Consider the following 144,179-nt stretch of genomic DNA (forward strand, 5'->3'; position numbering starts at 1 on the left):
TTTATCTACCCTTCCTTTCTACAACTGTCTACCCCTCCACCCCCATAGTGTATTCTCCTTATTCCTGACAATATGTTAATTGTGTTCAAAGGAATTAGAAAACATAATGTGATTAGTTTCATTAGGGATGAAGACAATGCAAGAGAAGTACTTTCCATCTGCAGTGGTGTTTGAACACATTTTAAGTAAAGAATGTTGGCTGACAGAAGTAAATAAGACAAAGGTTCAACATGAGAAGGCCCAGAAGTCAGAAGGTAATCATTTGGTGACATTTATGAAGACACAGAGCTGAGGAGATGCAAGGAACAGATTCATTTGTAAAATATCTACTGTGTGCAAAGAACTTTGCTCTCCAAACTGAATATTTTACAAGTAAAACAGTTTTTAAAGGGGTCTTCACTCTGAATACCAAGTTCAAGAGCTTCAGCTAATTCTATATGTAAGGTGAAGCCATTATATGCTTCTGGAAGCCTGAATAATATAATAAATCATACAATTATACTTAGATAAGTCTGGTGACAGAGAGTGAAATGGATTGAAGGGAAAATAAATTGGAACAAAATTATTGTGACGTTTCCAAATGAAGTGCCATTGGATAAATTCTCTTGTGGACAAATAAGTTTGGGAAAATGCTTGGTTAAATTAAATTAGACGTTTTTCTACTATAACACACTCAAAAATCTTTTTGTTGATAAATGATTTTTCAAAAGGGGCTGCAATGTATAATATTTTCCAACTGTATTTGCCTAAGGAAAATTTCCATAGTTTATAGAATAGGGATCATGTTCCAGAAAATACTTCATGTGGAATGTAGGGTGACAAGAAAAAAAAAAAAAGTTGATGATAAGTGATTAATCTAAGACCTGTTAACAGAATTATCATTTAGACTTTCCAACTAAAACATGGTGCAGAGAATCATATTCTAGAGAATACCATTAGGGATCAAAATATTTATGGGAATATCAAATGATGTGCATATCCTTCCTGGAACTAGGGAGTAAGTTCCTATGAAGTATAAAGTATGAAGTAAGGTGCCATTCTTGTAATCCTAGCAACTCAGGATGCTGAGATCTCATTGTCATGACTCAAAGCCAGCCAGAGCAGGAAAATCCATGAGACTCTTGTCTGCAATTAACAACAAAAAGCCAGACGTGGTATTGTGGCTCAAGTATTAGAGTGCTAACCTGGAGCAAAAAAAGTTCAGGAACAATACCAAGGCCTTGATACAGGTAGACCACACACACACACACACACACACACACACACACACACACACGGGGGAGGGAGGTGGATGGAAGTTCCAGGAGAATTCTTGTGCATTTATTAAAATTTATTTCTGAATACTGCCTAGTAATCGATTGTCTGAAATTGTATCACAGATCACTGGGGGATTACTTGAGTGTGTATGTCATATAGTTTTCCAGTAAGGTCTAAAAGTGGCTAGATCAAGCCTGCTTGTCTACTAGCTTTAAAACTTGTTTGTCCATTAAACTTATCTTCAAAAGGAACCTCACCTAGAAATGTAAACAGATACAACCCACTGTCAAAGTGATTTCTACTCTAGAAGCCCCACCCATCCTATTCTTCCTCCCTATCTTCTTTCCTACTGACATCACTACTACCCTGACAGAGGCTGGGTAATTAAATAGTTGTTAATAATTTTTTTGAAACAAAGGAAAAAACCAAAATGAAAACAATGAGGATCCTAATCCAAGCTCCAGGTAGGAGGACTAGAACTCCAGGAAATGACACCAGACTCTACAAAAATAGTTAAACAATAAAAGGACTAAGGATGTGACATAAGTGGTGGAATACAAGCTGCCTACCAAGCTGGAGACCCTGAGTTCAAAGACCTCAGTAGTACCTAAGGTGGGGTATTAGAGATCAAATATACTACATATAATGAAAACAAAGATATCTCCTTTAACTGGGAAAGTACTTTTCTACATTTATTTCTAATTGTTTTTTAAAACACAATATTAAGAAAGTAATAGGGAGAATTATCCAGAGTGAGTTTTACCAATGGACAATCAAAGTGGTGGGGATGGATTTTGGTCCACATGACATTAACATTAAAGATTGGAGTTCATAGTAGAGGAACTTAATGGATAGCCAGAAGTAGACTGACAGAAGAGACTGAACATTGGAAAAGTCCATGAGAGAATCCTTAAAATATATGAGAAAACAATTTTTAAAAATTATGTCTGTATCAAATAGACACAAATCTTGGTAATAATTTTTATTCAATCTTTGAAGTTTTGAAATTTCTTTAATTATTTGGGAATTATTTCTTTGTTTTTTCAGTTGTTAACTTAAAATTGGTCCTGTAAACTCACAGTCAAGTGCCAAATACAGGAACAATATACCTTAAAATCATATTTTGTGTTTGAATCAATGGAGAAATATTACAAGAACAACTTGTCACTTTGACAAGCTTCAGAGTACTAAGGAAACTGGCAGGTACTTGTTTGATTTTTTTCAAAAAAGATTGAACGTGGAACAAATTTGCACTTGGACAATAATTGATGTTTTTATCTGATGCATACTTGTCATTATTTTTAATCACAACAACTTCATGTTTTTTCCTCACTTCAATCCAACTATTCAGCTTTCTATTCAGCTTTATGTCCTCAATACCTGGCATAGATATTCAGGTTCCAAGTTAATATTTGATGAAATTATTATTTTCTGGCCTCTAGATCATGTGATAAATGAGGTGGCTGAAAAACTCTACTTTTCTTTTAGATACATACCTCTGAGGGAAGGAAATTTGAAACTCACTAAGATATAAAAACTAGGACACAGATAGGATATACTCTTCCTTAGTTTTTAAGCCCCAGGGTTTGGAGATTACTGCAAATACATTTCTGTGAATGGTATAATTAACATATTTACATTCGTTAGGTCACTTTTGTTATTGATGACAAATCTCAGTCTTTAAGTATTCATAAAATGAGGTTTAATTCAACATATCAGTTTATACGTTGAACAAAAAATACAAATTATTAAGCATAACCTACCCCATCAGTCTCCAGATATTTGTCAAATCAAGTAGATCTTGTGGAGATCCAAATTTTTATAATGGATATTTATTGTGCTGACTTTTGTTCTTTGAGTTAGCTAAAATATCCTCTTTGCACTGTAGCTGTGATATTTTGAAGTGATCATCTTAATCACCATCTCCGGAGTTGTTTCAGCCAAAGTACTAAGTTTTTAAAACTAATTGTGTATATGATCTTTCATTGGTATTAATAAACCAATAAAACAGTGATACAGACATGTATCTGCAGACACATAACTAGAGGAAGTAATAAATTAGCAATGAAATATATTAATCCTCATTGCTTATTCAGAATATGAATATATGTGTATAACTTAAGATGATCAAACAATCTTAGATGTGAATGTCTGTACCTTTTTAAATGAATATGTGATCATCTTTGTGGCAACAGTTGAAATACAATGGAATTATCCCTTAGATTCTGAATAGAAGAATATGCTTGATAAAAGGTAGCACCTTTTCTTTCCTTTTTTTTTTTTAAATCCTATGCTCTATGCTTTTTTTTTAATGGTCATGTCATTAAAGCATGCCCTAAAGCAAAGGTTTTTAGACCTGTGTAGTTGTTTCCAAATGATAGACTAGAAAGAGGTTTAGAAAATCAGGAAAATTCAACCAGCAAGAGTAATGATAATGAGATATAAGATCCACTTTGGAACATAGAAAATACTGGGCTTTTTACTGTCTGGACATATATTTTTCCCCTCTGAAACTTTAAACCACCATATATGTATAACCATGCCACATACATACATGGACTATTGATAAACAGCCTTCGAGTGTATATCTGCGTGTTCCTTTCATGTCAGGCTAAATAAAACCTTACCACTGAACATCTGGACCCACTCGAGGCTCCTCATGTGGGAGTTAAGAAATGGCAATGGCTCTCCTCTGCTGTCATTTTTTTTTCACATTTATGTCATTGTCTTCCCTTTAAAACTGGGCATTTGGACAGCTGGTAGAGTGCAAGGGCTCAAAGCTAAAGCACGATGAGTCGACAGAAAAGGAAATGTTTCATGGTTTGGCAATGGTTTCCACGCCAAAAGTTTCCACACATAAAAGATATTGACACCAAGTTTTCAGAGAAAAGAGATTGCCTGGGTGGCAGGAAGTGGTGAGTGGGGAAAGAATAGAAGGGATCTTTGGATGCTGAATGCTACAAGCAGTGAAAGCTTGAAGCTCCCAGTCACAGTTGCCCTGAATGCAAGAGTTCCATCTTTTCCCATTGATGGTCTGCAATAGAGAATGAAGCCAACCAGGAGGGTTTAAGACTTTCCTGTACTCCCAGGTTATAAAATCTCCCAAATGTCTTGCTGAGCCTTGCAATTAGGAGTTGCCAAACATTTTAACATTACATATGGTGCAATGGTCCTGACTCTGCTCATCTGTATCACTTGAAGGATGAAAGGAAGAATGAAGATGGAGGGGAAGGGAAAATTGCCTGAGGAAAAAATAAAAGCTACATCTTTAAGGTGATAGCAGTGATTTTTATCATAGAAATTGGTAAAATTCCAAACTTGAATAAAGATAAATTATAGATGAAGCCACTCCTAACCTAAAAGGAAAGAAATGGACTAAGAAATATGTAACTTTTTAAGGAGAAAAGACAGACTCTGCTCTCTTATCTCCTTAGAATGAGATATTGCACCATCTGTTCCCCAAACCGTTAAGTTCCATCACTCTGGATTTCTCCTTGGTCTCCTCCCTAGATTTCTGAGTTTTCAGATGGGCTCTCTTCCTGTGAGTCACATACTTTCTCTAAATGTTTCCATATTTCTCCCCTTGCTTTGCAGCTTATGTGTGACTCTTTGTTAAGCATTTCAAAATATTACATGGTACTGCGTTGTAACATTTCTCCTGTGTCTCACATCTCCTTTTTTCAGAAACCAGGGGTGTTCAAAGAAGTGCTGTCTTCCTAAATTCAATGATTAGAAAAATGATTTTTACTGGAGTAATGTTAGATCATGGTTTTTGCACTGGCAAAATGGATACTTCATATTTTGATTCAACCATGCTTACTCTATGTCCTTGTCTTTTGTAGGGTCATTTCAAGATCTCCTCAGGATTAAAATCACTCTTATTGTGATGCTATTGTCCTACATGGTATATTAAGTCACATGCTATAGAGTTACTCATGGACAATTATCTCCACAGCTCGAGTAACCCAGACACTCACTCACCATTTCCTTTCTTATTGCTGGTTTGTGAGATTAACCAAATCCTTGGAATTTTATCTCACTAGCAGCTCTCTCAGTCTTGGCAAACTACAACCTGTAGTTCAATTCAAGTCAGCTGATGTATTATGTAAACAAAGATTCATTGGAACACTGTACTAATCATTTGTTTTCACATTCTCCATGGCAGCATTGGGTAGCACAAGCAAAAGTTGGGTGTTATGACTATCTCATTTTAAAACTTTCAAGGGCTCCTATTTCTGTCAACACAATATTCACTTTTCTAAACTAAACCTGTAGGTTCTACTTATAACTCTTTTTCTTCTCTTTTTTCCTTTCCCTACACTATTGATATTCCAGCCCTTAAAAAAAAACAAAAAAATTTACTTAAATTTATGCAACAGTCCATGCAATTCCAGCTATAATAAATGACTGTTTTTCTTATGTTCTTCAGAGATGATCCTTACGTTTACTCTAACTTACAACCTTCTAGAATTTTCCTGTACTTTTTCTTACTTGTTGGAATCTTTTGCAATATAGTCTATTAGGCCTACAGTTTAGTTGGCACATTTATGAGCAATAAGCACAACTCCTGGCATGTACTAAAGCTTCAGATATATTTACTGACACAAGAAAATCTAGATCTTGCTTACATATGGGAAAAAGGATTCTGTCATAGCAGGATGAATAACCTGGAAAAGTAAAAAGAGCATAATCAAACAAAGAGAAGTTGACAAGGTGGCAGAAGTAATATAACTTTATACTGGGAGGATATTTGCTAAATTTTAGTAGTTCATATGATAAAGTTATGAGATTATGATATAATACCTACACATATTTACTCTATTGATATGTGAAGATCAGGAAGCAATTCCATAGTTATATTTCACAATGCTTGGTCCATTTTTATAAGCATGTCAATGTGCTCATTGATCTTACTAATGATTCTGATTTACCTAGCACAATTATATGAATATTCATTTTATTATTGCTATTCCTGATAATTGCTCAAATTGACTCTATTTTTGAAAAGTACTAATTACTATAAAAGAAGTTAAAATTAAATTAGTTCCAACATTTGCCTTATTAGATAAAGTGTCTGCCTATCATAGCCATGGGTTTACCTGAAGTGCAAATGAATGGAATGAGGTAAAAGATAAGAAAAGAAGCCAAAAATTCTAATAATTTTATTGAATATTTTCTGATATCTGAACCTGCCAACAAAACTTAGAAATTGGGAGTTAATATAGTCTTCAAACAAGCCATGATGTTACTAATGTTGAAATATGTATTTTAAATGCTCCATATAGATTACATTCACACAATTATTCAACTGGTCTTGTGCCACTTTTATAATCTGGATGTTTGCTCTTACAGCTTGAAAAGATAGTTGCAATTGATGTGTTTTTCAACATTTTCAGGAGGGAAAGCATAAATAAATATTAGTAGATCCATAACAATAAAATTTGACAAGTAAGAGAATTTTAGAATCCTTGGAAGCTGAGTGTATGGATAATGGAAGGAACCAGCTTGATCAGAGGAACTCTAAATTTGAAATTTCCTCTAAAATCTATAATGGCAAAGACAGTCTAGTATCTCAGTTGTATCAAGGTAGTGCATTCTATGATTTATCCAAGGAACTTATACACCATTTACGAATAATGCTTTTTATATTTTTTTATCCAATATACCCAGTGTTCTTTCCCTGGCTATAACTTCATAGTATCAGTTTTCAAAGACAAATCAATGCAGAATATTATGTGATTCACAGAAACAATATGAATTATCCTGAGAAAGGAAAGCCCAGCACCCTACTGTTCTAATGGCTATGGAATGGGAGGAAACTAAGTTTGAACTGTTTGAATACATATCCCCTTACTTCTGCCTGGTGGGATTCATAGTCACCCAAGAGGCAAGGTTAACTAATGACTGAAATGAAATCCAGTCATTTAAGGAAATCTCAAAGGCTTCCTGGGGTTAGGTTGGAAAGATGTCACTGAGAGAAGGGCCTTATTTGATGCCTTTGCAATGTTTACAGAACCTACAACACAACTGAGCTTGATTAATGAGGCTCTTAAAGCTCTAACTCACCAGTATGACTTTGTAGTTGCCATATCTACACATTAGCTTTTCTCACCCTCATAACACGAGAAATGTAAACCACAACTAGTCATTTCCTTCAGGATTTGCCCTGGTATCCTCAAATAAACTCAGCAGTTAAAGAGTAAAGATTCTCCTTTTCTTAATGAAAACAACATTTCTTCTTCTTTTTTTATTTTTTTTGAGTGACGTACCTTTCTCTTCAGTATGGTTACATTTATTATTTTATTCTACATTTAGGAAATGTTAGAAAACAAGTTTGTCAGAAATAAGGGTCATCTTGTGACAAATGAGGCATCTGGGGTAGAAAGCTCACTTTAAGGAACTTTTCTATATATTCAGTTGGTTGGGACATATCTGAGACCCAAACTTGGTCTGATTCTTTTTCAAATAGACTGTGACATGCTTTTACATTTAAACACAACCTATAAGATATTAACCAATTAGGCTATATTGTTAGCATGCTCAAATCTAGTTTTTATTTTCTTTTTACCTAAAGTCTAAGAGTAATGTGAAAAATGAAAACAAAATGTGACTTGCATATATAAGAAATTGCTTTTCATTGCTTCAATTTAAGAGGTGTATCTCATAATCTTCAGAATTGTGGGCTGCTTTTTTTGTTCTTTTTCCTGTCCACTTCAAGCTCACACCTTATTAAATGTGCTCACCCCCATCTCTCTTCTTTTGGGATGTTGTGAATAGATGATAGATGGTTTCGAAATCTGGCAGTTGCAGAGTTTTAACCTCCTTCACGCTATCAACAGTTTCCTGAGGCCGAAAAAACAAGGAGTTGGCTGTTCAAAGGTCAGTAAAGACCGCATGAACTGGATTTTACAGAATCTAGTGGACAACTGCTGTTTAAGAAAATAAACACAGAATAAAAGCCAGGGTTTGTGTTCAACTGAGATCAAGCATCTTCGTTGTCCTGAAGCTCCTCCTATCCATACGTTGCAAGTTCTATCGCATAGAAGGTTGTGGTGGATTTCTCTTCCTATGCATTTTCATCAGCAGCAAGGAGTAAAGCATGATGACAGTTATCCAAATATAGGAGACACAGGACATGCTCCTTGATTTTCTGTTTTTCTTTTTGTGTAGTAATTTTTTTCAAGCCATCCTCCTGGTAAGATTTCAAGTTTGTTTATGATTTCCAGGCATTCCTGTGGAAACTACAGAGAACACCTTTGGTGGTTTTGCTTATTTATTTTCTGGCTGCTCCTAGTCCTGGAGCTGTCATCGTTTGAGCAAAGAAACACCTTTGATCTGAACTCCTTGATGGACAAGATGTTGTCTTTATTTTTTTTCTTCCTTTGGCAACTGATACTATGTCTGATTTTCTTCGTAACTCATCTGTCTTCTGTTTTGTATGTTTTTTTGTCTTGCCAGAAAAGAAAAGATGAACTTAACATCCTCACAGATTGATATTTGTATTGTTATAACTGGATAAAATCAATGGAATATGTCTAATTGTTGAGTATCTCGTGGAGTTGTTAATACATTACACATATTCTGAAGATACACGCAGACAATTCAAATTCTGTGATCAAAGTACAAACCCCCATCTTACCTTGAGCCACAGTAAAGAAAGGCTTCAGGGTTGTAAAAACAGAAGTTGTTGGGTTTTTTTTGCAAAAGAATCTGGTGGACAGAAAACTTAATATAAACCAGTCCAATTTCTTTTGTCTTCTGTGCTCCCACACATTTTTTAAATGTTGTAATTTTTCAGAGAGTAAAGTGAAAAATACACGTTCCTCTGCATTTTACTTATTTTAACTCTGAATTTTACAAATTACATAGGTGAATTTAATTACTTTCCCTGTTGAAGAATTAGGGTACCATGGAGGAATTGATTAAATCTGTGTGCTAGTTTACAATTTGTATTCTATTCCATATCCCTAATAAAGTATTCTTAAGATAAAAAGTCCTATTTATTGGTGATATAAGGAAATCTAAGAAGGATTTCACCAAAATTAAATATCCATAGATATTGATGTCTTCCTTCTTAGCTATGAAAAATAATTCTGTGTAATTATATTGCATATTATTCACTCTTTTAAAGTGTAAAGCTCAACAATTTTTAGGAAGTTTCTCAAGTGGTATACAATTCTAGGACAATTCTAGGACATAATTTTCTTCATGACATTGTCATCGCTCTTAATTTCCTCTTTTTTCCCCCGACCTAGTTTTTCCAGAAACCGGTTATATGCTTTGGGCCTTCGTAAATTTATTTTGTCTGTTTATACCCCTACATTAAATATAGTTTAGCCAGGCACACTTTTGTGATCCCAGTACTCTGGAGATGGAAGCAAGTGGATCACACATTTGAGGCCACCCTGGGATAGCTTTATAGAAAGACATAGTCTCAAACATCAAAACAAACTTTAGTTTCCATTGCATAGTTTCTTTCACTGGACATAAATTTTTCAAGATTCATGAAGCTTCTGGCAAAAATCAATAATTTGTTGCCTATTTTGCCAATTTTTTTTTCAAAATTTGGCTATGCTACATGTGTTTATCCATTCACCACATGATAGATAACTAGGTTGTGGCTAAGTTTCACATAGTGTGAACAATGCTTAGAATATTTGTGTGGAAGTGTTCTTGTGCATAGGTTTTCATTTATTTTGAATGGATCCCTAGGGGTAAGAAATCATATAGCAAATTTCTGTTCAACCCTTAAAGTAACCATGTTGACAAAATTGTTCATATTTTACATCCCTACCAGTCCAATTTTTATACTGTTTGTCAATAATTGTTACTGGCTGCCTTTTTTATTACAACCATCTTTAATCATTATTATGCAGTATTTCATGATTTGTGATCACATTTCCTCAATTTGGTTCGGGTCTTTTTAGCTTCTATAGGCTCATTCTATCATTTTAAGATCCATTTGTTGAAGACTAACATTTGAGGAAGACACTGTATCTTCAGGGTCCTGTGGATTTTACTTCAAAGATAATTGGGAAACATTTTAGACTCCTTTTGGATTTATCTACCAGGGTGAGAACAAATATTCTTTCTTTACAAAAAGAAAATGTAAGTCAGGTGCTGTTGGCTCACAGCTGTAATCCTAGTTACTCAGGAGGCTGACATCTGAGGCTGGATGTGACGTGGCGTGACGCCAGCCTTGGTAGAGAAGTCCCTGTGAGACTTGAATCACCAATTAATCACTCAAAATCAAGAAGTGGCCCTGTGGCTCAAGTGGTAGAGTGCTAGCCTTGAGCAAAAAGAGCTCAGTGACAGTGCCCTGGCCCTGAGTTCAAGACTTACAAAAACAAAAAGAAAGAAAGGAAGGAAGGAAGGAAGGAAGGAAGGAAGGAAGGAAGGAAGGAGGGAGGGAGGGAGGGAGGGAGGGAGGGAGGGAGGGAGGGAAGGAAGGAAGGAAGGAAGGAAGGAAGGAAGGAAGGAAGGAAGGAAGGAAGGAAGGAGGAAGAAAAACAAATGAAAAAAATGTTTAGTGGGCAATGGGCTAGACTCTAGATATTTATAACACCATTAAGTGATACACAAAATTAACTGTTTAAGTGGAGAGAGCTGGGACCACCACCAAGAAATCTTATCTGTAACTCTTGACCATACAGTACCAAATGGTTTCCTGGGTCTTACATGGCCATCAGATGTCCCCACCCTTGCTGCCTTCTGGTTGCGTAACACATTCTAGTTGCTGCTTTGTTGGTCTTATGAACTTGAATATGTAAATTGTCCTGAGCTCTCTATTTCTTCATCAAGATGGATATTCAGTGGGAGCTCTCACACATAACATCTCAGGAATGTTTTAAGGGACAAAGGCTCAGCAAATGGAAGCTTAAATTTCTAACAACTTTATTCTATAATCCATATCAGTGTATGTGCTATACATAACACTGTATCATTCATGAAGCATTACATTCAAAGGAAGAGGGAAAGTCTGTAATACATATATATGTGAAAGTACAGAAATAAACACTCAACAAAGAGAATGATGCCAACCTTTCTGTAGCTTGACATTATGTGTAATATCAACTAGAAATCTCCTCAGAACACACAGAAAGGGGGTGGGAATATGGCCTAGTGGCAAGAATGGTTGCCTTATATACATGAAGCCCTGGGTTCAATTCTCCAGCACCACATATACAGTCAGAAGTGGCGCTGTGGCTCAAGTGGTAGAGTGCTAGCCTTGAGCAAAAAGAAGCCAGGGACAGTGCTCAGGCTTTCAGTCCAAGCCCCAGGACTGGCAAAAACAAACCAAAGCAAGAACACCAAGAAAACAGGAAGGATTTCCAAAATTATGTTTGAAATATCTTCTTTAGAAAAAAAAAATATCTAGGCTTTGTCAATCCACAAAACCAAATAAATAAATACAAACACACACATATGCATATATATATATATACATACATACATAAAATAAGCTAGCACCCATAATCTTACTTTAGTGCTATACATATATATATATACATATATGTATATTATCTTTAAGTAATTGTAAGAGGCTACATCTCAATGAAGGAGTTTATAAATACAGTGATCTTTTGTGCCTGAAATAAAATTTTTCTCCAGTAAAGATCAAACATCAAAAGCTACTAAATTACTTACATTCACAGTATAAAATTTAGGATTATTTACGAAACACTGACCTACTTGGAATTTTTAAAGTTAAAACAGAGAGACAGGGAAAAAGATACTGTCTGTGAGAAATTCTTTTTCTGATTTATTATCAAACTTTAGTTTGATTTTACTTTTCAAAAGCAGTTTCAGTGGAAAAGAGAAAACATGAAAACCAAATTGTTCCAACTGAATAAGTAAATGAGATAACTAAAGCTGGAAACTCAAAACACTAAAATAAATTTAAGAATCCAATTGAAAAACAAAACAACCATTCATACAACTTTACACTTCTGTTAGTTAAGAAGGAGTGTGAAAAAAAATCAGCCAAGCAATTTACTTAAATTTTGAATGATATACTAAAATATAAGCTCAGAATTCCTTGAGTTGAGGAAGTTCATTTCTTGGATAGGTTAAAACTTGGCAGTAAAAGATGGTATCTGATGGTATTACATGAAGGAACTGTGCAGACATTCAGTACTTCTATCCTATAGAGCATGAAGAAGGGCTTATGGGAGAAGGTCACCAGTGAAATAAAAAAGTAATGGCTCAGGAGGCTGAGATCTGAGGAGTAAGATTCAAAGCCAGACAGGACAGCAAAGTCTATACAATTGTTATCTCCAAATTAACTGCCCCAAAAGCCAAATGTAGAGCTATGGCTCAAGTAGTAGAGTAGCAGCCTTCAATGAAAAAGTTAAGGGACAGAACCTTCTGAGTTCAAGGTTTAGTATCAGCAAACCACACACACACACACACACACACACACACAGAATGAATGACCTACATAATGTTTTGTGGAACAACACATACTAGGTATTATTATACAGAGTAAAATATGGATTTTGTCAAATGATGTCCCGCAAAATACAATCATATAAAATAATGACAGTTCATTCTTATTTGGAACTTCAAAATCACCTTAGGAGATCCTTATGTATGTACCATAAACAATAGATTTGCTTAATTTTTCTTATTGGATAGGAGGAATTCTGAGGCTCTGAGCCACAGAAACTGGTTTCCTGATAAGATGATGGAGACTTGAAGGGAGAAATTTCAAGTACAATTTTAAAGTTCTTTTTAATTGTCCCAGCTCAAGTGAGATTGTTCAGATATTGTCCAGAGAAAAGTCATTTGTGAAAATGGTCTCTGCCTTTCTAAGGGATACAAATGAACATTTTAGTATGTCAGAATATAAGGAGACAAAATAAACGTAAATTTTAACTCAAAATCTTATACATACACCCATTTCCATGTCTTCTCAGGATAAAATCTCACCTCCCTTTATCACAATTATAGTTCAATACAAAAACCTCAGGAAGATTTCCCACAGTGGCAACATCTAGAATCAAATAAGTCCCTGGGTAGTTCTTTCATCTCTTTTTATATGTCCTTGTAAGAGGCATTTTTTTTTCTCAGTTATTCCTTGCTGCAGTTAGAGAATGTTTGTATCAAGTTTTTGCCAGCTTTCCTTTGGAACTGAGAGAAACTACTTAACAAATGGCAGGTTTATGTAAGAGGAAATCTCCATGGTTTACCGTGCTTTGTTTCCTGTCATTGTGTACCTTCTGTTTTTGTTCATTCATAATCATTTTGTAACCTGCACAGAAAAGTAAAGGACCCAAAGCTTGCGAAAATGAATATTCAAGCATTTGCGGATGCATGGTTTTCTAATTCCTGGACTAAAAGGCTTTCCCTGAGACAGGAAACTTTAGTAGCTTAGGCTGCTGTATGCAAAAGACTGGATATAAAATAGTGCTATAAAGTCCCCTGTAAAATCAGTACATTGTCAACAGATCCTCAGCATCATTGGAGTGGAGCTTTATCCTTTAGCAAGAACCTATTTCAGGGTACTAAAGGACTTTGCACATAGACAAATTGCTATATTGTTGTACGGAACATTCAATTACTTGTCTATGTATCTCCATTAAACTGAGAGTTTGACCATATAGGGAGAGACACTATGCCAAATGCCTGATACAAGGGTTGCTTTTTGGTTTGGTTTGGTTTTACAGATATTTGTTGAGGAAATACATTAGCTATACACTAGAGTGTGGTGTTTCAAAATCTGAAGTCACAGGACTGCCCCAATCATGCCACGTTCACATAAAAGGGGTATCATAGGTCAAGCATATTTCTACTCGTGAGAGAAGGAAAGCTCTCTTTCTTCTGCACACAAGACTTGGGTTTCCTGTCACTGGTCCTCACAACAGAAGAAGAGATCTATTTCTGTCTACCTATTAGAAATTTTATTTATGAAATTCCCAGTAGGTTTTGAGTATCTACCACTTAAAAAGTTATGTATCAGACACTAGGAGGGAAACCTCAGAAACGCATAGCCCATGTAAAGTGATCATCTATTATATATAGTGACTAAGACTTAATGTAGGTCTACAATTGATTATCGTCAAGTGTAGATGGTTAAAATCACTTTACAGAGGAACAAAATGGATAAGAGTTAGGCTGGTGGATGTCACCTTTCCATCAGAGAGTCTAAATGTTCAACCAACAAGAGATATATTGCAATGGAATTGGAAAATACAAAAAGTAAACATTTCCTCTAAAAGCATAAATAGGGCTTGCATAGTAAACTAGCTTTAGGAACTATAAAACATTGTTTAGCTGATAATGACTTCAACATAAGCAGGTAGAGATGATTGAGTACTTTCCTTGAGAAAAAAACATGGGGTGTCTTTCCTAACTTGTACATGGGAAGACTGTCCTAAGTGACAGTTCCTGAGAAAATTTCATTTATTAGAATATTTTTAAGTTGCCCCTAATTGCTTATTTTGCTCCTTTGAGGACTCTGTAGTCATGCTTGAGGGCTAGGCTTGGTGCTTCCCTTTCCAAAGGGGAGGGGGGAAAAACAGTATGGAAAAGGCAATCAGGTAGCGTTATATCAGAGAAAACTGAACAGTGTCTTAAAGCATTAACACTATAAGTGATCCCTGACTTCATGTAATTATTATTTTTTTTAATTTTTTTCAAATTTTTATTATCAAACTGATGTACAGAGAGGTTACAGTTTCATACGTTAGGCATTGGATACATTACTCGTACTGTTTGTTACCTTGTCCCTCCTCATATGACTTCATGTAATCATTAAGGCACTCCACCAATGATATTTTGTCATGAAATCCATAACTAGTGATCAAGAGAAAATATCAGACAGTCACAGAAAGAGTATCATTCAACAAACTCTCTGATCACTGCTTTACAAAACTCAGGATCAAAAGCACTAGGAAAAATAAGGGACTGTCAAAGAGAACAGAAAGATTTGATACTTCAAGGCCATACAGTATCCACTGTGGGAAATGATTATCAGTGAGAAAATGATGAAATGAAACTACAGTCTTAGTGGTTCAGGCTTGTAATCCTAGCTACTAAGGAGACTGAGATCTGAGAATCATGATTTGAAGCCAGCCACCGAAGGAGAGTCTGTGAGAATCTCTTATCTCCAAGTAATCACAGAAAGAGCTGGAAGTGGCACTGCGGCTCAAGTGGTAGAGTGCTAGCCTTCAGCAAAAGGAGCTCAGGGACTGTGCCCAGGCTCAAAGTTCAAGCCCCAAGACCAGCACAAAAATGCAGTCTGGAGCTCAATTAATAGCACACAGTAATGCTGTTTTCTCAGTTTTGATATTTAAAGATAATGTAGGATGATAATATCTGCCAAAGCTGACAATGTTTAGATAGGTAGGTAAGTTGGTTTGCACTGAAGGCTCAGATTATGTGATATAATGATAATACTGCCAATAATAACTTTTAAAGGCATGTTTACCCATGCCAATTTGTGATGGGACAATTTTAGAATGATGGTATAAGAATATTTGATATCCACTTTCCAAATTAAAAAAAGGAACTGTAGCACAAAGAACTAAGCTTACTGAAGATCAAAGCTGTTAAATCTTTGATTTTGTAATCAGAGTTTAGAAACACAGGCCAAATATATGTGTGTGTGTGTGTGTGTGTGTGTGTGTGTGTGTGTGTGTGTAGATTAGAAATGATTTAAGAAATTCTAGGTTAAATGTAAAGATTTTGAGAAGACAATCACATTTCATTTGCATTGAAAATTCCATTAAGGTCTAAAGTCTCAGGAATAACTAATGGGCAAAACTTCTGGTTTTAGAATCTCCCAGATTTACTATTGGATTTCTTTTATGCCTTCCTTTCTGCTCATGTGTATTAGTGACAGTTTCTCACTAGAAATAAAGTAATGTAATGGTCACAATAGGTTTTGTGAGTCTGCAAAATCATTGCTATTTGGGGCCGGTTTACCACATCCGCTTCCATTAGCACCAACCTCACACACTACAAGTGCTCACATACAGGGAGTCCATGTTGACAAGACAAATTATCACAATGATTCTCTTTACATATTAATATTTCCCTCTTCTTACTCTTCTTTGACTTGGTTACTTCTAAGTTAAGGAAAGGAAGTATGAAAGAAACCAATAGTCAGGAGAACACACACCTTGTCTTTTCATCATTAACAAACTGAAATCATTGAAAAAATAGACACTCTGTATATCTACAGCCATCCTCTCTGTTGTATTTATTCCTGCACTTCTCAGAAGCATGGATCAGAAAGGAAAGCCTGTGTAAAGTTCCATTTTGTCATTAAAAACAATTGTGCTCCTACAGATAAACTCTTTATAGTGCCCTTTCAGATCAGAGCATGAAAAGAAAAACCTCACACCAACACTTAGGTATGTGTACCGAGGGAAACGCATGTTTAAAGGCAACTATTTAAAAGTAGCTACTCTAAAATGTGGGTTTCCCTGGCCTTCAGGAAGCCCGAGAGCTATTCCTGTGTTTTGCTGCCACCTTGGTTAACTACAAGGATTTGCACCGGAATTCTTCCCTGGGACGGCTGCACGCAGCTCTCCCTGCCTCTCTGGGCTCGCTGGGCATTCGAAGTGTTTATTATGATCTCAATTGGCTTCGATATGTTGCAGAGAGCAATTAGAGTATCTATCCCATGGGTGGAAAAAGCATGTTTTCCTCTTCTTAAAATAACTCACGTCCAGAACCAATCCACGTGGTACCCTCTGAATACTTTTTAAAGATTTCCTCTTTCTTTAGCCCAGACAGAGACAGGAAAGAAGGCGAGGATGACTCTGTACTATCTAAGTTTGTGCTCTGAGGGAAGTCCTGGCTCATTTGGGTGTGACGGTGACAGCAGGGGCGCTGGGCGGACATTTTTCTCCAAATTTCCATTGCGTGTTTGCAAAGATGACTCGCACCCCACTGCAGTTAACTTCTTGGGAGAACAGGGTAGCTAGTGAAAGCGACTTATTCATTGTGAAGAAGTAAAATCGCTGTGCAAGGACAAGAATATCCGTTTTCCAAAAGAGCTGAACAAACACTGCTGATCAGAATCTAGACCTTTAAAGCTGAGTTACTTTTTTGATGTTGGGATTAATGGTTATGATTTTGATTATGAGTGTGATTTTAGTTTGCTAGTGTGGCTTGTGTTTCCTCTATGTCTAGTCTTTCTGTTTGTCTTTATGTCTGTCTGTCTGATTCTCCTCTCATCTCCCTCCTTCCTCTTCATTTCTTCTTTCCCCTTCTTCCTCATCTTCAGGTTTCTTCTTTCTGTGCATATGAAGATGTCTTCACAATTTGGAGACCCGCCACTTGGCTAACCTGTGCTTCCTAGATAGACAGGTGGGAAGCCCCCTTCCTGATGGTTTCATTTAAATTGGCATGAGTAGGTAGGTGCTGCCTTCCTGTCTAATACAGTTTGGGGGTGGGGGGAAACAACACCAAAAACCTGGTCAGAGACATAGATTTGCAAGTCTTCAAAGTAGCAGCTAGGACAAGAAGTAATACAGAGGACAGGGAGATAAAGAAGCCCAATAATAATAATAATAATAATAATAATAATAATAATAATACTATTATTTGCTGGCAACTTCAGTAAATCCTGTAACTAGAGGCAAGGGAAAAAAAATAGACTGTATGGCTGAGTCTGATCCAGATGGAACGCTCAGGCTCTTTCTCCCATCCCACCACTGGCATTGGGCCATACCAGTGCCTCTAGACAGCAACACACCCACTGGAAATGCACGTGAACAAAGCTCTGGCCCCGGGAACGGCTGCCTGCGGTTTCCTGGTGAATTCCAGCTTCTCTAGGGAGCTCAAGGTGCACACAGGGTTAAGTTAGTTCCCTCCCTGGTAGGAGGGAGAGGCTAGGGGGAGGGGAAAAAGATCATACTGTCTACTTGTCTCTCTAGTTGTCTGTTCGAAACCTGTCGCCGTCAATTCAGGAGTTGGACATCATTCTTTGTCACCGCGGAAGAGCTAGGGCTCAGAGATAACATCCCGTGGCCGCAATCGCTGCACCGACCTGCTGGGCTTCCACGCACCCCAGGTGCCTCTCTGATCGTCCATCCCGGAAGTCCAGCAGCGGCTAGACAACGCAACTCCTGGCCAGCCTTCGCGTCCACCACCGAGCCCCAGGACCCGGGCGGCAGTTCTCAACGATGGGCAAGAGGGACCTTGGCGGAGACCCCTAAAACAATACCATGCCCCGGGAGCCCCGCTTGTACCGCGTCAGCTTCTTCCCTCTCCACCTCCCAGACCCAGTCGGATTCGGATGAGCGCGTGTGGAGGAGACTCGCCTGCCAGGTAAAAGGGACAGTGGTGCCGGGTGAAGTTTCTTGTCATCGTCCTAAGCTGTTGCTCAGTGGACACCATGATATGTGGGGATGTCTATTCTAGTCATGTAGGGGTGGCCACGCCGGTGCGTGTTCTTTTTACTCAGAAAGAATATTAGCTGCCTAGGTGCACCCAGACTTTCTAGGGACATTACCCTGAAGGTCCCATTCACCTCCTCTAAGGAGTTTTGAAACTGAGCTCTGGGCTTGAAAAAAAAAAAAAAAACACGCCGATTTTCTTGCCTGTTAGAAACTGGTTTTAAATGGAGACTTTCTTAGCCTCTAAGCTTTCCGGGAGTCCATAATGAATCCTAACTTCCTCAAGTAACAACCGCCCGTCCCCAGCAGCTTTGAATACCACCAGTGTTATTATCTAGCGGTAATATGTCAAACTGGACCCCCCCTCCCCGCAAAAAATCCAGGCTCTATATTAGAGACTAGATTTGGACACCAGTTCATTTCTCTTGGAGTTGAGCGTGTGTGCGTGCGTGCGCGCGCGCGTGTTTTCCAAAACCAAGTCCTTCTCCAGCTCTGCCAGTCCTTCCTAGGTCCAGCAGTCACTGAGCTGGGGCCATTGCGCTTTGCTAGTGAGCTAGAGGGGGGTGGCCAAGAGGCTTAGAACCCAGGCTGAATCGCGATCTTGTCCGGGGCGCCTCGCACTTGGGGCGCAGGGACACCAGGAGTCATCCACTAACGCCCCCCGAAGCTGAATACAGAGATTGGGACAGAGGCAGAGTAACGAGAGAAGGACCTAGTTAGCTGCCGCAAGTCCCACCGGGTGGGGGGGGGGGATGATGGGAGCGGGGTTCCCGGAAAAAGATCCCTCTGCCAGGCTGACCAGTCCAGGACTGCCCCTGGTATTTTAAGGGCTGGTGTGGTCATCTCTCTTTCACCATCCGGGTGATGATCAAGATAGGGGAACTAAGCAGGGAAGAGAGCCGGCACCATCTAGGCTGGCAGGCAGGCAGGACACACCCACAGTTGGTGTCTGGAAAACCCTGCGAACAGGCAAGAGGCTCGGGCCAAGGCAATTTGCTGGTGTAGGCTGAAGCCACCCCTGCTGTCATCACTAGCGTGTTTTGTTCCTGGAACCTCCCAGCAAGATGGCACTCAGAGTCTATTGGTCTGTGATTAGCGCCCCCATCAGCGCTCTGCTCGCTCCATCTTTCTCTGGATCTTTGTCAGATGCCCTGTCCTTTGATATCGGAGACAAACACGTATCTATCTACATGGAGATAGGCCTGCCCTGAGCGCATGTGTACACTCACACGCGCACACGGACATACACATACAAACGCATAACATACACACACGCACGCGCGCGTTTTCCTCCTAGTCAGGTTTGCATAATGTAATAGGAACAGAGGCAAGCCCTGGTGAACTCCAGTGAGCATGTGCGCACGTGTGAGCGTCTGTAAACTCGCGTGTCTGGGTGGATTCATGCTTTGCTTGGGAGACGGATCCGTCGCTTTTCTGAATCTTAACATGACTTAGGCTAGGCGTTCAGAAGGAGGTAGACACAACAGGGATGCGAAGGAAATAAAAATACGAAAGTGGTGCCAAATGACTCAGGCTTTGAACTCAGGACCCCGGGGTGTGTCAGGAAATCGTCTCCAGCCAGGCGCAGACTTTGCCCCTGGTCTCTCTCTCTCTCTCTCTCTCTCTCTCTCTCTCTCTCTCTCTCTCTCTCTCTCTCTCTCTCTCTCTCTCTCTCTCTCTCTCTCTCCCTCTCCCTCTCCCTCTCCCTCTCCCTCTCCTCTCCTCTCTCTCTCTCCCTCTCCTCTCCTCTCTCTCTCTCTCTCTCTCTCTCTCTCTCTCTCTCTCTCTCTCTCTCTCTCTCTCTCTCTCTCTCTCTAACTCCAAGACTTGAGTGAATCCCAAGAGTGTTGGGCCAAGGGGCTGATTTTAAACTTGCTGGCCCCTTGCTGGTATATCTTCTGGCCCCACCAGCAGTGAATTTCCGCTCACCACAACGCTTGCCTTGGGCTCTTTCTCCCTCTTCTGTTCAGATGCAGCCTCTCTTTGGAGGGATTCAAACAGGATAGCAACTTACTGGAAGCAGGAGGAACAAACCATAACCCCACGCCAAGAAACAGACCCGTGCCTGCGCTTTTATTTTATTCCTTAATCTTTGCAGAGATTTTAGAGTAGAAACGTTCCCTCTATACCGATTGGCCTTCTTTACCTGTCCATTCTGTTTCCCAAATGTTTGGATCTCAAATTGTTGGCTGTCAATTGCAATCCCTGAGGACAAGTGATCTATTGAACAAATGTTCTTACCATAGCATCCCAGGATAGGAAAAATGAAGGTGTTTAAAATGATCACATGCAAATTTGGGTTCTTTCCTCAATTAAACTTTATTTCAGAAGGTCTGGGAGGAGGGAATTTGGATGGGTAAGGAGGTGAGCACATCATCAAGAATGCCTGCCTTTGAAATAACGCCATTTTGGTTGAGAGACTTCCTATATTTTTACCCTCTAATCTCACACATTTCCATCATTTCTCCGAGTCTTGGAGTTTAAGGAATAGATCCTCCTTTCCTGCAAGTATTTCAGACAGACAAGGAGGGAAATCTATTTCAGGATTCTGGGGGGAGCCTTATTTCTTAGCGGTCGGGGGCGGGCAGCCCTGAGAGGACTGAGTGGTCTTGTTCAGGTGGCATCCACAGGGCTAGGACCCTGTAACTCTCTCCAGTGAGGACAGGGTTAAAAAATCTGTCTGACTTTGCCTCTTGGAAAGCCTCGGGTCTTAGCCGCTCCTCCCCAGCATTCTTGAAACCAGAAAAAAGTGGGCGGGACTCCACGAGGGAGGGAGGGAGGGAGCAATGGGAGGGGGGGGGAAGAAAGAGGGCTTCCAGGAGCAGAGCGCGCCAGAGTGCGAGGGACGGAGGGAGGGCGCGGAGGAGCGCGGGAGCGGCGGAGGCGATCCTGCGAATTCATTACTGTAAACATCTCCCGGGGGTGTCAGGGGGGGTGGGGGTGGGGACCTCGGCGCCTACATTAGCCCGGTCGCCTTGGATTGGGGCAGCAGTTTGGGCTGAGCCGCCTTCAAAGCCGGTCGGGGTGGGCGCACTTGGAGCGAGCCCCGCGCCCGCCAGCCCGCCCCCAGCGCAGCCCGCACAGCTCTGCCCGCCGCGCTCAGCCCGCTCCACACTCCGGGGGTCTCCCGGGAGCGCCCCACCTCGCACTCCCGCCGATCCCCGGTCTCCTCAGTCCTCACCACGAGGCGTCCCAGCTGGGCTTTGCACCGCCTTCCCTTACTCGCCCTACTTCTTTCGGGGTTCGTTGTTGGCTGGACTGAGACGGAGAAGAGGAGACCCAGGCGGAGAGAGAGGAGGCGGGAGCTGCGGCCGCCGGAGCGAGCCAGCGAGCGAGAGAGCGAGCGGAGAGAAAGTGGCATGCCCCAGCCCTGCAGTCGGAGGTGGCGGAGGACGGGGGGAGACGATGCCGCGGCTCCGTAGGGGACTTCGGCGAGAGCGAGCGAGGCGAGCGGGGCGCCCGGGCGCCGGCTGGCTGCGGGGAGACGCGCACCGCTCCGAGGCTCCGGCTTCCGCTCCCCTGCGCCCCAACGTTGCTGCTGCTGCAAGCGACCGGGCTTGGCTCCAGCAGCCACCACCATCGCCGCCGCCGCCGCCACCCCGAGGACCTAACAAAAGTTTGTATCTCGGGGAAGGCACTACGCTGAGCGGAATTACCACCGGGGCTGGAAGGAGACCTCCAGAACCTTCTCAGGTAACGCGCGCCCCTAACTTTTCCTCCCCGCACGCAGCCTCTCGCTGCCTCTTAAAAAGCCTTTGGTGGGGAGCTGCGGAAAGGGGAAGGCGAAGTTCAAGATCGTAGGGATGAGGGCAAAGCTTAGAAAGGCCCGGGGAGCTTCTCGGGGCTCGGTCGGCAGCTGCGGGGGCAGGCGAGCCCCCCCCCCCACCCCACGAGTGGATGAGGACCCCGGGCCCCAGCTGGTGCCTTCTCCTTGATGGCTCCTAGCAAATTCGGAAGAGGAATTCAAAGACTTTTTAGTAAGCTTAGATCCAGGGGGAAAATGATTGATGGATTACACTCATCTGCCCTCCCTCGGTCTCTCACCCCCATTGAATAGAAATGGGTAGATTTATTGAATGATTTGAACCTCTTCTCACTTGGCTGTTTCATTGTAGCTGGCTCGGGACTTGGGACCCCACAAAGGTGTGGAGGGGTATGAATACTGCAAGCCTAGGGGAAAATGGCTTTCTCCCTTCTGACATCCCTGAACTCCCCCCACCCCCCACCCCCACCCTCTTTCTCTGGTCCTCCTAGCTCTCCTCCTTTCACCCTCTGGCTTCATAAAATGGGAACTTTAGAAGTCAGGTTTATTTTAAGGGGTTGGGATGAAATGGTGAGGTGATTTTGAAATCCTCTCTCTTTCCCTCCCCCCCCGTGTGTGTGTGTGTGTGTGTGTGTGTGTGTGTGTGTGTGTGTGTGATGGGGCCGAGGGTTAGGGGTGTTACAGGAAGGCAGATTATTTATTTATTTATTTTTCCTTAGCCTGGTAGCTTGGTAGTGCCCGGGAAGTGAGAGCGGTTGCGCTGGGTGTGAGCGCACGCGAGGGCTGAGGCTGGGGGAGAGATATATTTCCTCAACAGCAGATTTAGTTAGACTAAGAAAATAGCAGCCGTTCACTCTTAGATTAAAAGGCCCCTGCCACCCCCTCCCAAGGTGTCCCCTTCACACACCTCCCCACAGAGTTTTGAGTTTTGAAGCAGCTCAACATTTTAGGGCTGCCATTGTCTCTCACCTGATAAGGATGATTAATTTTACCCGGAAAGTCCTCTTGCACACACCCCCCCCCCCCCCAAGAATGGCAAACAGTCTCCAAGAGCTTTTGATTAATTTTGATGGAAGGGATCTCCTGTACAGCTTACAGCAAGCTAATCATGTGAGTGCGAGGCACCGATCCCCTTAAATGCTGTAAGCCGGGGTGCAAGGTGCTGATTAGATTTCTTTACAGGCTGCATTTGCTATGCAAAGCCTCTTTTAAAAGGGAGCCACCGCTCTCCCCATTCAGCTAGAGGCTCTTCAATCATACAGGGGCTCAGGGAGCTCTGGAGCATGTCCACTCGGGAACAGGCTTACGGGGAAATTTATTATGTCTAACTTTCTCCAGCCTAAAGCTCATAGAAAGGCTATTTTCCATATGTGGATGGAGATCCTCTTTAAGCTAAACTGGTATGACCTTACTAAATCTCCAGAGAAAGCATTCCTCAAACCTTTTTGAGGTAAATGGAATGCTGGATTGGCATTTGTTGCAATGTGATTGTAACGTTTTAGGTCAGTATCTAGAATGTGAGAACTGGATCACTATTATTTATTAATCGAATCTCTAAGCATTCGTACCAGCTTCATATATATATATATATATATATATATATATATATACATATTATATATATGATCACCCTGCCACCATGTTAGAAAAGGATCAATCTTTGGATAATACGCATATCAAGGCAAGTTGCTCCTTTGGCCCAGCATTATTCATTCTGAAAATGCAACTTTTCTTGTTTCTCTCCTCAGAAAGCCTGAAACAGGAGAGGGTTAAACCTTTTTAAGGGTTTTTTTTTTTTTAACAATCACAGATGACAGTGCAACACCACACTGTCATGTTGAGTTGCAAATATCTGGGACTGGAGGAGGTTGGAAGATGTGATTTCAAACATTATTCCATGTCTCTGCCAGGAGGTACACGAAATTGTAAAAGGAATTGGACGTGCTGTACTGTAGCAGAACCTATTACAGACTTAGTATGGAGCAATGTTAGGCTTTTTTTCCCCCTGAAAGTGTTCATGTTTTAACACTTCCGTAGTTTCACTACTCTTTCAGAAATTCCAGGGGATGCTTTTAACCAAAGAAAGTAGATTCCCAAATGACTCCATGCTGAGCTACCCTGGGCTTCCCAAGGCACTCATGAATTTTCCTGTATGCTAACTTTCAGATGATGTGATCTTATCCCAGTTTGACTTTGACCGGCTGGATCTAATTTGAACCTTCTCTGAGGCCTGTTACATTTATATTCTGGCCTGCTGGAGAATTTTATTTAGAATTTAGACACATCTTCCTAAAGCAACCATACATTTTCCCAGTTTTGAAACTGTGGTTTCAAGGAAGGCTCTTGTGTCCAAATCCAGGAGCCTTCTTCTATAGAGTCTCTGAGCATCTAATTGAGTTTGACTCTGGCTCTGGACTTTACAAGAAAAGAAAGAATTGCTTGCCTCTAAGACCAGAAGCATCTGAAGTTAAAAAGAAAAGAAATGACCAAGGGTTCCCAAATGCTTTTGGGTTTCATCTTCCTTTAGAATATTCAAGAAAGGTCAAGGTGATGGAGCATTCTTTCTATTCAGGTCATGTTATTTCTATTCTGGTCACACCTTTTGGATCATCATCCTCATTGTGAATCTTTTTAGTTTTAATTCAAGTTCATTTTTCACTAGATTGCTTTAATAACTTTGTGGTTTTCTACCACAGTGATTTAAATTCAGTCCATTAGTGACCTCTATCTGTGAGAAGTGAATTATCATTGTTTCTCTTCCCTCTCATCAGAGCCTATAATGATGTATGTGCCTATGTGTGGAGGGGGCGGGACCACCGCAAGACAGATCTTTCTGACTGCTTCAGATTTTGTCATTTTCTTTTATTTTATTCTTAGAGCTCCATGTGGATAGTGATATTTCCTAACAGTAATAAAGATGTAAAGGGCTAATAGAAAGTCCCTCAAATGATTATTCCATATAGCGTTGATAATGTGATCAACATAAATAGAATGCCAGTGCTCTCTACTGCCTGAAATGACTGTTGTTGGGGTCTCACTCTGCTGCTGCATGTAAGTGAAATTTTATTGCCCCTAAGTGCTTGCATAACAAGAGAAACTTGAGACTAGCCCAGAAACATATATGTAGTAACTAGATTCATACTAGCTCTGTGTATGTCTTTAAATTCAGCATGGGGCTCCTGTGAACTGAGGATGATGTGGAATGTCAGAAGTCTATTTGTAAACACACGGTCCTTCTAAAGAGACTTTAAAAATCCAGTTCCTAATCTACTTTTGTCCTTGAAAAGTATTTTTAAATTGAAATATCAGTTTCAGTTGATTATTGTAAATGATAATGGAGAACCAAGTTTGCTGAATTTCTTGTGTGGGTGGATACCATTATGTGACATGTTCCAGATGCTTTTTGATGTATGGTATTTTGGGAGATGCAATTTTCTGGGAGTTTTTTTTTCTTTTCACTTGGGTAGGTTTTATTAAAAAAGCATTTTAAAGACCAATTATTGTTATTATTAAAATGAAACAACTATTAGAGTACCTCAGCCAACCTTTTTTTTTTTTACCTTTCCTGCCCTCCATATTTCTTTGGGTTTATGAAATTACATTTTTCTTCTAAAACTACATGTTTGGTATAGGAGTAGAAGTATCAACGTGTTGTTAAGCAATTTCTAATTAAGTATCCATTTATATTGAAGCATACACATTACATACTCTCCTAGCCATTTCAGACAGAGATTCTTTTCAAGGTTTTAAGTATGTTCCTTTTTTAAGGGCTATGACACAAATATTGTAATAATAATATCCTGTGTTCTGATGAATACAGAGACTTACTTCAGTTTCATGAAACAGTAAAACACTGTATTAGAAAAATAATCAGTGGTATTTTGAGTACATAGCCAAAATCTGTTAGAACCTTCATGTAGCTTTTTTTTTTTAATCCCTTGGCGAATTTTGCATGGACTGCTCTTTTTGGGTTTTCTTTGATTCTTTCTGCTGCGGTTCTTTGAAGTGATTTAAAATTAAACAGTAGCTACTTTTTAGGGAAATTCATCATGCTAGGTGCAGGATGCCAGAAGAGTTAATGATGCAGAAAAAGTCCTGTAAAACATCTTTCTAAAAGAAGTCCTTCTCTCCCTGGCTCTCGCACTTACTAGCCTCCTGTACTCTTTGCAGTGAATTGGAACTCCGTTATTTATTTATTTTTCAAATACCACCTCTAACTTAATTTATTGTGGGATGTGTGCCTGCAAAAGCGTGGAGTGCCATGTGTCCCCAGTCGCCTGAACAAAGCAGTGTGGCTGTTACCAATCTGCAAGAAAGAAAGGTATATATGTATATATGTGAAAAGTTAGAAGGCCACATTCATGATTCTCAAATACTGGTCAGTTACTCTGCTAATCCTTCCTAAGGACATTTTCTACCGTCTGGCAGCCTAGTGGTTAAAGATTTCTGCCACTTTTGCAAGCATTCATGGAATAAAATTCTAGCACTGCTTAACCATTAGGTGTTATTTAAAACTGAGTTCTCCCCACTCCTCCGCCCCCACACCCCTCATCACTTTTCTTTCCAGGTTTCTTGTAGGAGAATGTGGCAGAGTCATAGAAAAAGATAATCTGTTTTCCTCAGTTCACAGGTCGGATTGTTATATGTCTGTTGTGTCTATTACAGCTTCCAAGGTATAGATAAAATATTCTCTCCGGTGAACTTTTAAAGAACCCAATGGCCTTTGAATCAAAACCTCTTGGAAAATACCAAGTCCCAAAGTTCAGAGATGCTATTAAGGCCTCAGAACCCATGAAACCACCTTTCCCAGGGAGAAAAGAAAAGAGGTTGGTAAAATGAGTTCAGGAATAGACTGTCCATCAAAGTCCACCGAAGTCCTGTGGCTGAATGGAAAACATCAGATGCTAATGAGTCCTGAAATAGCCTCACATGCTGGTGTCACTCTTAGCCCCAGCTGGCTCTGAGTATCACTTTCATGAGAATCCAGTGTCAAAACAGCTTTTGTGATAGTTACCTCTCCCATTTTACGGGTAAACTCCAATGCCTAGAAGAAATAAGTAATCAAAAGAATTGTATTATGCATCATACGTGAGGGTAGGCCAGATATTGAGGAACGAATTTGGAAAAATTACTTCTCATAGATGATTCCAGGGAGCTCTTTTAAAGTTTGATTTCAAAATATGTTCCTAGCTCCCTGGCCCTTACATTTTTTGCTTCTCACATAAATAATTTCATTGATTGCTCCCAACTTCCTGTGTGAATTGGTATAAGAAAGCCTTAGAAGCTAAGGCTTTCTAGATCCACAAAATAGCAAAGGCTACTGAGAACTGATGTATTACATACATATGGAATTCTTCAGCAGTAGTTTAGAATTGTCATTCTTTCTGAACTTACTTCAAATGATTGGAATAAGTACTACTACCAGTTGTAAGAAAACCAAGCCAACCAAACAAGCAAACAATAGCAGTCATGGATACTTTCGGATAAAAAAAATAGCATTTCACTACCTCTCCAACATTATATATGATAACAAGGGTTCATGTTGTGAGTAATTTTATAATGTGGGCATTTAGTTCTTTCACCAAGGTAGAGAGTGAGAAATAGAGGAAACTGTTTTCGAGGAAAGAAAAGAAATTCTGCATTTTTATATTGGAACACATCTTCTATATTTGACCTTGTAAAAATTGCTTAATTTCCTATACTCCTAAAGCTCTAATTTCTTCTTTTTGGTGTTCAACAGACTTTATGAAGAGTCAAACAAGATTAATGTATGTGGAAATACCTTGATATCAATATGGTGATTTTCTCCTCAAGGGCACTATTCAGCTCAATACTGTGGAGCACTGTGTCCCAGTCTTGTGGAAAGAGATGCTAGGTTTGATTTTACTAAGAACAACTAAGAAGAGTACCCTGTGGTAACAGAGGATAGGTTTTATTTTACTAAGAATAACCAAGAACAGCACCATATAATAAGAGAGGCTAGGTTTTATTTTGCTAAGTAGAACCAAAAAAAGTACCCTGTCCTTCAGAAACCTTTGTTCTTATGAGTGTGATGTCACTAAAGTTGTGAAGTGTCTTTTGCTCTGTGCACTATTGTTTTCCTCTATACATTGAGGGATAGGTTGTCTTTTGTTGGAGCTTGTTTTATTCTGTTGTAAGTATCCATTTCAAAGGTCTGAAATAATTAGGGTGAGTAGAGTTTACTTTTCCTTGAAGCTTTGGCTTGCTGATCTGATGAATCATGAATGGATTCCATTGAAGATCTTTCCTGGAAGAACCCATCGACATTTCTTGAAATAAGATGGCTTCAGACTCTCACTGGGTTAAAACTTGAGCTGTGAGCATTACCTTTACAAAAGGTACTGTGACTAATAGAAAAGATCATGGTTTTCAAAATTTTATTTTACAAAATTAGCCAGGTTGGTACAAAAAACTTTTTTGCATGACTTGGACAAATCTTCTTAGCTTGTTAACACTGAATGAATACTAACATAATTCTGAAGCTGTGGTTGTCCATGGGGAAGTTTCTTTGCCATTACATATTTTTTTCAATTATATTTGGACAATTAGATCAAATCTTAAAATATTTATGTGTTCCAAAACTGGGCTGGGGGTATGGCCTAGTGGCAAAGAGTGCTTGCCTCTTATACACGAAGCCCTGGGTTCAATTCATTCCCCAGCACCACATATACAGAAAACGGCCAGAAGTGGTGCTGTGGCTCAAGTGGCAGAGTGCTAGTCTTGAGCAAAAAGAAACCCGGGACAGTGCTCACTCTGAAGCCCTGAGTCCAAGCCCCAGGACTGGCAAAAAAAAAAAAAAAAAAGTGATTATGTTTATTTCACTTTGCTAATTCGTTTACCTGTTTGCTCTTGCAAAGGTTAACGCTTGTTTCAGTGGTGCTTCACTGAAGACTTCAACAATGTATGTACTGGTGAACTATTTTATAGATTGATGTTGTTAGTGATATTTGGTCAGAATGAATATTTCATTCCCGAGTTTTAGTATTGACTTTGTACTTAATGTTGTTTCCATTATGGTTTTCTATTTTCTAAAGTTCTGAAACTTATACTTTTCAAATTGATTACTACTTTTGTAGTGTATTGAAAGAGTGCTTGTCCAAAGATAAATGCTTTAGTTGACAAAGTGAACTTAAGCATCATTTTGTTTTGGCAATGTGAAATGAAATAATGGTAGTATTTTAAGATGAATTGTTCTTTTTTGATGACCTGAAGAGTTGAAAAATCGAATAAGAAGTTCTGTACATTTTTGTCATTTAGCATATGTTTTTGTGAAGCTTGGAAATATTGCAACAAATTTGTCTTAGATATCAATAGAGAAGAAGAGAAAGTTCTATAGGCACCAAAACTAGATGTTCTCAACTTAGCTCTCATCTTCATGGCATAATAAAATAACTGTCTCATATATATATATATAAACTTTATTATTTATATATCTATATAATCTATCTCTAGAGGTACATATAGATATGTATCTATCTATCTATATCTGCCTATCAAATAGATAAATAGATGCTGTGTGTGTGTGCATGCACACACATGCATGTGCGTGTGTGCAAGGACTGAAGCATGAACTCAGGGCATGAGCACTGTCCCTTAAATTTTTCTGTGCAAGACTCATTCTCCACCACTTGAGGCGCACCTCTACTTCTGACTTACTTTAGATAAGAGTATTAAAAAAAACTTTCCTGTGCTTGCTGGCTTCAAACTGAGATCTGAGGATCTCAGCTTATAGAGTAGCTGTGGCCACTGGTACTTGGCCACAGTTGTTTTTTGTTTGTTTGTTTGTTTGTTTTGTGTGTGTGTGTGTATTTTGTCTTTTCTTCTTCAAACCCAGGTGTTGCACTTGCTAGGCAAGCGTTTTGCCACCAAGCTGCATCCCAGCCCTTCTCTGGCTTAACTTTTAATTAAGATTTTCCTCTTAACAAAAGTATACACAATAAAGCAAAATGCCAACAGAAATAGTGTTGTTGTTGTTTTTGTGTGTGTGTGTGAGAGAGAGAGTGGCCTGTTCCTCATGAAAGAAATATTTTCCTTTGGAAGAAGAAGGTCACGGTGTATGATGAAAAATGTTCACCTAGCACTTCTAAATGGTAACTTACAGACATCAACTGCCAGGATGACTCAAGTATCCAAACACAGGTGGCTCAAGTGTCCTGCACTAAGGATTCCAAGACTTGTGAGGGGAGATGGTGACACAGAACCTCACTGCATTGCAGTCTTATATATGACAAGTGACAGTACATGTAACAATGAGAAGTGTACTAAGTATTATGTAGTTTTAGAAAAAAAAGAGAAAGAAACAAAGCAAGGAAGGAAAGAAGGAAGGAAGGAAGAGAGGGAGGAAGGGAGGGAGGGAGGGAAGAAGGAAACAAGGAAGGAAGGAGGGAGGGAGGGAAGGACTCTGATAGGGATCCTCTCAGATTCTAATGCTAGCTTTGTTACATGCGAATTTAATAAACAGGGCCAATTTTAACTTTCAATGTTTGTCACCTTAAGTAGAAAATGGGAAAGTTTGTGAATGTAGCTCCGTAGTAGAGTTCCATTTATGCTTTTTAGCATGTGCAAAGCTTTGGAGTTTCATTCTCAGAGTGTAGGGCTTGGGTAGAGGGTGGGAGGAGGAAAAAATGTAAAAGAAAATATGGAAAAACATGTTTTACTTGAAAAGCTATTCTTCAGAGGATGGCTACAACTTGGTAAAATGCTCACCTGCTCTGGCACCAAGTTGAGCTTAATAAATGATAACTTCAGATCCTTCCTTCTGCCTTCAGAATTATATCTATTACATTATGCTACATTTTACCTTCTAAAAGTATTTTTCCCTTTCTCCAGAATCCAAATAAGTCTTTTCACCCCTTGATCATGATTTAGCCTCTTTCACAAGGTTTTGTTATTTACTCATATAATAGAACAGTCAAAAGACAGCAAGGGAAATAAATATTTTAAGCACGGACAAAGGGAGTCCATAGCTAGTGATATGCAGTGTAGGATAATGGTGTAAGAGTTGGAGGTCAATGAACAAAGAAGACACAAACAAGACTTGTCTCAGTTTAGCAAAAGCAGAAAGTGTGTTGAGCTGGATCTTGTCTATCTTGGACGCTTTTACATCACTGCAAGCCAATACCTTTGGCAAGAGAGAGTTTTTCTGATCCATAAGAATGTGCCCAACTACTCACATAAGAAGTCAAGATTGGGACAGAGTAGTGGGTGTCATGGTGATGCCAAGGGGTAGAGCTTATTTTTATTTAAATTATTAAATTTATTTTAAACACTTGCTTCACACAATTCACTTCATGCACGATGCTTGGCAGTCATGAAAATATGTTACTGTAGAAGAGTCACATGGAAATCATTACTGTGCTTCTTGCTTATCTTGTTGGTAGTAGAGATGTTTCTCCCTTGCTTGTATCATGATAGGTGTTGGAATCTCATAGGTGCTATTCTAGTTACATGCATAGCATACAATTTCTGCATTCTAGTCTGCAGTTGAAATTTTCTGTTTCTTAACATTGTGAATAGTGAACTGATTGCTTTCCCCCTCACTTTAAAAAAATATCATAAGTTAGTTGTACTAGAGAATGGTTCTTCTTGGCATCTCTCTGTTTGTACACAAAGTTTCTTGTTCAGTCACATCCACATTCATTACTCCCCCACACCATTATTCTCCACTTCTCAAACATATTTTGACCATATTCTTTCTCTTTCATCCTTCCATTTTCCCTTCCCACTAGTACCTCCAATCGTGCATAGCATTCTCTATTTAGCATCTCTCTCTCTCTCAGCGTGCCTCTTTTTTTTCTTCAGTGTATGCTAGTAGTTTAAAAGTCTTTCACCATAGTTTTTCTTACATGCATATACAATACTTTACACAGATTCACTTACTGGATGAATCTGTAGATTTATTGACTCAGGAAAGTAAAGTTGTATTTAACAGGATGTTAGACATGCCCCACAACCCAAAGTTGGGAAGCACAGTAGCTTTTCCTTTGAAGACCACATAATATATAATGTAATATAAATACATGTAATTAATCAAATTGGAACATTTTGAAGCAGGCACCAGAGAACACTTTATAAGCTGTTAACATATTAATAAGTAGCTTCAGAACCAACATTCAGCCCAACATAAAACAGTAAGTCCTTGTTTTGCTACTTCAGCAAATGTAAGATCAAAATTCTTTGGGAAATGGTTTTGAAAAAATATCTGTTTTTTTTTTTTTTTACCCAAATAGAGAAAGAACAACTCCAGGAGTGCTGACAGCAAGGGAATTTAAAACTCCAGACTAATAATCTCCATCTCCAAGGAATGATAAGCAGAATCCATTGGATTCAGGAGGCTGTAACTGAGGATTGGACGGAAGTTAAAACCTTATCCTGTTGCCAGCACCATACTATTTTGTGCTAGTCACTCAGGATACACTTTCAAACCAGACCTTTCCCCTGTTCATGAAGAAGTCTGATGGGTGGCCTATAGTCACTCTTTTCCAAACTGGACTCAGTTATTTAAATCTAATGAAGGGACTGACTAAAAATTCACATATCTGGGACTAGAGTCCTGGAGATTTAGATGCAGTAAAAGTTAGCTAGAGCCTGGGTATGTGGCTTCTCAAAAGTTCTGTGATTGGAAATGACTGGAGTGGAATATTTTTGGATTTTTTTGGACACAAATTCAGTAGTCTTATAATCCACCAAATTGTGAATCAGTTGGGAATATCTAAGGGTATGTGTGTACATATTTTTCCCATTTATGAAATATTGTCCCATTTAAGTTTACTCTTCTAGGAAAGAACATGGAAAGGACCAGGGAGCAGGGTTCAGCCTTGGGTGTCATGATCTATGTGGCCTCCTTACCATTGTCATCTCCTAACCATCATTAATCCTGTTCTTGGTGTTCCCAGTTAATTAATTCCCCCCCTCTCTCTTACACACACACACACACACACACACACACACACACACACACACACACACCATATAACCCATTGAATTGTTGTCATCTACCTCTTGGATACTCTGTTCCTCTAGATAATGTCTGCGGCAAATACTCTGCTGTCATGGCGTCAAGACTCATTTGGATCTCCAACCAGCAGGGAAGACAATGATCTCAAGCATCTATTCTTTGCAGTGAAGTTGTAAATATATCAAGGTACAGCTTTCTCAAAATCCGAGCCACTTTACATGAAGTAAGCCAGACCCAAAAAAGCATAGGTACCATGGTTTCCCTCATTTATAATAATTAGTGTATACCTAGGATAGTCCTAAGAGAAGATCACAGTAGCCCAGTAGCTATGGACATATGACCATACAAAATGATGCTAATGAAAATGAACTCCATGATATGGAAACAAGAGTTTTTCTTTTGCTTCCTTTTAGCACAATGTTTACAGTTATTTCTTTTTTCTTTTGTTTTTCTTTCCCCCCCACCCCCACCCCCCTCTGGTTTATTCCCTGCAGTCACTTTTTCTGATTCCAGTACTCTTTGTTCATGTGTATAAATTTATCTGATTTGGGGAAGGGAAGGGGAATTACAGAAACAGTGGGACAAAGGATGAACCAATGCAACAGTGATACTCACTAGACACTGTGTTGGAAATGAACTTTACAACTTGGTGTGAGGGAAAAGGGAGTGGGGGTTGGGGGAATGAGGACTTGAAAAGGAGGGAGAGGATAACACTGTTTGAAAAGTAATGTGCTCATTGCCTTACTTATGTAACTATAACCCCTCTGTTCATCAATTTTACAATAAAATAAAATTAGAAAACCCCCAAAACTGAGCCCTGTTCAAGCTATTTATCCATTACCTGAATAATTAAGTGCTCATTCTCCATGTAGCAAAGTCTTTTCTTTTAATTCCTACATTGATCTCACTTTCCATCCTGGTTAGAATTAATCACTTTTCCCCTCTGGGCATTTGTAGCATTTTGTTTAAACTTTTGTTGCTTCCTGGTCCCAGTTGTATTATAATGTGTCTGCTTCTACCTTTGTCTCTCTCTCAGTGGACTCTAGGGACTGTGGCTCATTCATTCTGTCTCCCTGATGCTAGCAAAAGTGCCCAGTACAGGTTCTACATACAGTTAATTGAATGGATGTGTGTGAGATTGCCCCAGCTGATTTTCAGAGACAAGATTATCTTCAAAGTGTAGTGAAGGACTCTTTCCACAGTGGTACTCCCCCCCGCCCCCACCGCCATAGATTTGTTGCCCAATAAAAAGAAACACAAGCACATTCCTGCCTTTTCCTAAGCAGGTTTGTCAGGAAAACGCCTCCAATTTAACCCAACTTTGAACAGCATCTAAGTTGCTCAATTATGTATAAGGTAATTCAGATGCTATACTGCATAGATCTGCTTAAAGAAGACATAAATTTCCTAGACACTTAGTAAGACTGTCAGTAAAGTTGATGTACACCAGATGTGGATTTTATTTTTCCATAGACAGAAAAATTGGTTTATTCTTATTTTGGTGCCATTACTGGGTAAGACCTGTGAGCTGTTTCTAGCTTTTTCACTTAAGGCTGGCATTCTACCACGTGAGTCACAACTCCACTTCTGGCTTTTTGATAATTAATTGGAGGCAAGAGTCTCATGGATATTCTGCCTGTGCCAACTTCGAATTTCAGTCATCAAATCTCAGCCTCCTGAATAGCTAGGAATACAGATGTGAGCCATTGGGCTTCCAGCCAGCATTAATGTTGCATGTTTGCCCTGGAAAATTTAAAGAGGATCAGGAAAAGAACTTGCAAAAATTTGTGTATTTCTTCTTTTTTGAAAATTATTTTGTCTTTATATTATATATTTTATCTTAGGTATATTCTTTCCTGATGGTCTTTTGTGAGGAGCCATGCTTGGTCCATTAAAGGGGAGAAAAGAAGATTAGACATTTCAAATCACAATTTCATAATCACTTTGTCTTCACAAGACAGGATCTACTTATTCTTCATTAGTTGTGCATTAAATACAGCAAAAGGCCATGCAACGGTTAAGAGAAATTCTAGACTTATATAGTATAATATGATTTAATTTTTAATCATGATGTTTTCAGAAGGTGGGCTTTAGGTCTTTCTTATGGGCTGAAAGACAATTCGTATATTGCTTTGCTACTTTCGTGGTGGATTAGAAATTGATAGGCAGAGATGTGTACAGATAGTGTATCTTTTTGTATACTTTAAACATTTCATAGTTTCCTCTCTTACTTTCCAGCAAAATTTTCAGTGGTTGAATGAGTGGAAGTGGATGAAATTCATTTTTGATATGTTCATTCCTTGGCCTTTGATTTCTCCTAGGCTTTCTATGTGTTATGAATACTTTGTCATTTAGTGGAAAATAAGGGCTTTTAGGTTGACAGTTTTTTACCACTGTGGCTTATACCACTCCAGATATTGTAATGCTAATACAGGAGATTGTTTAGAAGCAATGGACTCTTCTGATTCTAGAGTTACACTGAATGTTAGCAAGGCCACATTCTTATCCAGAGGATCAATAATAATATCAACAGTGATAATAGTTAACAATAATGGTATCGATTGTAGGTAGTTTTTTTTTTCTTCAGAGTGCTGCTTATGTATTTTGTGTACGCTATCACATTTAAATCATCACAGAACTATTGTAAAGCAGGTTGTGATGATTAACATTTCTAATTAGCTCTATTTTGCACACAGGAAAACTAAAGTAGAGTTGTCCTGGGTGGCCGAATTTATTTTACAGTTGCTGGTATCTTTATAGGAGAAGCAAGAACTGTGTAATTTCCAAAATTAACTTGAAATTTATTTGTCCTTGGCTTAAAAATCAAGAACTCAGTTCAGTGAGCACAAAGGAGCTACTAACCAATGGCTCAGCTTATTTATGTGATTTTTAAAAATAAGACATTATCTAAGAAATCATACTGTGGTCTTTGGCATTTTTGGGGGTGAGGAAGGGTGATCACTGTGATTGAATTCTGAGCCTGTCCCTGAGTTTTTGAGCTCAAAAGTTAGCACTCTCCTTACTACTTGAGCCACATCTCTACTTCACAGACATTTCTGCCCAGGCTAGCTTTGAACCACCATCCTCAGATCTCAGCCTCCTAAGTAGCTGGGATTATAGGTGTGCGCCACTGATGCCCTAGCTGTCTTTGACATTTAGGAGTGGATAAAGATTCTCAAGTCTCACATTTATGGAAAATGGGAATAGTGGTGATAAAATATGATAACTTTTAGTATACCTTATACAATAATACAGTTCGATGGATAAAACTCGGTGATTAAGGATATTGTTAATTGTAGAGAAAACTTTCCATTCTTTCCCTTGGCCTTTTATTCACACTGCTAATAAATACTTAAATGGATTGATTTGAAATTCACCTCTTTTCCCCCTGGAGGTGATAATGGACAATGAAGTGTCCAGAGGACAGCTAATAGCATAAAGTTAAGAGCCTGAGAGCCTTGGAATAAAGGGGAATTGACTGTGTTATAAATAGGCGAGATTCTCGATACTTTTCTAAATCTATGTAATTGCTCAGGCAGTAGACTTTTATTGGATGAAAAAATCACCAGAGTTTGGCTGGGAAAGGCTTGTTCCATGTTGATTTGAAAATAAGTATAGCACAAGCTTTCAAGTCTTTACCCTGTTGAACTGAATTTTTAACCTCTCCATTTGATTTTCTGCTGATACATTCATCTTTAAGATCCATCAGGTATTTGCTTGTGCTATTTGCATATGTATATTAATACTGCTGAAATTATGTGATACAATATTTAATACTTTCATTTCTTGGGGCAGGAAATTTTGTGTGTGTGTGTGTGTGTGTGTGTGTGTGTGTGTGTGTGTGTGTGTTCCTATCTCTGTTGTCATGAGGATACTGTGGGTTATTTTGGACCTGGGTCAATCTAGAAGGTCTCATTAATGGTGTTTCTTAGACACTAGGAGCCATGTGGGAAGTGGCTGTGCAATCAACCCAGCTGTCAGACCCTCTGGAGGCACCATGTGTATTTGTCCCTTTGGTAAATTATGTGGATGTGGTGCTGCAATATTGAATGAAAACTTCTACTTATAGCTTACAGTGAGAAATAATCAGGCCATGTAAATGAAGCTTGAACACACCTGGGATGGCGGCCTGGTGTGACTGAACCGTGTGCACCTGTCCAAGATCAATCTAGGGCATGGTGTTTTCTCGTTGCTCCCCTCTGTGTGCTGCACTCACTTGTATTTTTAGGAGCTCAATATTAGTATGTTTTAGGCAGAGCTATCCCTTCTGAATAGAGTTACTCAAATCCTCAGTTCACATTTCTGTTACTCAGTAACATATACTACCAAAGACCACTACTTTGAATTATCTTCACCCCTCCTCTTTATCCCTTCCATCATGCCATTTGGTATGAAACAAACAAACAAAAAAAACACAGAGAAACAAATAAAAAATAGAACAAAAAATCCAATGCAGTCCTTTTTTGGGACCATACTGGTTCCATGTGGTTAGTGAAGTGCAGCCCACATGCACATCCCCTTCCTTTTCTCTTCCCCTTTCCTCCATGCTCATCACATAACTCTTTTCCTATTCCCTGTCACTAACATCGCTCTCTGTTACTTGTGAGGTCCAATCAATACTCCTGATTTAGACACTCAAGTTCTTCTTTCTGACACTCTGGCTAATTTATCCGAATCAAGTTACTCTTCCTCTCTTCTGAAATAAATGGAAAGAATGCTCTTACTTTTATCTTTGTCATAGTCTTGTCTCCACTTGTGCATACAATCTCACAAAATGCTCTTCCTCTTGCTGTCTGACTGTGAGCTTATTCATGACAAGAAGCTATGTGCTACTGTCTGAGGATCAGAATTGAACTCAGGTGTCTGACTTAAACCTACCTCTGTGAAACTTGCAATAGAAAGCTATGTTCTTCCTTAGGTCTGCTTGTTTTCATCAAGATTTCACTAGTGAGCAAATTAGTATTTACAGAATCTGCACAAATAACTCTGATGTATGTGATTTATAAAATGATCTAACAAGAGGCTTCATTTGTAGCCTCATTGGAGTGCCCTTTCAAAGCAATGTGGTCTTTTGCTTTGGAAACAGGAAGGTAGGACATTCCAAATGCATCATGAGCCCTCTGTTTACACTTGTAAAACCTGTACTCTTTCCAGGCCTCTAGGCAAAAGCAAATAAAAATAATCAGAGGCATTAGAACTTGATTGTACTGAACTGGATTCTTATAACCATGGCTTGATAGGTAAAATTAGTGGTGAGGCCATTTGTTCTGAAAGAGATCATGCTGTGATTTTGGGGAGCCATAGATTCCAGCCTTCTGGGGCCTAAGAAGAAAACATATAGATGTTGTGGAAAATATAATATTGCATACTTTTGTAGAGAAAACACAATGTTCATGTTGTAACTAAGAGTGTTAAATACAATGAACAGCTTCTGTGATACTTGTCACAAATCAAATAAAAGGATACATTAGCATATTTCCCTTTTGCCCTTACACTTGAAGTAATATGAATACTGCCGTTCAAAGAGCTATATTGTTTTTTATACTTTTGCTTGCATAGACAAGGTAGTTTTGTAAGAATTTCTCTGTCAGGGCCATAGTATGCCTGCCTAATTTCTTCCTACCTGTATTTAGTTTTGACTGCAGAATAACATACTATATCCTGAAAACAGTCATTGTCGTGGTCATTTCTGGTCCTCCCCCCCTTTTTTTTGCCAGTCCTGGGGCTTGAACCCAGGGCCTGAACACTGCCCCTGACTTCTTTTTGCTCAAGGCTAGTACTCTACCTCTTGACCCATAGCACCATTCCTGGCTTTTTCCATATATGTGGTGCTGAGGAATCAAACCCAGGACTTCATGTATAGGAGGAAAGCACTTTATCAGTAGGCCATAGTCCCAGCCCTACGACACACTCTTAATAAACAAACAAAAAGAACCCCCCCACAAAATCACACAAAAAATTCTCTTTCTGGAAAAAATGGTTTAACAGTCTCATTACCCCAAAATAGTGGATATCAAAGACGTGAGAAAGAAATTAAAAATAACCTAAAATAACTGGCTGTAAAGGAATCTGACTTATCAAAAGTAGAAAAGAAAAATTTTTCTACTAAATTTCGGCTTGTCAGTATAAGTGAGAAAATAGCAACATTCATATATTCTGTGGAGATAAGATGGCGAATGTTTTGACAAAGAAATATTTACAGAGTAAGAGCTTCTAAGAATGAATCTGTCCTTTGAGGCAACCCAAGAGGATGATTATTAGAGAACAGGTAGACTAGCAATGTGAGAAAAGTCAAAAAAGCAAATCAAGTGAATAAATTCCTTCCAGATCTCTCTCTGGAAAATACAATGTGATCTGGGACACATTTTATTTCATTTTATATGCAGAATCAATGTAATTATAATTGGGTAACTAATGTTATTTCTTTATTTCTTTTTCTACATGATGTTAACAACATCTAAAGATATAAAGTGGTTTACACATCCAAACTCCACTAACATGAAACAATTTTACTCTAGTGACTTCCTTAATTTGTGCTTGAATAGCATGTCTATGTTCTGTTAGCCTTTATTTCAACTTGAGTTTAGATGTTCATCCCCAAACTCAAAGCTCCATGTCAGAAGGTAAAGGAACATCTATGAAATACAATTAACATACACACACAACACAATAACAACAACAAATGGTCATTAGAGCTTATACTTGATAATATTCTGTATGTGAAAGATTGGATCTCCTAATAAAATATACTTTGCAAATCTGAAAGACTTCTAGGAAAATCTCAACAACATTGGTCTTCAATAGTGAGAATCATTATGTGGGTGGTTGAGTTTAAATTTAGTCTCCTAATGACAAGTACATAAACAAGTGGGCTTTCTTTTCCCCCTCCTGTTCCGCAATTACATATGGAGAAATCATCATTAATGCAATTTCTTTGAATACATACACTTGTTATTGTTTTTAATTCAAAACTATTGTCATGAAGATGAAGGATGTCATCTTCAAATCCCATGTCCTTTTTTTTCTTGGAAATGAACAGTACCTTGCTAATGGTAGAGTGACAGGTGATATATGTGAAACTTTGTAATTTGCTTCACTTCATTATCATCGAAGTAAGAGAAAAAGATGAGAGCATCCGAAAAGATTAGGAAATAAGAAAGGTAGTGGAGAAACTTGATTAATTCCCAGGCATGTTCCATGGTAGAACAACCATTCAGCATTTCCTTTTTAGTGTTTAGCAATTCTTAGCCTTCTCCAAGTAGTATTTATTGTGATTTCCTTTAAAAACAACAATAAAAATCCCAAACATTTCATTCTTCATACCATTCTTGGACTTAACTCATTAAAACTTAAATGATAGTAGTAGTGTCCTTATTTTTTCCTATTTAATGAGAGGAAGTTAATTGTAATGTGTGTCTCCTAACAAATCCAAACGTGACTTTAGAAGATGGTATGTTGGGCATGCCATCTTCTCCAGCATCAGTACTGGAACTCTGTGGAATAGATTTGAAACTCACCTCTCTTGCTTGACTGTGAATTCTTGAGGAAATTATAAATTTTACCTAAGCCTCTCTTGTAAAATGAAGATATTGAAACTTTATAAAGTTCTTATAAAGAATAATAAATAATAGAAGCTATGACCTAGAGTATTCTGCATAGTAGGATTAACAACCACCTTGGTGCTGTATGAATTTCATTGATTACCACTAGATACTCAGTTTTTTAATAAATGAATGGAAGAAGTTATCCACGCTTGGAAAAGGTGAATCTGTAAAAATGTTCTGCTCTCGAAGGGTGCAAAGATTTATTAAAGAGTTCAATGGGGTCTAATGAGATAATTGAGACTTAATTCAATTATTGCTAAAGAGAAGGTTAAAGAATTGAATGTGCATTATTTTCCTCATAATCCTTATTGGTTTTGGAAATTGTATTTATTTTATGCCTTAACATTTTCACTTTTATATGTCATTTTATTTTCTTAGCTCTTATAGAGTTAAGACATTATAAAAGTGGAAGTTAAAACGTAGACGGCAGAATGCTGAAGATGTCTCTGTTTTGTGTAGCTTTGTGCCAATAATCCATGATATAAATTGAATTGTATAAGCACTATGGAATGTACAGTAGGACTAGTAATAGGGTACCAGTGGCTCACTCCTATAATCCTAAATCTCAGGAGGCTGACATCTAAGAATCAGAGTTCTAAGCCAGCTTGGTCAGGAGACTCTTTATCTCCACTTAACCAGCAAAGAGCTGGAAGTGGAGATGTGGCTTTGTGTTTGAGCACTAGCCTTGACCAAAAAAGTAAGCACACTGTTCCAAGACCCTGAGTTTAAGCCCTAATACCAGCACACCCATTAGAACCAACCAACCAACCAAAAACCAAAACAAACAAACAAACAAAAAAACCCCAATAGGATTGTGCACACACTAAATTCTGTGGGTTTTTTTTTTTGATGCCACTTAAAAATACTTGATTTCTGTGAAACCACTTAACCTTAAAGCATTCATTTTTTTAAAAAAATCTGTACAAGGTCAGACAGTTTGAGCAATTCTCTGAATCTCAGGACTTAGGAAGCCAGTGTTATTGACAGGAGTTTGGCTCTGGCTTTAGTCACCTTGGGATATGTGATTGCCTACAGTGCCACATTGCAAAGATACATGACCTTGTACAATAAAGATAGTCATGACAAAATGACCTTCATGGGTTGCCATGGGGATTAGATGAGGTGACTCACAAGCAGGGTTTAGAAGCGTACATGGTACAGCTAAATCCTTAGTAAGGATTAGTAGACATTCCAGCCTGGCTTATTAAAAAAAATTTTGAAGTATCCCTGGTGTTTTTTTTGCGAGCTGTTGATATTAGCATGTTCATATAATGTTTATGCAGCAGACATAATCATGGTCATCAAAGCTTCCCAAAAGATGGAGCCATCACAGCTAATCCTGGAATGTCCCACAGGTCTCCTCAAAGAGAAATATAGTCTCTCAGCAATCGTTTGTAGGTGATACTCTTGAGTATTCTGTACAGCATGATGTTTCTGGGCATAGAGAGGTAAAACACAGTCATTTGGGTTGATGGCAGGATCTGGAAGGCTGCTAATAGCACCATTGATGTGAGAGAGCTATTCATCAAATCCTCTTGAGATACCTGAGCCGCGGATCCTAATGGGTCTTTCTGCTCACCCATCTGATGCTTCTGCCACTATGGTAAATCTCTGAAATATTCAGCAGCCTGATATCCAGGATCTAGCTCCAGAAGGCTGTAGAAATAATAATCTTCCATTACACAGTTCTCCAAGTATGAGTCCTAACATTGATTTATAGTGATGGGAAGTTTGGTAATCAAAGATGTTCAGGCAAAACAGATATAGAACAGTGAACACTGCAGGGTACAGAGTAGCCATCTTTCACCTTTTGACTCTTTCAAACTTTATACAGATAAATGCATCAGTCTTGGTTTTGCAACTGTGCACTCAGCTCTCTTGAAAGTTTCAGACAGGCTAAAATGATCCAGTGATACTTTTGGGGCAATAAACATAAATACAGAAAATATTGTGATGATAAAAATCTTAGAATCCAAAAGGGATGCTCAGGAATAGAGAATTTTGGAATGTGTATTCCCAGTGATCCAAGAAAGTGAGCTATACTTCTCTGTTTCTCTGTGTCTCCTCTCCTCCTCCTCCTCCTCCTCCTCCTCCTCCTCCTCCTCCTCCTCCTCCTCCTCCTCCTCCTCCTCCTCCTCCTCCTCCTCCTCCTCCCTCCTCCTCCTCCTCCTCCTCCTCCTCTTTCTTCTTTATTGGTATAATTTAAGATCATTTCTGTTCATTGAAACACTTGAAGACTACAGATATTAAAATCAAATTAATTCCCCTGATCCTAGGTCTTCCTGGGTCTATAGTAGGAATTCAAGCAATATTTATAAAATGAATGTGGGGGAAAATATGAGTGAGGAAATATTGAAAGGGATAAGAAAAATAACAAGATTTCAACTTACTTTTGTCAGGTGATTTTAGAGAGATAAATACATGTAGTTGCAGACATATATTAGAGGAGTGTGTGTGTGTGTGTGTGTGTGTGTGTGTGTGTGTGTGTGTGTGTAAGTTTTGGAGGTACATTCGAATTCAGTCTGCCAAACTATTACAGCAGTGGAATATGTTCTATGTTTATTAGCTTACAGGGTAGGGTACAATTTGTCAAATGTGATTTTGAGGGTTTAAATTGCAAAGCAAATCCCATCAGAAATCTAAAGCAAAGCCTCCTTTTCATACTCCAGGAGAAAAAAAGAAGAAAACATCTTATTTTTTTCTCTTTTTAAGAGCTTAACTTCGTAGGCACCTTGATGTCACTCTGCAGGACAGCATATATATTTAAGTAAAAAGAAAAAAAAAAGGAAAGATTCCTGTGTGAGCTGGCAATCATCAAGCATTTATTGATGTTCCAAATGCCAGAACTTTCTAAGTGCTGCTTTCATCCTGACATATTTACCAGACAGTCATCTAGGAAAAAAAATAAGTACAGAAAGCAAACATTTATTAATGAGTTGTTGTAGACTGAAAATGTCCTTACTAGTGATTGGATATATGTGCTTCATTACCAAGGTAATGTGGTTCCGACTATGCAATTTTTTAAGAGCATAGATGGCTTTTATTATTTTTATTTTATGAATTAAATTTTGTTGACAAGGTGTTGTGCAAAAGGGGTACAGTTACATAATAAGGCAGTGAGTATATTTCTTGTGATAGCTTATACCTTCGTTTTTCTTTCCCTTCTGTAGATCAGGTAGGCATATATACAATATCCACTGTACCAAAATCATATACAGTAAGCACGGAGAGTACGCCAAAGGAAATTCACCTAGAACTTTAAATGTAATGTCAACAGTAGAATCCTCCTGTGTTCCCTTGGAGTTGTTTTTGCTGATCTTCCTCTTATATGAACATGTGTACATAGCTGTTGAGCTATTGTGATCCACTGAGATGCCTATTCTAGACCTTTTTATGTTTAGTAGTTGTTTGGTTTTAGATACATAATGTAAGGTCACTGACCCAAACCTGTGGAAATAACATTTGAAAAGAAGTTTGTTGTTTTGCAGATCTGGTCTCTACTGTCCCCCCACCCCCCACCCTAACAGTCATATATCAAGGAGGCCATGCCCCTTTGTTCTCTGTGTTCTAGGCTTCCTACTATGCAAAATTTTATTTTATTTTTGTTTAGAAGAGTGTCAGTGGGCAAGAGCTGCCCCTAGGTCCTCCAGATGATGTCTAGGTAGTTGTAATGTTTATACCTGTTTTGAATTGTTTGCTCCTTTCCTATGCTGCAACTCGATATTCTATTTACTGCTGAATATAAATTCAACCTATTAGACACAGTTGAAGCTGCCTCTTCCATGGATTGCACCATTTCTACTTGATCCAGTGTTTGTAGAATTTAATTCAGTGACCATAACAATTAATGCTCTGAATATTAGTACAGCTTTTAGCTTAATCTGATCTTTAGTTGCTCCTTTCTGAATTTCAAAATAGAGTTCTGTTTTGAATGTCAATGACACTGGCTAAATGAAGAGCAAGTTTATGTCAGCCTGACTCTATGGTTCCTTTTCTATATTGGCTGAATCTGGTTGGCTATCTTGCAGGGCTAATGTGGCACACATCAGCTTCACACACATTCAGTTGCTGAGTATACCTGACACTGAATTAAAACACATGGATCTGAATTAAAGATGGGGAACACCATACAGCAATGCCTGCCTAATCGTCATATACTTTAGCATAATTGTAGTCCTTGGAGAGTTGCTATGCCAGTTAGAAATTTCTTTACCTGCTTATGTAAAAGCTTTCTTTATTGCTGAGGGCAAGGAAATACTCACATGTGGCAACATACCGAAGGTTTTTATTTATTAATTTATTTTTCACTTAAACTTTCTCAGGTGATTCAGGGCCCGACCAAAAGTCCCTAAGAGGTTTTCAGTTCTAATACTCTTGCTATGCATTCAGAAAGAAGATTGTGGGTATGTCTGCATATTGCTAGATTCCTATAAAGATACTGCATACCAAGCAGTAAAACTACATCTCCCTTATCAGAAATTCCAAAATGTATCTGGTCAGGAGAAAATAAATCTGAAAGAAAGACAACTAGATAATGGTTTGAGGATAGAAGAAAAGATAACCATTAAGAGGTAGACATGGTTCAATTTCCTATATGACATTAGGATACTATGAGTCCAATTAAGATATTTGCTACTAAATTTGTAAACCCTATCTTGTGAATACAAATTTTTGTACTTACATAAAACAGCAGGGAATATACATTTGATTCTCTTAAAATCAAAGCAGTGCTATCTGGATGTTTAAAAACTCATGTTTTAGAGACAGTTATGTAGATTTTGTCTGCAATATTAAGCATGCTGAGAGAATGCCCAGTGGGTACCTGGAAATCAGTTTAGAACGGAGTGTTTGTGACACATCAATTCCAGGGTTGGAGCGTTCCTTCAAGTTTTAAACTTGTCTTTGGTTGGACTCTAGATAAAAAATACCTTCTTTTCTTTCCATGAGCTTCATATACAATTGGTGTCCTACTAATTTAAAAAAATGAGCATAAAATTATTTTACTAAGTTGGCCTCTCCTTAAGAAATAGAAGCCATAGCCCAAGTATAGTGGGGTATACCATGAGTTGCTAGGGGAAAACCTTTTTTTCTTTGTCAACCTGTAATATCGTACACACTCTTCTCTATAAAGGTACAGCCAAACATTGGCAATTTCAGGAAATGTCTAAGTTGGCCAAGGAAACAGATTCCTTCTCTGACAACCCCATTCCAACTATTCCATTACTTTCACAAGATTCCTATTTCTCTATAGCTTGGTTTTCTCATCTAGAGAATGGAAGTAATAGCAATGCCTTAAAAAGTTGTGCTGAGGACTAAAATGAGGTAAATGTAGAAATATCCAGAACTCTCCCTGGCACATGGTAAATGCATACTACTGCTACTTATACATCATCAACACAATGTGTATAACAGTTTTGTTTGATTGATAAGTGACAGTCCCTGTTATTGAAGCTGAAACTGAAAACTATGACTAGTTTTCCTAAAGCCTTTTTAAAAATAAATGATTTAGCTGTATAACTAGTTTGCAAGGGTCTGGAGAGCAAGTTTGATCACACAGTTCATCTTGTAATACATCTGCAGCACCTATCTGAGTATTGAAATGATGGACAAATATCCTTGAATTACTTCTTCCTGAAGTTATACAGGTTTGTCAAAAGAAGACAGATTGTGTGATATCCAGACTTGGATTCAGATAGATTGTACAAACAAAAGAAAATAAAAATACTTCCCAGAATGACTTTGCATCATAGCCCTTTTTTCTTACTAGAAAGAAAACAGTGATTCTTCCCAGTCTGAGAACCTTTTTGGCAAATGAATTTCAAAGTGGACTTTTCTAGAAAATCTTTCTAAGAACAGACCATATAGATAACAGAGCCTCTATACATTTTTTTCACACTTGTGTTATGTGTGTCTTTGTGTGTGTAAGCATATGAGTGTGTGTGTGTTTACATTGATATTTCTGTAATGTACACAGAATGAGGGGAAATATTCTCATTTAGCCCTGAAATTTTATTCAAGTTTCTCTGGGAATTTATGTTTTGTTTTTTTTTACTCTGGGAGACTTACCTTATTTCAAAAATAAATTTTCAACCATCAGCAAACAAGAATAAACAGGGGAAACGAATTGGGAAGGCAGGGTAAGGGAAGAGAGTCCCAGGAACGGGCTGGGAGCTTAGCTGATTTAAAATGAGAAGTAAAACAAGGGCCAGTGTTCCTGGATAAATGTCTATATGCATTATTAAATGAAACAGAGGTAAAATATAGACTGTCAGAAGTATTTTTCTTCTAGAGACATGAGGAGAATTGAAATGGGGTTTCAAAGGAGACGTCTCTTTCAGTTTTTTTTTTTTACCCCCCAGTCATTTTCTGTTTGAAGCATTAATTACAGTACTCCTTGGGAATTTATGCTTTCAGTGTAAAATCATACCACAAAAGAGAAGGGAAGATGGGAGTGCTCCACATGAATGCAGACACCCCATCGCACTGAGGTGTTTATTCACAGGGGAGTTGCTGCTACATGATTCTTTTCTAGATCAACATTTTGTTTTTGTTTTGGATTGTTTTTTGTATCATGCATATCTGACAGTGTTACTTTGGAGGGATTGCTGTGATACTGCTGTTGCCAGAACAGCTAAATAACCTTTGGGAAATAATAGATTCTGAAATAAAGGAACTTCTTATTTGAGTAGGAGTGTCTAGATGGGATAGTGTGTACAGTGTGGCTGGTGGGCTTGCTAGGAACTCGGGATCCTAATTGTCCTAATCGTACACTGTGCTTTCTGAATGTATTTATGAGGAGAGAAGCACAGGTGTGGATATGCACAGATGTATAGAGAATCATTTGTCCATACACAGTGCTGCTGTGGTTACTGATGGAGGGTAATGTTTTATTGAGCCTGGTTAGTACAAACATATTCTCTCTCTCTCTGTCTCTCTCTCTCTGTCTGTCTGTATATGTATGTATGTACATATATATGTGGTATGTGTGTGTGTTTGTGTGTGTATGTGTGTTTAGGGTGTGATGGATCAGAGTGACTCAGCCACTGTTTTTAAGTAGCTCAGTGGCTTTTGTGGTAGATAGAGATGGGAACACAGACCCTAAGTCTGGTTAGTGGCAGAGTGCCCACAGTAGCCTAGTAACAGAGCCACGTTTGGGCTCTTCTCCACGAGGGACCTTGGACAGATTCCAGATAGTGATGAACTTTCAGCTACTCCTTGATGAAGGGAAAGGGTTCAATAACTAAGCAATAAAGAGGTCAATTGGGTGCAGTGATGAATCATTCCAGGTTTAAATTTATATTAAAAAGAATATTTGTTTTTTTTCTTTTGGTTTATAAACAGTTCAGACATTCTTTGAATAGATAGCTCATTTATCCAGAGGAAAGGAAGTTAGGGAGTGAAGGAGTGAAACCATGGCACTTTGCAGTAAAGATCATATTTAATCAGTTATGTGCGATATGTATGCATGTGTGAATGTGATATATATATATATATATATATATATATAGCTATTTAATGAACCTATACTTTTTTCTTCTTTCACCTCATAGCAATTCAGCTAGTGAGATTAATAGGACTGGTAGTTTTCAGAAAAGGACAGAGGTAGTCCTAATTTCACAAGGTTACAAGACTTAGCTTTTTTTCAATGATGTCCTTTAACTTTCAAAATTACAAGAAATTGCATATCAGAGCTGACTCACACTTATTATCCCAGCTATTCTGGTGGTTGAGATCTGATGATCAAGGTTCCAAGCCATCTAGGCAGGAAATTCTGCGAGATTCCAATTCATTAACAAAAAGCTGAAAGTGGAGCTGTAGCTCAAGTGGTAGAGTGCTAGCCTGGAGCCCAAAAGCTCAGGGACAGAGCCCCAGACTATAGGGTAAAACAAGCAAATTATAAAAATAAACCCTAGAAATTAAAAATAGGGCTGGGGATATAGCCTAGTGGCAAGAGTGCCTGCCTCGGATACACAAGGCCCTAGGTTCGATTCCCCAGCACCACATATACAGAAAACGGCCAGAAGCGGCGCTGTGGCTCAAGTGGCAGAGTGCTAGCCTTGAGTGGGAAGAAGCCAGGGACAGTGCTCAGGCCCTGAGTCCAAGCCCCAGGACTGGCAAAAAATAAATAAAGGAACAAAGAAAGAAAGAAAGAAAGAAAGAAAGAAAGAAAGAAAGAAAGAAAGAAAGAAAGAAAGAAAGAAAGAAAGAAAGAAAGAAAGAAAGAAAGAAAGAAAGAAAGAAAGAAAGAAAGAAAGAAAGAAAGTGTGTAGGAATTCTTCTCTCTCTTTTCCCTATGACTACCTCATGTTCTTAAGTCTGCATTGTCTTTTGTCACCGGGAGGTTAGATGGCAGATGCAGGTGCCATCTCTGACTTAACTTGGCGGCATGAGCAGCAGCGTCCAGGCCGTAGCGTTCCTGGATGTGCCTGGATCTCTCTTTGTCCTGATGATCTGTCACAGGAAGTGCAACGAACTTAAGCAAAATGTTGACTTCTTGACAGCTGTGCCAGATTCTTCCAGGAATGTTGGCAGATCTCTTAAAGCAACTCCCTCATCTCTGTGTGTTTCTTTCAGAAGTACCTTCACTGACCCACACCTGAATCTTGAAGGATAATGAGTAGGTTTATTCATTTAATTTTAAATCCTGTTTCTCTGTTCCTATTCATGGACTTCCACTTGACTAGGAGAAAGCATTTTGCTGTCCCTCATTTCTACAAGCAGGAAGAGTTGAATGTGCACATAAATGTAACTAAATCCAGAAGCAGGAATTACCTATCAGAGTTAGAGATGAAAGACTAATTTTTTCATATACCCATCATGTAAAATCCATGAAAGGTGACCAGGAATTTGTAGCTACTAAAAGAAAAAATATATGAAGGAAATATTTGTTCATGATAAAATATACCGATGTGGCTTGTTTTTCTGCTTTGCGGTTCTGTGATGTTTGTCTGAAATCTCAAAATTCTATATGCCAGTTATTCCTTGCCTTTACCTTCCCTTACAATTATAGCTTCTTGGCTAAGAAAAAAATGTAGCAGAGGAATTACTATTACATTTATTACTCCTCTAGTTATAAGGATGATATTGTCACATTATGATAGTTCCCCCAAAAGCATGCAACCTCTCAAATCTTGCACCAAAATTTGTTAATTTTACCTTGTTGATGGCCTACTGCCTGGCATTTTCCCTGTTTCTTTTTTTGTACACAGCATGTATGTATTTGCAGCAGAAAATAGTAATATCTTTTGTGCAATGTGTTTGTGTTTTACCACATCACCACGATTTGAATCCAGCTTGTGTACATCCGTCTCTCCAGTTCCAGAAGCCATCTTGTAAGCAGTATGCCAGTCTCTCCAGCTGTTAGATGGTAATAAGAGCAGGACTGAGGGAGTAAAACACAGCCTCTGGTGAGAAAGGAGCTATTTATCAAGGTATCTCACAATCTCAGTTTATATTGTTTTAAAATGGTATTGTGCATGTTCTGTGAGATTAGAGCAGCTAGAAATTTGTCAGCCAGTATCAATATACAGTAAGGGGGTAAGGATGTGTATTAGTCGAGTCAACGTAATTTTATTCCTGAATTTCTTTGCCCTCATTTTCAAGGAGACTATCAGGGGCACGCGTTTAATGGTGTCATCTGTTAGACTATGAATTGTACAGAACAACTACAGGAAAAATACTAGAATGCTCCCAGAACCTAGGCAGGAGGATGACAAGGTGGACTAATATATGGCTTCTACCAATCTGGAAATTCTCATTCCATAATTACCGTGGATGATCTCGTTGACAACCAATACAATTACAGAATTGTATTGTACTGTCTGCCTATAATTCATTGATAAAGCAGAAATGAGATAAAATAGAATCAAACCCCAAACCTTTCCAAATACAATGGCAAATTTCCCTTAGTTTAAGTGCATAACAATGCAGTCTTAAAAATCATTAGTTGTGGGCTGGGAACATGGCTTAGTGGTAGAGTGTTTGCCAGGCACGCACAAAGCCCTGGGTTTGATTCCTCAATACCACATACCCAGAAAAAGCCAGAAGTGGAGCTGTGGCTCAAGTAATAGAGTGCTAGCCTTGAGCAAAAGAAGCTCAGGGACAGTGGCCAGGACCTGAGTTCAAGCCCCAGCACTGACAAAAAAGAAAATCATCATTAGTTGTTCTCCTTCCTTCCTTCCTTCCTTCCTTCCTTCCTTCCTTCCTTCCTTCCTTCCTTCCTTCCTCCCTTCCTTCCTTCTTCCTCTTCCTCCTCTTCTTCTTCTTCCTTTTATTTGTGTGTGGGGGAGTTAGGTAGTCCCAACCTTTGTTGGAATTATCTTTATTTATTTTGTCTTGCTATTTTCGTGTTTGAATTTTTCTTTTATTGTTCTTTGGTGTCATTACTAAAATTCCAGAAGACCCCATTCTCCTATCTGCCAGGCACTTTGGCCATAGAGTGCTTTTGTGCCCTTATGCGTTCTTACCAGTGGGTTGGTTTCCTTGTAAGTTGAAGACTCATTACCTGGCCAGTGAATGACTGACAACAACCCTAACTGCTAGGGTTCTGAAAACACTGACACTTTAAGACTATGAGTATGGCCCACATGAAATGAAGGAATTGGCTGAGACAGAATGCTGGACAGCTGCTAAACAACTGAGAGTCCCCATGGGATGAAAGGAAATCTCTTGACCTCCAGGTTGTGCCACACACACCTGGTCAGCTTCTGCAGTCCAAGTGGTTTTCAAAGGTATGTTTCATTTTCACATAGACAGAGACTTTTTTGTCATTTAAATGAAAAGTAACTGAAACTTATTTCTTTGATTATTGGATGTGGACATTTAGCATCAAGAAGAATGAAATTAGAAAACAATCTTAACTGCGGGCTGGTATTAAGAACATAAAGAACTTGTTGGACTTAGTAAAAAATTTAGTTTCTACTGTTCACTGGGGTTAGTGATCACCATTGTCTAGGCTCATTCCAAGGATTCTGAGAATAGATGTTATTGTCAGCTTCTTTGTACTAGCTCTCAAGTCTTTCCTTATGCCACCTTCTGTTCTCTGAATCCTCACTTCAGGTCTCTCATGTGTTTCCTAATTACCTTAAGGACCTATATGGCTTGTAGGCATCAATTATTTTCCTGTTCTCTAAGACATTCATCAGGCCGCAACAGCTCAATAACAGGAAACAATACCATCACATGATTGCATCATGTTCTTCAAAATGAAATCTATTGATGGCCCAAACAGCATAAACAACAAAGAACATAATTGGTCACAATGACCCAAGGGAAATAGCCCAATGAAATTAAGCAAAGGAAATGTTATACTGTGAGTTAAAAAAAAAATCAATGGATTGTAACAGAATCCCACAAGAAGAGACAAAGCTCTCGAGTCCTAGAGAAGCAGAGGTGATTGTGAAGCACTGATTGTGGCTCAGATACTCAGTATTTGGTTTGTTTTTTTGTTTGTTTTGCCAGTCCTGGGACTTGAACTCTTGGCCTGTGCACTGCCCCTGGGCTTCTTTTGCTCAAGGCTAATGCAATACCACTTGAGCCACAGCTCTACTTCAGCTTTTTCTGTGACTAATGGGAGATAATAGTCTCACAGACTTCCCTGCTCAGGATGGCTTCGAACCACAGTCTTCTTGAGTAGCTAGGATTGCAGGCACAAGCTAGCTACCAGTGCCCCACTTGGGTCCTTAGCTTTACATTCCACGTAGTCTACTTTTTCAAGACTGTTCCTACAGCGTTAAAAACAAATACTAAGAAACAAGTAAGTATATATTTTTTCTTCCTCCGTGTGTGTGTGTGTTTGTGTGTGTGCTCGTGCATGTGCATGCATGCGTGTGCACATGTTTTAATTCTTACATGAAGTTAGGCATCAGAAGTACATCTGCTATTTAAAAGCAACACATTACCTTTGAGAATTAGGGTCTTAGGAGTAGTGTTCCAATGTTCGATTTAGTCATTACTGAAGCCTCACCAGAACTGGGAATAGTGGAACAGGAGTACCTGTACCCAAATAGTCCATGGTCTGTATTATGTAACAAATACAAAATACATGAAGTCCTTGCTCTCCTTTTTGGTGACTGACATGTTTCCAATCTATTATTTTCAAACCTGGGTATACTTTGCATGATCTTGAAAAACAAAAAGCAAAAAGAATATGGAAACTTCTCTTTAAAAAGTGACAGGTTGTGTCCCTTCCCTTCTAGGCAGATGCCAGGAAAATGTGCTTATTTGTCCAACTCAGGATGACTGTTGCCTCTCAATGCCAATGAAGATATGAGGGCCACAAGGAGGAAGATACTGAACACATATCAAAGCTCAATCATGAAAAGTCCCTCTAAGAAAAATTAGTCTTGTATTTGACACTTGAATGGACAATCTAATAGCTCTTCTTTCTACATAAGGCGATCATAAAGCTGGAAAGATAGGGCAGGCGGGAAGTTTCATATACATATATATAATTTTTTTTTTAGTTTATTTTTTGTTGTGGTCATGGGGCTTGAACTCAGGTCCTAGGGCACTGTTCCTGACCTCAAGGCTAGAGCTCTACCACTCTGAGCCATGGAGCCACTTCTGGTTTCCTTATCACCTTAGCTTACTGGTTTTGTATGGCAAAAGCCATGCGGGGCTACTTGTGCTTAGCTTGGCTTAGAGTGTGTTAAGGCTAAATCACATTTTGTTGTCAGAGCTCATGATTTACTTTGCCCAGTGACTTTGTATAACTTTGATATGCATTGCTTAGATTGTCTTGAATCACTTATCAATTTAGAAGCTTTAGCAATCATTAACCTATATCTCAAGTACTGACTTGGATGTGGTTTTAAGAAACAATGGTTTCCCTAATTTTGATTTTAATCACTTGTCCTAGAAGTGTTAGAATAAAATAAATTGTAGCACCATTAGCAATTTGAGTTGAAAATATATGTAGGTAATTATAAACTTGAGGCAGTATATCTACGTTGGAGAAACCAACAGCATTCTAAATATATAGTGTGGAGGATCTATTTGAAGACATTTTGAAAAGATGGAAAAAAAGGAATAGTTTTCTGATGTGGGTCAAACTCTGAAATGACATCCAAAGAAATCATTTGAAAGGAATATTCTGTTATGCATTCAATTTTTTATGCTTTTTCTACATTGGTAACATCATTACTGAAAAATACCACTGTACATGATTAAAACAAATTATATGTAAGTTTATGCCATACTTCTTCAATGGTACAACATTGCCAAACACTGAAAATCAGCTGTTTTATCTGTGTAAGTGGGAATTATAATAGTGCCTGTCTCAGAGGCTTTTTCTATTGGTATGAGACTATACCTAAAAGTGATTTGAAGATTGAAGGGTCCTATTCACATCAGAGTCTTACTAGTGAGAATCAAAATATTCAATAGGGTAGCTCATAAATTAAAATTTTACTTCCTTTTAACGAGGTGCCAGTGCCTCATACGTGTAATCCTAATGAATTAGGAGGCTGAGATAGAGGATCATAGTTAGAAGCCATCCTAAGTAAAAACGTATAAGACTTTTATTTCCAATTAACCAGTAAAAATCCAGAAATAAAGCTAGGAGAAAGTGCCTAACCTTTTGAGTCCAAGCCCCAGTACCAGCGCATAAACACACACACACACACACACACACACACACACACACACACACACACACACTTCCTTTTATTTCACCAAATTATTCTCTACATATTTCCTGTATAGTCGTGAATGAGTGCCCATCTAAAAACCCATCTAAAAAGCAAATAATATTATGATTCAGTTGGGCCTTTGAGATTTTCAAATTTTGCTCCCGCAATATCAAAGATAATTTCCACTTGAGAACTGATGGTTTCCACCTACTTTCTAGGCAAGCTGATGAATTCAGACTGGTATTGTCCAAGTACCATGGAGATAAGATACTTATCATAGGTCAGTAGTTTTATCCTAGCTCTTGTCTTAGGATTTATGCAGCAGCAAGAGTGAGTAGTGGAGTTATGTGCTGTGCCAGTTTTAGGTACAGAAAAGTGTAAGGCGATATGTGTAACTGTGGAGTGACAAAGCCACAGCAACCCTCAAGCTTTATTTTGGGCAAGACTTTCATTTTTGTGACCACTGTTCCTTTCAGAGATCTTAGGAAAGAGAATGAAATATCTTTCGTTGAAAAATAGTTTTACCATCTTGATTTTGTTATCAGTGCTTCTCATGCCCCCCCCCTTCTTACTGTGTTTCCTGGAAGTCTTTCTCACTCACATACCATGTAGTCTAGAGTGAGTGTCACATATTCTCTTGTACATAGTGTGAAAATAATTACTTCAGTATGTATGGAGTCATAAAAATAGCTTCAATCATAATGTCACTACAGAGCTATTACTTTTTCTCATAAGAAATCTGTCATATTCATTTTAAGTTAAAATGTGGGTAGGAGACAAGTCGATACCTCAATTGTTTTAAATGGTCTCAGCATAGAAGTGATGGCTTTGATACAGGCATTCAGAGCATAATATACTACTGATGACATGGATATTTTCTTAATCTTATTAATAGTAATATGACCACCCTCCTATTGCACGTGTGGTTGTTAGTGATCAAATTTATTTAGTTTTTAATTTCTACACTTTCAAATGGCTTCAGAAACCTAATGCATGGAAATGTATTAAGATGAATATGAGTGAGCGTCTTTGCACTCGGGTTATTGGTTTTAAAATATAGGCTGTTAACTTTTAAAATGATAGGTGCTATTTTGGGTTATCAAGTTTGAAAGACACTTGGAAGTAGCATAAAAAGACTCCTAGGTTGAAAGAGCTATTGCAAGCCATGAGGCAAAATGTGCTAGAGGTGACACTGATGTATTCACACCGATGGAATCCATGGGGCTTTGGAAGCTGTAATGGAATTTATTACAAAATACCAACCATCAAGCCTTTTCTTAAGGGAGAAAAGGCATTGCTTTGTTAGTCTTTTAGACAGACAATTCACTCCTTCGGGGATGATTTCAGTAGAGGATGGATATGCACAGTGCTCCGACATTGTGTAAGATTTCCCCTGTGAATCATTAGAAGGAGGAAGATAATCTTGGTTCTCTGCCAAACAGAACTTTAACTTTGCCCTCTCCGTTGCCAACAAGTAAATCACTATTGCAGAATTACAAATTTTGGGAAATCTGGACATGCTACTTCAGCAGCAGAAGCACTCTCATGAAATAATCTGAGGGTACACACACTGGAGATTAGAGGACAAAGATTATATCTGTGTAGAGACTCACTTTCATTATAGTATTTGGCTGAGTTCATTCTGGTTGAGTGCCTCAGAGAATGCACATGTGCTAGTAAACAATGATGATGTCTAGGTGTGGCAGGGAGAAAGACAGCCAAAGTGTTGTGGATTGAAGTACCCAGAGGGGCAGGTATGCATGGGCCAGGGAAAATGATATTCACTGGGTGATTGTTGAGTCTGGCCATAGAGATTTATAAGGGAAGATTTCATTAAATTAAAAAAAATACAAATGTATCAAATTATTATATGAGCCAAATTAAGAATTCTCTGAGAATAAGAATGTTTCATCAAAGAACAGAAAAACTCATCTTGATTTTGCAGCTCATAAATTAACACTGGGAAAAATTTTCAAGTGAGGGGAAATACTCACTACTACCACGGCTGTGGTCGTGGGGGAACGTAAGAGATACATAAAATGGACGCTTCTGCTTCTCTTTTGGTCAAAGCATTTGGGAAAATTCAATATTTTGTATTGCTCAGCGTTTGATCCAAAGCTTCATGGTAGCATACATGAAGTTTATATTCCTGGCCTATTTGAAAATAGGCTGGCATGAAAAACGAACATATCCGATCTATGTGGTAGCATCTGAAGAAAAAGAAACACATATAAATATTTTCTGTTTGGTTGTTTGTGAAGTGATCATGATGAACAAGTAGCCCATTTATGTCAGATCAAGAATAATACAGCCCCAAAGTTCCAGACAGAATTAGTATTTTGTATTGTGAGTAAAAGGCAATAAAAATAATTTCTATAGGTGGTAGAAACTTCCTCATGGAAACTATTTGTGGAAGTCAGAGGAAGAACACATCTATAGGATGTTGTTTAAATGAAGAATGTGCTACTGCTTTGAAAGCACTACTAAGTAGTAGAAGCTACTTGAAATACAGGAAACTGTTTAGAACAGAACTGTGAATTTGAGTTTTACAGCATTGGTGGGAGTCTTCCAAATTTAACTACCACCCTTGAATTGTACCCTCTGCACTTGTGTGGACACACCAATAAGGTCTTAAACTATGTGTTTCCCCTCTTCTAGTGTAGCTCCAACACTACTGTAGAATCTCCAAAGGTCTTTGGAACTTCTAAACTTTGTTGTACAGTCAAAATGGAGCTTAGAAAGACAGACATAACTTCTAGACATACATTATGTGTTCTATTGCCTTAATATGTAGGTCGAAAGCATGGGTTTTAGCCTTGCCTTCATGTCTAAGTTTGACCAAGTGTTTCCTTTTATCTCTCTTGTTTAGTACCTTGCTCACATAATGAAGATGATGATAGCAAGTAGTTTTTGCTTAAATTCTATTCTATGTAAAGTCATTTGATTTTTTTTGGTAAGAAAGAGTAAAATATTTTGGCCATCTGTATGCATGGGTTCTTAATCCATAGATCCAACAAATTATGGATTAAAAATATTTGAAAAGGAAATGTGTATATGTGTGTGTATGTGCATGTGTGTGTTTGTGTACTGGATACACAAGGTATTGTAATACCAGCTATTTTATTTACAAGGCATTCATATTCTCTTATATTACATAACATTTGTACTGTATTTCATATTGCATGTAATCTTGAGTTGATTTATATATGTGGCGCGGGTGGGCATGTATTACATGCTGTTATGAGATCATTTTATATAAGTGGCTTGAACATCATGGATTCTGTTATTGGATTGTTTTAGCACCAATTCCATACAGATAATGAACAACAATTGTGTAAGTCAATGTCTATCATGAGGTCTTAGATGTATTAACTACCTCTCTCTGATTTGCACTTGTCCCATTTCTCCTTTATCTTCATCTCCTCTTCTGTTAATGTTTGAAGTCCAAACTATACTTTTTTTAAAATTTTAGAGTGATATCCTAGAACTAATCAGTGAATTATTTTCATAGAAAACCTTAACGGTTCGTTAGAAATTTTCTAGTACCTATCATGTTTTACTGAAATTAAATCAACATCATGGACCTTTTAGGGGATGCAGTAAATTAGTTGGGGCTTTGTAGGGTAAAGGAGAGCACTCTAGCTGCTGTAGCTGATTCTCCTTTTGCCTTTGACCACTGTTTTTGGGTTTATCCTAGGAAGAAAATGGAAAATGTGTCTGCCCAGAAGCTCTGCCATTCTCCCACATCCTTGGCAATTGAACAGTTACTGTCAAGGCTACCACTGTCAAAGCAGGTTTTCTTTTTCTGGCCTGACCTGGAATGTAGGGGAAATGTGAGGTCCTCTGCTTCTTTTGGATCACCAGGAAATGGCACCAGGAACAGCAAGGCAGGCAGTGTCTAGGTCAATCTTCTATGTTGGCACAGTGGGACCAGGGATGGGCAAGGACAGAAGCCAAAGGAGAGGGCGTTTTCCTTGCAACAGAGAGTACCCACACTGGATGCATTCACCTCTGAGGATAGAGATAAAGGATAGTGGGCCAGGAGGCTTAAGAGCCAGGACATTGTACATGTTCTTTAGTTTTCTAATTGCAGTCTGCAGGCGGTCACCTAAGAGGAGTTTGTTTTGAGAATTTCAGATGTGATATTATTGAGCCATTACTAACCACAAGTTGCTTTGGTTTTATTAGAGATACTAAAAAATACATTTATTTTGCTGAACAGTGATGAGACAGTGGCAGAAGATCAATCTTTGAATACTGTTATTAAGGCTTTTATTTTTTGCCACGTGCTTTTGGAGAGATTTTGCATTTGCAATAAATATAATCACAAGAGTTGTCATGACCAAGCTGTTTTTTTTTTTAAATGTTCTGGCCAGATTGAATTTTAGGATCATGTTAATTAAATGTGATGGTAAGTCTTAGTGGTATTTATAAGACATCATTATGCCCATTTCGTTTACTAGAGTACCCTCTAAACAGTTCTTCTCCAAATGGGCATATCATCTTTCAACCTCAGAGAAAATTGAGAACTGGAAATGACAAGCTTTCTTGCCAAATATGACTGTGTATTTCTCTTCTCTAGCTTCCGGTATCGACAGCCATCATTGAGGACTGTAGACATGTCATCTTGACACATAAATTATACCTTGGCTTTTTCAAAGATGTTCTCTTGTTTCTGTGCCAAGCTCACATTGAATATTAAAGGTGAAAGACCTTGGATTTTGTAGAATACAAGTTCCAACTCAGATTAAAGTCAATATTAGGATATTAAAACGAGTAAAAAAATATACATATGGAAATTGAACATGTCAGACGTCCACTGCCTTTGTATTTTGGGTATTAGGATTCATGATTGTGCTTTCTTACCTCAATCTGCACACAGTATTGCATATAGATAAATCAATTCACATTTTGGAATTAAATTATTGTTTAAAAACATATTGATGTGCTTTAATTTGTACAGTGAATGAAGGAGGAAAGAGTGAAGTATACAGTTTTCAAGAATTCTTTACATTTGGATTTTCCCTTAAAATCTTATTTCTTTGAAAACAGAACTATTAACTTAATACACTATTCCATTAAACTTTTCACTGCAGTATGAGTGAAGACATTGTTGCATTTAATTGTCTGTGAGAGCTCACTCCTAGGAATGTGTCTGATTTTGGCTCGCAGTGGTGGCGTGTTTGGGTACTATAAAGTGATAACAGTGAGTCTTGGGCCTGGTAACAGGACAATTTGGAAAAGCTTCCTTTCATCTACTTCGCTCAAGCTTATAATGGTTTATGTTGGTATCCATCAGTGCAGGAGTTATCTGCTAATGTGTTTCAGTAGACAAATGTGTCACTTTAAGGGTACCAGAAGGAAATCTGGAGTCTGTTGCTTTTATATTCTGGAATTTTTCTCAAAATGGAAATTACTGCATTGTTATTTATTAATTTCAGCAACTTTAATATAATGGCTGTGGGGAGGGGAGCAGATACAATGACTAGGTGTCAGAAATGTGCATAGTCTATATTTCTTGCATCTGTGTGTACTGCAAATATAATGAATATAATGCAGTAGATAAAATGATTGATATATGCATATGTTTAATCCCTCGAGTTGTTCCTTCTATTGACACATCCAAAGGCACTACTGACAATACTGGATATAGTGACATATTCAGAAATAGTAAAATCAAGTGTAGTCATTGTTCATCTGGTATTGCATATTCCACTCACTAAGGTAAAGTGTGAAGAATTTAAATAAGAGCAATGGGCTAGGCCATGTTGAAACAAAACCACAGAAGCATTCTCCTTGTTTCATTTTTTGTGTATATACAGTTTGAAAAAAAATAAGCACCTTCTTTGCTTATCAAGCATCTTAGGAAGGTTTAGTGGCTGTGCTATTGTTTCCCATGTCAGTGCCATAAACCATGTGTCAACTGACACAGTAATGTGGGGGGGGGGGGGCGGATGTGCATTTATTAGGGTGGAGTAGGACACTGGTTGGTGGTGTTGATGTTGGAGCCATGTTTTTTTTTTATCAGCTTTTCCAAATATTCTACTTCCTGAGTTACCTAGGCATTCCTGAAAAATATTTTGGAGTAGTGCTTTGAGAATGGTCTCTCTACTGTGTAATGGAGAGATAGTGGTTAGGTCAAAAAGGTTGAGAATCCCAAACCTAAACATCAGTGACTCAGTTTTGTGTCTGATATTCAGGGCTATAAGCAAGATGGAAAATCCCTTGCCCCCTGTGTCCTCTTCCTTCTGTAGTTCTACTGGTATCCGAAGCTTAGGATTTCCTCTTTTCTATCTAAATCCTGCTCCTCTTCCAAGGCCAATCTCCCGGTGGCTTATCATCACTTTTATGGACTGCTTTCACTTAAGATAGTTCCTTTTTCCTCTGAATCTGTAGTCATTAGCAATTCTACCACTTCCAGCTGCTCCACAGGAACTGTCATTCACACTTCTGTGCTGTCCCTTTCTTCTTGTTATTTAACATGGTTTTCATGGACTTCTCAAATGGGTATGTGTTAGCTTCTCACATAGAGGGCAGAGCAACATATCTTAGAATTTTTTGTATCATTTATAGGATCGAACCTCATGTTCATGGTAGGGGGTGTTCTTATAGAACATGTATATGTGGATAGTAGATTTTGATACCCTTTTATAGTTCATGTGTCCTGCACATAACTAGTCACAGTAAATGTTTGCCTAAGTACTATAAATGTAGAGTATTCAGCTACAGTCTTTTGCTTCTCTTTATCCCACATACCAGTTTACCTACTCTTTGTAGATTACTAAGACACTTAGAGGGCAAGAGCAACCTGCCAAGCTCAAATAGCCAGTCGGAAGTTGAACTTGGGCTTCTCCACAGGTCTGAGTAACCATCAAGAGACAGCTTTATCACACCTTGCATTTTACTATATGGAATTCCTACTACCTACATTCTCATGGGTAAGTTTTAGCATTCCAGTTCTTGGCTATTCTTAGCACAGAGCAGACACAGTTTTTGTGTGAATACATTGCTTTGACTGAGTCATCGTCTTGGATGATTAAAATTCATAGCAATCTAGAATTTTCAACTACAGTCTATAAGAGGGAAGTTTTTTTCAATCGTAAGGAAAATGGTAGGTAGTGAATTATTTAAGTGACTAGTATATCTATCACAGAGAAAATATTCTACTGAAAGGAGACATTCTTTACTCCTCTCTCCATCACACATATCATACATGTGTACACACATACATGAAGACATACATACAAAAAGACACCTACAAAAAATAAGATGTAGCTGGGCACCAGAGGCTCATGCTTTTAATCCTATCTACTTAGAGGGCTGAGATCTGAGAATCGTGGTTCAAAGCCAGTCTGGCCAGGGAAGTTCATGAAATTCTTATCTCCAGTTAACCACCAGAAAAATAGAAGTGGAGCTGTGGCTGAAAGTGGTAGAATGGTAGCCTGAAATGAAAAAGCTCAGGGACTGTGCCTAGGCCCCTAGTTCAAGTCCCATGACTGACACACACAAAAAAATGGAAGAAGTCATTGAGGTTTATTTTCACTGAAATGTAATTAGATGTTTTTCCTTGTTTACTCTTAGTGGTGGAGGTTCACTGATAAAGAGAAGGAGCAGTTTACATCTGGTGAGGTAATGCTTGTCTTGCTTGTGGATTTCTCTATCTCACATTGTGATTGGACAGTTATTTTGTGCTGAAGTAGTTGACACTTGAGCTAAGTGTAGAAAAATGTCTCTGCTCTTTGTGTGGGGTGTGGCAGCTCCTTCAGCTGTTTAAGACACACGATGTAAGAGAGAAGGTTCAGCAGTGACAGGGTGGATGAGCTCTGGCATCAGGTGTTAGGGGTTCTATTGTTTGTTGTGCTTCTGGATTACTAATTTAGGATGAGGACTTTTTTTTTCTTTGTCCTCAGTGCCCTCAAGTTGAGGGTTTAAGAAATGATCTAAGACAATATTTTCTCAATAGTCATTTGTATTTACACTATCTCCTTTGGATATTCACAAGTTAATACCATCTTTAGACCAAGGACTTTTCAACCTGATCTCTAAAGGCATCGTGTTGCGATTTGAACCATCTGAGAAAATGTTTAGGCTTACTGTTTCTTCCTCATTGTTTGTTAGCCTGGATTACAGATCTGTTGATCTTAAACACTTATGCATGGAGACTCTAAACTCAGTAGTGATTGGCCCAGGAGACACCTGAGCACCAGGCTCCTGGTAGGGTTTATATTTTCAGGTATAAGGAAAGCATACTAGTAGATAAAGGATTTCTGCACTCAATATACTAGCTCAGAATGAGTTTATGTAGTATTTTCTTACGAATGCTTGGTTGTTCTGTTATGAAGGTGATAGATTTAATAAATAGAACCACAAGATGCCAGATTATATTTGGATTCCTGCTAAACAAAGAATATACTCTGTATATGTTTCATGCAATAATTATACCCTCTTTAATTTGTATATGCAATAGAGCCAAGAAACTCTTCTCTTACACAAGGTTTATTGCCGAGTTCACAAAGGGATGTGAGACATGCAGATTTGTAGAAGCTTTTTCCTCCTCTTTTGCACATGTCCTGAGTCCTCTTGAGAGAACCATTATATTAGACAGTTGGAGATGCTGCTTTTATCCTTCCCCATGTTCTTCCTTTTCTGCTGCATTGTGCCAACACAGCATTCACATCTATTCTTTAAATAAATTGAAGATTTTTTTTTTTGAGTGCAAAGGAATCTCAGCCAAATGGCTTCTATTAAGCCATCACTTCATAAGGAAATGTGTTCCTACTTTTTCTCTTGGGTGTACAACCACCTTCTCCTTAACTGCTGAACTTTATTTTGTTATAAAACTTATAGGAAGTCTAAGACCTCCCAGTTGGCCCCTCTGGTGCATTCTCAGTTATTGTTCCAAATGGAATATTTCCCACAGTAGTTAAGTTATCATTTTGGTCCCCCTAAGCAAAGCTAGGCAATGTAGCAAACAAAGACACTGGCCATTGTTCAAAAGGAAGCCAGGTCAGCACCAACAACTCAGAGATTCATTTCCACTTAAATTGATCTCTAGGTACCACCCACATGTATTATAAAACTTATGCATTTGCAAAGGTTGTGGCTCTTAGTTAAGCCAATATTTCCCCTTTGGCATTTGGTTAATAAGTCAACAAATGTGATTTGTACATGTGTGTGCACATAATAGAAATACTTGTCCTGTGAACATGGCAAGGATCAAATTAAAGCCTGCACATAAGTAAGTGTGATGGCTGAGGAAATAGTTCAACTACACAGACCCAACCTTATTTTAGAATGAGGTTGTTTATTCCCAGACTTTGTCTCCTAACTTTTACCATCTCATTGAGCCCAAGAAACTTGGAACAATTGTATGCCTAAAAGAAGACAATGTTTCTTTGCATAAAAATATTGAGTGGGTTTCTCTGCTACCTACTTCTCTGGGGAGAAGTATGGATGGGCAGAATAGGGACTCTGTGACCTAGAACATCATAGCCTGCTTTCTGATAAGTTTGATTAGTTCTTATTGAAATATTTCTCAAGCGAGGTACTGGTGGCTCATGCTTGTAATCCTAGCTACTCAGGAGGTTGAGATATGAATATCTTGGTTTCAAACCATCCTGGACAGAAAACTGTGAGATTCTTATCTCTAACTCACTAACAAAAATTAGAAATGGAAGGATGCCTAAGGCAGAAGAGGGCCAGCCTTGGATAGCAAAGCCAAGTAAGAGCATGAGGCTCTTGAGTTCAAGTCCCAGTAACAACTGAATTTTGAAAGGGATGACATTGACCCAGATGCATTTTATTCATAAATTGCTTTGATGAATGACTACTCCTTTGTACAACTTCTTAAAGAGAAGAAATTCTTTGAAAAAGAAGAAATTCTTTTTAAAAAAAAAAAACAAAAAGGAAAAGCAAAATGAAAGAAGAGTAACAAGTTTTCCAGCTGAAAAGTGAAAAATAAGGGCTCTGCAGTTCAAGAAATATCCACAAATTTGTTTTCTTTTTAGAAAGTATGTGCAAGTTAAGCTGGAACCTGCACATGCCAAGTGCAACTAAATGGAGTAATGAGAAATGGACAGTTTGGACCTTCGAGGCCCCAAGCTAAGATGTTTTACAGTAAGCATTAAAACTCCTGCCTTAGATAGTTCTCTTTCCCATTGGGGCAAGTGAACTAATGAATAAAGAACATCCAACCAGCATCTAAAGCCTCAGCAGAGAAGCTACAGCATGAGAGTGTTTATTTGAGTAAAACCTCAGAGGCCTGGCATTACTGTCTCCCTGTTACCTTCTAATCAGAGTGCCATATCTACAGCCCTCTATTTTGAGTGTCAGATGATTGTCTATAAAGAAGGGATTGTCCAACTTAAAAGGCTAGGAAGGAGCCTGAAGGAAATTTTTCTATGCCTTACCACAGTGCCTGGGAAGGACTTAGAAAACCTTAGTGTTTTATTGCCTTTAAAACCATTTTTGAGTGCTGCTCATGGCATCAGCTCATTAAGAGATTATTCATAGCCTTGTTTATGTATTCACTGTGTTTCGTCTGATCAATGATCTATCATTGAACTCACTATGATCAAGCATGAGGTAAAATGATATTCAATTAATCATAATCTGTGCTATACTTGAAATTTTGGCTTGAAACAGTGGCAGCCTCAGTCACCTGACCCAAACTGCAGTTTATTTAAATTTCTTCCACATTCAGCACTGTTTAAATTATTTGTGCTTTCTTATTTTCCCCTCAGGATAAAGGCTATATGTTTTGATCACTGTAGTTATCTTCTAATGCCTCAAAGTATTTGGCATTTCCCTCTGTTTGGGCAAAGAAACAGAGACATCCTAACTTATTGAAAAGTCTTTGTTGTCTCCAATCTGTAGGCAGAATGACTTCCATCTATAAAATATGAAAGCTTTAGCATTGTTCTGTGTCTAATGCTTGCAAACTTGTAACTTCACATGCTATTAAAAGCTTCCAGCACCTTCTCTCCATCCTTTGAAAAATAATCAGCATGTTATTTGCTTCCATTATTCTTTCAAGGAAAGCCAAAGACAGTGTTCATCAGTTTCTGTAAATCCAATTTGAAATGCCATTGCAGTCCACACAGACTACTTTTCATGTGTGTGTTGGGGGAGGGGGTGCGGGGGCAGGTGTAGGTTAACAAGCTCTTCACCCATTTCGTTTTTGTTTACAAACTCCTTTCAGATTTACCTTTCTCCACAGTAAAATATAATCACTTTCTTAGTGGTGGACATTTTTCAGTGCACCAGAGAAAACACCTTGAATATATTCCAGGTGTGCTTGCATGAGTACTAAGATACAGTAAGGATTGAGCAGAACTTCTGTCTGAAAGATGTCAGTCTTTTGACATGAAAATTCACCCAACCAGCATACACATGTGTAATGTTTCTTTTTAGAAAAAAACGTAGAAAGTCAGCTCTGCCAGTGTGTACTCCTGATCTTAAATATAGTTCAGGACATCTGTCAGTGAACTGTCAAGCTCTTGTTAAAAATAAAATGGAAATGCAAATCTCAAAATAAACCAAGAACAATATGTAACTCATTGCCACATGCTTTTTATTTTTATTTTTGGGCCTGTAGAATCTTGTTGTGAGTGACCCCATTAAGGTAATTGTTCAAACACTGTCAAATCTTTTATTTTTGAGGCTACCTTTGCTGTTGCAGGAGAAAGCTACAAAACTGAATTGATTTTTTTTGGTAAGAATACATTTATAAATTATGTCAATATATGTAGAAGTGGAGGAGAGGAAGTGAACTCATTCATTTTAAATGACGTATGAATTTATTTCCTCCTGAAATGCTGTTACAAAACTCCGGTTGACATTGGAGCTATGAATGTGTTTATGGAGAGAAGTATTCAGGTCACAAGCTCTCTGCTGCTGTATCTGAAAGAGATGCATGGACTTTCATTAATTCCCAGTAGCCACACTCCCCTTCTCTGTTTTGCTTTCTAGGTAGTGTATACTTTTTGTCTGTTTATTAGCCTCTGAGGACCAGTTTTTACCTTCAGAATGTGTTTTACTTCCTTTACGTTTACTCAAACTTGCAAGAAAAGGCCAAAGACAGACAGACCTCAGCCTTCCTTCTGCAAATGATCATCATCATCTTCAGAGAGTTTGTGGAAATCTGAGTTCGGGAGGAAAGGGATAGACATTTTAATGTTGGTTCAATATCATATCTTTTGTTGGTTGTCTTTTTTGGCAGGCAAGGGCACTGGCTTTGTTTCTCAAAGTATACTGGCACCTAGTTGGCTTTCCCTCCAGTCCTACATATAACCATTCAGAAATCTAAATATTCCACTGCACTATCTTTCCTGACTTATTCCAGAACAGAACTTACAAGCATGCTATGCTAATTAGTCAGAGTGAGAACATATTGCAAACATTATTATCTTTATAAGCCCATAACCATTTTGAACAATAATGGCAGCAGTAACAGTAATAACTGGTGAATGGATGATAAACCTAGAATGGATGCCTAACTGGCGTCTTTAAGAAGTCAGTTTATAATTCCATGGAAAGGTGGAGAGAATGAAATTATTCATTGACCTAACTTCCAGTGGGCCTCTAACCTTCGACACAAGCAAAGCAAATAGTCCCCTAACCATGTGGAGAGAAGGGGAATGATTAGACCTATCTGGGAATATAATGAACATAGTTGAAGGTACAATGTGCTTATTTCACATGGTTATTTTATGCAGCTCAATCTAGGCTCTTTTCTACAAAAAGAGTATTATTTAGAAGTATACATATACTGAGAATTGGATGGCTTCCCTGTTTCTCAGAGTAGCATCCTGATGCCCGAAGCAGCATCACAAATCCTGGGAAATACTGGAGCAGCTGCAACACCTTCTTCCTTCTCATTTGAAACCTCTTGTCTTCTGGTTTTCCTTTGCATTATCCCTCCATACCTTTATAAAAAAGCAAGCAGCATTGGGAAGACACTAAACTCTCATGATCCATTTTACTTTTCTATTTAAGTAGTTGTACAAAGGGACTTGAACCCAACATGTCAAATTGAGTACTGTGATCACTATCAACCCTTCTGTGTTGAACTCCTGTTGTGAGAAGACTGATGATTGCAAAGACACTCCACTCTTCCTCCCTTCCCCCCTGTGGATAGGCTCTTCCTCCCCATAGGCCTTGCTAGACCCCATTGCCCCTCTTCTTTCCAGGAGCTGTCTTCGAAGGCAGTGTGTTCTATCTGTTCAATGGGAGGGATGGAGGGAGACAGTGGAGGGCATGTGATATCCATGCCACTCCATGGAGGAGAGATTTCTATTTCCTTCTTTTACTAATTTTTATTTTGAGATATATATCTAATTTTGGCTTAAAATAAATAAATAACTCTCCAGAGGAGCGATGAAAAGGTAATAGTGGTTGTGGATTTGAACAAAATATATTATGTCCAAGTGTGGATGGCAATGAAACTCCTTTGTATGATTTCTCTATACTAATGAGATAGAGAGCAGATCCCTCGAACGAGCTTATTCTTACAGAGTTCACTGTGATGAGCAGCTATTCCCAAAGCCACTTGTGTTAGGATTCAAAAATTGAGCTATACCCATTTATTTAATCTCAGGTTATTTGGGAGGTGGGGGAGATTTGAGAAGTGTCAGAAAATGTATAAATAAATTCTGATGCTCTTTCAATGTTAGTATCATTTCACAGCGACTTGGACAAGATTTTTTAATGAATAATTTTTGAAATATATTGTATTATCTTTAAGTAGTTGTATAGTGGAGTTGTCATTCAACAACAAAGCAGTTTATGAGTACAATATATCATACTCTGCAGTTCCAGACTGCGATGTTCATTACTTGTAAACTAGAATTAAAACAACAACAATGAAAACACCTGTTGTTCAGAGAGTTGTTTTGAAGACTGAAGGATGCAGTATTTCCAACAACTTTTCCAAGTTTCTGGTTCATTCATTTTAACTGTTTAAATCGTTTGTCCCTATCAAGGCTGTATTTATGACAAGACAATTTCTACTGATTATGAGTAAAGGACAAAAAATAGTGTTAGTCTTGAAAAGTAATGCCAAAATAATTGTAAATAATTGTAATACTTCTATGTGAATATGTGGACAATATGAGAGTCTAAGAGGAAGGCAATGTTCCCCTCTGGAGAAAGATGGGATTTCCAAAATAAAAGGTTCTGCAAAGAGAATCCCTGTGCCATTAAAAAAAATGTCCTTGAACATGTACCAGCCTGGTTTGAGTTGTCTCAGTTTTGTCACTCAGATTTGCATCTTGTCTTTCTTTCTGTTTTTAGTTGTTTGGATTTCTCCCAGAGTATTTGTGGCTGAAATTCTTTTTGGACTCTGTGCTGCCTTTTTTGCATGAGCTTTGGACTGGAATCAATAGCACGTCAAGATGCCAGGCACATTCAGCCCAATAGCAGGTGGGTGCCTACTGGACAGGGTGCCTGATACACGTGACAGTAACAAATTTAGGCCAGAATTAATGAACCAGGGAAGGTACTGTTGGTGTTGCAGGGGTTTTGCAGAGTTTCCCGAAGTCATTTTGATTTTTGTCTTCTAATGGGATTATGATTGCACAAGGAAAGCAGGTTCATGTTTATATTTGTGTGTTTCCATGAATCTTTATAGTGATTGTATGTCTTGGAGCCAATTTATCATTAGAAAATATTTTTCACATCTGCCTAAAAATCTCACTTGAGTATAAAGTAAGGTCACAGTTTTTTTTTATCTGTTTAGTATTCAAAGAAAGCACGCAGAAGCAGTATGAATTATCGAAGATTGTGTTTACATTCACTCACTAAATGCAGGAGACAAGTCTCAGTGTAGCAGGTAAAGGAAATGGTCATTTTATGTAGACAATGCTGCATGTGACCCTTGCATTTGCTGTTTAGAGTCTGTGCAAAGCCCACAAACTCTAGGTGCCATTAAAGGTGAAAGGTGAAAGTGCAAATGAAGTGATGGGTGGGCATCGGGAATGTTCACTAACGATAGTGGTCTTTTAGCTCATCCAAAGAGATAGAAGACTTTAGAGATGGTTTCTCTGCCTTCCATGTTTATATTTTTTACTGGCCCTTTGGTTTTTGTTATCTTTGTCTAGTCACTGGCTTTCTCTTGCCTTTAATTTCAGATTCAAATAAGGTTCTGGAAACCACACCTTCTAAATATTGACTGCCCGAACCCATTCTATTTATATGACTTGTCATACCGCACTGGTAAAACATTCTAGTCCAGGTTTGATCAGAGCATTAATAAAGTGGGAATTGGAGTTATGCAAATCGCTTGTTTGGGGATACTTTATGGCAATAGTGGGTACTGAGGAGTCTAGACTCTAGAGCGGAATGAGCAAGGGTTTGAATGAAAAGCTCTTGGCTGCACCTGACTCATTCCAGGCTGCCACTTTCCTCAGAAAATACCTGCCTCCCTATTTGATAATCAAAGACATACAAAGAATATCTAGATAATTCCATGCAGTTCTAGTTCAAATAATATATGAAACTCAACCACTGCCCAGTTCCTTGGTGGAATATTGTGGTTGTTCCCTTCCCCTAGGTTTATAATATCTATCTTCAAGGGAATTGATAATCACACTCATAATTAGTGATGTCATTGGTAATTGATTTCAGGATAAAGACCTCTATTATCTTCAGAGGAAAGGTTAAATTCTTTATGAGCTGATGACATTATAGACATTTCTGCAAAGTTTTTTTTTTCCCAGTATCAATTAGTTTTCAATATATAGGATCAGGTTTTAAATGAAGAAATTATTTACTTTGATTTAGGACATGTTCTAGTTTTCTATCTCATATTTCACTTGACTAAAACGAATACCCTATCTGGGACCATTTTGCACTGCTGTTTTTTCACATTGTTCCACTTTCATTTTAGATGGTATTATAAATGAGATTCTGTGTCATTCCAAATCTAATAAGACCATAGATTTTGAAAGGATGCAGTCTTGGCTCTGCTTTACAGCTGCAGAGGGAACCACAAGCGTGGCTGGGGGTTAGCATACAGAGAGTGACAGACATGAAACTGTACTAACTGGAGACTTTTCCTTAATAACAAGAACAACTCTACACCCTGTGTAATACACAGGGTCAAATATATGTATGGGTCCTGCTCTTGCATCGCACATGTCAATAGGGAGTTAAAAAACTAAGAGTTTTTTTATAGAATTCTGTTCAGTAGCCACAAGAAGCTTAGTTTGGTACATATTTAAATCAGGATTTAAGGAGTGTGTGTATGTGTGCATGCACGTACTCATACGTGTATGTGCACAAGGAGTGGTTGTGGGTTATTTTGATTTAGGACTCTGGTATTTACTGAAAGTTTGAACTAGGGACCTAAGAAAAAGCCAGAAGTTAACAGTTTAATAACTCCTAGAGATCATTGTCAACACCATTCACTGACTTTCATTTGTACTTAATGCATAGCACACTGAGAAAGAGTCTAAAATCAGGCTAATATTTATTTGTGTAGATCATAGATAAGTGGTTTACCCCCTCTGGAGTCTGCTTTTGCCTCTGTGTAGTGTGGATGCCTGAAGAACCCACCTTCTAGTGTTACTATGTGGGTTAAATGAAGATGCCTTAACCAGGGGCCCGGCACACTGCTAGGCACCCAGGCAACTGTGACTGTTGGCACATAATTAGTACAAGGACATGCGGCAATCTGGTTTTATACTTGTATGGACAACATGAGATATTCATGTGGCAGTTTGCTCTACATAGTAAATTCTGGTTTTACTTTTTATGATTAAGTCATTGAGAAAGCACCTACTTTTGAGCTTTTATGTAATGTCCATGAAAAAGATCCCACATAATGGGACCTGTGTAGGACATATATCTTTTAATTTTTTTGCCATATATTCCTACACTTTTCCACCCCATCGTTTCATTGCACAACTCTGGAGATTAAAGCTAAGCTCCCTGCCCACATACTGCTCTCCCTCCACTGGTCTAAAATAGAAACCTTCTAAAAGAAAAGAACCCAAGGAAAATTCCAGTGACACTGTCCTTGTAATGGGTTACAGCTCTAGGAAGGAACTGTGTGGCAAAAAAAAAAAAATCATTGAAAGATAATCTTGGTGGATGCTCACCATTATTGGCATGGATTATTTGGAAAGGTTAGAATGTCTCTTGCAGTGTGCAGTAGATATATAAGGGGCAAGCATTTACCTGTAGTATCCACCTTCATTTTTCCATGCCATTGTCTACCACAGAAAAAGGAGTAAAGAAAAAGAATGTATAATGCTCATTCATTTTGTTAAATAAGAAATTCTCCATCCCTTCAAAAATCCTTGCTGCAGGCAAACTAGAGCAGCTGAGATTATTTTTTCCTACTAGTTGATATCAAGGAGTTAATCTATTGAGCAATGGATGGTCACTCTGTCCCCTGAGCAGAATTCAAATGTGGATTAATGCAATGAATTTTAGGAGCAAACACTCCTATTTTGGGTGACGATTACTTAAAGCCGCAGGCACTCCCAGAATCAGACTGTCAGTGCCTTGGAGAGACACTCAGAGTTACATCCCAGGATTTCTACTGAGGAAGACGGAGTCACAGATGGCTCCTGCTCCATTCAAGAATATTCTTCAAGACACTGAGCAAGGAGGGAAATAAAACTCATTTTATGTAACAACTTAGTGTTACATGCTAACTGTCATGTTCTAGGGACTGAGAAGCAAGACTCTCTTGAGGACCAGGCAGAAGGAGAACAAGGGCCGTTCTGCAGCTAAGCGGAATCTGACAGTGGCTTAAAAGCAGTGGCATTAGTTTCTTGTCGTTTGCAGTCTATTGCGATGTGATGGACTGTCTTTACTCTTGCAGTAGGATTTATTTATTTATCCATCAGAGAATATTGGCTTCCCTATCTCCTTGCAGGGAGATTAAAGGCTCCAAAAAGAGCCTGTTGCCATAACCTCCTAATCAGTAGAGAACTAAACATGCTTAGCTACTGACCTGGCATCCTGCACAGGTGAGTTGATTCATGTTTTTACAGGACCAATACATGTCTATTCTGAATGGAGCATGCGTATACCAGGTTGCTGAGTGTAGGCTCAAGATGTGGTTACTTGTTTCTGCGCCCCCCCCCCCAAAATGCTGAAAAATATAAATGAAAAAAAAAAAAAACCATGGCATTGGAGGTGACATTGAAAGCCACAAAAGGCTTTCTTTGGGCTGTGTCTTTATTCTGTGTTTCTGGACAGCAGCAGACATTAAGAGCCTAGGTTGGGTACTGTAGTAACAGCCGGACTGAAGTTCTTTCTTAGACAGTCTGCTGTTCTCTCTGCCCTTCCTGCCTTTCAGGACATGACAATATGCCCTCCAGAGCCACAGAGAACAGACATTCTTCCCCGCCCTCCCATACCCGCTTCTCTGCTCACCCGCAGGCCTGCCCTGTTTGGGCAGAGAATCAGTCACTGTGCAGGCGCTGGCGGTGGCTGCAGATGCCCGCGCACACAGAGTGCTAAGTGGTGCTGAAAGCTGCTTTATGAGCCTTGCAGAAGCGGTGTGCACGTCTGCAGCTGCACTTCTGTGAGAATACTGGAGGGCTCAGGCTTCGCTGGCCCTACCTTAGCTTAGTCAGGCCTTCTGTGTGGGAGCTATAGGGGGCTTTTGTGACCTGGCTTACTGTTCACTGCAAATGAAACAGCATCCAAAGGCCATCTAGTGGGGGAGGTTGGTGGGAGGGTGTTCAGAGAGGCCATGAATAAAGATACAGGAGGGCTGAGGAAAGCAAAAGAGGCAGGCGAGAGCTTCTGTGCATGGAGAAAGGCTATTTAACCTAGCCAAGAGATGTGATTGGCATTACAAGCCCGCCCCTGACTTGGCTGTGTGAGTTGGAAGCCCATTTCTTTCTCTGTGAAATGGTGGCCTTAATAGTTACCGACAAGGTGGGGCGAGATGAGGGGAGATAATGCCTGTCAAGTTGTCCGTCGTCAGCACTCCATAAACGTCTCCCCGTTGGAGCCATCTCTCCTCAGGTTTGACTGGGTTGAATATGTGCCCTCTGGGATGAAAGAGGAAAATTGTTTGCTCAGGCATTTTATTTCTCTTACTAATCTCTTTCAGAATTGGTTTATCCCAGATTATCATTTTTCAAGGCAGTATCTTTATTATACCATGTCTCTCCTGCATTCCCCACTCAGAGGGACCTGGCTAGGGTTGAGTCATAATGGTTATACACAAATGACCCCTATTTTTTTTTAAAGTAAGCTGTTTTAGATCTAGTCACAATTATTAGGCAAGTTTATTGTGGATAATTTGGAAAATCTACAGTTACAGGGTAAAATAATTACCATTTGTAATCTCAGCACATAGAAAGGATGTGTGTGTGTTCATTATCTATTTTATACATTTATATATTTGTGTTTTCACTGTATTTATAATGAGTATTTCTTAGGTATTATTTATAGTTTTATTTTATTTTTATTTTTTGATGGTACTGGAGTTGAGGCAGGTAGTCTACTATTGAGCCCTACCTCCAGTCCTCTGTGATTTCATTTGACCCCTCACAAATATGGTCTTGCTTTTGGTCTACGGCTGTCTAGCCCTTGATCCTTTTATTTACTCCTTTTGCCTATCAGAATGATTGGCAGTGCCACTTCGCTCAACTTTTTCAAATGCTTGAGATAAGTTCTCTCATACACTTGTTTGCCTCTCTTAACCTTTGACTTTGATCCTCTTGACATCTGTCTCCAAAGTCTCAAGGATTACAGGTGTGAGCCACCACACACAACCTAAGAGCTTTGATGTTATAAAGTAGTTTTCAGAGAACAAAGATGGATGAATTTTGTTTTCTTTACATTTTGCTAAACCCAAATCACAAGGGATTTGGAAGCAGGTAGATAAAACTACCAGCTTCCTTTGGATTTCTTCCTAAAACCTGCCAAAAGGTGTAGACGAAGAGCCAGAAAACCAAAGATGAGTAGCTGCATTTGACCATTTCTCATAGCCAGCCTTCTGCCTTGCTCTTGTCAAGGATAAGAGCAGCAAATGTTCTCTTGTCTTTGCCTCCTTTCTGTTGAGCTAATATGGCATTTTTAATTATTATATGAATGTATTACATTAAGATTTAAGATGTGTATTTAGTATATAATTCATACATGCATGCATACACATGTACTTACTGTGCTTTACATTCAAAAGTGAGTATATACTCCATACTATAAATAAATATAATATTCTTACAGCTCTATGAGATGCAATGCTTTTTATCCTCATTTTACTGATGAGGAAAATAAAATAAAGCAAGATTAATTAACTTACTGGCAAATTGCATGGCCAGGATTAGCTTCTAGGTTTTGAAACCAGAGGGGTGGAGAGTCTGAGATTGTACCTACTGTGTGTATGGCCTTGACAGATGCTGTAAAGAAAATTGCTTAGTCAATGGGCATAAAGTTTTGTTGGTATAAGAAGATCTAGAGAGCAACTGTATAGCATAGAAAATATAGATAGAGATACTTTATTGAATATGTAATAAGTGCTATTGCTATAGTTAAATGCAAAGACTAGGTAAAATTTGTGTTTCATAATTCTGGAAAGTTTCCCTGTAGTAGTATTATTTACCAACTCTTACATAGTTTTGGCATGGCATTTGATACAGATTTAAAAAATGCCTAAAGTTGTTTGCTGGGTGCTGGTGGCTCATGCCTTTAATCCTAGGTGCTCAAAGGGCCGAAATCTGAAGATCACAATTCAAAGCCAGCCCAGGCAGGAAAGTCTGTGAGACTCTCATCTCCAATTTACCACCAGAAAACTGGAAGCGATTCTGTGGCTTACAGTGGTAGAGCACTAGCCTTCAGGAAAAGAGCTCAGGAGTAGCTCCCAGGCCCTAAGTTCAAGCCATATGGCCAACAACAACAACAAAAGATGATAGAGTGATAGATAGATAGATAGATAGATAGATAGATAGATAGATAGAGAGATAGAGAGATAGATGAGAGTGAAGAAATAAAGTTGTTTAGCTATTTATGTATCTACTAAAAAATAAGAAAAACATTTTGTTAATTCTTTCATATATGTGTGCATGTGCTGTGTGTGTGTGTGTGTGTGTGTGTGTGTGTGTGTGTGTGTGTGTGTGTGTGAAGTTTTAATTCTAGTTAGGAAAATTCTCAGGGAAGTAACAGGTACGGAATCAGAGCCTGGTTGGTAATGATCCTGTCATTTATTCAAGTGGCTCTGATTCGTGTCAGTATCACGAAAGAAGTGTAGCTCCAAAAGGTTGATAAGATAAGGCTGGTTCTCAGGACCTTTTGGGGACAAAGAAATTCCTGAGAGCATACAAATGTTAAAAATAATAAATTTATTTATATTGAATTTCAGTTGGCTTTCTTTTACCAATCAATCTAGTCTGTAGTTTGACTGTAGAAAAATTATTCTATTTTTCATAACCAATCTCTGATTGGGATTTGCTTGTAGTTCAGAAAAATGTGTTGGGATTGCTTTTTTATTTCCATTAAAGTAGGGCTCCATTTTGCTTCTAAAGTGATACTTGCATGTGCACACACTCAAGCACACACACACACACATTGTTTCACCAGACCAGTTCAGGAAGTGGGTAAAAGTAGATTTTATGCTTGAAACTGCTTTGTCATCTAGTTTCTACATGGCACAGAAAGGAAAGGAAAAAAGACAGAACTCATTTTGGTCACTTTAATTGGCACTGCAGCAGACAACAGTGTGCCAATAATGCTAAGGAATTCCTACAGAAGAGCTCCTTCTGGTGTCTGAGATATTCTTGATTTGTTTTGTTTGTACATTAATGTATAATCTTGTGGTCTCTGGTTCTCGTCACTACCTAAGGCAGGAAAACATATTTGATTTCTAGGTCACTTGAACAGGACCTTCCTCTTCAAGGGCCAACTGTTTCTACAAATTAAAGGACTTGACCATGGAATTTTTTTCGGCAATTGAAACTCTTTGCTGTTACTCAAACGTTACCACAAATCCAGCAGACAAATGCAAACTGCCTTCCTTAGATGTGGTCACAACCTACAGTTCAAACAAACCGAATCAAAACTCTTAAAGAGTCTAAATAACAACTCAGTCTTGGGATAAGAGCTACTATTTCAAAGGTGATATTAATAGGATAATGATTTTAACAACCCTTTTAGACATAAATTTCTCTTGCTTAAGCAGTAGCCATACTGTTATGTTGCCTTAGTCATCTCTTTCATACAGTTGTGAGGGCCGTGGCTTGGTAAATGATGAAGGGAATGTTCTGGAGAGACTGCCTTTGTTTGAGCTTCCTTTCTGATGGATGGTGATGGGATTCTGTTAAGGTAGTCTCAACTTTAGCAAGTATCATACTTTGTGAATTTGATTTTCTTAATGTTACTGTGCACCTAAACTAAGTGCTTACATTCATGACCTCTGGTTTTGTTTTTTTCCCTCTTCACGAATTTCTAAGTAGAGATATTCAACTTCTATCATTGTTATAATAGAATTCTTAATGTGGGGCTGGGGATATGCCTTAGTGGCAAGAGTGCTTGCCTCGTATACAAGAAGCCCTGGGTTCTATTCCCCAGCACCACATATACAGAAAACGGACAGAAGTGGCACTGTAGCTCAGGTGGCAGAGTGCTAGCCTTGAGAAAAAAAAAAAAAAGAAGCCAGGGACAGTGCTCAGTCCCTGAGTCCAAGCCCCAGGACTAGCCAAAAAAAAAAAAAAAAAAAAGAATTCTTAATGTCATCATGCACCTAAAATAAGTGCTTGTATTTGCAGCCTCTCAGACTTGTTTGCTTTTTCCTCTTCATGAGTTTCTGAGTATGGGATATACAAATATTATTATTTTTAATATTATTATATAAAATCATATATCAATAACACATTAATAATATTAATAGGGCACATAATAGTATGGAATATTATTGTTACATGTTATTGTTACTAATAATAATACTTGTAGTTCAGTTTAGTTTTAGTCACTGAATAAAAAGTGCTTTGTTGAAATGACCTAATACTGATTCACTCAGCTTTCATAGTTGAAACTAATGCTGCATTTGACATATACGGATATTTGGGGTTTGAGATATTGGGTTTTCAGCACTTGTTCAGCCCTCCTTAGTACAACCCATTGGCCTGTGGAATGATCATTGTCGGATGCCATGCTGTTTATGTCCTCTACAAAACTTAGTGGCGCCTCCATCATTTCTGCCCAGTCATTGCCAGTCATAGTCCAGGCTGTGACTATCAAACACTAAGTCCACCATGGCCTGAGTTCTCTAGGGTAGAAGCAGGAATGTAAAACTATTTTATTTGAGAATGACTATCCTAATGATATGGCAGAACCTGGGAATATTCTAATTTTGGTTCAATTAATTCATGACATATGTAATGTCATTCCCTCTTCTCTTCCCCCCCCCATACCCTGCTTTCTCTCTTACTTTGTGCCAGTCCTGGAGTTTGAACTCAGGGCCTGGGCACTGTCCTTGAGATTCTTTTTTTTTGTTCAAGGCTAATTCTTTCCTTCTTCAGGCAGAACTCCACTTTTGGCTTTTTTGTTAGTTAATTGAATGTAAGAGTCTCTTGGACTTTCCTGCCTGTGCTGACTTTTTAACCCGTGTGTACTGATACCTGTCAGCTCTTCTTCTTTTTCTTATTTACTTTTGAACATAAAGGTTTATGCAAAAGTGAATCAGTGTGTGCTTGTTCATCTGAGTATCTATGTGGGTGTGTTGAATGAAGATAGTGGAGAGGTTTACATAGCGTGAAGGTCATATCCCTTTCACAGAATCTCCTGAGGAAGCATGTAGGAAGCATAGTTTAATAGCTCAGCTCTTCTCATCTGTGTGTGTGGCTGTGGAGGGTGGCGTGGGAGGGTGGTAGGGTAGTCATATGTTCAGTGAGTCATACTTGTAGGCACTCAGAATTGTTGAGAGTCCTTAAGTCATTTGTTTCTTCTCCACTCCTTTGTGAGGATGGAGGAACCATCTCACTCTTGTGAACATGACTGTGGAGGCCTGTGTGATGTTAACTACAAAGTGCTTTGAAAACAAGTGTAAGTTGCCCCATTCACTGAAAAGTAAATACATTGTTCATTGGCTTAATTTGTGAGCTGAAATAGTCCATTTGTCAACTATTGATTTTTAAAATACTATAAGATGAAAGCCAGGAGGGAGCAACAAAACCATTTTCCAAGTCAGAGACAGGTGAGGTTTCTGTTTTCTCAGTGGTGGATGCATGGAGTCCTTGAGAACTGAGGAAATGTAAAACCATCCAAGAAAACCTACACGAAGGTGACAACTTGCCATTGGTGACACATATTCATTTCACAGAAACTGAAGATACATCTTGACGTTTTGAGAGTAGATACATTGAAGGGACATTGTCCTGTGGAAATGCTTTCTCTGGATTAGAAAGTCTGCTTTGCAAATGGATTGGCTTCTGAAGATCTGAAACTACATACTCAGGACCAGAACACAGTCCTTTCATATGAATGCGGAATTCCGGAATGGGTTCTTATTGATCTCTTGAAATATTATTTAGGATGTCAAGGTTCCCATTACTTCAAGCTTGTTAAATAACTGCCAGTTTGTTTGTTCCAATTAATATATATAAGAGTAGGTAAGAATAAAACAAATATTTATTTACCTGGGGTTGTAGGCAATTAAATTATTTCTTAATCACTTCTGACTTATTGAGTGATAGGTGTGCATAGTTATTCAGCTTATAATCGAGGCAGAGTCTTGTCTGGTGAATCCCATTTTTACTGCTTAATAAAGACTTCACAAGTCAAATTTAAACTCTTATAGATGTGAAGGATAAAGGGACATTTTACTTACAAAGAAGCGTGTAGAATTTCAATGTGCATTTATCTTATTGATTTATACACATACCATAAGTAAATAAGTCATACTAGAAAGCATGAAAATAACAAAGTAAGTTACAACTTAAAAATATTAAGTCAACATATCAAAAATTTCTTCATATAGTAAATATTACCCATTTCTGAAATGAATCATTAAGACAGTTATTACATGAACAAAAATAATATTCTTAAACTATAAAAAGTCTTATTTCTTCACTGTCATCAATGTGTGTGTGTGTAGTTAAAATGTTAACTTTGAAACTTTCAATTCAAAGCTAATTCTTAGTTTTAATATACAAATATATGTATATACATATACATATTTTTCAGTCATATACACACACACACATATATATACACACACATACACATACATACATACGTACATGCGTATGTACATATATTTTCAGTCCTGAGGCTTGAACACAGGGCCTGTTGCTGCTGTCTCTGAGCTTTTTTGCTTAAGGCTAGTGCTCTACCACTTGGAACCACAGCACTGCTTCTGATTTTCTGGTAGTTAATTGGAGATAAGAGTCTCCTAGACTTTCCTGTCCAGGCTCGTTTTTACCTTGATCCTCAGATCCCATTCTCCTGAGTAGCTGGGATTACAAGCATGAGACCAGCACCCAGCTCATAATATTTATATACAAACATATCCATATGTGTGCATATATACATATATACATACATATATATGACAAAACAGAAACTAGAAAGGAAGAAGTGACATGGGAGAAGAAGGAGAGACATGGGACCTCCTTTTGGGCTCATTGTGTCCCAACAAAATTACCACATCTCAAATATGATCTGCCAGTCTAGTAGAAATTGGGCTGCACATTGTGGGATTTACTCTAAATGGAGACCGCTCACTTCCTTTTTCTTAGGCAAGTAAAATATAGAATTGTATGATTATCTACCCATTCTGAGAATTAATTGTCTTTGAATGAGGAAAAGAAGTTAGAGGCTTCGTCTGCTTCATTAGAACTTAGAAGCTCATGGCTTCTGCACCTGTACATGCAGAATGTCATACCGAGAATTTTGAAAGCACAGTACAGGGTCTATAGTTAACACAAGCTGCTTTGCAGGCTTTCCATACTATTTTCAAATTACATACATATTTCACATAATATTTTCAAAGCAGCAGATGGATAAGAAGTACTAAAGTATGTATCTACTACCATTCACCAAATCACAGTATACATCTGGATATAGGTAACATTCATTTTCCCACCTTTGCTAAATAATTACCACTGAGTTTTATTATGATTCTTTAAGAAGAACACATACTACCTAACAAGAAGAGCAAATATTTACTTAACAGGATGTCCACAACTTATCTTTAGGTTGATTGTTGGTTTATTTATTTTAAACATAAGTGGCTTTGGATCACTAATCAATGAATTCTTATCCTTTTCCTAAATTAAGAAAAAAATTCCACACTTCATGTGTGTCCATTGTTTTTGAAATACATGAAGACATTAGAATGTTCAGACTCTTAAACTTCTGGCCTGGCTACACCATGCCAAGGATAATTTTAGGCTTGTCCTTTTCATAGGATCCATCTTTAAGTTCAATTGGAACCATTGTTGGTCTGATAAGACTGAAAATATGTTGAGTCTAAATCAATTAGCCAATGCCAATAGGACCTGATATCTTGTGCTTTCTGTAGCACGAAGCAAGGGGCATTTCACTGAAGCACATTTAGAGTCTATATGGAAAGCAGTAAATACAATTGTATAGCCTCTGGACCTGTCTACATGTTGTCAGCTCTCTTTACCATGGCTTGAGGTTGTTGAGCATTGTTTCAATGGCTTATAGTTATGTGAGTATATTTTTCCTTCTCTTGAAATAATTTCACACCTGGATCTTAATATTAAAGTTATCTAACATCTATTTAAAAACTTTTATTTTTCAAAGTAATAGTCACATGTTATACTGTATTTTGAGTATTATTGCTCAAATAATATTAAAGAAATCAAGTAGTGAAGCTTTTGAAAGTCAGTCAATGAACAAAATTAGGTTCTGTTCAAGCTAAAATTTAAACTTTCAACAGTAATGAGGTTTTTAGGACCAGGTAGATTGTGCCCCCCCTTTTTTTTGTGCCAGTCCTGGGGCTAGAACTCAGGGCCTGGTGCTGTCCCTGATCTAGCACTTTCAGCCAACAAAACACAGGGACAGTGATCAGGCCCTGAGTTCAAGCCCCAGGACTGGCAAGAAAAAAAAAAAAAGCCAACCCAAATAATAACCACAACAAAAAACTTCCCCTGCTGGAGCCGTCTTGGTATACCAAACATCCCTGTTACTTGAGCTATATTTTAGAAAATGTCTGTGAACTTTCTCTTGAGCTGTAGAAGTAGGGCCATTGGAGCTGCCTCATCTCATTTATTTTTAGTTAATACACATCTGTGGGTACATCTGAGTACTTTTGAATCTTAAGTCCTTTTAGCCATTTATTTTCCCCCCATAATCCTGCTAAAGAACTAAATTTTTCCTTACAGTTCTACAAGCACCCATAGTAATTAACTAATAGGAGACAGGTGGTAGAAATTCACAATCTTGGGAAGGTGAGTAATCTTGAGACATGCTGATGTTTTGCAATAATTTGTATGATGTTCAACAAATTGTACTTTCCCTTAGTTAAAAAACAGTCTTAAGAGTGGGTTCATAAGAATTGTTAGGATCTGAAATAATATAAAAAATAATACTGAACATGATATCTGGCACTGAGAAAGTGCTCAGTTTTTGGTGACCATCCATTATAAATGTATGTTTGGTAAGACACCAGTGGCTCATGCCTATAATTCTAGCTACTTAGGGGGCTGAAATCTGGGGATCATGGGTCAAAGCTAGCTAAGGCAGAAAAAAAGTCCATGAGACTTCTGTCTTCAATGCACCAACAAAAAGCCAGAAGTAGAGCTGTGGCTCAAGAGGTAGACCTTCAGCGTTGAGCAAAAAAGCTAAAGGACAGCAGCTTGGCCCTGAGATCAGCCCCAGCAATATCAATACACAGAACTCTTGTTTATTCATCTGTGTATATGTGCACTTAACCATAAAAAATCACAGATTCCTTTCAAAGATATAGAAGAAGGCACTATTTGAAGTCTGTGTGAAAAGAGCTCAAGAATTAATGTCCAGCTTTTTTTTCCCTCCAAGGTCTGAGTGCCTACATGTTCAAAGAGTATCGATAGGATTCATATTAAAATTTTTCTTTGAAGTCCTAATCCACAAGAGCCTGGATATCAAATCCATAGCTCTTTTTTGTAAAGGAATAAGTCTTCAACATCAAGAAACAGGCCCAGTAAAAAATAAAGAAAATTGAAAAAAATACTAAGCCATTTCTGACTTTCTATGTGCTCTTGCCTTGGTGTCTACGCTCATATGTATTGCTGGTTCCAGCAAAAAGATCTGCACTGGGTCAGTTGATTGGCAAGAGGCTTTCCTGTTCTTTGTTCTGTTGCTTAGGGTTCAACCATGCAAGTCCCTTGGGCCAGGTTTGAGAGTCTGGGAGTTTTGCAATTGGCAGTGAGCTAATTTTCATTCATATGTAGACAGGCTCCTACCCGTGTCTTTCAGGAAATGACAGTTCACTTTCCAACTGTCCAGGAAGAAGCTTTAAAAATTCTTGTGGCCTAAAAACAAACATTGTCGCTGTGTAAAAGGCAAGAAGATGGCATTTCACCCACAGGCCAGGAAACAGATTCTTCAGGGCCATTGCCTCTGTTTGTGTCCTATGGTTATCTTCTGTTCCAGATCTGGTGGCAGCCATACAAATTGTCCTCACAGATTAAGGTGGGGCCAGGGAAATACCCCTCATTGTTACACACAAAAAAAAACTTACGAAGAATCCAGCAGTTTTGCAGATATTATTAACACAAGTGGATGCATGCTTTTCATTTAGATTTGTTCTTTTTTTTCAAGGATTGTGAAGCACATTTGTTCACGGTTCTGTTTTAAAATCATGAGCTAAACCTGAGATTAGACAATAACACAGGATAAGACGCTTTTGAAGGAACTCTGTGTGTGTGTGTGTGTGTGTGTGTGTGTGTGTGTGTGTGTGTGTGCGCATGGGCGAGTCTCTGTGTGCTGGTAGTGGGGCAATAACTCAAGACCATTTGAACTATTTTGCATTCTGGCATTTTGGTGTTTAAGTGAAGGTAAGTGTCTCATACTTTCCTTCTCTGTTGGGGTTCACATACCACGATCCTCAGATCTCACCCTCTTGTGTAGGTAGGACTATAAAAACATGTGACATCAACATCTGGCTACTTGATGGGAAAAATTAATTACTGGATATTTCCAATTTGTATATGGTTAGCAAAATTTCAGATTTAAAAGTTCTAATAATATTAAATCTATCATCATTCCAGAGAGTATATGTATTCATTTTTATAACCTTTTCACAATTTAAGCTTCTCCCGCCTGTCACCATGGTACCTAGGAGACTTTGGGGGGGTTCAGCCTAATAACCTCACAGATCAGAACATGCGAACTATGCCTTATTTTGTGATGTGTTGACTTTCAAATCATTTGTGCACACTTTAAATGGTAATGAAAATGGAGAGCTGGGAAAGCATACGCTTTAAAGATTTGCTTCTCGAAAAGCAAGCATACCTTAACAAATGATAGTTTCCTGATAGTGAAAGGAAGTTGAAATCAGGGTGTGTGAATGACAGAAATTACTTCTACCTTATTATTTTTAGCTAATTCTTTATGATATTTCATTGTGTTGATATAAAAAAACAGGAAACTAGAATTTGCCATTTGAGTTTGGATCAAATTAAATATGACATAAAACATTGCTCCAGAGGTATGATTACTTTGGTACTTTTCAACTCAGAATCAGTCTTTCAAGTAAAATTTAATATGCAAAAGTCAATTAAAATGTAATAAAGAAAGTGTATCTCAGAGAGTTTGAAAATTAACATGTCAGAGAGTTAGAGAAAGATGAGGAGAAATGTTAAATATTTAGGCATAAACTACATTTGTATATATGAACCCATGCATATATTACTCAATACCTATCCTCTTATTAATCAAGAGAAACAGTAGCTTGAGATGAGACTGTAATGATGTAGCTTGATAAAACCACAGCCATCTTGGGCATAGGCACCCCAGGCAGGTATACACTGTACCTTCTGGAAGACCTGATCATAAGGAGAGTCTGCAGATCATTTTCCACCAGTGCCTGCATTGTTTGTTAACTGACTTTTGAGCTTGCTTGTAGTTTGTGAGCATGTCGTGGAACATCTGACCACACCCTAATCTAGCCCAATATGCCATGTTATAGAATCATGCATCAGTCTTCATCCTTCGGCAGCCTCATAGCACCACCACCTTTGGCGACCTGTTCTTACATAGCAGGCCTGGCACATCTGAAACATTGCTCTTTAGAGGTATGAGGAGGGACATCATAGAACACCACAAGAAATTTGATTTTTTTTCTTTTTTTAAAAATTTTTTATTTATTTTCTTTGCCAGTCCTGAGGCTTGGACTCAGGGCCTGAGCACTGTCCCTGGCTTCTTTTTGCTCAAGGCTAGCACTCTACGACTTGAGCCAGAGCACCACTTCCGGCCATTTTCTGCATATGTGGGTGCTGGGGAATTGAACCCACGGCTTCATGTATACGAGGCAAGCACTCTTGCCACTAGGCCATATCTGCAGCCCCAAGAAATTTGATTTTTAATGTGTGTTCTATTGGACTTTCCTGGCTATCCATGCCAACTAAGCATCAAAAGTCCTCTGAACTTATTTTCTCAAACCACATTATGTTGCTGGTTATAGCTTGATACCAGAAGTAAGAAAATGCACTTGACTTTAGGTAATAGATTAAACAAACAACAACAATTTGGATCAGGCCCAATCTGTGAATAGACAACATGCTTGTTTCTCATTCAATTCTTATCATTTCTGCAAAAATCTGAAGGCGCCGATGAATTACACAGTGCTGTGTGACTTACAGTTAGGTGCTGATAGTTGCTACAACATAGTGGGATGGCCTAGAAGATAGACTCTGGTGGTGCTTTTCCACAGCAACACTGATTTATTTATAGTCATACACATAATTGTCTGCAGTTGGGAACACAGCTGAGCTGATGTCCTCAGTGCTGACCTGTCTCTAATAACTTGCTTACACTGGCCACTATTTTACTTCATTTATTTCACTCAAGCTGTTAAGCTGGTCACTTGGTACAGACACAGTCTACCTCTAATGATGAAAATAATGATTACCATTTATTGAGCACTTACTCCATTCAGGCCATTTACTAAGGAAAAGCTTTGCATAAGTGGCCTCATTTAATCTTTACAACCACATTGTAAAGAAATTTTGCACTAGAGAAGTTAAATTATTTGCCAAGTATGAGTGTACAGTTCATTAATAGCAGAGGATGTATTTGGACCTACAGGATTGTAGGACGACAGTTAATACATCATGGGTTTAAACAGGTTTCTTAATTAACTAAAGACATATTGGAGTTTCAAATTGTCATAGATTTTCATGATTTTTTTGTTGCTGTGCATGAGGGGGCGGAGGAAGGAAACACTTTATGTATAGCTGATTCATCTCAGGGCATGGATTCTGAAAATTCCAACAAATTGCTTATGTGATACTGACAGGTAATTTAACTTCATCAAATCACAGTTTTCTCTATGTAAATGAAAACAACCTGTGTTTTCTCCTCCCCTCTCTCCTCCTTTGTTCCTATCATCTTTCCCTTCCTTTCTTCCCTCCTTTTTCTTCTTTCTCTTATTCATTTATTCTTCCCTTCCTTCATCCTCTCCCTCTTTTAATTCTCCCCTCCTTCCTTCCTTCCTTCCTTTTGTTTCCACTCCAGCCTTTATCCCTCTATACCTCTCTTTTCTTCCTCTCTTCTCTGTCTCTCTTCCCTCTCTCCTCCCTCCCCCCTTCATCTGATTAACAAATGCATATTTTTTATAGATGAGTGAGGTAGGTTATGAAACCATCAAATAATTTATCCTCAGTCACACAACTAGAAGGTATTACATCTGGAATTTAAATATAAGGACAGATTTTTTAAGGCGATCTCAGCCGTGGGAAAGCTGAAATTATATTATTGTTACACGCAACAGACACAACCGTTTTGCGGGACATAATGGCTCTCAGAATGTCATTTGCAAGTGATGGAAGCACATTAGAAAGCTAGGCAAGACCAGGATTTGTACAGCCAGTGCAGTTTTGCCCATTCACACATATACAGGGTGGCAGTAATTATCAGAAAGAGAGGAGGCAACTGAGTGATTCTGTGCTCTGCTACAGTGGATCTCCAGAAGGATTCCTTTGAGGCTGTAGTGGGGAGTGATATTTTTGTTTTTCTGATTTCCTTTTGCTTAGGATAATTGAAAGAATGTCAATGTGACTGGTCAAGATGGGGAAGCCAGAGGAGCCTGAGAGATTCATTTTGGAGTTGCACATGATTATAGCGCTGTAATTACCAATAGAACTGTATTTCTGATCCATCAACTGTAATTGGGTTAAAAATTTAGGACCTATTTTTTAGAATCCCATGCTTGCGGGTTTGGCACTCTACCACTTGAGCCATGCCCCCAGGACTGATTTCTGATGTTTGTTTTGGAGCTAGAGTCGAGCAAATGCTTTGATCCGTGAGCATGCTTCAAACTTTAGTTCTCACATCTCAGTGTCCTGACTAGCCTGAGTTATAGGTGCGATTCATCTGGCTTGGGGATCCATTTTATAAGTTGGAAGTGGTAGCATTTTCTCCTGTATTGAAGAAAAGGAGCCTTATGAGAATTGTGCTCCTTTAGGGTTTGGAAAGCAGACAGGTAAGAAAGGTAAGAATCTGAGAAGATATCAGCGAAACCGATGGTAGATTAGAGAAAGGGATGTTGGAAAGGAGTATCAAGTCTTAAGAAATATAGGTAAAGGAGGACTGAAAGAGACCGTGAGATTCTGTAGTAGGAAATTGTATCATGGGTTGCTTTGTGAGCAGTTTCACGGGATTTTCAGAATAGTGTGAGCTAGCTCGCCTGTATGAAGAGAGAAAATAGGAAAGTTTCTTACTATAATTTGTATGAAAGCAAATAGTAGATGCTAGACAAAATTCCAGTGCTGGAAAAGAGTCCTTGGACTAGAGCGGACCTGATTATCCTTTTTATCAGAGAACAGTTAGTCTGAGGTAGTCTTTGACTTATGTTTCATGATTCATGGAGTGTCTTATCCTTTCTTAGTGCTAAGTGGATGTTTAGTGGATGACTAATTTAGCCTGTTGTCAAGCCACAATGATAGATATTAGGCTCATTTTGTACTTGAAACCATTGAGCCATAGAATGAAAGAAACAAGTGGAAACCTCATCCTTGAGGAAGAAGGAAGCCAGTGGGAGTTAAGTTGGATGTTGGGGCACAATTTAACCTCAGACCATGATAGATCAGGGACAAATCACAATAACCCAGTGGTGCTGCACAGACAGAGGCTGAGTGCTGAAGGAAGTACAGAAGGAGATTAAAGGGAAGCTGAAGGTGGGAGAGAACCACTAACAGAACATGGCCTCCACTGTCAGGGCCAGGACAAATCATTGTCTGTCCAGTATGTCAGCATTGCAAGTCCCACTGAACATTAAGTGGCACAGCACGATCCTCACAGAGATGCTGGAGCACAGCCAAAGTCTTAGCACTAAAACTGTGCCCACACCATCATTCCCCTGGGGAGACCACATGCCTGTACATAATAGAAGACTTGAGGTTGCTCAGTAGCTTGTGAATGGTAAATTGCATTGGATTAATGGCCTGGAGAGAAACTCTGTAGACCTTCCCAACCCAAGAGAAAGAGCACAGCACTAGAGTCAGAACACATCGGGGCTTGAGGTCAAATTCTGTAACCTGCTGTCTAGACCTTGAACAATTCTGCATAATTCTTGAGTCTCCAATTTGACATTTATAAAGTTGGACCAAGGGGCATACTCATATCACGGAGAGATGTTTTGAGGTAGCCAATGAGAAGCATCAGACATCATTCGGTATATGATAAGTTTCACGCCAATATTAGCTCTTTAACATTGATAATTATTAATGGTAAATCCAGGGGATGTTGATGGTTAAGGAAGAGTACTAGCAGAAGAAATTCTCCATTTTATGTTTGAGATCACCATAGATTGTTCTGAATACTGGGATCATTCTGTTCTGTGACTCTGCTGATGGTTTTTTCTACATATAGCATGGTTCATGTTGACATTAAATGATGTTTCTCCACTTGTGCAGATACTTGCTTGTGTCAGCTATATATGAAGATGTGAATTAAATTTGTCATTAATTATTTATAATACAGGGTATTGAAATATGTTGTTCAGATGTTCTTTGTCTAGGAACATAGTTACATATATGTTTATAGGCATACTCTGTGAATCCATATATAAACTATACATGGATTTTACACAAATATATATACCTATGTGTATATATACGTATATATACACACACATATATATATATATTATTCCTTTCTTGACAAAGCTGTGTTTTCAAATGATGACACATTAATTCCAATTTCTCAGAGTAACCACATTGCTAGTATAACCTCAGGTAATTCTTGTGCCAAAAGAGGGGTTGTCATCAAGAAGGATTTCCTGTCACAGGATTGGCTCTTCTCTCTGCCCCAATTCTTGATTGGAAAGGGGAAATAGCTCTTGTGATTTTATTAAAGTGTCTGTAACTCAAAGACCCAACCAGAAAACTCAAGATTTATATGAATTTTTCTCTTTGTCTTCATCAGGGTCTGTTCAAAGCCAAAGTTGGAGTTTTCAAAGAGAGACTAGCTTAACAGAGCCCCGCGCTCAGTACAGAGGATTGTGATTTGGGAAAAGTTCCAATTATAATAAAGAATGCAAGGAAAAGGGCATAATTCTTCTTTCAGGACTGTACCTTCAAGTCAATGACTTTTGCCCTGTTATCTGAATGGGCCTTATTAGCAACTCTTTAGGTGACAAGTTGCTTAGATTGTCAAAATGGATGATGTAGCCTTTCACGGAGACCGTGCATGCTATTCAAAATGGAGCTAGTAATCATTTGGAAAACTTACTGTGGACAACTGGCATAACCTCCAGGTCAATGGTCATCTCTATTCTTGGGCTGATTGGTTGGTGAAGGGATCCAGAGATCATTTTCTTTTTTACAACTCACTTGGTGGGGTGGTGGGGGAGGAAGACTGTAAGAAAAAAAAATCAAATGAAAGTTTTCTTCATTGCAACTTTCTCCTATTTGGTACCTGGATATAATTTTTTCAATATCTCTATTTATGGAATATATAACCTTTCTACCCTCTATTACTCATTGATCCATTCTTTTGATATTACTTACAGAGATATTACTAAACAGAGAAGTTGGAGCTGAGAAATTCAACTGATTTATTTATTTATTTATTTGTTTGTTTGTTTGTTTATTATTATTATTTTTTTTTTTTTGGCCAGTCCTTCGGCTTGGACTCAGGGTCTGAGCACTGTCCCTGGCTTCTTTTTGCTCAAGGCTAGCACTCTGCCACTTGAGCCACAGCGCCACTTCTGGCCATTTTCTGTATATGTGGTGCTGGGGAATTGAACCCAGGGCCTCATGTATACGAGGCAAGCACTCTTGCCACTAGGCCATATCCCCAGCCCTTATTCATTTATTTATTTATAATTCAATGAAGGAACTTAGCACAGGCTCTCTGCTCAGTACACACTCACTTAGTAATTAATACCCTTGTTTCACTGAAGTTATTTACGGAGAAAATAATAGATCAAAGCCCTTTGAGTCTATAGGAAAGAGGAAAATGCAAGTTCTGGGCATTGATTATTAAGGGGAAAATAAATTTAAGAATTATGTCATAATGCTTTCAGAATAGTGTGATTGATTGAATAACTGATAACCATAAAACCATCATAAAAGGAATGGCTCTATCTTCCTGTTCATTGCTGAGTAAAGATTTCTGATGAGGACAAAATAAGGACAGATTACTAGCTTCTAAGAGAAGATGTTGCTATCCCCCATTATTCTTGAGTCTCTTTTTAATACAATTTTTCTTTCCTATCCTGGAAATCTTATTTTAAAATGGAGTAATAGATCGGTATTTAAACTTGTACAAATTTGAGTAGCAAGTGTATTGATGGGGGACATATTGACCCTGCTCAAATAGACCACTATTATGGTAACCCCACATCTATTTCTTTCTTCATTATTTTAATAAACCTGAAAGCTTCAAGAACCAATTCTATCTGAATGACTCCCACATTATTATACTAGTTTTTAGAAACATTTCAGTGGACTGTTTTTCTGGTTTGGGGAAGTTGATGCGTTAGGAAATTGTCACCTATTTTAAACTTGGAAAGAAGCTTAGGTATAATAATCATGGTGATTTAATTATGTCTTGTTTGCTTTCATCCTTGTACCTAGGAAGACTGAGAGACATGTATCCATTACAAGAACCCTAAGGAGTGTGAAGTCATGCTGTCCTAAGACCTCATGTCTTTCTTTATTTAAATTTTATTTCCTATCTTTCCTAATGTACATGTGTTGCCTGGAAACCTGCCTCACAAAACTAAAATATTGAGGATTCTTGAAATTTTGTAAGAACTGGTATTTTTGTAAGAACAAGTATTTGATTTTTTTCTTCTTACAATATAACCCAAGTATTGGAAATTATTACTTTATGAATAGTTGGTCACTTAGTTAAGAATAACTGATTGCTTTCAGAATCATTTGTTTTTGAAAATTTGTGTGGGTGAAAAAATTTCAAACATAGTTGGAAAACACCATTATGAAAAAAAAATAAAAATCAGAGAAAGACAAGATTGGAGATTGTTTTTAAAACTAAGCCTTTTGCTGTTTACTTAGAAATTGAACTAATAATAGGAGAAATAAAGGAAGGCAGATTTCAGATAAACTAAATTTCTCTAAATATCTTCATGTCAGAGCACTGCTAGAAAAATACATTCACAGAATTAAAATGAGAGGAAAAAAAGTGGTCTTTCCCCATTGGGTATGTGTGTGTGTGGAAAGAATGGATTCAAGGCGTCAGGTTAGGAAGAAAAATAAGACAATAGTTTTCCTCACAGTTAGTCAAGCTGTTAATGCTGTTTGCACCAGTGTGACTCTTACATACAGTTAAGAATCATACAGGTCACAGAGAATATGCCACTATGAATGCATAGCCCTTTGGGGGCCTAACTGCAGTGAACTTGATAAATAATTCAAGTTGTCAGATGTGCCTGAGTATGGAAGTCTTTATATGAACTTTTTCATCTTGCCAAGCTAATTCAGTAAAAACCTAAACTCTTTCTATCTACTTCCTTTGGTTAGGGAAGAACTTTTAGGAAGCCTAAGGTTGCTTGTTTGTTTGTTTGTTTTCTCTTTGCTACATTTTACTTGTGGTAACTAACAAATATATTGGAGTTCCAGTGCCTAACTTTCCTCATCAGGTGGAGTTCATCCCTTTTGAGTTTTTGCTCAACCACATTCTGTGTGTTTAGGGCTGATTTTCCATTCTTTAGAACCATGACATGTCTATAGAAATTTCTGTAGTGCTTAAGTTATCTAACAACAGATATAATCACAGTTATGTCTATGAAATGAAGAAATCCTAAAATATTAAATAAGATATCACATTCCTTATTGGACATTAACATTCCCGTTTTGATATAGAGGCCAAGTTTTGGTCTGCATATGAAACTGTGATTGAATTAGAATTGTTTACCCTTTTACATTTCCAGTTCTCATTTGTATATTGGAAGACAGGCATTTTAAGACTGAGCCATCTCTATCTCTGTCAAGTCTTTAATTTTTCAGCAACTTTAAACTGCCTTAATGTTAATAATGTTTCCTTTTTTCCCTAAACCATCCAATTCATTTTTCATTCATGAGCATCTTTGTATCTCTACAATAGTTAAAAAATTAAATTATGTGCTTACAGTACAAAAGTGTAAGTGTCATTAAATAGTTTGGAACTTTTTGTAAGGATAGTGCTCAAAAATGTAGAGACGTAGTAGAGGCACTAGAGGAATACATTAGCAGCCACTGGCACCAGTATTTTTTCAGCCTAATTTACTGATTGCACTCGGAGTGATTTTTGGTGCACTGATTCTGAAGTAAAATCTCAGCCCGAAACTTTCTGCAACAAAGATCCCAGTTCTAAACTGTGTAACCTTAGAAAAGTTAGCAGAAACACTTAACACTTCAATTTCCACAGCTCTAAAATGGCAAAGCAAATACCGCCTGCGGTTGCCATGAGCATGAAATGAATTGGCAAATCTCAATCATGGTACATTTCCAACTTAGAACTCATCTATTACAATCCATAATTCTGTCTGGTAGACTGTGGAATTAACTTTCAGAAACTTTTTTTTTCCACATTGCTCCCTCACTGGGTGGTCTTCCCTGTTATGTAGGTATACAACATCACAAATCTTTTTTTTTTTTTTTTTTTTTGGTTTGTTTCCTTCTCCTTTCCTCAAGAACTGATTTTCTTCTTTTCTTGAGAATGCAAGATCTGCTGTTTTTTAGGAGGCCATGCCATCTTGGGCCCAGGCATCAGAATGTCATGTTAACATGGGGTTGTCTCCTCTTATGAGTTAGTATTACTCAAGGGTCCTGCTTATGACTGCCTGTCTCACTTCCTTCTGCACACACTTTGATTTGGAAGCTAAAGATACACAGCGTGCAAAGAAGAACTGAAGCATACTGATGCCCTTCAGGGTTAGAGATATCAATTTGAGTTAGGCAATATTACTTATCTTAATGACCACTTAGTAGCAGTTTTCACTCTTGGTAATGGAGTGCCATGGAAGATATGAAGCCATTATATGTTGACCTAAAAAGCAGGGGTGAGTAGATTGTTGGAACTAGTGAAGGTTGAGACCACAAAACCCGGGAAATGACAGTATTCAACTCCAAGAATGTGAAACAATCTTGGGAAGTACGGGGTGCTAAAATTAAGTTCAAAATGGGCATCATGACCCTCTTTTCAGACTCTTTATTTCCCAATATAGCAACCATCTAAGATACTGGAAATTAGGACTTTAGCAGGTGACTTTGAGGTTGGTACCTTTCAGTCCAGAATAGACCCCTACACATCATATTTGACACCTACATACTTTTAGTTGATGAATGATTATTGCGTGCATTAAAAGGTAGGTGGATTTTTCTTTCATTTCAGTTCTATGTGGAGTTGGAAATTCTGGCAGTATTTCTGCGTTAAGTAAGAATTATATTTCCTAATGATTTTGTTTTTCTCCCACGTGAAATTATGCTCATGAGTCTGAATTCCTCAGTGATATTTCTATTTATTCAATACAATGTAAATTTTATTTTTTAAAGTAGTGTTTCCTGTTATCATTCAAAGAGCCCCACCATTGGTAGACCTGGAAACAACACTTCCAGAATGTGATCAAAGACATAGAGAGACAGATCTGCTGTAGACCTAAATACCCAAGACTTATTCATACCAGGTGCTAGTGGTTCACATCTGTAATCCTAGCTACTCAGGAGGCTAAGATCTAAGGATCTGAGTTCAAACAGTTTCAGCAGCAAAGTCTGTGAAATTCTTATGTAAAATTAAGTAGAAAAAAATCCAGAAGTGGTCACTGTGTGTGGCTCAAGTGGTAAAGTGCTAGTAACCTTGAGGTAAAAAAGAAAGAAGAAAGGAAGGAAGGAAAGGAGGAAGGGAGGGAGGGAGGGAAGAGAGAAGGAAGGAAGGAAGGAAAGGAAGGAAGAAAGGGAGGGAAGGAGGGAAGGAAGGGAGGGAAGGAGGGAGGGAGGGAGGGAGGGAGGGAGGGAGGGAGGGAGGGAGGGAGGGAGGGAGGGAGGGAGGGAGGGAAAAAAACCACTAAGGGACATTGCCCAGGAACTGAGCTCTGCCCTATATGAGGGGACTTGATTCTTGAAACACATAGGCAGATCTCAAATAGAAACAAATGAGTGCAATCCTTTACCCCCAAATTGGGGCCTTCCTTCACATGTAGTAATCTGGATAGCAGTCCTGTCAGTTCCTCTGTAAGATAGCCCAGATGGTCATAAAAGACACAACTTAAAGCCTCTGAGAAACATGTCACACTTTGGACTCTACTGGGAACTTTATTATTTTTATCATCAGGGTCACTAAAAGCTACTTTTTCTAATGATCTATGGTTGCATGCCAAGCTGTACACAGAGCATCAGAGGGAGCAAAGAGGCCAGTTCATTTCTTCACCACATGCAGTAATTTATAGGTAGGGACCAATTTACTTGCTAGGAAACAGCAGGTGGCCTGGGCCTTCCCCAGTAGAGGGGTCATTATGCTAAGCAGGGTTGCAGGCTTCAGTGCACAGGATGCAAGAGGGGAAGACCCTTCTAATTAATTACATGACTGCTTTTCCCCAGCCAGGTGCCTCATTTTGTCATCAAAGCCCTTGTTTACTCAAAGCTGTTTTTCTTCTTTATTTATTATTTATACTTCATCTAATTGGAAAGAGAATTTGAGATTGCAGGAAAGAATCTGAGAGAGGCTGAAACGCGATGTAAGAGAGAATTCTGACACATTAGGAGTTTTATGGAGCCTTACCTTTTCAGGTTCTTTTTTCCTTTTTCTTGGCCAAATTTTCAATTCTACTTTATTATCCCTTCACAAGAACTTCTTTCTGTTCTTTGTTGCACACATCAAGGTCCTAGCATTTGATCTTTATTTTCTCTCACTGTCTCCTGCTCAAGTACAGTGAGCTCTGGGATTCTTATTCCTCTGAGATTAAAATCCACATGACTTCCAGGGCCTCAAGAGTTTGTGTGTTCCGGTTCATTAAAATCATTGTCCCTTGGTTCACAACTTACCTTCTCCTCAATTCCAGGCATGCTGTTTCCTCAGTTCCCCCAAACAATCAAGATGTTACCTCCTTGTGTCAGGATGTAAGTCCTGATGTATGCCAGGATTATGATCCCTGCCTTTCTCCTCCCACCTGTGCCATAACTCAGCCCGAATATCTGTCTCTTAATAAGGAAGATGCCTTTCATGGCCATCATATTTAAACTAACTCTATATCTCTTTCACACTTCATTCCTTTCATGTCAAATGACTCATAATTTTGTCATTTTCAAGTCTCCACTTTGTAGTTTCAGAGGATTTTACTTTCTTGCTTTGTAAACGGTGATAGGTTTCCTGGTGGCAGGGACATCATCTGTTTGTCTCACCTACACAGCGCACAGAGACATCCAACAAACAGTGACAGGATGGATGAGAAATAGATACTTTCCTGATTGGGAGTGTTTGGGAGACAGAGTCAAGAGTATTGAATCCGAAGCCAGTTCAGGCGAAGGCAACAAAGAGATGTTGTTTCAAAAAGAAAACAAAACAAACAAACAAACAAAAGGATAAGGGCATAGCTCAAGAAGAAAAGCCCTTTCTTAAAGTGGGCAAGGCCATGGGTTCAATCAGTAGCAACAATAGAAAAAGGTATCATATACTTCACTGCTGCATTTGGATTCATTTGGTCTATGAGAAAAACCATTTGCTCTTTGTATAGGGTAGCCCTCTAGTGTAAAATCATTGGTTCAAAATTACAAAAGTTGTTGAGGATAGTTTTTGGAGGAAATGGAGATATATTAGGAGGGCTGGGAATATGGCCTAGTGGCAAGAGTGCTTGCCTTGTATACAGGAAGCCCTGGGTTCTATTCCTCAGCAACACATATATAGAAAACAGCCAGAAGTGGCGCTGTGACTCAAGTGGCAGAGTGCTAGCCTTGAGCAAAAAGAAGCCAGGGTTGGTGCTCAGGCCCTGAGGGCAAGCCCCAAGACTGGCAAAAGAAAAAAAAAAAGAGTATATTAGGAAATGACAAGACACAACATGTTTATGGCCTCAAAGTCTTTCTCTTGACCTGTATTTGGTCTTATAGAAAAGATCTGTCCTGGAATGAGAAGTCTTCCTTGAGGTTTCCATTCTCTAAGGTGCCATTTGTACCTTCTTATCTAAACCTATTTCCATATCTGTCTAGCTATTTCTATCATTTTTTATTCTTTATTTATTCCTTCCTTCCTTCTTTTTTTTCCCCTTTTGGTGGCTATACTTGGTGATTGAATTCAGGACCATCTCCTTGGATTTTTGTTGTGGTTCTTGTTCAAGGTTGGCACTCTACCACTTGAGCCACACCTCCACTTGCTTTTCGCTGGTTAATTAGAATAAGAGTCTCACAGACTTTTCTTCCCAGGTTTGGCTTAAAACTGTAACCTTCAGATTTCAGCCTCCTAAGTAACTAGGATTACAGTCCTGAGCCAACATGCCTGGCTTTATCATCCTTTATTTGCAATGTACTTAATTAGGAAAAGAGTCTGCAGGACAATAAGCCTTGGGAGTGAAGTTAACGCAGTCTTACTGGGGCTCAGGGTGATCTCATCAATCTCTTTAGATATAGTTTATTACCCAAAACTTCCTACTACTCTCTAATGTTTGAGTTTTACTTCTTTTTATTTTTTATATTTTATTTTATTTTATTTATATATATATTTTTATTATCAAACTGAATTACAGAGAGGTTACAGTTTCATACATTAGGCATTGGATACATTTCTTGTACTGTTTTTTACTTTTATTAGCAGTATAAATTGCAATTACCTTTTGCCCAAATATGAAGTGTCAAAAGATAGGAGAAAATAATGAATGAAAGCAATATTTTTTATTTGAATGTGTGTATTGTCTGTGTATGTGTGGCGGGGGGGTTGTCTCTGTGTATGGGTCATAATGTATGACTGTGTATGGGTCATAATGTATGGCTGTGTCTGGTGTTGTCTCCCTCTGGTGGCAGCTCTTTGCACATGGAGCTGAGAGATAGGGTCTGTATTAGAATGCAGCACATTTTCCTTTTCATAAAGGCAACATGTCTCCTTTCTTTTTAATTTGTGAGTGCAGGATAGTAACCCCTGGCCCAACATATAATTTAATAGTTGAAATTGATTGGCAGCCTAGGGTGAAGAGCGTAGGACCTTTTTGCATTTCGGGTAAAGTTTATAAACTGCAATTCTTTGTCCATAAAGGAAATCAGTCCTATGATTTAGGAACCAAAACCTAATTCAAGTGAAAAAGCCACAAGTTTAGAATTTGAAGGTGGCATCTTGAATCTGTTGTGGTATTTTTGGTGTCTTTTTCCTTTTTAATTGTTTCATGCATTGTGTTGCTATTCTGGATATAATATCCGTGCAGCTCATCTTGGGTTTTATTTTAAGCTTTGGAAATGATTTGATCATAACCTTATCTTGTCAGATTCTGGGGAAGAAAATGTCCTTGAGAGAACAAGAGGGTCAAGGGTAAGAAATAATCATCTTTCTTCTGTTTATTTCCCCTCTCGATTCCCAAATCCAGAAATAGTCCTGGGAACACAGGCTGCCACCCTGGCATGACAGGTGTTTTGAAGATGAGAAGGTGGATTGTAAAAGCCTATTTATTCAGGGAGAAAATTTTATACCATTTACATAGAGAGCCATCCTTGTGATACTGAAATAGACTTCAGCAATGAAATTTTCATTTTCCAAAGACTCAAAGCCAGATAACTCACCTGGAAATGTGCAATGTGTAATTCTATTTTATCTGTGTTATCAATATTGCCAACCGGAATCTGCATTCTACTTGTGAAGTAGACAAGACTTTGTTTTTCTATATCATTATGTATATTACATAGGCAGTACAATATTCTGGTGGTAAAGTAGGCCATGTTTATACTTACGGATTCAGTTTTCTGTTTCTTTTTTTTCTCCTGTAAAATTTTGTATACAGCTCTCAAAGATACTAGCCTATTTTGTATTGTATTGATTCTAAGCTTGTGGATTGGTAAAATGGTATGTCATTAAAGCTCAGTTGAACTGTCCCAGTGTATTTATGTAAAAATTTAGCAGGGAATGATATTATGTGAACAGAAATGCACACATATTGTGGTAGGCCACAAAACTTTGCCTTGTTTTAGCTCACAATCACCATAAAACTAAAGTGTCAAGGTGTTGGTATGCTTCTCATCTAAGCTAGTATAGAATAATGGTTCAAACTGACACCATTTCCGCAGTAATACAGAGCACAGAATGTGATGCTGCTTTTTTTTATTTTTTTATTTTAAAGAAAGTAACGGTGCTTATGGTAACTGCCATGATTTTCCAGGTGAATGTTCAGCATTTCTCATGAAGGTCATCTAAATCATCTAGTTTCTTTATATTCAGAGACAATTCATCACTCTCTTCATCCATCCCTCAATCTTCCAGCATAGGTTAAGATAGCTTAAAATACTTGAAAGCCATTCTGAAATATTATCTCCCAAGATTTCTTATGGGACCTTGGGTTGAAGATGTTGAACAGTTTTTCCAGACTGCCTCTTCAAACAAAGTAATCATCGGAAGGTCATTCTTTGATTCGTTCACTTATTCTACAAGCAATTCTTGAAAGTCTGTTGTGTGCTGCTAAGGGCTCTCAGGAAATAACCAAAAGCAAAAGAAAAGCAGATGGGTGTCTGCCTGTGTGGAGCTTGTAGAGAAGCAGAATGGAATAGAGATCAAGGCTCTGCAGAGCCTGACAGTGTTCAAGCCCAACCCTGTCTCTTATTCACTGGTTAATCTAATATTGATGGGCCAATAAGTGTGTTCATGTATTGGCAGGTTTGATGGATAGGAAGTTTATGAATAAGTTTATGTGTGTTACCAAGTGGAAAATATAAGCCATAAGTGAAAGAGGGAATTGAAAATAAGAAAGTTCAAGGAAATAGTACTATCAAATTAGAAACATTTATTCATTTTTTAAGCAAAAAGGACCAACACAAATAAAAAGTATATATTTTACTCATGGTAGGTAATTGTGAGAGATTAATACTGTTATTTGCTACATTTTTTCATGAGTTACCTGGAGTACATTTTATGTTCCTAGCTGTGTTGACATGCTCCCACATTAGCATAGCTGGTAACTAATTGCAAGTGCTGTTCAGGCCATCTATTCCCACATATGTGTCTTTCTGCATTTATGTCTCTCTTACGCTGGTTTGCTTTGTGCTCAGGTGTGAAACAACAGTAAAAATGTCTTCAAAGTATGTGTATTTCCATTTTTAACAATGGTTGTCTAAGCTTATCTCTACTATTTCAACCAGTTGGAAACCATGTGATAATAACCCATCAGATATGTTATTCTTGCCCCAAATAGCTTTCTGTTAAAAAAGAACAATAACAACAAGAACAATGCTGTTCCAATTCTGGACTAACTGGATCAGAAATTATCCAATCCTCAAATGGAGGATTTCTTTTCTTTCCTTCCTGCCTTTTCTTGTCTTCTGCCTCCCTTTAGTCACTCTCTCTTTTCCATAGCAAAGAAAAATAGTGATGTAATAAGAAATGTCAGGGTGTTTGGGTCTAGTGAGCAAACTGGAGGAATGGTTTGAAATTAGGAGGAGACTGTTGTCACATCTCTCCAAATTCCTGTACTTATAGCTACATCTTGGCAAACTAACTATAGCACTGTCCAATTGTTATATTTTTAACCTATGGTGCGGAATGTAGAAGTGTACAGGAGATCTATAATTTATGTTGGTGTTTCTAGATTCCAACCAAGATATTTATGTGATAGCTGGGCTTGTGACTTTTGGCACCACAAAGGTCTGGCTTTAAGCTTCAGTTGCTTCACTGCAAGTCCGAGTTGACCCTCAGAAACTTTTCTAGAAGAATCCCAATGTATTTAACTTTCCATTCATATCTGTGCCTCTTCATGTGCCATACTCTCTTATCACCATCTAGCCAATGCCGAAGCCATCATTATTTTATTCAGTTTGTCCTAGTGTTGTTAATGCTATAAGATAGGCAGTGTTTACTGACAGTTCCTATTTTCACTTATATGAGTTGTACCATCAAGAATGTATTAAGCACTGGAATACAAGCTTCTGGAATTAATTAAGGAAAAAATTACTGCTTCTTAGAGGCAGTACTAGGAGAGAAATACTTTGCAGTAAGCTTTTACATGATTCATGTGCTTTGAGTCTCAGTTCTTAGAAAAAGAGTTAAATTAACATAAACTAGACTTGAACAGCTGCTGCTTTTGCTGTCTTCTTTAAGGGACTGGCGGGGCCAGCCTCTCAATATCCCCAAAGAGCATTGGTTAAACGCTGACTTACATGCAGGCTTTTCCAATGCTGTCATCTACATTTCAGTGGCATTTTCACCTAGTATTTTTCTTTAGAGAATACATATATAAAACAATAGTCAGACAAATAGGAGGAAAAACATTTGCTTTCACTATTTCCAACTCATCTTAAGATAAATTTTATATTTCAGGTAGAGACTTGGAATGAAGTCCCTGATGGTTTTGAAACATGAGTTTAGCTATTATCTTCTAGAAACACAACAAAGACTGCTACTAAGCAAAAGTTTTGTTATTTCTCAGAGGATGACCAGGGTTTTACCTCTGGATTCAGTTTGCCAGCATTTCTGACAGATATGCAAAACTCCCTGAATGGCTACAGGATCTGGAGCATTCTTACCTCTCAGATTTTTGCTTTCAGATTCCTTTCCCCAGAGCACTTTCATTTTTTTTTTCTGTTATCCTGTGGGATGCTTAGTGCTCCATTATAGAGTACCTTAATCCCTCTTCCCCTCAGTCTCTTCTCTCCCCATCCTGATGCCAAAAACAAAAACCCACAAAACACTCCCCAAACAAAAAAATCACCCAGCAAGCTTCTAGTGTTTCATCTTATGCCTATAATACTAACTAATCAGGTGGCTGAGATCTGAGGATGGAAGTTCAAAGTCAGCCCACGTAGAAAAGTTCATGAGACTGTCATCTCAAAAAAAATAAAAAAAATAACATAAAAAGAAAACCACCTACTCAGAAAAAGCTGAAAGTAGAACTGTGGCTCAAGTGGTAGAGTACTAGCCTTGAGCAAAAAGAAGCTCAGGGACAGTGCCCAGACCCTAAGTTCAAGCCCCAGGACCAGCGTAGGCATGCTGGCATACACATACACACACATGCACACACAAAACACAGCCCTGCAACACATCTGTTTCCGCATTCTATTGCCCTGAAGATACTGATTAAATAATGAATGCTAAGCATATTGCATTTGCATGCTTTCTTGGTGTCCAGGGCAAAGAACATTTTTAGGTTATGCTCATTAAATTCTTGCTATTAATTTCTTCACAAAAATTAACAAGAACTATGCCAAGTTTCTCAGGAAATTCTAAGATGAAACAGGTCAGTGGTTCTCAACTCAAGGTGATGGAATCATATAAATGACAGTGTCTGAGGGCATTTTTGGATGTACACTGAAGAACCACAGCAAAGAATTATCAAAGAGAAAATGTCAGTAGTGTTGACATAGAGAAACCCTGGGGTAGAAGAAGGTATATAGAACTTGGCAGGTCAAACATAATTTCATTTTGGTCTATATATTTCAGTTCTGAGTTCACCTTTGGGGACATCATCAAAACATAATTGCACAAAGAATAATAACTTATATTTGTTACATTTCCTCTGTGTGTGTGAGTGTGTGTGTGTGTGTGTGTGTGTGTGTGTGTGTGTGAGTTCAGAGGCTTCACCTCAGGGCCTCTTGCTCTCAGTTGCTTTCACTGAAGGCTACCACGTGTGGGTTCATTGGAGTGAAGAATCTCATGGACTTAGCTGCCCAGGGTAACTTTGAACCACAGTCCTCAGATCGCAACCTCCTGACTAGCTAGTATTACAAGCATGAACCCCCAGTTCCTGGGCACAAATACTATCTTATTTAATTGTTTCAAAAGTGCTTTGTGATAGAAACGACTATTATTTTCCAGTGAGGAGACCACAGAACTTTAGAAACACAGAAGCTCTGTTTCTCATCTAGGAAGTTCTGTTTGTTGTCTTTGTGTCACACTTTGAAGAGTCTAGTGTCATATTCTGTTGGAAGACCTTAGATTCTCTTTTAGAGTCTCATTTTCCTACCTCTTCCCAGGAGTAAGCTTATTTTTCATTACCTGGTAAAAGTAATGATTACTGATTACAAAGCAAGCCCCACTGTTCATTTGTACTGAACATTTTGATCCACACAGTACCAATCAGCAGATTCATTTGCATATTATATTCCCAAGGACAAAAGTAATTAGTATGCCTGCTGTTTTTACTCTTCTAAGAAGCATCATGTGACATGCAGTTGTATTTGTTTTTCATTTACTAAATGAAAACATGACTGGTTAATGAAGTCATCACTTTTTTAAGGTAATGTTTCTCAACTTTAATGTGCTCATGCAAAAGTTTTGTGAACTTGGCACATTCTACCTCCCAGGTTCTGCACTACTACCAACATCCTAAGTCAGTCTCATGCTGTTGGACCACGTGCTGTGCACAGGAGCAGCAAGGTGTGAGCAGCAGTTTTCAAGGCATAAGATGCTTTGAAATCTGAGATAACAAAAGAACCAAGGCTTGGCTTTTAAATGAAGCTTCTTATCTATCTGGTTTTGTTTGGAATGAAATACCTCTTCCCCCTTTAAGAGGCTTTTAAGTATATACTTAAAAGTACATACATATATTATAAACATACATATAAGTAAATGTGTGTATGTGTGTATGTGTATTTTACCATTTTTGGTTATTAAAGGTATTTTTTAAGAAAGCCTACAACCCTTTGAAATCACAGAACAAAGTTATAGTGGCCTTGAGACATAAATAATAACATTTACAGTGTTTTTTTTCTTTTTCTAATTACATTTCTAAAGATAGCAAAAGGAACATTTTTAAGTAGACATTCTGTGCTTTTAGATCTAAGTTTTTTTTTTTTTCCATTCTCTGTGTGTCAGTGAGAATTAAGATACTTGTGGCTCACCATGTCCTGTCATGCCAGCTTATTTTGTAGGGAAATCAAATCTGGCACCTTTCAATTAATTTCCTTTATTTCTTTAATCTAAAGACAGATGGAACAGGCTCCAGAGCATGATTGCACTCAGTGGATTTCCTTGACTTCCTCAATTTAATCTCTTATCCTATCACAATTTGCTAAAAAGTCCTTCCACAAAAGCGAGAAAGTAGTCACACACAGGAGAGTGTGAGTCCTGCGAAACAATTTATTCTCCATCATGAGTTTGTCAACTCTTCAAGGGCTCACAATGGCAGATCTCATCTTTACCTTAAGGTCCCACAGGAGGGCTGAATTAGAAATGTGTCATGGATTGGCGTTGGGTCAGTATCCTTGGTAACTCAAGTACAAGCGATTTTTGAGGAATAGAAAAGAGGAGCGGCAGGAAGAGAGGAAGAAAAGAAGTGCCTGCCTGCACATGTCCTTTTGTGCAAGATGGGTGTCAATGTGTTGATGAGATTTAAGAAGTTTACAGTATGGTCCTATTATCAGGTGAAAACCGTGCCTGATTTTATAATGACATGGTCTGTGGTCATGACAAAATTGAGTGATAAACAGGAAGAACAGTGATGATTTGCCTTTTGTTATATGTGTTCATAGAAGAGAGAGAGAGAGAGAACAAGAGAGAGAGAGAGTGAGCAAGGAAACAGCCCCAATTTATCTGAGTGATATTGTCATGAGTAATTTATCTTTATTTCATTCTCTAAAATTCTTCATTAAACAGTAATAAGCTTTTGTATCAGAATTTCAAAATGCACTTTACAAAGTGATAGGAACTAGCAAAGTTACAGCTTTTTATAACATAGTATTTGAGAGACCATAAATGACAGATATATTTGGAAATGCAATGTATTCTGAAGAATTTCTAAGGGAAGGATATATTTTTAGAATACTTTAGCCTCACCTTGCATTTTTAAGGTTTATAACGCTATAGGGCTTTGGTTATTTTTCCTTTCAGTGTTGCTACTTGCTCATACCGTCTCCATCTTAAAACAAGACTGTGATCAATAGGGTGTGCGTATGACGGTCATTAATGGACTTAGTGATTTCAGCACTGTGTATGTTGTATTTGGATGCACAAATATATGTGAATATTTATGTTTATTTATTTATTTATTTTATATCCATCCTGAGGCTTGAACTCAGGGCTTATATACTGTCCCTGAGCTAGTTTTTCTTAAGGCTAGCACTCTACTTGAGGTACAGTCCTACCTCTGGCTTTTTGCTGGTTAAGTGGAGATAAGATTCTTATGGCTTTCCTGCTTGAGTTGGCTTCGAACCACTACCCTCACATCCTAGCGATGACTATAGGCACACGTCATCAGCTATTTCAGATTAAGTCTTGCCTCAAAAATTAACAATATGGTTATTGAACCATCAGATAAAAATAAAAAAAACTGATAGTGGCTTCTTTTGAGGATTTGATGTTTTAATCATTTATTTCCTAAATAACTTTTCCATTTAATTACTGAGATTTAAAAGGCCACTTCCTGCCAACCTACCTTCCCATGCTTAGCTCCATTTGCACTGTTTTTGAAAGGCGTACAGACATATCAGTACTTCTTCTGTTACTACCTTTCACTGACTCTTCTCTCCTCTCTCCCATAACAGATTGCAGATTGTGCTTAAGGTGTCTGTAGACGCATCAACGTGTTCCTGACTTACAACAGAAGCAGCAAGTTCTGTCTAGTCCGTTGCATTTGTGCAGGCACTGCTGATAACTCGACATCACCTGTTGCCTGTGGGGAAAATTCTGTGTTGAATTATTGTTGTGCAAGGAGGAGAACAGCAAGGAGGGTAACACAGACTGATCATACCAGAGACATCAGGAAGATTCTTCTTCTTGTTCTTTTTTTTGTTTTTTCCTCCCCCGTGTGCCCTCAGTACATTTCCTCTACCTAGAGTTCTGGACTTTGACAGAACCCTGTCCAGTTGTTTTGATTTTGCTATTTTGTTGGTACATTTTTTTTTAATTTCCCCAACACATCGTATTTTATTTCTGCACATCAGAAATGGGCCTACAGACCACAAAGTGGCCCAGCCATGGGGCTTTTTTCCTGAAATCTTGGCTTCTCATTTCCCTGGGGCTCTACTCACAAGTATCAAAACTCCTGGCCTGCCCTAGCGTGTGCCGCTGCGACAGGAACTTTGTCTACTGTAATGAACGAAGCTTGACCTCAGTGCCTCTTGGGATCCCGGAGGGCGTAACCGTACTCTACCTCCACAACAACCAAATTAATAATGCTGGATTTCCTGCCGAGCTGCACAACGTACAGTCCGTGCACACCGTCTACCTTTACGGCAACCAACTAGACGAGTTCCCCATGAACCTTCCCAAGAACGTCAGAGTCCTCCACTTGCAGGAAAACAACATCCAGACCATTTCCCGGGTGGCTCTGGCCCAGCTCCTGAAGCTTGAAGAGCTGCATCTGGATGATAACTCCATCTCCACAGTGGGGGTGGAAGATGGGGCCTTCCGGGAGGCCATCAGCCTCAAACTATTGTTTCTGTCCAAGAACCACCTGAGTAGCGTGCCTGTTGGACTGCCCGTGGACTTGCAAGAGCTGAGGGTGGACGAAAACCGCATCGCGGTCATATCAGACATAGCCTTCCAGAATCTCACAAGCTTGGAGCGCCTGATTGTGGACGGGAACCTCCTGACCAACAAGGGCATTGCCGAGGGCACCTTCAGTCATCTCACCAAGCTCAAGGAATTTTCCATAGTCCGTAATTCACTCTCCCGTCCACCTCCAGACCTCCCGGGCAACCATCTGATCAAGCTGTACTTGCAGGACAACCAGATCAATCACATCCCCTTGACAGCCTTCTCCAATCTGCGGAAGCTGGAGCGGCTGGACATCTCCAACAACCAACTCCGAGTGTTGACTCAAGGGGTCTTTGATAACCTCTCCAACCTGAAGCAGCTCACTGCTCGGAATAACCCTTGGTTTTGTGACTGCAGTATTAAGTGGGTCACGGAATGGCTCAAATATATCCCTTCCTCGCTCAACGTGCGGGGCTTCATGTGCCAAGGTCCTGAGCAAGTCCGCGGAATGGCCGTCAGGGAGTTGAATATGAATCTTTTATCCTGCCCTACCACCACCCCTGGCCTGCCTCTCTTCACCCCAGCCCCAAGTACACTCGTCCCAACAACTCCACCTCCCACTCTTTCTGTTCCAACCCCTAGTAGAGGATATACTCCTCCAGCTCCGACCACGTCGAAACTCCCCACCCTTCCTGACTGGGATGGTCGAGAAAGAGCAACTCCACCCATTTCTGAACGGATCCAACTTTCTATCCATTTTGTAAATGATACTTCCATTCAAGTCAGCTGGCTCTCGCTCTTTACTGTGATGGCGTATAAACTCACCTGGGTGAAAATGGGTCACAGTCTTGTAGGGGGCATTGTTCAGGAACGCATAGTGAGTGGTGAGAAGCAACACCTGAGCCTGGTGAATTTGGAGCCCCGATCCACCTATCGGATTTGCTTAGTGCCCCTGGATGCTTTTAACTACCGCACGGTGGAAGATACCATCTGCTCGGAGGCCACCACCCTCGCCTCCTATTTGAACAATGGCAGCAACACTGCATCCAGCCACGAGCAGACGACTTCTCACAGCATGGGCTCCCCTTTTCTGCTGGCTGGCTTGATTGGGGGCGCAGTGATATTTGTGCTTGTGGTCTTGCTCAGTGTTTTTTGCTGGCACATGCACAAAAAGGGGCGCTACACCTCCCAGAAGTGGAAATACAACCGGGGTCGGCGGAAAGATGACTACTGTGAGGCAGGCACCAAGAAGGACAACTCGATCCTGGAGATGACAGAAACCAGCTTTCAGATCGTCTCCTTAAACAACGATCAGCTCCTTAAAGGAGATTTCAGACTGCAGCCCATTTACACCCCAAATGGGGGCATTAATTACACAGACTGTCATATCCCCAACAACATGAGATACTGCAACAGCAGCGTGCCAGATCTGGAGCACTGCCATACATAACAACCCAGAGGCCCACCGTCAGAGTGGCAGACACCCAAACTCTGGGGAACACACATGTGTATGCACATACAAGACACACAATTTACATTTGATAAATGTTACCCAGATGCATTTGTGCATTTGAATACTCTGTAATTTATACGGTGTACTATATAATGGGATTTAAAAGGAAAAAAAAGTGCTATCTTTTCTATTTCAAGTTAATTACAAACAGTTTTGTAACTCTTTGCTTTTTAAAATCTTAAAAAATAATCATTGCTGAAGTACTGTACAGGGTTGTACAATGAGAACTCAAAGCCAAGGCAGAAGAGTGAATAATTCCTCCTTAGGATGCACATTAAACACTTTGCTATTTGGAGCCGTCAGAATTCCCTTCCTAGATCTGATGGTAAAATGAAAGGTTAGATTCAAGTGGACTCATCTAGGTACAGGGGATAATATGGCTAAAGCAAGAACAAGCCCAGGTATTTTATTCTATTTCTATATTTCCTGGGCTGGAAGAAAAGTGAAAACGTCTATATTACAAGACTGGAGGGAAGTTAGAGCATCAGGAGGAAGTGAGATCCCAGGAGATGTTAACCCACCCTGACAGAATTAAGCAATTGGAGAGGTGATTTGAAAACATCAGAAACCCTAGGGGTTGACTTTCTGACTGGAAACTTCAAAATCACTCTTCTTGCTTCCTTGGCCCTATGTGATAAGAGATAGAGTCCTGGGTCTGATTTCAATCATCAGACGACCAGTATATAATCAGTCTTAGAGAGAAGACTCCCTTAAAAAGTGTCACTAATTCAAATCATATGTCAGGTTGAACCACATTCAACAGAGATATATTCTAGAATAATTTTTTAGAAGAGGCTAATAAAATAATGGGAAGAACTATATTGAATGGAATTATTTTTGATAATAAGAATTATTTGGGTAGTTTCACTGAGGCTATATCAACATGATATTTAGAACAACAAGGAAACAATATTTGGAATATATCAAAGTGACTTGTTTATTTAAAAATTACTGATATTATTTAGGTAAAAAAAAACTGGTCAGTAGTTCTGTTGTACTAGGTCAACTGATTTTGTTAATATCATGTTGAAATAGCTTGAATTAATACCTGTATCCCCACTCAAATTCTTGTCTTCCAATCATCTTCCATGTATTTTTGTAATTAAGTTATATATGCCGACTTTATTTTCTCCCTCTGCTCAGTGTTTCAAAGAAAGATGTGGGTGCCAGTTTCGGTTTCACAAAATATCCATATATTTTCTCACTCTTGAGAATTCTGTTAAGTATGTATCAAATCTGGCCATAGAAAATGCAAAAATTATTTTAAAGGAATACTCAGTTTCCACCTTGGACTGAATTTGACACTATTCCACATTTGAAATTTCATTTGTTCCTTTTCAATTGTGGGTGTTCTTCTAATTTGGGAATTGTGGAGAGAAATTGGATCATCAATGAAAAACAAATAAGTCATAGAATGGAGGTTTTCCCCTAATTGTCACAGAACAAAGTAAATAGCAGAGGGCATAGAAAAAAAAGGATGTCTGTGCTTAATTCTAGATATTTTTGAAGTAACTACATCTTCAGAAAACACATACAATTTACTCTAATTCTCGCCATCTCTTAGATGTAGAAGGGCTATAGATCATATACATTTTCTAAAAAAACTAAAACAACAAAATCCCACACTACTGGAAAATTATATTTCAAAGTCCTATTTAGGCATTTAACTCTGTGATATGTATTTCCTTTATGGTTGACCATTATTTTAAAGAATCATAAAGTGTCACAATCCTCTTGCTTTCTCCTTCTCTAAGCAAAATAAAACTGTGACATGTCTTTTTTTTTGTAAAAGTTTAGGTATAAAATGCTATGCAAGTTTTTCCTTATAGTAAGAGCTTTATTTTCTTTAATAATAGACCCCCAAATTTCATGTTTTAATCTCCCTCATCCCTCAGAGCAATCAGAAGAAGCTATAAATATGGTAGACACAAGAACTGAAATGGTGCAGTCAGTAGAGCTGAGCTTAGCTATGAAGTAATTTAATTCTAAAGTGACTTTGGTTTTCATTATAGTCTGTTAGCTTGGGGGAGGGGCATTAGGCTAGATAGACATAGTAAAGGGATAAGACAATCTCAGAAGGATTTCTATCAGTAAGCCATCTAAAAATCATTGACATGGGGTACTTAGTCAACAATGCCCTTTCTCTCTCCTCTTCCTAGGCTATGTAGATAAAACTGTTGAAATGAAGGTACTTTGGATTCTGAGGGACTTTTATTTCTGTTATACACAAAATAATCATTCTCATTTATTTGTATTGTATTTTTTTTCTCCCAGTGGGATTTCTGGCTGCTGAAACTTCTTTGTTTTGTTCCAGGAAGAGTAAGAATGGAGAGGTTCCTAGAATAGCATGTAACATTCCCCAAAGGATTGGGGGTTTCAGTGGCACAATGGGGAAATCATATGAAATGATTCGGATGTTCTCAAGGCATTCTTCTGTCCAAAAATGCTCCTGAAAGAGATAGGCTTTATTTTGATTTCATGCACAACATGATGGAGAAGTCTACCATTACAATCAGTCTCCCATTTGTAATAACTAGCCTGGGCTTCTCACCTTGCTCAGGAGAGAAAGCACACTGAGGAATCTGTAGTGTCAGAGGCATATGTTGGAAACTGCTGAACCTCTGTTGGCTTCTGCTTTGACTGGCATTTTTAATTATGGCAGTGGTTTACAGAACTATCCACCCCATCATGGGGCCTCTCTTACCAACTACATAATACATCTCAAAGTAGTTAGTCAGGAGTCAAGGCTGCAGGTGCAGGCCAAAGACCACAGAGAAAAGCCCATGTTCACTGACTTATAAGAAGTGTCACACTGACCAGCGGAAATTATCTCAGATAGTAACCAAGCCTTATCACAGCACAGTACCTGTCAGTGTACAGGGAGCATTCCAGAAGGAAAAGGCATAGGCATAGTCAAACAGATAGTAATGACAGTGATTCTTACCAAGAGTATTCAATAATACTTCCTTTAGTGGAGACATGTGTTTGATCAGGGAGAGCCCTGGGCTTCTCTCAAACACTGTCAAATGCATTTCAGCATATTCTGTAGGACAGTCACAGGCAGAGATGAGAAGAGGATGTCCCTGCCTATTTTCTTTGTGCAACAAGTGGAAAACTTTCTCCTTAGAGAGAAATAATGCAATGTATAAGTATCCAGGTGTTGTGGAAACTATATTAGATGTTTCTCCTGAAGTTACAAACAAAAAAATATAATGTGACCCATCCAGTTTTAAAATATAAATATGTATTAATGAAGTAGCTACTATTATACCTCCATTTCCTATTCACGTGGATCATAATGGTCATCATCATTTCACACAAGTCACTCTGCTGGACAAGACAAGTTGTTCATGTTGGGGGGCAAAGGCATTTATTCAAATTACAAACCAACATTGTAGTCCTATAGAGCAAGTAGCAGCCATAGCATCCACTACAGCTTTTGGGAGTCTAGGGTGACTTTCCATTGATGTCTCTGCTTATGACATTTTTTCACTAACCTATAATATACTTTTTAGAACATAGAAACAACACATTCACCCATAACTTTTTCAGATGCACGATAAAAATAAACAAAGCAGAAAAGAGCACCCAAAAGAGAAAAAATACGTACAAAAAACAATTCCCAGTTTCCTGGTCTTGTCAAACCTTGCCTGATGCTCTTTTCTTAAGTCAAAACACTAATAACAGGAAGCAGTCACATACATCTCTCTCTGCTATCTTTGCAGGATTGAATGACAATCACTGGGAATGAAGGTTGCTATTAAGTGTGGGGAAAATGATTTGTACACATAAGATACATTTAACTTTTGTTATTTCTGTTGTTTGGTTTTATAGCTACACACTCCACTAGAAAGAGCACAAGCAAGGCCAGTGCAACAAGCATTGAATAAAAAAAATCCATATGAAACATGTACATGTGTGCATACACAGGTAGATGAGATGTTTGTAAGGATTCTGTGAGATGAAAGATTTGTAATTGGGTTAGTCTCCTAGGGTTTCTCGAAGCCTTAATTGAAGCAATATAAGGACTCCCCACTGAGTGTTCCTGCAGGACTGATATAGATAGATAGATATATATAAATATATATATACTCACAGAAAATTCATTCGGATGATTTGTCATGGCTTGGATCTTATTGATTTACTTCTGGGTTGTGTTCAGCATTTCCTCTCCAACAAGGGGGCTACAAGAGGCTGGAAGATTGTGTACCACACATTCTCTGAGACATCCCACGTCGCACACTTTGTTAACTTCAAACTTCACTCTACACTATACAGTACCTTGTTGATATATTCAGTAAAGGCTTATTTTAAAAGGAAACCACATTGTGTTGATCTGAGTACTTTTCTTGGGAGACGGCAAGTACTTGGGCTGTTGGTGATCCAGAAGAAAATGAGTTCTGTTTCGAGATGGAGCAGAGTGGCCTGAATGAATCCAGTGATGGCAGTTTCATAGTCTTCTGCTGTGAAATTACCCTCTGTCTTTTAAAGCCAATCAATTCCTTTTGTGTGTAAAATATATGAGGTAGGTAGCCTCATATTCTTTTCTAGTACCTCATCAAATGGCATGTTTTTATAAATATATTTTATGTACACATACATACATACACAGATTATAATAACACTTGGTATTTGTGAAAACAGTGTTTAGGGTTATAAATAATATCAGTGTAGTTATTCAATCACAAAAGGCCCTGTGTATGATGTACACCTGGTTTTACATGGCCGTTTTCTTTAAGAATTGGCTCCCCAGTTACTTTTCTCCTTCTGAGTTACTCAACTCTCATTCATGCATACTTTCAGTGGACACCCATGGTAGTCCATCTCCTCATAAGCTCAAGCTCAATTCTGGATTTGTTCTGTAGGATTTTCCAGAACCCTCTTCCACATTTCACCACTAATGTATTTGACAGTCTGAATCAGGAAATAAAATTGTGACCATTCAGGTAACTAGTTTTACTTATTGCAGAGCTTGGTTGGAAAATGAACTCTGAAAGACAGTGATAACGTGCTTCATATTACATTGGGGAGATAGTATGTAAAAGAAAGTTCACGCTATACTTCAATAACTATTGACAAAGGTTTACAGGCCTTTTCTCTATGGAGACTATACTCTCGGCCAAGGAACACTATTTATTCAAAAGAATTGATGAGGGCCCGCTTCATCTTTTCTAGGCTCTAGACCATTCAGTATCAAAGATAGTCTGAGCCAAACTACGTATAAACGACTACACAATTCTCTCTGAAGGTATGTATTTACTCATTTACTGTCTATTGGTTAAGATTGCCATTTAGGGACTTCTGAATCACATACTGAGTGCTTGTATCATGCCTTCAATGTCAAATACTGACATATTCTTTCATTGAACTGGCAAGATACCCAAGTTTTAAAAAAAAGAGGTGTTTGTACCTGCTGATTTGGTTTTTAATAGTTGATGCAATGTGAGTACACATGGATAAATCAGAATTCAATCTGAATTAAAATTGTAAATTCATACCAAGTAACTGAAAATGTGAGAACTGTATTTGAAAATCACATATGCAAACTTAAATTCCAATTAGGCAGCAGACAAAAATCAATGTAAGTTATTAATAATTATGGCACCTGCCAATTACCAAGCATGTATGTACATCACATGCACAGGGTATGTGTAAATTTGTATACTTTGGTACACATACTTGTATTTAAATGTAACCATGACATGTACATCCACTTCTTAGACTTTCAAGTTTTAAGCTGAGCTTCAAGTGAAGTTAAATAGTCCACAATCACAAATTTTATAAATGAAAGAATTAGAAATTAACCCTAGCCATAACCTCAAGAACTCCTGTACTCCTACTTCTTTTTTTTTATTTATTAATTAAATTTTGTTGACAGGTATTATGCAAAAAGGGTACAGTTACATAATAGGGCAGTGTGCACATTTCTTGTGATATCTTACACCCTCATTTTTCTTTCCCTTCCTTAAATCAGGTAGGCACATATACAATACACAGTGTACCAAAAACATATACAGTAGCCATGTGGCATACACTAAACTGAAGAGCCTCAAGACTTACTGACCACCAGAACAAATTATTCATCACTATCAAGACTTAAAGAGCGATTATAACTTCTCACAATAAAGGCCAATATTAACAATACTTATTGCAAATCAACTGGATATTTTTTTTTTTTGGCCAGTCCTGGGCCTTGGACTCAGGGCCTAAGCACTGTCCCTGGCTTCTTCCCGCTCAAGGCTAGCACTCTGCCACTTGAGCCATAGCGCCACTTCTGGCCGTTTTCTGTATATGTGGTGCTGGGGAATCGAACCTAGGGCCTCGGGTATCCAAGGCAGGCACTCTTGCCACTAGGCTATATCCCCAGCCCCTGGATATTTCTTTAAAAAAACAAAAACCTTCAGACTTACCTATGGATTTTCAGGCTATTCGCTTCCCATTACTTTGTACACCTCTGCATTGTGATAAAGGCTACACCCTTGTTTGATTTGAAAGTTTCAGATGGAAACAATGCACCTTCAGGGAGAACTGGGTGAACTATTAAGAGGGCTGGAACTGGGATGTTTGTAGGAATAGGTTTGCTGCATACTTGGAAGATTGCTCTTAGTATCCTGTAGATCCTGCTGAAGATGCACACATGCCAGAGTCAATTAGACCACTGGAAAACTGGCTTCTGAATTTAAACATTTTTATAGTACAAATAAATATATGCTCTACAGAAATACTAGAGTTTTATTGTCATTACTTAGATAAAAAGTTGAGGACACATTTTTTTTCCTTATGGTGGGGGGCAGTACTGGAGATAGAATTCAGAGCCTCAAGTGGTCTATTAATTGATCTAAGGTTCAGAACCACTGACATTTTTAGTTTGTTTTCAGATGGGGTCTCCTACTTTACATGGGCTGTCCTGGAACTGCCATCCTCATATTTCTGATTCCTAAAGCAGATGGGAATATAGATATTTTCAGACACATCTGGGTCATGGATACAGAATTTTAGTGATACTTTTCAAACTATGACTAATGACATGCATTCCAATTGATCATCTCCTGTCAGTTTTCTTGATATGAGGTCTAAAGTAAGATCTAAAATAGATGAACATTTCAGAATGTCCTTGGAGTGAGGGTACCTTATGATTTAATTACTTTATAAATATCCATTTTGGGTCAATGCTTCCCTTTTCAAATACAACACTGTGCTTGATCCAGAAGTCTGTTAAATTCCGTTGTTAGATTGCATGAGCCTTTGTGGGTTTAGTTTTGACAAATATTCAATGCAGATTGGTAGGTTTGGGTGATGAGCAGAAAAATTTTCAAAAGGAGTTTAATTTTATATCAAAAATTTTCCCCAAAGTTTATAATAGCACTCTGAGCATGACCTAACCTCCTCTGCTTTCTTCAGTGGCTCATGTACTTACATTTAAATAATCAGCCAAGGATCTTGCTATGTTAAGCAATCACTGGATCTCTCAAATGTATTTTCTCTTTTCCATTCTGTTACTGTCTCTTGATTTCTCTCAGTCCCATTTCAGCCTTCTTAACATGCCAGAGGGCATAGGACAATCTATAAAGAAAGATAAAGGATGATTGACTTCCTGTGGAAAATGTCCATTAATCATAAGATGCAAAACAGAAGGAAAACTCCTGTGTATTTCCCACATCCCAACCTCTACTGCCTCCTCATTCACTCTAATCACTAGATTAGACATGTAGTTATCATAGACACACGTGCACAAAAGCTTTCAGAGACCTCAAAAGCTTCACTATTGCTCCAGATATTTTATACCACAATCATTGCCTTCATCTAGAGACATACTCATCTTTTAAATAATCAATTACTCCCCTTGGAAACCTGCTTACAACCTTTCCAACTATCTGAATCCCCCGTACAGTTAACATTACTTCTAACTCTTACTTTTTATTATCTACTTATCTGAGTGTGTCATGGGTTTGGTTCATGTCTATACTCTGGGCACCCTGAAAGCAGAGAATTCTCAATTAGTCCTTCACCATGCTTACTGAAAAGTACTGTGCCCAATGCCTGGTAGGTACGCAGCCACCTATCAGTTTGTCAGGGCAAAAAAAACTATTTAAGAACTTCAAAGTTGTGAAAATCTTGATTTACATGAAGTTAGCCTTATTCAAACACCCAAACATGGACATCATACAAAGAAAACACACAAAAAAAGGAAAACCCAACTATTAGCCATTGTTGTATTTTTTTTTCAGAATTTGTGATTGTTTAGAGGTCATACATTCATCTGATTTGAACGGTTTTAGATGGTGTCAGGATATGTCTGTTTCTACAGAGTAAGCAGAGTGAACTATTGAAATAATTTCAAAGACCTCCTTTGCTGTGTGCTTCAGACAGCCTCAAAACACTCAGGCAGTTTTCAAAAGACATATCTTTAAAAAATCATCTTTCAACAAAATGTTGTCACAGTGAAAAGTTCACAAAGAGTAGATAAGAAAGTCAAACAAAGTGGCAATTTTTCCAGTCAAGACAAATTCTTCCCTTATAAAGCATGGGTTGAGTTTCTTTTCATTTTCATCAGTAAAATCAAGAGACAGTCTTTATTCACTGCATAACCTGCATAAAAATACATCAGTTATTATTTGGGGGTTCATATTATATTATCTTGGTTAATGCTGGGAGAATAAATAGTCTTTTCTAGAAATGATATGTCTCTAAATGAGGAGGAAGTGAGATTTTTGATAATTAAAAACTCAGACTTAGTCTCAATTATTCTAGAAAACCAGCTCTCACACTGACCAGCCAATTTGCTTTGGCAAATAGTTGGAAATGATGTTTCCTTTTCCATAAATTGGGACAAAAATATCACTATGGTGACATATGGTTAACATAGTATCTGATACTAACATTAAATTAAACTTTGAATATATAACATTTTACCACATGCATTGTTCATTAAAACCCAAGTAACAGATTTAGGATAATATTGCCACCTTTTATGGTGAAAGCAAATTTCCTTGAGTATTAAGAAGAGAATTGTAAGCAGAAGTTATTTATCTGGAAACCTAAAAGTTCTACAACTCTTCCCAACACAAATCTGATAGGAAATTTTCCCTACAATAATAAATATTCTTCTGTTTATTATTGTATTTTGGAAGAGCTAGGAAAGTTACCACAGGACAATAGAACAATAGTAGCTTCTATCTCACTGACCAGCACTGTAGAGTAGAAAGAGATCATGCTATTTGCAATGGAGCATATTTTTTTTCTGTTAGATATAATGGTCAGATTGATGTGTTTATTATGAAATATCAATTCAAGAAATGTAAATATTAAATAATACTGAAACTGAAAACACTAGAAAACTCAAACCTTTGATTAACCAAGGTGATGAAGTTGTTTCAAAAAACCTATCATTTTTTTTTTCAGTTATTTACTTGCCAATGCCAGGGATTGAATCCATGCTAAGATGTACTCCTAACCCCTCAACCTCTATAATGTCACAGTGCTAGTTAATTCCACTTTACCACCGACTGTGAAGTGTAAATCTACAACTCTACACTTGGCTTGCAGATAGTGAAGATAGTAGCTCTTCATGGCTCTTCAGTATAACTAACTCTCACAGTTACTTTTCGTAATGTCTACCATGCTTAAATTTGTGACTTGGTTTCAGTTTAGAAATGTAATCCTGGGACATATTGGTTTTCTTTCTGTACAAATTCTGTTGGTGGAAGTTAAGAGAAAGTAACCCTCTCTCTATAGTCTCTAATAGCATTATTTCCCTTATTTTTGTATTTCTCTTGCTCAGTGGATGTCAAGTTAGACAGTATTTTGACATCTAGTTATTTTATATTGATTTTATTTTTTGTCAGTTGTGTGAATTGAACTCTGGGCCTGAGCACTGTGCCTGAGCTCTTCAGCTCAAGTCTAGTGCTTTACCCCTTGAGCCACAGCACTACTTCTGGTTTTCTGGTGGTTAACTGGAAATAAGAGTCTCATGGCCTTTCCTGCTATGCTGGCTTTAAACTTTGATCCTCAGATCTCAGCCTTGTGAGTAGCTAAGATTAGCCAGCCACCTGCTCTCGACTTTGTCTTCTAATTCTTAACCTCCTAGTTTAATTGAATTCAGGGCACTTACTAGGCAAGTATAAATAGATATCACTATTCTCTAATCCAGAGCCAATCTCTACTGTGTTTGGGACATTGTCTCATTTATCGAGCCCCAGCTTTTTCTATTGCAAGTTATTTTATAAGTGGGATTTCACTGGTTAGAATATGGCATGCTTCACCAGTGATTCTTTTTTAAAATTTAATTGTAAAGGTGATGTACAGAGGGGTTACAGTTACAAAAGTAAGGTGAGTGTATTACTTGTTGAATAGTGTTACCCTTCCATTGTTTTCTCACACTTTCCCTCACCCCCTAATCCACTCCCCCCAAGTTGTAAAGTTCATTTACAACATAGTGTTTGTGAGTATTGCTTTTGCCTTGGTTCGCTCTTTGTCCTTCCTCTCACATTTTGTTATTTCTCTTCTCTTCCCCAAATCACATAAACGTATATACAAGACACAGGGTACCAATATAAAAAACAGTGACAGCAGGGGATAAACCAAAGGGAAAAAGTGGAAGGCAAAAGAAATAATTTCAGACAATACATTAAATAACAACAAAAAACCCCTCTTGTTTCCTTATGTTGGAGTTCATTTCGATTAGCATCATTTTAAATGGTCATATGTACATAGCTATTGAGCTATTGTGAACCTCTGCTAGGAGTATCCTAGACATACACTAATTGTTACAAATGAGGGAATAATAATAATTACAAATGAGGGAAACCATGGAGTCTTTGTCTCTCTGGGTCTCGCTTACTTCACTTAATATGATTTTTCCCAAGTGTTTCGTAAATAAGGGGAACCAGGAATTGAATTGCTTAATAATGGAGGCGATTCATATCAGATAGATATCAGTGGTGTCTATGGGGCCATAACCTATTAGACGGGAAGATAGTTATTCACACATAATACATCTCTTTAATTCTGAGATCAACCTATCTAAAGATAGAGACACATCTCTGCTCAAGTTTATGCTCTTGCACATGCTTATTCATCGGTTTCCTTATCTGCACACTACTAATATGAACACCCATCTGCACAATAATGGCATAGCACAGTGCTTGGCACAAACTGAGTGACCATTGCATGTTGACTGCTTATGGACAATTTGTGAAGCTGGTGTATTAAAAGACTGCAAATTCAGATCTTTCTTGAGCATTGGCAAGAGTATTTATCTTTCTGGTTCATTATTTCTTGTTAAAAGCACATGGTTTTGGTGGTTCTGGTAATTTCTGCTTTATTCTCTATGTTAGTTTACCATGAAGTTTAGTTTTACTCAAATGAACTGAACTATATATGCCTTGTAAAATTTAAGATGATTGTGAGCTACAAACAGGGACATATTTCACAGAGTTCCATTTAATGCATTGTAAAGACTGACATCTTTAACTAGACTTGTTCAAAGCACCAATGTGTAATCCTGAAGAGCAGGAGCTATGGAATCACCAAGAACGTTGGCTTCATACCTACATGTTGATCTTTGAGTTTCCAAAGATTCACTTGGAGAGAAACTTCTTAGGATTCAATAGAACCATTTCTTTCATCTTGCTGACAGGTGTTATGGCTAAAAGTTACAATTGAATGGAGAAACAAGTAGGAACAAAACGTAATTAATTCAAATACTTTTCTTTCAAGTTGAAAGAAATGAAAACTATATTATTAAGTAGGCATATTTATAAAATACTTTCTTCAGTAAAAAATGATCAAAGATAGATTTCTCTGCAATAAAATTTTACAAAGTCAAATTATTTCTGAAGATATGAAATAGATTTTCAAATTTTGCAAGTCTTTTATGTACCAGTCATTAAATGTTACATGTTTAACAAAAGGAAATGAAAGAATATACCAGGAAAACATGAGATAATTTTTAAAAACTGTCTACTTTGGAAAAAATAAACAGATTTTACCACCAACTCTGACACTTCTTTCTCTGAACAATTTTCTGAAAAAAATGCACAATCATAGTCTTCATAAAATTAGAGGATACTTTTTTTTAGGATAATTGACAATTCTTTCTTCCAATGCATCTATAAAATCACTACTTAACAAATAATAATAAGATGTTAATTTCAGCGTATTTGGACTTCAAAATGGTAGCCTAAAAATAATTTCCAATAAACAGTCACTTCTTGATCACATCATATATCTGAATGTAATTATAAAATATTGCTTTGTTAAAGGTATTTATGTAATACAGACTTTCCAGTAATCTATAATCACCTAATGATTGATATTAAAGTTAATTTATTTTAATTTTATAATTAGAAAATGATTCTTGGGACAGAAGTCAATGTAGTATTACAAGGGAGCCCTCACCTGTTGCTAGAGTTACTTTCCAGAGACCCCTGCATTAGGTGAAAATCTAAAGAAGAGCCATGTTATATTTATTTTGGTATACATATGTATACAACATATATAATGCATAGGTAATGTATATGTAGCTATAGATATAGGCTTTATAAACCCTCCTTACCATTCTGTAAACATTTCCCACTCTCTTGAAGCCTCTCCCACACTCATAAACAATTCACATGCTCATAAACACTTTCTGTACACTTAAACCTACATAATTTTAACAACATATAAAATTCTATATGGGTATTCCCTAATGAAGTATACTACAACGTAAATGGTGAAGATGATAGATGACAGTACAACTGTGCTGTACTGATGATGACGGTGATGATGGTGATATGAGGGTACTGCACAGCCAAGAAGAGCATTATGACTTTTCTGAAGGCACCACTTCCTCGAGTGCTTCATCAAGTATTTCATTATTTTAGGCCTAGGATGTAACTTCTATTCAGCTAAAGAAAGGCATAACTGATCTCTTCATCCAAGTGGGACACATAGTTATGAGGAGTTGCTGGTGCTAATTTTTCTTCTGCGTGAGAATGTTTTAGTAAACAGACTTGCCACTCTCAATTTTATTTACCAACTGCAATGATATTATGAAGCATCTGGAGCTCCCATTTTTCAGCCACTCACTGAAGTTCTTTGGCCATTTTGACCATAGTTCATCTTGTTCCTCATCCTCTTTACTTGCTGACTTTGTCTCGCCCATGTTAAAAACTTTTTTAGGTTTATAACCCCTTTCCTTAATGATGGATTTAAACATGCCATTCAAATATTCCTAGGCTCTGGCTTTATTTGCAGAGGCAACTTCATGCAGAGAAATGTTCTTGAGTCCAAAACATCTTACTGGCACTGAATGGAGTTCTTCTGGTGAGAGAAGCATTTGACAGTCCTGCCTGCTACTGGGTTGTTGTCCTTGTCTTCATTTTTGTCACTGTGGTTAATGTTGGTGCTTTCCACAATACTATCATAAAGTTTCTTGGCCTTCGTCCAGATGGTGTTGATATGCAATGAGGTATTCTTCTTCCTGCAGTCATTTATCTACAGGGTCAGTACAGACTCCATCTTCACAATGGCCTTATTACAGGAAATAACTACCCTGTTTTCCATCTAGATAAAAGTCATCATTGTCATAGACCTAATTCTCTTTTCATGTTTCTTTATGTAGCTAAGAGTAGATTCATTGATCCCTTAATGGCAGACTAAAGCCATGTAGTTTTGCCTTACTTTAGTGTGTCTAGATGTTCCACCTTTTCTTTGATGGCAAGCATCTTATTCTGTCAGTTGGGTTTACTGCCAGAAGCCTCAGAAGGCAAAGAGCATTTGGTGGCATTATTAAAATTTTACAAAAAATAGTGTTCTTGAATAGGCATGTACATTCTCTGGTGTCCTTAGTCTTTGTTCTCCTATTCTCCTTCCTGTATAATATGCCTGCCTCTGTCTATGTCTCTGAAATATAATGTACTACAACTCTACATACATGTTTAATTTTCAAGAAGTGAATATATAGTTAGGCAATAAGTTAGCAGGTGGAACCATGTGACTTAACCAACTATAACAATTATCAGTAAAGAATAGGAAAAAGGCAGTTGCATTATGCATAAAGAAGTGAAAGAATTTTGAGCAGAGCTCACTTAAATAAACAGACAGGAACAAGGAACCCAAATTTAGACATAGCATCACAAAGATCCTCCATTGTTCATGTGTTGGCATCAATACAGGGATCTCATGAAGCTAGCAGTGAGCCTTCTGCATTCTGCCTCCTTCCGTATTTCCCAGGCTGTGGGAAGGGTATCATATCAAATGTTCTTTACATGCACAGGAATCTCTCTCTGTGTGTGTCTGGCTCCCTTGAACGCAATGTTCACAGGCTCCCTCATACTACTGTTCAAGCACCCTGAAACTTCACCAAAGCTAGAACTAAAGCTTTCTGAAGGTGTCAAACTGAGGCCAAAGAATTCCTTAGCCTAATGAGCAACTGAAATAAATTTAAACTTCATGTGCTCATCTCTGAACATTCTTCTAATTCTATAAATTTGAATGATGCACATGAAGCTCAATTTCCTATATGTTTGTAAGAAAGGATTTCAGTTGATCAATAGCAAACTTTTATCTGATGCTGTCAATTTCCTAAGAAAATAACCTTAATATGTCATAAAATCCAAAGCTAAAATAATATAAAATAAGAAAAAACAAACAGAAGTTAGCTAATATTTCTTTGAATGAAACACAGCAAAATCAAGTTATCAACTCTTGATAAAAATAAAACCATTTAAGAAAATGTCAATCAAAATGACTTGTTAGAAGTGTGGAGTGATAAAAATGAAGCTAAATCAATGGGAATTCCAAAAGCTGGCGTTCTGCATTCTATAACAATTTTATTTAATGATCTAATTCTTTTTAGGTTACTTAAGGATCCTGTAGACTTCCTGTCATTGGCCAGAACCTGAGAAAGTGGTGACTGCCAGTCACTTCTGCCCTATTTCTAGTCAAAATATACCTTGACAAATTCAGTTAACCACAGGACCAGTTATTTACGAGCATGCCTGATCATTAAGTCCACAAAATCATGACAGGTGTAAAAAAGAGTCAAATTCTTTTTCTGAAGTGTTTTTTTGGGCTTTAGAATAAGCAACTTTTCTTGAAAGTACTTTACTTTATGGACTAAAAGAGGACCAGCATTAAAGTCATCTGACATTAAAGGTGCATATTTACTTTCTAAAATATAAGCAAAAGAGAAGAAAGGTTCTGACAGCAGTAATTTTGAGGCTAGGATTTCTTTCTACTATTTTTTTTCTTCACTCTTTTCTTTCTTTGTTGCTAGGGTTTGAAATCAGGCAGTTGTGATTCTCAGGCAAGTGCTCTACCACTCTACCACTTGAGCCACACTTGCAGTCCCTCTTGCTTCAGGTTATTTCTCAGTTTTATGCTTTTTATTACCCTGACTCCTCACCTCTCTTTCTCTCTCCCTCAGCCTCAAACCACCATTTTGCTAAAGTCTACCTCTTGAGTAGCTGGGATTAAAGGTATGAAACACTTTATCCAATCCATAATGATTCCAAACAGTGATAGCAATGAATTATTGACCTCAATCCTCTTGGATAGCTGATGAGTTTTCTGTAAATGATTTTGGCAAGATAACTGTGACTTGTTTCCATCAAATGCATTACCCGTTTTACAGGTGGAAAAACAAAGAACTCTCAAAGTAGAGGCTAACATTTTAGGATAAGTGATGGAGTGAGATTTGAAACACAAGACTGAAGATTTCAAAATCAGGTTGCTTCTCTTCCATGTCCCATAGTGCCCCTCTTACTAAATATCAGTGTGCACTCAGCTTGTGAGATTGTGGTGGATCTTTTTGCAGAGAAAGGAAATGAAATGTAGGCATGACCAATCTGAACACATCTTTCCCAGAATGATACATTTTGCCAATATAGTAAAGCACTCTTAGGAACAATGGACATCCAATGCTGGCTGCATTTGACATCATGAAATCCCTGGCTTTTAATGCAAATCATAATCAAATTTCCCTTGAGATTTAAAGTTCACTTACCAAAATGTATGTAAAATGCATTAGCACTCCCAAAATTGAAACAATTGTTTAATCATTAGGAAAACCTTTGAGAGTCTTTATCCCAGAAGCAAATTAGAAGGGATAAAGTTAATAAACATAACAACTAACTTTGCTCTCCCAGATTTTTGCCATATAGAATCATTTACTTCCATAACTTGCCTAGGTGGTTTTCTCTTTAAATAAATCTCCCATAAGAATGCCCTATTGCTCTGCACAGGTGCCGCATTCATTTTAGTCAGGATCAGTCTTGCCTAGCTGTCTGTTATTGCTACTAAGTGATTTAGGTTTGTTGATTAGAACGTAGGAAAAAGAACTCCAGAAATGTGCAAACACATCACAAGGCATTACTTCCTATTCTCTCCCACAAGTAGCTTGAGCCCTTTCATAAACATAAATATTTCGAATGTGCTAGGCCTCCTACAGACTTTATTCTCAATATTTCCGAGTTGCGCGTGTGAAAACTGTGACCTTCCTTTCTACTAGCCAAGTGACCTTGGACTAGTTGCTTAAACTGTAGCCACAATTTCCTTATAGATATGGTACAAGTACTAAATGAGGTTAAATGCATGGAAAGCATGCACTACTAGTTCACTTCTTTATAACGTGGGTGGCAATTGTTGTAATACCTCCCACAAAGTTTTAAATATGTGGCTTATTTCTGCTAAAACCTACTAAAGTGAAATCTAACAATAGAGTAGGCTTTTAGAAACATAACAGCCTCTGAAAATTATAGAAGGAAATATGCTATTGAAGGATGGAGTGGCAAGCTGCAAAAGTCAACGTTTTAGGCAAAAGCCTGCACATGACTGATCAGCATTCATTATTCCCAATTCTACATAATTCTACATAATTTCCTTTATGGAACACATCATTTGTATTTGTCAGATTACTTTGCTTTTGGGTTTTATGTGTGAAATTGGGTTTGGCAATTATATGAAATTATATATGAATGAAGTGGGGCTATCTTTTTTTTGTATTTAGGCTCGAGCACAGAGGTAGGCATTATCTATGAGGTCAAGAAGCCATAAGAGTAGATATATAATTTCTGGTTAAGGGCCACTGTCTTTGAGTATAATAGTTTATGAAATAGACCCTGACTTCTCTTTCCTTAGAATTTTGACGGATTTTATGTTTATGGAACAGTTGTATTAAATTCTTTCTTGCTTCCAATAAACTGGAAATATTCTTTCCTGAATTTCTATCCATTTAGATTAAGAATTTGTTAGTAATATTGTTTTAACGTTTACTTAAGAATATAAATTTAGTACTAATTGACTAACTTGGTTCAATTTGAAGTAGGAGACAATCTTTGAAATGCATAGTGAATCCTTAATAATTCTTGGTTTGCAGAGCTATTAAAATGGTCACCTGGGACCATCTGGAATGAAGTGTCTATTAATGCAAGGTTTGGGTGGGCTGTGAAATTATGCCAATATAATTTTAAGATAAGAACATAAATACAATAATTCTTGGGCAGTCTGACTCTCTCAATGGACTGAATAGGTGAGAGAGAGAGAGAGAGAGAAAGAGAGAGATATATAGAAAAAAATCAGTGTTAAATACTTGGCTGAAGACCAATTATAGGCCCAAAGAATCTTAATGGAAACCTCTTACAGTCCTTTCCATCTCCCAATTGATTGATCTTTGCTGAATTATAATTTAAGTTCAATTATAGCATCACCTAGTCTCTGTGGAATTGAGGGCATTGATTGAGGAAAATCAGAAAAGTAGATTTTGAGGATGTTTGGTGGAGTTAGATTCTTACTGCACTGAACTAATCCCATGCCTTTATTGTCAGTATAAGTCCCTGATTTCTTGCACAAAACTGGTCCTGCCATTTTTGGAGGTAGCAACTGTATAAAGGGTTTCATTTCTCCTGTCCTTATCAGTACACAATATCAAATACCCAGAGTGATCCATGAACAAAAGGCTAAGACAATAAAAATTGGTGATAGCTTTTTAGTCTTTTAGAAGAAACCTCGGAGATATGTGTGGCCATAAGTAAGCTATACCAGGTAGCAAAAGCCATGTACAAGTTGATCTAAATTGACCAAAATAGTAATTATATGCATCAGCACCAGAATTCAATGTGTATAACCCCTGCCCCTTCCATCACCACCAATCTCAGGCTTTAGAACTGTTTTGCTTTCTGAACTGGTTGACTGAAATCTGGACTCATTAAATGAAGTCAGGATGCAAGGAATTTCTTGGTACATCATAGATTTTGTGTTGATTTTGTCCACTATGTAATGAAACAGCCTAGACTTGCTGGCTTCAATAATAAGCCATTTCTTCACAGTTATTGAAATGAGTGAGTTCAAAATCTGATATCTTGAAATAACAGATTTTAGGCAAATAAAACAACTTCACATTGAGAGAGACAAGAACACTTTTAAAAGGGTACCTTTGAGGTAGTTCTTCAGAAAGAGAGAGAGCTCTTCAGAGAGAAAGAGATTAGAAATAAAGAAAAATAATGAGAGATTTAGAAGATAAAATTTGAATTTAGAATAACTTAGAGAAATAACAGTGTAAGAGAGTTGGAGAGACAGAGTGAGCATATCACATGAAAAACTAGACAGCTCCCTCCTGTCTGTTCACCATAAATTTATGGATTAAAATAGGTGTCCAACTAAAATAATCGAACCATGTTTAGCAAATTAAAGCCTGAGTAATGATCACAATGGACTAGCAGAGTGATACTCCATTCCTAGATATGAAGTGAACGGGGTGAGTGCTTCAGCAATATTCCCACTTGACTTTTTGACTTGCTTCTTTAACCCATGAAAGAGATGGCTAAGTCTCAGAGAATCACAAGTCAATGGAGGATTATGCTGGGGGTGATCCGATTTCCGCTTTCATGGAGAGTATCAGCTCTACTGGAGTAAAGTCAAACAAATTGTAGCATCTCATATTAGCTATGTACAGATCATGTCTTATTTTTAACTAAAAAAGTAAAGAACAATAACACATCCCCATCTTCATCATTTCTCATGATTTCTTATTCAGTTTTATATTGCTACAAAAGTATATATTTTGGTGGCTAGACGTACAGACTATGGTGTAAGCATGTTCTGAGGGCCAACTTTCGACGTGAAAGCATAGCACAGGACCTTGTAGTGGGGAAAAAAGGGCAGTGCAGTAGCCCTTTCTTCTGTCTTCCCACATGAAGTCAGAAATGTCACCAAGGAGAACTCACTGTTAAAAAATTCAGATGCGGGGCTGGGGATATGGCCTAGTGGCAAGAGTGCTTGACTCATATACATGAAGCCCTCAGTTCAATTCCCCAGCACCACATATACAGAAAATGACCAGAAGTGGCGCTGTGGCTCAAGTGGCAGAGTGCTAGCCTTGAGCAAAATGAAGCCAGGGACAGTGCTAAGGCCCAGGACTGGCAAAAAAAAAAAAAAAAAAAAAAACATAAAAAACTTCAGATGCCCTAATTATCTCCCTAAGTCCCCATTTTCAAGTGCTTGGGGATCATGTTTACAACACATGAACTTTTGAGGTAGCCAAGTCCTAACACAGCAAATGTGAATCTATGAATGACTTCCAGGGACCTTGATTGTCTTAACATAGAGAAGTTGTTACATAGCTCTGTAAGTTCTGGAAGAGAAAGATATACTGGAAAGCACAGAATTTAATGAATACAAGAAGATAAGAAGGTATTCTCAGGGAATATCAAGGGTCTAATACCAATTTGGCAAATGTGGAAATATTGCGTGGAATATAAGCTTAGTTTCTCCAAAAAATGGTATACAGAGGGACTACATTCACATGAGTTCTGTAATAAATTTCCTTTCATACAGTGTCTTCTATTCCCTTGCTCTGTCCCAGGCCCTGTCTTTTGTGTCCACCAACAAGTTATATAGTTCACTTCCATTAGTGATTAAAGTTATTTAAGTTCAAGTTCTAAGTCTTGAGTAGCCAACAGGTGACTGTAATAGATCAGTTGGCAACTACATTCACTCCTGTATCCCTCTGTTGCCAAATTTCACCAAAGCAAATGTGCCTTTCTTACCTACCCCATTTTTGGTGGATGTCTGGATGACAATGAGGTCCACCATAAGCATACTTTCACATTGTGAAAGCCACAAAAGGGGCAGAATCTATCCTTCAGCTGCAGCTACGGTTAGCAAGTTCATTGAGACCTGGGCATTGGCAATGTTTAAGACAGGGATGAAGTCTGGACACTGCAGATGCATTACCCTCTTTCCCAGGCAGCAATCATTCAGATGGGCCCTTGGACTTAGAATCAACACTTGAAGTCCACTTTATTTGCTCTCTTCACATTTCTAAGAACTTAATTTATGTTTTCCTTTTGCCATGGTCTCTCTGTCTCTGTATCTGCCCAGAGAACTTCACCAGGGGTACCAACTCTAAGTGGTTATTTATCACTATGGAGATCTTTTAGATAACTAACTTCCATTAAATTATACAACCCATAAGTGTGAAGATTTATTTTGAGGGAACTTAATTCCTGATACAAAACAAGTAGAAAGGAATTTGAGAGGAGGGTGGAAGATTTGAACTCAGGGCCTCACACTTTTAAAGTAAATGCTTCTCTACTTGAGCAATTCACCAAGCCCTTTTTATTTTAATTTGTTTTAAATATGGATCACTAGCTTTTGCCCAGGGTTAGCCTTTGTGTTCCTCCTCCTTCCACTTCCCGAGTAACTAATATTATGGGATTACAGTTATTATGTACTTTATACAGCACTATACAATTTGTTTTCAAATTAATAGATTTTAAGCCACGCATAAGTAGAAACAGCATTTGATCTTGTATTATATAATTCACAAAGGGCAATATGTAATGCTGCCTGTAGGCGAATTCTCCTTGATGGATGGGAACAGAAATTCCATATATTTGGGAAAAAGTTAATATTGTCCATATCAAGAATCTATTACCTCAATGCAATTGAACATTGCCACATGTCTGGATTCAAGATCATAAATATGAAGGTATACATTTTAGAAATGCTTCAGGAATCTGGAAATACACTATTTATTAATTTGCTATTATACAATTTCCTTCTGAAAACTCCAATGTATTTATTCTTGGTAACAGTTTCCTTGAGTAGAAATCACTTGACCCAAATGTTTGATGATTTAATAGCTCATTGGAAGAACTAGCCTGAAGCAGATAACGAAGTCTGTTGCAGATGGTATAATTTCTATTTGCATCCATTGGGTTTTTGGTTTATGAAATTTAATAATGTGAAATACAAAAGTATAAGAAGGAACCAAGACAGATATGTGTCCTAAGGCAGAACTTACTTCAAAATTGATAAAATATTTTGTCAAATGAACTCTTTAACCACATTTGTCATCACAGGAACAAAATATATTGGATTAAGTTTTAAATAATGTGCAGGTATGATAAGAAGCTGATCCTAACAAACAAAGTTCTCTGTTGAACTTGGTTCTGGTGGCTCACGCCTGTAATCCTAACTACCAAGGCGGCTGAGATCTGAGGACCAAGGTTCAAAGCCAGCCCAGGCAGGAAAGTCTGTGTTATCCTTGTCTCCAGTTAGTCACAAAAAGCTATAAGAAGAGCAGTGCTCTAAACTATTGAGTGCTAACTGTGAGCAAAAACGCTCAGAAATAGCACCGAAAGTCCTGAGTTCAAGCCCCAGAAATATAAAACAAAAAAACAGAAAACAAAAACTGAAGTTTTGGTTAAAACAGGACCATAATTTTTCACAATACAAGATTTAGGTCAATGATTGTAAGGTGACTTATTTTCTTTATTTTTATTTTCTTTACAGTTTTATTAAGTAGTATAAATGAGTTTCCAATTAACAAACCAAGTTATGAATACAATGTATCTTGATCAATGTCACCCTTTCAACATTATTACCTATTTTTTCTTTAGCTGTCCCTTCCCTCATTCTTGTTAATTTTGTATGATATAATTAGCATTCTCGACTATCTTATTCCCCTCTCCTTCATTTGTTTACCCTTTTCCACTTGATTTTGCCTTTCTAACGAATGATACTATTTGAGATCCTCCTTGAATCTAGCATATTTCAGTCAATACATTTGTGTACACCTGCATACCACTCAATGTATTTACTTATAAGTTTATAAACTAAATCCAGCTTCTACATGTAAGGAAAACCATGCACCCTTTGTCTCCTGACTTAGTTGGCTTAACCTATTTTTTGTAGGTCTTTCACTTCTTTACAGATGGTACAATATCATTATATTTAATGGATGAGCAAAATTCCCTTATCTATAAATAGAACATTTTCTTGACCCATTTGGCTATTGAGGAGAACCTGAAATTTTATACTAAAATTCATGCTGAATTCATACTGAAATTTGTTACCATGTCCACATATTTTCTTATTACAAGTTGAATTACATTTATATGACATTCAGCTTTGTTAGGAAATATTTTAGGCACACATAAAACTGTGAAGAGTGATAAAAGGAAAAGTAATGAACTCAGCAACCAGGTGTATCTATTCTTGATATCCTACATTTGCTTCAGAATTTGTGTTCAATTAAAAAACTTACAGATACAACTAAAACTCATAAGGCTCTCCTCTATCACATTACTCATTTTACTTCTCAGGTTGATAAACTCTGCTTCATGTGTCTCATGTTTGTACATAAAAGGCTTTAAACCCAATGAATCATTCTGTATCTTATTATGTTGTGTTGAGTCTCATGCTATTTTTAAATACACCCATAGTCTTTTCATTAATTTTTTCAATATAGTATAATGTAGTTTTTATAAATAAATTCCCATCATTTTTTGATTTCAGAAATGTTAATTTTACTTCATCTTATACATGAACATTCCAGCTGTTTTAGATTCCAGCTGTTTCCACATATGTCACACATGCAAGTTTTCTTAACATATGCACTTGGCATTTAAATGGCCAAATTAAACATTCATTTTTCATTTTCATCTGTGATAGATATTGCCCAAATGCCATAAAAATGTTGCATTTTTGTTTATCACCAGTTACATGAAAGTTTCTTATTTCCATGATGTGTCGGTTGATTGCAAAGCATTAAAATGTTTATCTACCTTGGTGGAAAGGAAGCCTCATTTTGGTTTGAATAGGTATTTTTTGCATTTAAATTTCTTTTCATTTATTCATTATCTAGACATGATTTTTTTCTTTTTTTTCCTTTATTAGTTCAAGTTCTGTATATACCTTAAATAGTAAATTGCAACTTGTTTTATTTCCTATTTTTAAATTTTATTTTCCTTAATTAAAAGCTCTAAACTCACCCTGTAAGTACTACCTTAGCTGTCTTACACAAGTTTTTAATGTGATGCAAAATTAATTTTCAGCTCTAAAATGTTTCTGATTCAATTGATCTTCTTTGATCCATAAATTATTTAGAAGAATGATTAGTAATTACCTGTTTGTGTTTTTAGATATTATTGATAATTTATTTCTATTTTTACTGATGTCATGGGATATGACCAGGATCAGATCTTTGAGATATATATATATATATATATATATATATTTTTTTTTTTTTTGCCAGTCCTGGGGCTTGAACTCAGGGCCTGAGCAGTGTCCCTGGCTTCTTTTTGCTCAAGGCTAGCACTCTGCCACTTGAGCCACAGCGCCGCTTCTGGCCGTTTTCTGTATATGTGGTGCTGGGGAATTGAACCCAGGGCCTCATGTATACGAAGCAAGCACTCTTGCCACTAGGCCATATCCCCAGCCCCAGATCTTTGATATTTTTTGTGATTGGGTTTATGGGGGTTAGTAATTTGATCTATTGCTTGAATCTACTGATGGTGCCTGTCCAATTCTATATGCTTCATTAGGTTAGGCTAATATTTCATTTTATCCCTTACTATACTTTTGGACTTGTTTGATCAATCTATATTGAGGTTAGCATACATTATTTGTACAAAGAAGCTTTTCTTGTGACATTTTTATATGTGTACACCTTTATCCTGAGCAAATTCATCCTCTCTCTTCATTTTCTAAAACAATTCCAACAAGTTTTATTATTGTGTGATCATATATGCAAATACATTACTTTGATCATATTCATCCTCATTCTTCTCTCCAACACTTGTCTACCCTTTTGCCAACTATGACTTATATTTTTATTTTCTTGCGGAATACATGATTTTAGAATAGCTACATGTTTGAGAGGGAAAATATTCCTTTTACAATTAAGCAGTGATTCTTTACCTTTAAAAGATATTTTGATTGGTTAATTTAAATTCTATTTTGATCGTTTCTGATGTTATTACCTTAATGATGTTAATTTAAATTCTATTTTGATCATTTCTGATGTTATTACTTTAATTTTCAGAAATTTTGTTCTTAATTTTTGCTCTTACTTTTTTGCATTTCTATGGCTTCATGCTTAGATCGTGTCTAATATAAATTTATTTTCTTTATTTTTTTATTTTTTATTGCCAAACTGATATACAGAGCGGTTACAGTTTCATACATTAGGCATTGGATACATTTCTTGTACTGTTTGTTACCTCATCCCTCATTACCCCCTACCCCTTCATTTCCCCCTCCCCCCTCCCCCTTTCCCTTTCCCCCCATGAGTTGTTCAGTAGATTTACACTAAACAGTTTTGTAAGTATTGCTTTTGTAATCGTTTGTCTTTTTTACCCTGTGTCTCTTGATTTTGGTATTCCCTTTCAGTTTCCTAGTTCTAATACCAGTATACACGGTTTCCAATGTACTCAGATAAGATACAGAGATAGTGCAGGTACAACCACAGGAAGGGAATACAAGAGGATCATCAACAATAGAAGCTATGGTTTCACATTGCATGTTGCAAGTAATTACAACAGTGATCTAACAGTCGTTTCCATAACATGGAGTTCATTTATGTCACTAAATTTGAAAGAGGTATGTTCTATTTCTAAATCTGATACTGGCTTCCTGATCAATCACAGCATGCATGTTTGATTTAAAGCCCAAAATTAATCAACACTTTCTCATTTTTTTCACAAACAATAAAATGATCTTCAAACACATTATAAATGATCACCACCTGGCTACTTACATATGCTTTCACACTAGGTCTGACGGCTAATGGATATTATATTTTTAAAGAATTTCAAATTAACTAAGAGATTTAAGCAAACTAAGACAGTAATGGACATCATATATTTCTCATTTAATCAGGCTTTATTAGGACAGTAACAATGTACAATATATATATATATTCCTTACAGATATTTTATGTTGGATATTCTTTCATAAACATTTAAAGGCAATTTAACCTCTCTTTCAATAATCTCCTTAATTTAGGTGAAAATTTTAATTTGGAGAGCACTATTATGTACTCGATATATTTTGGTAGCTTACTGAAGTTCAGTAATATCTATACCAAATAGCACATATTTTCTAAAATAACTTAAAAAAAAAAACTTCTAGTTCGTGACTTGCATCCTATTCATTAAGGATTACTCAAGATAAGTGTTTTTTTTTTTTTTTTTACCTTGATTTAGGATTACTACTTTTTTTAAGCTGCAGGAATATTTTTGAAAAATACTTTTACAATATTCCTAATTAGACTAAAGAACAAAATAATCCTCTCCACTTCTAGACTAAAACATTAAAAAATAAAACATTTTGAAACTTGCATGTAAATGAAGAGGGTGCTTTTTGTTGGTATAAAATTTAGAAACAACTCTCAACTACTAGTGAGCCAATTAGAATATTTTAAAAAACCTTACTTTTGTTCGCATTGACTTATATTAAATTTTCAGAATAAATACATAAACATTAGGGATAAAAGACTATCAGTGATGGACAAAAATCTAGAAATTGTCAATGATTTTTTTGTTGTTATTTGAAGAGTTTCTGCTTTGCAAGTCTCCCCCATTCTTTTCTGGGATTTTTTTTTTTTTTTTTTTTTTTTTTTGCCAGTCCCCTGGGGTTTGAATGCCTAAATACTGTCCCTGGCTTCTTTTTGTTCAAAGTTAGTACTTTATCACTTGTGCCATAGTGCCATTTCTGGCTTTTTCTGTATATGTGGTGCTGAGGAATTGAGCTCATGGCTTCATGTATGCTAGGCAAGCACTCTACCACTAGGCCACATTCCCAGCATTCCCCCATTCTTGACAGAAAGATTAAATTATTTCTTTGCCCACTAATCTACATAATAACACCTTGAAATTAATTAACTCTGAAGCTACTGAAACCTTACCTTTCTAATTCATTCTGTGTTGGAAATGTCATAGTCTGGGCTGTGCATGGATGTCACCTTCATCTACATGAATAAAATTAAGAAAGTCAAGACTTTAACCCAAGTTAGCTGAAATGCATTGTCTGGGGCGATGGCCATTACCTATAAGACTGAACGTAGTAGCAAATGTCGACATCTGAGCACCGTTTAGTGAAACATTTTCAGTTTGCGTTTCTATTGAAGGACTTGGTAGAAATAGGCTGAGAGTTCCATAAGCACAAATGGAATGTATTCAGCCAAGTTGTACACACACACACACACACACACACACACACACACACACACACACACACACACACACACACACACACACACTTTGCTAATAAACAGATGTAACTTGGAAAGGTATCAGGCTGGTCATCCCAGATGACAAATCTTCTGCTAGGTTCAATGGAACACTATTTGGCTAGTCAGGCTCGGTGAAGAATATCCGGAGGTTCTATTGATAGTCATTGGGGATGCTCCATTAAGCCCTTAAAAACAAACTTTCTAGTAAGTGAGTTCTAGAATCTCAATTCGAGTGTATTCCTTTGAAGATTTAAGGGAAATCTCTATCAAAGCTAAAACATTCCTGCTCGGGTACCTATTAGTATTCCCCAGAGCACTACTCGAACTTACTGCCTTCTCCTAGAAGCACATAAAAGAAACACAGATCCAAGTATTCTGTGTTTGGGGAAAGCCTGCCCTGAGATATGAAGACCCTGACTCTTTTTTTTTTTTTAAGTGCTCAGTCACAGTTACTTTGATTGAGTCTCTTAACCTCTGTTTTCTTCCAAGGTCCACTCCGGTCCTGCATTACAGGAATGATTTGAAGATAAGAGTCTGTGTGTGGCTCTTTCTCCATTGCTGTTACAGACATGAAGGCTGAGCTGAGTTTAGAAACAAACGAGGGGGAAATGGAAGAAAAAAAGAAATACTTATTTTTCACTTAAACTTGAGTACATAGAGTCTGTACCTTTAATTGTCATATGTGAAGTTAAAAGTATTTGGCTCAAACAAATCGCAAATGTGGGATCTCAAGTTAATTTTACTATGAAGTGACTGACATAGTAACATTAATCATCTTGTTTCTCAAAGCCAGCTGATTAAAAACAGAATGGTTTTGTTTAATGTGAAGAATGTTATACTAAATACTGGTAAAATAACAACAACGTCATCATCAACAGCAACAATAATAACTTTATTTTCATATGCGTGCTGAACTTGCCCTGTGGAGTTTCTGGCAAATAATCATAGTATGAAGATGAATTTTTGCTTGTGATTTTTTTATGAACAGTGTAGATTTTGCACAGGTATGAAAATGCCATGGCATTAATTTTTACATTATATACAAAGTTTATGTGTGTAATTATATGTTTTTGGGGAAAATACCAATATATGTATAAAATACAAAGTAATACACATATTCTCATCAGCTATTACTAAGGAATCCCATCACTTTCATATTTGTGACACATATATATATTTACACATATTTACATCCTATTTGAGCAATTTATTAATATGATTTCCAAACATAGTATTCCATGTCCTTCATATACTAATATATAATCAATAATACAATAAAGAATTTCTAGATGATGATTTTACTGTTATTTACAATGGAGTCTAAATAGTTTTACCTGTATATTTCATATATGTGATATAAGTGGGCGATTCAGTGTTATTTTTCAGCATTTGTTTGGTATGTTGGTTACTGCAAATTTTGTTCTTATTTACAGATTCATGCAGTAAAAAAGGAAAACTTAATCTAAGTATATCCTCGACAACATATTGTTAATTTAACGAAATAGTAGATGTTGCTGATGTGTGTTTGATAAAACTACAAAACAGACTTCAACCAGATGTTAACATAACACCTGGCTATTAACCACAGTTCAACAAATTGAAGAAACATCTTCAAACTCAATTCTAGGAGCAATTCCTCAACATTTGAAAAGCTTTAGGCAATTGCAGAGGAAGAATGCATTAATTGGAACCTAGGGGTCCATATGCTGTCTACAAATCAAACTCAATAGCTTTGCTTACCTTATGGTTTGGCTATCACATGGGAAGCAACTTGACTGCCAAGGAGAGATAAAAGTGTACATTAAAAATACATTTCACCTTATCTCACGGAAGCAGGTGAAGAGGCAGGCTTTCATCCTTCGAGCACGCTGACTATACCCTTGTGTCCTATGTGTTTAACGGGGACTCTACACAACTGCTCACAATGTGCAATCTGAGCAGGTTGTTTCAGGAGCAGTGTCTGCCATCTGCTTGGGCTAAATGGCCCTGGCCCAGCCCTTGCTTCTTCCCTGCCCCTGAAACTTGACTATTAGATTTTAATTACATGCTTCTATGATTAAATCAGAGAGATCGAAAGGTTAAAGCTAATGTCCCCAGAGGTGAAGCGGGCCCCAAGGCTTCTGAAACAGCTGGCATGGGGGATGTATGCTACCTCCTGGCACGTCAGAGAGAAAGAAGGTAATGAATGCCTCTGGCATGATACTGTTTTGGTTTTATTAGAGGAGTTCTAATGGAAAAAAAAAGAATTTTAAGTTCTCAACTGCAGAAAAATGTATTTAAAGGGCTTTTTGTCCATTCAAGTCCACATGATTAAAGTTACTGGTTTCCTTGATTCTGTCCCGTGATTTCCTTTTCTTGTTGAGCAACTCTGAGAACTTGGAAAATGTGGAATATTCTCTGAATGTTAAAGGAAAGTCTAGGATATATATTTAATAGACTGGCTGTCTTTTTTAAGAGTTCATCAACATATTTATTTTGCATCAGCATATTTATTTTGATAGCTGTGTTAACATAGACTTTTTTTTTTACTTTTTTCCACTAAGTACCAGGGCTTGAATGCAGGGACTTCATGCTGATTTGGTTTTCTTGTTATTGACGGGTACCCTACAACTTGAGCCATACTTTCTGCCTCTCAATTGGAGATGTAGTTTTGTACTTTTCAGTTTGACTTTAAATCAAGATCTTCCAGATCTCAGTCTCCTGAGTAGCTAAGATTACAGGTATGATTCACTATCACCTGGTTTCTCTTTCTTTCTTTCTTTCTTTCTTTCTTTCTTTCTTAAAGAAATTAGTGTTTATTAATTGTTAAAAAATGGCTTTTTTGTGACATTTCTATACACATATATAGTCTAATTTGGTCAAATATATCTACTCCACTATTCTTTCGTATCCTTTCCTCTCCATTTTTCTGTGAGTAACTTTTAAATTTTTACAATTTTTGTTAGTTTAATTAATGACAGTCCTGAGCTTGAACTCAAGGCATGGCACTGGCTAGATAGGCCCTCTGCCTAGAGCCAATATGCATTACTTATTTTTGAGGTAGATGTCACTTTATGCTAGGTCCAGCCTGATCTATAATTCTTGTACTTAGACTTCCTGTGTATCTGAGGATGACAGGCAGGTACTACTGCACCCTGCCATTGTTTTTCTCTACTGGTTGAAATGGAGTATGGTGAACTTTTCCTTGAGGTAATTCAATTCAATTCTCTCATCTCACCTAAGTAGCCAGGATTACATGTTTGTGTCTCCCCATACTCAGCCCATAACATCCCCACTCTTGGCTCATTGTATTCTTAATGGACTTTGATGTTGAGAACAAGATTTGATATTCATTTCAGAAGTTAAATGAGAAAACAATTTACCAGGAGAGATAGTAGTGACAAGTGGTTGCCTGGATATTACAGTTCTATATAGTTGAGAACACAGTGGAGTCTAGACTCAAAAGGTGAATTTGCTAGACTTAGTATTGTGATAGAAAGTGATTTACTAGTGTGGGAAGATTATCTGGCCTCTTCCTGGCTCAGTTTTCTCATCTGAAAATGAGATTAATACCCTACTACATTGTTGGTGGGAATAGAAATTTTCTCAGCCACTCTGGAAAGTAGTATGGAGATTTCTCAGAAGGCTAAACATAGAGCTCCCCTGCAACCCCGCAGCCCCACTCTTGGGCATCTACCCAAAGGATTACAAAGAAGAACACACTAAAGCCACCAGCACAACAATGTTCATTGCAGCACAATTTGTCATTGCTAAAATATGGAACCAATCCAGATGCCCCTCAGTGTATGAGTGGATCAGGAAAGTGTGGTATATATACACAATGGAATTTTATGCCTCTATCAGAAAAAAATGACATTGCCCCATTTGTAAGGAAATGGAAGGGCTTGGAAAAAATTATACCAAGTGAAGTGAGCCAGACCCAAAGAAACATGGACTCTATGGCTTCCCTCATAGGGAATTATTAGTACAGGTTTAGGCTAGTCAGAGCAGAAGATCACAAGAGCCCAACAGCTATTCCCCTACGAACACATAAGACGATGCTAAGTGAAATGAACTCCATGTTAGAGAAATGAGTGTTATATCACTGTTGTAATTATTTTCAACATGCCTTATGAAACCATAGTTTTTTGTTTGTTTGTTTCTCTTCTATCCTCTTCCTTTGGTTGTCTCCACCCTATCGCTGTAACTCATCTGAGTACCCTGGATACTGTATCTACTTGTATTAGAACTGTGGAAGGGGGCTGGGAATATGGCCTACTGGCAAGAGTGCTTGCCTAGTATACATGAAACCCGGGGTTCAATTCCTCAGCATCACATAAATAGAAAATGGCGGGCTGGGGATATGGCCTAGTGGCAAGAGTGCTTGCCTCGTACATATGAGGCCCTGGGTTCGATTCCCCAGCACCACATATACAGAAAATGGCCAGAAGTGGCGCTGTGGCTCAAGTGGCAGAGTGCTAGCCTTGAGCAAGAGGAAGCCAGGGACAGTGCTCAGGCCCTGAGTCCAAGCCCCAGGACTGGCCAAAAAAAAAAAAAAAAAAAAAAAAAAAAAATGGCTAGAAGTCGCGCTGTGGCTCAAGTGGCAGAGTGCTAACCTTGAGCAAAAAGAAGCCAGGGATAGTGCTCAGGCCCCGAGTCCAAGGCCCAGGACTAAAATCAAACAACCACTAAATATAAAAAAGTCTAAAATAGACCTCTCAGTGGACCACAATAGCTCAAAAGCTATGTATGTATGATCATATAAGACAAGGATAAGCAAATTCTATTGTTGACATTATATTTAAAGTTCTAGGTGAATTTCCTTTGGCATATGCCACGTGGCTACTGTATATGTTTTTGGTACACTGGGTATTGTATATATGCCTACCTGATCTAGGGAAGGGAAAGAAAAATAAGGGTGTAAGATATCACAAGAAATGTACTCACTGCCCTATTATGTAACTGAACCCTTTTTGCACAACACCTTGTCAACAAAATTTAATTAATAAAAAAAAGAAAAGAAAAGAACTAGGGAAGGGAAAGGGAATATCAAAATTGAGAGACAAAGGATAAAAGACAAATGATTCCAAAAGAAATACTTGCAAAACCATTTGGTGTAATCCACCTGAACAACTCATGGGGGGAGAGGGAAGGGGGGAGGAGTGGTAGGGGGTAGGGGGGAAATAAGGAGGTGGCAATAAATTGTACAAGAAATGTACCCACTGCCTTACGTATGAAATTATAACCCCTCTGTACATCACTTTGGCAATAAATAAACAATTATTCTGAAAAAAATGAGATTAATAAAAATCCCTACCTCACAGGATTATTAATCAAGCTTGATATGGCTATTAATTCCCAAGTGTTCAGTAAATGCCTTTATAAGGATGAGTTCTTGAATCTTGTATACTTTATCATGTCAGCATGTATTTTTTCTTTTACCATCATGTGTTTACTTGTAGGTTTATAGGCACATTCTAGTTACAAGAAATATGGGGAACCATGCCACCTGTGAGTTTTTACTGCTATTCAATCACATGAGGGCAACTTCTAATTTTTTAATATGATTGTTCATGTGCTGGTGATGTCTTCTTCTCTTAGAGAGTTATGAAGTACCACTATGACTTTTTTTTGGTCTGTCCTGTGACTTGCACTCTGGGCCTGGAGGCTGTCTCTGAGATTTTCAGCTCAAGCCTAGTGCTCTACCACTTGAGCCACAGATCCATTTCCTGCTTTTTGGTGGGTAGTTGGAGATAAGAGTCTCACGGGCTTTCCTGCCTGGGCTGGCTTTGAACTGTGATTCTCAATCTCAGCCTGCTGAGTAGCTAAGATTACAGTTATGAGCCAACAGCGCCTGGCTACTACTATGGCTTTTTGACAAACTATTTTTCTACATACATAGACTATACTTATGGTAATTTGAGAGTTCATGTAGATTTGTGGCAGTATGAGCTGAATTTCAGGGTAAACGAAGGACATTTTCCACATCATTTTGTTGTTGAAAACTATTTTTTCTACTAGGAAAGTAATAGAGAAGGTAGTTGTTACTCAGAGTCCTTTCCAGGCTTGCCTTGCAAAGATTACCTCTCATTTAACCTTGTACTTCCCTCAGTTTATCTCTATTGGATTTCATTACCAGGAGCCATTTCCAAACCTGTAAGTTTTTTTATTTGATTGTTTGTTTGTTTTTGTAATAAAAATATCCACAGAGCATAAGACAAATTTCTGCTTGTACCTGGGAAGCATTTTCTTTGCAAAAGCAACCATTACTTACAGAGATTTACATGGAGGTCTAACATGTGATCAATACTTCACTACTGAGATAGAAGGGAAAAAAAACATGCAATGAATACAGACACAGATAAAATTTTGCAGTAGTAAGCATGGCAAAAATTGCAAGCATCAAAGTGTATCTACTCATTTGCTCTACCTGTCTTTCTCTTGTAGTGATAATAATGTCTGGCTGCATTTCCCTAGCTGTACAAAAGTGTGATGTTTTTGAAATCAGGACTTTGTAGTCTCAAAACTATCATTTTTGACCTTGATGCTACATTGCACTGTGGAGCAGTCTTAATGTCCTAGTAACAATTTCACCAGTATATATGGACCTATTTCTATGGGTGGGGCTTTTCTAAGGCATCCAAATGTTCTTTATCCACTCATCCCATCAGAAATGCTGTAAAGATGAATGTGGCATTAGCTCAGATGAAGAGACTGAAGCTTCAAGAGCCAAACAGGCCTGTTTCAATATCATGCTATATGAATCAAAGCCCATTTTCTCAACAATGTGATTTATGTTAGGCTATATGAGTTCATGCTTCAGACATTGTAGGGTTTAGGAAAAACCCAAAAACAAATAAGTCCCTATGTAAATTATTAGGAAAAATATAATATAAAAATTGATGATGTGTTTGGTTGTTGAGGGATCGAGAAGCCCAAGTTATAGATTCTGAGTTGTCACAACTCACTGTATCAACTTGGATAAAATAGTGAAGGCACTTAGTTAAATAAGGATACTATGTGGTAATAATTATGTACATTGTCAGATGAACATTATCAATATAGTGCAAAATTTATTGTTATAGAACAGTTTAAAACAATAAAAAGGTAAGAAATCTTCTTTTGAAAAATATAAATGGTACCTGATATTTCACCCTGGTTTTCTTAATTCTTGATACTCATTTTTATAATAGGGGATTTTTATATGACACACTTTACTGAGCTTCTTTCCTGATCATGTCCAATTATTTTCTACACTATTTGATTATTACTCTTATCCCAATCAGAGGACCTTTTTCTCTACCATGAATTTTTTTATTGAAATTCCAATGGAATCTATGACACACCTTTTTCTGGAATATTAAGCCATTGCCTCAAAAGTACACCTCCATACATTGTCTCAGGTAATGTGTGGACTCATGAATGCTGTGTGGAGCTCTCAAAAGGAAGGGACTGAATGAAGTCCTTGGAGTCTCAAAATTTCAAAGATTTTATAATTCTCAATTGTTAAAGGTTGAAGACAAGTCACGCAGCAAGTGGTCATAGATAGATTAGTTTGAGATAAGGACATATTAAACACTTGTGGGATTTATTTGTGGAACTAGAACTATAGAACTAGATAGGATCCATTCCAGAAAAACGTGAGAAACCGTTTGGAAACATTTACATAAGTACAAAACAGACTCAGGTATTGTGGAGTTATTTGTCTAAATTCTATCTGTTAGTTCCTTGCTTCTTTCCCATCCCACAATAAAACTACAGGCACAGGATATTACCACAGCATGAGTGGATATGCACTAGAGCACATTTGTAAGATTTCCATTCCATTCAAGTCTCAGTTGAATCACTGCATCATTGTGGCCTGAAGAGGGAGTCTTACAAGCTGTTCAAGCTTGAATTTTTTGTGTCTCTTTACCTGTGAGTTTTTAGCGGTAATGGTAGATCAGAGGGAGAGGTGCCATTTTGCTCTAGGCATAAGAGAAAGAAATGATAAGGAGATGAACAGCTTTCAATAACTTAGGTGACAGATACATACTGACCAATTCCTCATTTCTTCTCTGTTACATCCTATGTGTCATCTCTATTAGGTCCATTTAATATCTTCCTCTAAGTACCTGATATTGGGGATATCAATTAGAACATTGTTCTAATCACTGAATAACTAATGATACCAGGATAGTTGTCTAATGACCGTGAATCTCATATTCTCATAACCTTTAAGAGTGTTGTTAGGCTTAAAATATTGTAAAAAGCCTCAGGGAAATTGCTAGCACATATCACATGTTTAACAATGATTTTTTTTTACTGTGATAATATATCAACACATTCATTTGTGGAAACTCTGTTAGTAGTCAAGAGATGACTCAATGCATGCATACAAAATATTTAAATAAATTCATAGAGAGTTCCTAGTTTGAAAAATATTTCCTAGATGTAAGTAACATTGTCTTCACTAAAGCTGTGAGAAGTCCACATTTATGTTTGAACCCATTGGTGTCAATATCTGTCCACCTTAGTATTTCAATCCCAAACCTTTTATTTTTAACCACATATACTTTAGTGCTCCAGAAAAGCAGAACCATGAGGATACATGCATATATTTGTAAATTATCTAGTTTATGGTATTGATCTAATTCAATTGTATTTATACAACAGGTAGTTATATGATCTCTTTATTTATGCACAGGTAGAGAGAAGTATTACTAGAAAGACATTATGAGGGATTAGTCTGCCTTCAGGAAGTTTCAGACTCAGAAGAACCAAACTTAATGATCCAATCTGAGTCTGAATACCTGAGAACCAGAACAGCCAATGGTGTAAGTGCCAATGCAAAAGTTGTCAGGATTGTATTCATTTGTATTGTATTTGTGATTCTGAAATCTTTGGAAAGCCAAACAGGAATAAGAAGAGTTCTTCTAGTTCTGCCTTTGTCCTATGTAGGCCTAATTCTTCAGATGTATGCTACATAAGTTAGAAAGAATTATTTGCTTTTTGCAGTCTACCAACTCAAATATTAATTTCACCTGCAAACACCTTTTGAGATACACTCAGAAAATTGTTTATAAAATGCCTAAGCATCTGTGTTGCATGATCATTCTGTACCACCATGGTACAGAATTGAAGTTATGCAGAATTTAAGAAACTTTGGATGCTTTATGATGGTGTGGACCACTGTTCTTTGTGACTTGTTTTTTGTAAGAAGGAAGTTGTTTTACAAAGAGACAGAGCATTGTGCCCAAAGCTATAGCTGCACAATTAAAAGGGGGAGCATCAAAGAGCTGGGGGGTGGGGAAGGCTCCGTTTTGAAGTCAATATAGCCAATATAGTCAATATAGATCAAATTTTGCTGTGCCTCAAAAGTATCAAGACTCCCTTTGTCTTGTTCACCAGAGTTGAGGCAGGAAATACAAATCCTGAGAGTTTGCTCTGACTTTTGTGTAGAGGGATCTAGAGTGAGATTGTCCTGTATTGACTGAGTAGAAGTTGGGCAGAGGGAATATGATGTCCTAGGATGGGAGTCAGTTGGATGCTGCTAGAAATCTATCAACCCTTGATGCAACCCACCCACTTCTTTACATTTGTTCTTTCTCCATCTTTCACTACAGCAGATCGTTTAAGTTCTGCACTAGTCATGTGAAAATCTGGGCATTCCCATGGGGAAAAAAAAGTAAATGCTACCTTGATTTCGAGGAGCCAGGCAATTCTTATGTGCTTTCTAAGCATGACAGGAAACAGATGTCAACATCTAACGTGATGTTCCCCTTGGTTTAGTTTGAAAAGCTGACTACTGGATCAATCCCATAAAATCTACTTAAAGTGGTTACCAAACTGTAATAAATTTGATTTAGAAAGACCTTTGAATGCAGCTTAATGAGTACCCTTGATGTGATAGGTTTTGCAGGCGATTGCCTGTCACCAGTAATATCTAATAAACTTTCGGCCCTCTCTTTTTTCCTTATAGCTTCTTTCCTGAGACAAGTTGAGATTTTCTCTGTATTCTTTTTTTTTTCTTTTCTGTTTCTTGGCAGGAGGAAGTCATATATCCAGAGAGTCAAGGCCTCCGCTCTTGTTTGTCATCTGTTGATGATATCACATCTCATTTTTAAAAGAGAAAATTGCACCAGAGCCCATAGGCCATAGAAATGTCAAAACTACTGAAGAGTTTGATCCTTCTGATAGTTTGGATAAACTCACTGAAAATCCCGTGGCTATAACAAAACAGGAGAAGGAAAAGAGAGAGAAAGAGAAAAATGAAAAAAAAATGTAATAGCAGTATTCATTTCCCCTGAACCAGAAGCAATCAACTCTGCAATTACCAAGATCCATTTCACTGGACTTTATAACTGCGAATGAAGTGGATGAGAGATGGAAATCTCTAATGAAGGCTCAAATCCCCACCCATTGTTTTTATCATCACATTCTAGGAATTTCAACA

At 37.9% G+C, this 144,179-nt stretch overlaps 1 protein-coding gene across 5 annotated transcripts; it reads left to right on the forward strand.

The window, feature by feature from the left end:
- Positions 1-18,141: 18,141 nt before the first annotated feature.
- Positions 18,142-111,583, forward strand: Flrt2 (fibronectin leucine rich transmembrane protein 2). 5 transcript variants are annotated; one of them, XM_048362932.1, is made up of 3 exons: positions 21,459-22,301; positions 68,877-69,005; positions 104,816-111,583. In XM_048362932.1, exon 3 carries the CDS (start codon positions 105,217-105,219, stop codon positions 107,197-107,199), a length of 1,983 nt encoding a protein of 660 aa, XP_048218889.1. In that variant the 5' UTR covers positions 21,459-22,301; positions 68,877-69,005; positions 104,816-105,216; the 3' UTR covers positions 107,200-111,583. The 5 variants fall into 5 exon arrangements, with proteins under 5 accessions (XP_048218888.1, XP_048218889.1, XP_048218887.1 ...); XM_048362931.1 differs by lacking the exons at positions 21,459-22,301; positions 68,877-69,005 and adding an exon at positions 18,142-18,540; XM_048362930.1 differs by lacking the exon at positions 68,877-69,005.
- Positions 111,584-144,179: the final 32,596 nt, after the last annotated feature.

The sequence above is a fragment of the Perognathus longimembris genome, chromosome 14 (genome assembly GCF_023159225.1).
Source record: "Perognathus longimembris pacificus isolate PPM17 chromosome 14, ASM2315922v1, whole genome shotgun sequence".
In the NCBI taxonomy this organism is placed as follows: Eukaryota; Metazoa; Chordata; class Mammalia; order Rodentia; family Heteromyidae; genus Perognathus; species Perognathus longimembris.

Coding starts and splice junctions, on each gene's coding strand:
- Flrt2 (XM_048362931.1), top strand. CDS start 105,217: ATGGGCCTACAGACCACAAAGTGGCCCAGCCATGGGGCTTTTTTCCTG.